The following is a 104,021-nucleotide window of genomic DNA, read 5'->3' on the forward strand; positions in this document are numbered from 1 at the left end:
TATTTCATAAAGTCTCGACAAATCCTTTGGGTTTTATGTTGCCTCTATGACAGAGATAAAAGAATTTTGCATTAGTTTAAAAAAATCTTCAGGTACTTTTGATGAAGTTACGTATCATCAATATAGCTTTATTGTAGAAGCCAAATAATATATGCTCAACAGTTATGTAAAGTACTACTTTTTCAATCTTGCTAAAAGAAATTCAATTTTAAGCAAATCCAAACCAATCACAATTCACTGAACACAAAAATCACCAAAAAATCATGCAATTCTCTTAATACATAAAAATAAGCATGCTCAGATATCTACTTTCAAATGAACATAGCTTTTATTTAATTGATTCTCCCTTTTAATTAACAGGTGACTATTATTTATCCCCTTTTATAAGCATTTGATACTAAACCCTATCTTTACTGGCAGGGTCACTTTTACCAGACATCAAAGCAATGGTAACTTTACTTTTGATAAAAGTCAAAATTATAAAGATGGATTGGCATACAGTAATAGTGCAATTGCATATGGATCATACATGTTGTTCAACGATAATAAACCAAAGGAAAAGATGTTGGCAGCTGTAGCAGTGCTCTAAATTAACCTGAAAATTGGGGAGCCCTGTGGATGGTGAATGCAATCCTATCATAGTGAGCACGCACATATATTGTGTTCAAAGCACAGCTTACAAAAGATTCAGGTGACAATGTGGCTCTAAGGGAAAAGACAATGTGGGACTTACTTCATAAAAGCTCCTTTACACAGAAGTACAATTTAGAAATATGTAAGAGTTCCATTTTTTAAAGTTCTCCCTGTTCAGTGTTTACCAGAAGAGAGTTTATGCATGAATTGTCAAGCCTCTTGCATATTTTTTGGCACTTAAAAGTAATGCTGGCATTTTCATAACTGCTAAATCATTAGAAAGATGATATTTCAAGTCTGCAAGGAAGTTAGCTTGGCACTGTTCTCACTTGCATACTTACCTAGAGTAATATTTTTCCTGCCAAATAATATAAAATCTCAGAGGAATCACTACTCCCTTGGGTAGTAAATCACTTTAAATAAGAACTAACACAGTGAATCCTTATCTGTTCCCTAAACCAAATGTTCTTATATTCAAATATGTTTAAGATTTTTTTCTAGGTTTGGGAAAGGTGCTAACCAGGCTGGTTGTCAGGTTAACCTTTCCAACCTTAACACTACAGTTACTGCAAATTCTGCTGAAATGGTGACTGGGCCTATAGCTGCAGGCAGTCTTTCACCCAGCTACAATGCAGCAATAGAGGGATGTATTCTCAAGACACTGTTCACTTTTTGCCCTGGTTTAGCTGTTGAATACCAAAGAAATGTTATAACTGTGACAGAACAAATTATCACCTTGAATAATTGTAACTAAAGACACTGGTTTCCCCAATATAAAGTAAATAACTTGATGTGCTATCTGCAGAGGTGAGAAAAAAATTTAAGTATCCATTCCTCTTCAGAGAAAATGTTAAGTAGAGGACTTAAAGTACCTCCAAAGGAAATATTTCTTTTTTATAAACCATCATAAACTAAGAGTGGAAAAGAAAGTCACATACAACTTGCCAGAACGTAGTTATTGAACACTCTAGTTTCTAATCTCGGCAATAATGTAGGTCAAGGGAACTGGAAAATCTAATTACTCTGTAAATTTTTAAACCTGTTTCTTTCTTCTCAAGGAAAAGAAAACTGTTCCCTCACATTTAAGCAGACTTCACTTTAAAGTGTAACTACAGCTAGGTGGAAAGCTATTTTTGCCTGAATGTAGAGGTTTTTGAACCTCCTTTAAAGTAACTTTGCATCCTGCATTGTACACTAAGCTCTGGTTCACACTTGTACTCAAGGTATTATGAGTTACATCACAATTACTATAGCTAAAATTCAAAATCCAGAGACACTCTTCAAAAAAAAAAACCAAAGCAAAACAAAAAAAAGTCTCTGAATAAAATAGATCTTTGGTACCACACTGTAGCAGTTCCTTTCAGTAATATATCCCATGCAATCATAATCTGATACCCAGTATTCATACACTGCATTAACAAAATACAAAGCAATGCATCATTACAGAACTATTATGAACACAAGTATCTGATAGCATTGTAAATATTATTCACTTATTAGTTGACTGTTTCACACAGTTAATGCTGACTTCAGTGTATACACAGACCATATAACTTAAACTTACAAGACAGCATAATTTTGAAAAATACAAACACCTTGAAGATTCAAGCCTCCCGACGACTCTAAAAACCAAGGACCGTTTAAGAATCACACCTCCAAACAAAAAACCAAAATAATTTCAGGCATTTACAATGAATCTCAACTTCTCTCTCCCAAAAAAGGAAAAAAAAAAAGAGAGGAAAAAAAGGCTGCACCTCTCAAAACAAAATCCCTCAAAGGTCCTAACACTGCACTTCTTAGGATTCATCTATCATTATTTTTTTAATGTTTTTCCATATTCACAAAGTTCCATTTCTTCTATTCTGTTAAATAAAAGCCCAAGTACATATAGGCAGAAGTTGGGGCTTTCACAAAAACAAAGAAGGCCCCAATGAATTGACAAGCCATTGGAATTGTTATCGTGTTTGAGGATATGTGGACTAGAAACTGTAACTAAAGCCAGCCTACGAACTGGCCCATCTCACAAATCTCCATCTTCCAGCTCTTACCTCTGAGCTACGTGACGAAAGTTTCACAACAGACAAATTTGTGTGTTGTGTTCGGATTTGGCAGTCAAATGTTTTGTTTGTTTTTGGGAGGCGGGAGGGGTGAGTTGTACAGAAGTGGAAAACCTGGCCTAAGGTAATCTGATCTTTGGACACTGCTCTCATTAAGTATAAATCCTACTTTTGAACTTACTCCAATTGCATAAGAGGTGAAGCCTCCCAAACAAACAAAACAAAACATAACAACAGTAAAAAGATAATTCAGAAAGATCTATACTGAAGACTTAAAATGGGTTTATCTTAAAAGGTAAAGCCTGAAGCAGTAAGCTTAAGGAACAACCCAAAGTAAAATGAGTTCTATCATGGCCTATTATAAAAAGCAAGATTTTTTTTGCTATATGCATCTGATGAATGACATTTACCGTTTATAAAGATGTGTCTTTTAAACCACATGGGAATACAGCAAACCATACCACATCCCCTCTTCTGTATCATGGATGAATTTAAGAACCAAGTATCAAAACCATTCCTGAGCATTCTCAAAGCTTCCAGATATCAACACTATAAACTTTGAACTAAAAATTTCAGACACTAATTAGATATTAGTTCTTCCCTCACAACAATATCAATATCAATAAAAATAAATAAATAAATAGATTTATCCTCACTGAATAGATCCATTAAATTGCTAAAATCATATGTAGCTTGAGGACTGACTCATGACAAGTAGTAATAAATGAGACTTGGATCTTCACTGAATGAGGAGAAAAAAAAAGATATCTGCCAGTCCATCTGCAAAGTGGAAAAAGTGGCAGGGGCCTTCTTAAAAAGATATGTTTATACAAGTGATTTATGTGTAAAAGCAAATTAAAAATTGACTTTCTTAATCTTTGGGTGTTTGACTTTACAGCTTAATATAACTTCACCCAAAATAACGTAACTCAATAAAATTGTGCTTTCCTTTCTTCAACTTCTCCAGTTCTTAAGCATGACATTGGACTGAGTTATCACATTTAGTTCATGTACTGAAGAACAGAAGGTCCAAATTTCACTAAGAACCAGAGCAACTAACGATGATAAACCTATGCACTTCAATGAACCTATGCACTTCAATGCATGCCACAAACAGCATATAAAAGGTCTGACTTATTACAGATCAAAAAAGTGTCAAAAAATAACCCTGGGATGAAAAAAACATGTAGGATAGAAGTTTAAAACACATTGGTCCACTCTAAAAGCACAAAAGAGCCTGCTAAACACCAGTAAGATTCAGATGAAGGAAGAAGTTTATGAAACAGTTTGGATGGGTGATTTCTACAGTCACACATCACCATAATAAGGACATACTGCCTTCCATCTGCCAACAAAACTGAGCAATCTTTCACGCACAAGCACTAAATTTGTTGATGGCTACTTGCAGTTGACAGAAATTTGGGTGCACTGAAAAGAGTAGCATTTCCTTGTTTTGCTTTTGGATTCGGTTTCGTGGGATTATTTTTTTTAATGACAATGAAAACACCAGGGCTTTCAGCGTGCCAGATGATAATAAAGGTATGAGGATAGCAGATCTTTTCCTGGCTTGCTGGCAGCACTGGGAAAGCCTTTTGTCTATCCTTAGCTCCCAAACAGTATTATACAAACAAAATAAAAAAGGTGTGAGCTGCCCGCTTTCCCAGCCTGCATACACCCTATCTTCTAAAAACACGGTATTCCAAAAAAGAATTTAACTTACACTGCCAAAGCTACACTCTTATTACGGCACTTGAGCCACGTGCATCCCCCCCGTACCGAGCAGATCCCCCCCGTACCGAGCAGGGAAAGCACACCTAGGCCAGGCTCGGTGCCACGGCAGCTGCCGGCACAGAACGCATCCGCCCCGCGCCCCGAGAGCCGCGCCGGGCACGGGCTCGGGCCCCACGCAGCGCCCGCCCCGCGGGGCCCCGCCGCTGCCGAACCGCACCCGCCGTGACCGGGCCTCGCCTCCCGCCCCTCCCGCCGCCGGCCCCGCCCGGCGCCTGCGCGGAGCGGCGCGGCGGGCGCAGGAATGCGCGTTACGGTTAAATAGTGGGGGCGCAGGGGCGGCCGCCGCGGGCGGGCGGGGGCAGCTCGGGGTTCCGGGGGAGCCTCCATGGCGTGGCGCGGCTCCTGGGGCGGCGGTGGCAGCGCCAGCAGCAGCAGCAGCAGCGGTGGTGGCGGCGGCGGCGGCGCGGCGCTGTTGTGACAGCAGCTTGGCAGCTGGGACTGGCCTGCCTCCTGCCCCGCTCCCGAGCGGGGGGCCCGCGCCGGTGTCCCGGGGGCGCGGCGGCGGCGCTCACAGAGAGGAGCCGTGGCGGCGGCAGCGGCGGCCGGGGGCAGCCGGCGTGTCACCGCCTCTATGATGAAATTCAAGCCGAACCAGACGCGGACATACGACCGGGAGGGCTACAAGAAGCGGGCGGCGTGCCTGTGCTTCCGCAGCGAGCGGGAGGACGAGGTGAGCCCGCCGAGCCGCCGCGCACGTGGGGCGGGGGGCGCCGCGCCCGGTCCGGGCCAGGTTCCTGTTCCGCCGCCACCGGCGGGACCCCTTTGTCTGGCCGGGAGGCGCGGGCGCCTGCCGGGGGACACCCCCTGCGCACACAGTCATGCCGGGGCTCCCTATGCCCCGAGACGGGGAAGGGGGTGACACGCCGGGGCCGTGCGCGTCCCTGCCGGCCGGAGCCGGCGGCGGGCGGTCACCGGGCGGTCCGGTCCGTGCCGTGCCGGGGGCGGGGCGGGCGCGCCTCTCGCCCACCATCTTGGGGCGGCGGGGCGCGCGCCCACGTGCGCGGCCCCGACTTTGTGCGCGGCCCCGGCGCCCCTCGGCGGGGAGGGAGAGCAGGGCGGGAGGGGCAGCTAGCTCGCTCGCTCGCTCGCTCGCTCGCTCCCGGGACACGACACGACACGACACGGCACGGCACGACACTGGCTGGAACTCCAGGGTTATCCTTTGTGTGCCCGCAACGCGCGGAAAACCGGTTAATGTATAATGGCGCGTGGAGGGCAGGGCTGATGTGTCACCCTGAAGGCGAACTCTGTGCCCCCCATGGGGTAGGATAATAAAAAAGTTGTGCTTGGAAAACTCCATTTTCCCACCAAGAGAGTAAAACAGGGCTTGGAAATATTTTGTCAGGATGCTCGGGAGCCGGAGGGGTGGTGTTGCGAGTTTGGTTGTAGGAGGTAGCACTCACGCAGGGTTTTATGTTGCAGCAGAATCGGGAGGTGGCAACAAAGTTGCCCCGTGTTCCGAGCCAAGGTCAATAGCACTGCCCGTTATCTGGGTACTCGGCTGATGGTTTCATTGCAAAAGTCGTTAATAGGTGGGTCTCAGGCTGAAAGCAGACCATTTTTTGATTTCTGTTTTCATTTTTGTTGTTTAGTAGCTATGAAATAACTACAAAGGTTAGGGTTTGGGCTTTTTTCTCCCCTTTATCTATGTGCTGGAAGATGTTGGTGTCCTCCCCAAGCTGCCAATACGGCAGATGTCTTGCTTAAATATCTACTAAGCAATATAATGCAGCAGGGAGAGGCCTGATCTCAAAATACAGACACTTGGGTTTAGGAAAAAAATCTGTATGACGTTCTAGTATATGCCATTCCCTGTGTGGTATAAATACAGCCTTGGGACCATGCTGATCAGCTTTTCCTAATATAAGGGAGAAGGGCTCTCAGCAGGAATCTTGCAAGGTTTTGCTATTGGTCTAGCTTTGCTTTGGTTTCTGATACTCCAGCATGCTTCCCCATTTATGTGACTTTAGTATTTATTTTTGGATGCTACTCCAGCTCAGACTTATTTGGAGTTCAAACACTTCAGCCACTGTAACAGCTTTCTTGCACCAACTGAAGTTGGAAATTCATTGTTGAGGTCACCTTTGTCAGTAATTTCCATTCATTCTTCATTTCCTGATGCAACTTCATGTTATTCTCTTTCAGTCTTGCATCCATATGAGATCACTGGCTGCTTCAAAATACTGTTGTGTGTAATAACATCCTGAGGCTAAGGATGATGGTAGCAGCTTTGCTGGGCTGTAAGAGTGGGTGCTGACACTTACTGGATTAGAGTCCATTGTGGTATTGCAGATAGAGTACCTGTATGGCTGGCGTGAGGCTGGGCTTTGGCATCATGCAAGTAGACACACTCAAGGGTGAACTAAATGGGATAACACCACATCAGATTTAGGACATAGATTAAGTGTGTAGAAACAGTTCAAATTGCTTTCTGACAGGTTATTTCCAAGCAAGCAGTGACAACAGCTTGAACTTGCTTAGTAGCTGTTTCCTAAGTGCCAGCTTCACTTGTATCGGTACAGAACCTATTCCTTAGAAGTTTGATGCCTGAATGCTGTTTGTGATTAACTTGAATCACCAGCCACGTTCCCCAAATTGGCTGGATAAGGCTTGCTTCTGTGTTCTTGAACACTGTTGTCCTGGTAAGTTTCTATGTAGATCTACTTCAAACTCCATGTAAGTGTCTTCAGTGTTTCCTTTCTAAGTGTCTAGAGACTGTACCACTGACCTGCATCTCCAGGGTCTTAAAGTGCAGGGTGACTTCCAGCATGAAGGAACACAAATGTGGTACCTGGGTGACTGTGACAAGAGGGGAACAGGAGACTGCTGCAGAAGCTGTTGGGTGCTGGGGAGGAGAAGAACCACAGGGCAGAATAGATTTTGTAGTTATTTTGATTTAGAGGATTACTACCCCATAAGCAAATAGTTGCTTGACATTAGAAGAGAGAAAATAGAACAGACAACTGAAAGCAATTTTTAGCAATATATTTCTTTTTAAGAGTCTTAAAAGCAACAAATCCAAATCCCAAGTTTTTGTTGTTGTTGTTTTTTTAAACTAGAGATACTGTCTGCAAGACTCAGTAGCTCTTGTTCTACTTTTCAGCTGATTAGTTTCCCTCTGGAGGAATGAGTATCTACAGCAATCTCCTGATACAAATCCTCTCTTTCTACTTCCATTCTGACTGTCAGAAAGGCCAGTCTGTATCCAGTTGTGCCTGTGCTTTAGCTTCTTTTTCTCCTTTCTCACAATTAGCTTTCTGACATATCTGTAGACAGCAGTCATTCCTTTCTTAGCATTTTTTATGAACTTGAAGTCTTAAAACCCCTTCTCTTAAAACCAGTTTTCTCTTTTGATAATTATGGTAGGTCTTGCATCTCCTTCAGTTTGACAGGCATATTTTTTAACGTGGGCAACACTTGTGGTCGCTTTAGATGGGATCTCACTGTATTGTGTAAAAGGTTACTAATACTTCTCTAGCTATAGCAGGAAAAAAAATTTAATAGGACCCATCTTTGTCATGACAGTAAAGCTGTCATGTAGTCATCTTGTGCTCACTGGTGATATCGAAGTAACTTGTTCCCACTTTTTGAACTCTCAACTTGCACCAGAAATTCACAGTATTTTGTTCTTAACTGAATGTGATCCTTTTGCAACTTCAGCTTGATATCCCCTGTTGATATCATGACTTACAGGTACTGCCTCTCAATTTAGAGACCCACATTTTATGCTCATTGACAAAAATTGGGCAAGTTACTAAAACATTAATGTCTCTATTGTTCATCTATCAAAATCTGCTTGTTATGGCTTCTTGGTCCATTTTCTAACCATATTGCACTTCTTATGCTACCTTTGTGTCTTTGCTGATGCCAGTGTTACAGCTGAGTTTTCTGGACAGTGAAGTAACATGTCAATTGAAAAACTGTGGTAGCAAAGGATGGGTTTGACCAAACCCATCTTTTACATTCCATTGTACATCTTTTTATTCTGTTATTATTATACATCTATGCATCTATTTATATTTGTTTTCTGTTTTCTTATTTATTTCTTAATTTGAAACATAGGTGGGCTGTAGAATACTGCTGAGGCAAAATTCAGTCCGGTGGTTCCTGCATACAGTTTTAAATACAGCCATTGAACTCCTACTCTCTGGCTACAGCACCCTGTCCAGTTAGACTTACCAACTTTGCTTCCAAACTTAAAATTGTTAAGTCAGTTCTCTTGAGTGTTACAGGCTGGAAACTGGTCTTGCCCGCAGTCCTGCAACCTGTCAAAAGCCTCTGCTTTGTCTTGAGAGCTGGTATTGTAGCTGAAAGAACGTACCTGCAATGACTGATGGTTGTGCAGATAGACCACTGTGAAAGTCCTCCCTTCCTGTTTCTTCATCTTCAAGTGCCTCCACACGTGACACTTTAATGCTGTATAGTCCAGTTTGGTGTAGATTTTGTAGCCTTCATGGTGTGATATTGTATGATTTAAAAAGAAAAATACCCTAAAGGAAACCCAAATAGTCAAGTAATGTGGCCAATAGCTTTGGGATTTTTTGAGTGTTATAGGAGATCTTAGGCTACTGTCATTAAAGTGTTGCCTGATTTGGTCTCAGTGCTGTTGGGCTGAAGAGAGAGCAAGATGCCTGGATATGAGCTTAAGTGCTGGCTCCTTTTGTTGTTCTTAATGGAAATAAAACAGTAATTGCAGGCATTATCTGCCCTTTGAATGAAGAAAAAAAAAAACAGAAATGAAGCAGGAGAAATCTCATGAAAAAATGAAACAAGGCTACATGGGCATGAAGTGTGTGGTGGCTGCAGGCTTTTTGCTTTGAACAAACAAGAAGCTGTTAGATGTGTGCAAAAAGCTGATGGTATTCAGCAGGCTGGGATGGGCTGGTGGATCAGTATATGAGGAAATGCAAGTTTCTCTTGAGCAACTAAGAGTGGATGGCAGCTTTAGAATAAGCCTGCAGGAGAGCCCCTCTTGGTACTGTGAGGACCAACTGCTTCCACAGGTTGGAATTGCTTATGCATTCCGTGTTCTGCAAACAGCGGTTTTACATAAAATGCTGCTGTCTTGGGGTCTGGGCAGAGGGTAGACATGGAAATTCTTTCCTCTCAAAGCAGAGAACAAGACAAGCCTTTAAAGCAACCAGAACAAATAGTAATAAACATAATTTTTCTAGTAATTTGGATAACTGAAATAATTTTTAAAGCTAATTTATTTTTTTCCCCCTATCAGCTACATCTTACTTATACAAATAAATGAGCAGTTATTTTTATCTTGAATATAAACCTTGAGTGCGTTCTAATAATTCTGGCATCTGTAACACTGCTTTATGTAATCAAGTATGGTATCAAAAGCCCTACTTTAGTGTTCAGCCAGCAGTTGCTAGTGGCATATCTAAAATAATTTGATATGCAAAGAAAAGTCTTCAAGCTTTTCAATTTTTAATTTTGCCTTTGTTGTTCAGCCTTGTACATGAGATGAAAACAGATGGCAATGGTTTTCTTTTACTATTGAGACAGTGAGGAAAAATTTATTGTTATACACTTATGGGAAATATAGATTTTAATTTTTTTTCCCCTGTAGCAGGGTATACACGTGCATGACAACTATTGCCTCTTAACCTTGAGTTAAAAATTATAGGCTCTTAGTATTGTAGCTCCTTTATTAAAGGATAAAGGAAAAAGTAAATTGTTATTTTTATGTGCATTAGTCTAAATAGTCTGAAAACCAGAAAGACCTGTTGTAATGCCATCTGATCCATAAACCAGGGCCCAGAAGTATGACTTGGCTACTCTGGCAAAATGAGGTGTTCTAGGAATTATTGTAAATAAACTTGCACGGTGATGAAAGATATTTCATACCTTGCTTGGAATTTTTCATTTGGTTTCTTTATCCTTCTATGTAAGCTCTCATGTGTAAACAAACAAATAATGTGTGCTTTAAAATAACATGGGGTATGACTATTTACGGCCAATATTTAAGGCCGGCGTGGTCTCCGTAGTGATACGGATTACCTGTGATTGTCTAATAGAATATGGGCATATTTTAAAATACCAGAGAATACCTATATCAGTATGCATTTCAAATGCACTGTGGTTTTTACTTGTTCTGTCTTACGTCCCTGCCCTGCTAACATATAGGAGGAGTAATTGACATAGGATAATTGCTGCCTTATATTTTCCTCAGCATTTTCTTGATATTTGGACATCATCAGCCATGTGGGATGAGCAATTTGGTCTAGTGGAAGGTGTGCCTGCCTGTGGCATGGGGCTTGGAACTACTGTATGATCTGGGATGATCTTTAAAGGTCCCTTCCAACCCAAACCACCCTTTGAATCTATGATCTGTGTGCTGTAGGGGTATACCAAGGGGTATAGCTTGGAAAATCAAGACCTACAAACAGCTTCCAAAATGGCTCTTTATGATGTGTCTACAGAGACAGTGTCTGCTTATGGTGTGTCCCTGCAGGCTCGTGTGGGGTTCTGCAGTGGCTAAAGCTTGTGTTAATGTTAAGAAAAGTTGAATGTTACGTTGCTATGGTAGGATTTATGTCAGGTGATCAACTTAGAATACAAGACACTTGTTTTTCCGTGGAAGTAATAAACACAGCTTTCTGCAGGCATTGCATATGCACCTTGCTTTCATGTCAGAATATTTTTAGACAAACTGCAATTCCTTTGAGCAGTGGAAGCCTGCAGGTTTGGCACAGCTGCGGGAATTCATCTGTCCACCATGGCAGAAAGCTTTGGTCTTCATTCATGCATCTTCAGATACTGAAATCAGTCAACCATGACCTATTTTTATTGTGAAACATCAATTATTTTTTCCCATACCTATGGTATTACTTATCTATGCCATACGGATGTGTTTAATGGGGTGGATAGTTGCTCAAAGTGGGCTGAGGAGAGAAGGAAACATGGCTGTACTTGTCTAACATCAGGCTAAGATGTCCTGCAACACACTTTTTGTCCTGTTTAGTAGATGCTATCACTTTGAACTAGTAATATTTGTGTTTAGATACTTGAGGAAAATATGCTTATAGCTTGCTCGCACCATCCTGACTTTACTTAGAGGATTTAAACTGGTGGCTAAGTTTTTGTTTGAATTGCTGCAGTTGGCTCGGTGGTTCTCAAAACTTCCACATTACCAGTTTCTGTGAAATAGCAGAGTGGCCAGCTTCTTCAGAAATATATTAAAATCATAGCTAGAGATAGGAATGCCTATATAGACGCACATATATGCATACATATGTCTAGGTAGGGTTTGTAGACTTGTTTCCTTAAACATCTTTTGTAGATATGTGAGTTCACAGACCATAGGTTGATGTGTATTTTTTTCCAGTCTTGTTTGTAGAACACTTGAAAAGCTTATTTTAATTCAGTGGCTTTCTGACTTAGTGCTTAAGCACTTCAGTGAAACCGGTCCTATAAAAGTAAATACTTTAAAACAAATTTTTGTCTTCAGAGATGTATGGTTTTTTCTAAGTATCTCAAAGACAGAAAAGGCTAAAAGATAACTTGTACTTGTCAAGAAGTAACCTTGTCATGTCTTTACATGTAGCTGAACCATTCTCAAAGACTTGGAGCTCTTGTTTCTTACAAGTGCTTGGAAGCTGATCCCTTAGTCAAACAGATTATGTTGCTGAGTAACCAGTAAAGCCCAGTTCTCCTGCTCAAGATTAGACCATGGTTTCAAGTTAAAAGAAACAGACAGCAATATGAGTTTTAGCTCTACCTCTGCTGCATTATGTGTTTTCTCCCTTGGTCTGTATTAGCAAGTAAAGTGGATTAGCAAGTAAACTGGCCCAGTGTGAGAAGTAAAACTTCTTTTATAGGCACTTGTGGGAATTTTCTTGTTTGTTTGCAGTGGTTTTTTTTTTCAGCCAGGAATCTCCTTTTGCCATATGTCTGGGTGCAAGATCTGCATCCTTCATCACACCATGAGACCTGTTACATCTGATTCTCCAAAGCATACTAAGGCTTAGGGGGAGATGTAATGTTACAGGTGACTTGAGTGTTTGTTGATGAGAGGAAATGTGTTCTGACTGGCATGCCATAGTAGTATAGTGCTGTCTATTCCTGATATGAACACTTTAGCCAAAGAACAAAACAAAGTACTTTAAATAGCCAGAGGAAGGCACTCAAATTCTGAATCACTATAACATGTTATCCAAATATGTGAATTTAATGTGAATTAAAAATTTTAAAATAATATAATTTGAATTGTAAGTTAAAATCAAAACTTCTTCTGAAAAAGGCTGATGTTCCTCTCCTTATTGCTATATAGCCTTAAAGTCAGATCTCAAAGGAAAATTAATTTCCAGATCTAATTTTGAATATTATAAAATTATATCTGTAATTTGATCTCAGTCATCTTCAGAGTGGAGGTAAAGTTGCACTGATTGATGTCCAAGCATTGTGCTGCTACTTTACTTCGAAAAGTGATCTTTAGGTAAATTTGGGAGGATATTTCGGACTTTAATATATTGTGTAACCAGAACCCAGTTTTCTGGGATGCGTTCACGATATTGTGCTCAAGTTAACAAGTGTTACAGAATTAACATATTGCTAGTTAGCCATTTCTCTGCTGTTTTGCCAGTTCCTGTTCGTGTAGGCTAAATTGTCTTTTTAACCTCTGTCATAGCTGGGAACTGGTTTTCAGTCTGTCGTCTTTGAAGTACTTTGCTAGAGGCTCTTGAACTGGCTTAGGCTGATCTGAAATGGGGTAGTTGCAGTTGTGCCTTTCTGCCCCAGTTTGTGCAGCGCTGACCCTTGAATGGCTGTGTCCTGATCGGTGTTGTGTGCGCAGGCTGGAAACTAAGCTTTAATGGACAAACAGTTTTCAGCCAGATCAGCTTCCTGAGTTCATTGTGCCATTGTAAGGGAGAAAGTAAAGATGTTGCAGTCTTGGTTTTTAAAATGCTGTGAAATCTGATCCTAAAGGGTTTTTACTACTTTACAATAACTTTGCGCACGTTATATCTCCAGGTTTAAAAAGGCAATGGCATTCTAGGACAAGGATCCCACGTTAGCCTATAGTGAAACTGAGAAACTGTTTCAGAACTACTGAGGCAGTGATTCTTAAAATAGCAAAAAGTGTTAGATAAAGGAAATCTTTTAACTACAGTAGCACAGTAGCAGGTTGACATATGCTCTTTAATTCAAGATGTATGCTTTTGCCTAAGAATTTATACAGTGAGTTCTGGAAATGTGATCCAGTGTTTGTAAGAGGTGCTTTTCCTTGCTTCTCAATAGTGTTCCTGTGTTGCAGCATTCAGAGTAGCTTCCCAGTGCTGTTTAGGAAGCTCCTAAGCTGAAAACAATTGGAGGTTGAAAGTGTTAGGGAATAATAAAATATTTACTGTTTGTATTCTTCCCTGAGCATCTGTTTATGGCCATTTTAAAACAAATCATAGGGGTTGACTGACCCTTTTGGCTGCATTTGGATTAAACCATCTTTCTGACTCTTTCAGATGCTTGTAACTTTAGCAGACCAACCACGTAGGCTGAGTTTCCACACTGAGTGTGTTAAGTTAGATTATATTAACCTCCATCAGAATGGCTCCTATTTTTTCTCTCAGAGTAGGCTTGGATGTTTTTTCCTCTTAATGCTCCTGATGCCTGTGATGTACAGGCATCAGAAGCATCTTCAGGATTTTGACACTGTTTTGTACCTGAGAGGTACCTTTTAATGCCTTTACAATCTTTCCTATATTCTGACCAGTTAAAGGCTTCTGAAATGATTTGTGTGTACTCAGCTTTGTAGAGCTTGGGAGCTAAATCCTTCGTCTTCCCTGCACCTGCTTTCTCCTTTCCTTCTCTGTGCAGTGTTGAGTAGTACACCTCAGCAATGTGGTGTTCTTTGCAACGGAGTCACACATGCTCGGTGGTCTTTTGGGAGCGAGAGGTTGATTCATTTCTCTTCAACATTATTCCTTTTAACTGCCAGTTGTAATATAAAAAAAGGCAGACTTGCCTGTCTCCATCAGGTAATTCAAACAGCAAGCTGGATGTAGCTAGTGAGAGTGATGTAAGGGGAAAAAATGGATTGTGCAGTGGGGAAGAGAGGGATAGATGTAATTAGGCTGGGAGTGGAGCACTTACATCTAATGACAATTATTGTGGAATTGGAATGATACATTTTCAACTGTAAGCTTGTTTTTCCTTTTACTTCAGGTTGTGGATGACTTTGTTTTGAAATCAAAAGAATCCAGTGGGGGGGAGTTTGTTCTGTCTAGCAAATTTCAACTTTAACTGTGTTTTTTCATGTAAGTTGGTTTTTAATACAATTATTTTTGTAAGCTATCTTGTCCTACAGTTAAAGAAGATAGAAAGCAATGATATTTTATATAAACTTCAACCGTATTCTACTTCTCTACTGCTTAATAGGAAAAAAATATAATGAGGAATAGCTTGTGTTGTAATTTGTACTACTATGAGCTGTTGCCATTTTGGTCTTCTGGAATATATGACTGCTGTTTCACAAGTGTTTTTGACTTGAGAACACTAAACAGGCCAAAACTTTTGCATCTTTAGAAATTTTCAGTTGTTTGTCTGCAGGCTTAGCATTTATAGTGACCAAGTTCCATGCTGCCACCTGCACTGTAATTACCTTTGGGTTTTTGGTTAACCATATCATGGTTATGTGTATCAATAGGTGCTTATTACAAGTAGGTGAACTAGCAGTTACTCCTCCTCACTGCACTCAAAGGTCATTGCTATTTCTGAACTTGAAAGCAAGGTGGAACTTGGCAATAACACTTAGTGGAAGAATTTTTCTTTTGTTTCCTCTTTGCTGAATTTTGCAGCTTTACTTCCTCACTTGGCAGCATTATGGAAATTATATCTTTACCTTAGTCTTTGGAGTTAAATAAACTTAGCAATATAACCAGACAAGCAGATTTGATGTCAATGCTCTGTAAACTTTTTGAACAAGAGTTATCAAGAGTAAGCCTTTTTCAGAGACATGGGAGAGGCACTGATCCCTAGCAAGTAATACAACTCAAGACACCTTAATCCTTGTTCTGCATTTGGTGATACAGATTTATCTGCATGGGATACAGATTTATCTGCATAGGAAGAACTTTCACTTTTTTCTTTTGACCCTAATGAGGTTATGATGTAAAATTTGGTGTGCATAAGCCAGACAAAATGCAGGTGTGTGAGATTCTGCAGTCTTCTTTTTCAGTAGACTACTGTAATTTGTGTGACCATGAACCTCCTCATAAAAGACTGGATATCCAGGCAACCTAGATCTCTATCTAAGTTTGATTATCTTCTATTAAGGGAAGATGAACTGCAGGATTTTTGCTGCTGATTTTGTAATTCAGGATGTCTCTTCTGGAGACTTACAGATGGAAAGACCTGAAAACTACATTCACTACATGGAATGAAAAACAACACACCGAAACCAAAAACTTGGAAGTGATTGCAAGACTGCTTGATACCGTGTCTGAAAGAATCTGTGTGGAGTGCTTTTCAGCCTTACTATGCAATCTTGCAACTGCCAGCTGTCAGCTCTCAGCAGTTGCAGAATCTGATTACCACCAAGTATGGTTTTGATAGCATACCCCAGGATAGATGCTTCATGTCCTGGTGGCTTCATGTGATAATGTTAATGGATGAAAAAAATTGTGCATCTGAAGGTCTCAGGGATATATCTTAGTGTGACCCCTTGGATTCTGTAAAAGCAGTAGGAGAATAAAGTGTAGAAGCAAATACGCGTGAGCAAATGATTCAGTTCCAGGGTTAGTGGAGATTTGGATAGTTGCTAAAATGAATTCCCAGGTTGTAATGCTTGGGAGTTCATTGTATGTGTAGCTGTAGAGCCTGTCTACAAGAGTTAATGTATTTTAATGTTGATTACTTGCTAGATCTATTTGTTTCTGCTTTTTAAAAGGGTAATTTAAAGCTAATAGATGTACAAACCCAGCTTAATAGTCTGTTGATCATATTAGCAGTAGTCAACTACTATATATAAACGCATAAAAGATTCCTGGCTTTATGCTACACTGCCAGAATGAGAAACCTGATTTATCCCATAGTAGCAATTAAGAATTTTATGTTTAGCCTTAACTAAAAAATGAATGCTGATTTAAAACTGTTCTACCAAGCTGGGAATGATTTAATGTGATATAATGTCCTTTTGTTAATTATTGTTGCTACCTGTCACATGACTGGAGTGAATGCTAGCTTCATCAGCAGAAAATAATGTGTAATGCTTATATCTGGACTCCCATAAGTGAATTCATAACTTGGATTTTACAACTGTTCTTTAAGTACTGCTGACATGGTGGTTCTTTGTAGTGATATAGGTGTTTCACCTAGATGTTCAAAAATTTTTTCTAAAATTTTCTAAAATTTCTAAATTTTTCTAAATTACAGTTAGTAGAGCTGCGTACGCTTTGGAAATCTCTTGTTAATGTGAAAGAATCCTAGGAAATCAAAACCTTTGGCTGTGAAGATCAAGCTGAGGTGCATTTGTGTCTAACCTTGTTGCTTTTGCTGACTACTCCTAGGTTTTTAGATAGTTGAGTAAAATATCTGAGTTGACTGAAAAAAAAATGAACATTTAGATCAGATGCTAAGAATGCTTCTGTACTAACTCTGCTGTGTTCCTTATTTAGCGTAGGAAAAAAATGGAGAGGAAATTAGTACAGTGGAGAATCCTTCAGTGTAGGACTAATCTTGACTGCACATAAGGTAAACATTACAAGATGGTACCTATCAGATAAGGCTCTTCCAGGTGCACCTCAGTATGCACATGCATTGTTGCATTCACAAAGTATGCAGTCATCTTAATTACACTCCCCAGTTCCTGTAGGTGAACCTACAACCTATTTCCATGAGTGCCAAAGGGACATAGTGTAAGTGGTAATCGTTTCACTGTTGCTGTCATCAGGGAGTCATTTTCCTACTTAATCCAGCAGGGGATAAGTTTAAAGTCCATAAAGGTAGTTGGTGAAGCCTGGGACTGTCACTTCAGTTTTCTGGCACCAGTTAAAACTTTAACCTTTCGACTGAGGTTCTTGTTGCTAGTCTTTTAATTGCTGTTACAAGATTTGAGCGCTGACCCTGCCCTTATACTCTCCACAGTTGTCCTTTGACTTCAGGGTAGAGTTTGTATAAGTATTCCCTAGAATATGAAGCGTTTTACTACACAGATGACTGTGTCTTACTAATTGCGATGTGTCTCAAATACCAGTTAAACTGTTTATTTCCATGTGGTCCTGAATCAAGGTCTTATTTTCATCAACTTCTATTGCAAAATTACTCCAAATACAAGGCATTCCAGTTTGCTGGACAGGTAGATAAAATCTTTTCAGCTCTGAATATTATGAAGGACAGGTCCTATAGACAGGGGGGTTAAATTAGTGCATATCAAGGATAGGACCAAGTTAGAGTCAAATTAAGTGAAATTAAAGTGTCTTGGGAAAAAATTTTTATTAAATTTAAAAATCAAATTCAGTGTGTTGTGGTTTTTCCTCTTACATAAATGTTTAAAAGAAGCCAAATTGGAGAAAGGCCAATGAAGTGCTCTCCTTGTGTTTTAGTTATGCAATATTGTAAGCATGTCATACTAACGTAACACTTCAGTAACATAAAAGGAAGCTTGTTTCAGACTAAAAATTAGAATTATTTTCAGAAGTCTTTTTTTTTTTTATCCAGAAGATGACATTCCAGAAGAATTAGTTACACTTCTATGTGAAGTTTAACTTCATTAATATCTTAATTTTCATGCTTTTTCATCTATATGATCTGAAGACTTGCTCAGTATTGGAGAGTTGTTACTAGATTTTTGCTGTATGCCTTCATTCCTGTGCGTATTGTCTTCTGTATTTTTCACATTGTGTCTAAGCATCCAATGAAAGTGTTTGTACAAAGAGATTGCAACAACATTGTCTTGACTAAGTTGTTTTAAAAAGACTGGATGTTAATTATTTCACCTTTTTTACAACTACTGGTTGCCTATTATGTTTCATTTCTAAAGTCTGCAATCCACCTGGCTAGGTGCATAAATGCATTGCTGAAAAAGCAGATAGTAGCAATATTCCTGACTTGCGAGCTGTATTTAACAGTCACTTGCAATTATTTATAGGTGCTGTTGGTAAGCAGTAGCCGATACCCAGATCAGTGGATTGTACCAGGTGGAGGAATGGAACCGGAAGAAGAGCCAGGGGGAGCAGCCGTGAGAGAGGTGTATGAAGAGGTAACAAAAACAAAACAAAGCAAAAAATCCAGCTGCTTTTTCCCACTACTATCTTCAGATGGGAACAAAGAAGGAAGAGGCAACTGCCTCTTTTATCCAGTATTTGACTGAGACCTATGTGGTTGTCAAATTCAAAGAGCTGTAGTTCTATGTTAGAACGGAGGTATAGTGTGGTGAGGTGAACTAATTAACTTAGCTTGCTTCCCAGCACTCTTTCATTGCATAGCTAAATTTCTGTCTACCTTTATGAAAACACTTAATGGAAGTGGAACTGTGACTTTATGCCAAATGACATATTCTAGTAGTGTAACATTTCTGTGTTTGTGAAGAAAATGTTTGAGTCGCATCTCTTCTAGAATGGACTGAAGATGAACTAACCATCAATGTGCATCTGCATAAAAAAGAGAAATAAAGAGAGCCTTGAGGACATTCCAAGCTAAGCAGATTAGAAGCTGATCTATCTGAGCAGTTGAGAATTCATACATTTAAGATTGTTTATCTATAAAGAAAGCACCATAGTTTGCCTTTCTGTCTCTGCTCCTATGGCTAGGCAAAACAGAGCTTTAAGTTGTGATGAATTCAGGCAGTTTCCCACTCCAGTACAATGCTTAAATTTCAAATTCAAAATTCTGGGGTTTCATTTGCTATTTATTTTTCCTAGGAAAACTGTCAAAAATGTTAAATGTTACTTTAAGCCAAGTAAAACTGAAAGAAAAATCAGAATGTCATACTTGTAAATAGGAGGTATAAGATTTTGCCAAAAGGGGATGCATCCTGGCAAGTGAGTGAACCACAGGATTTCTACTAGTCTTAAACAGTTTTCTCATTCCAGTTTGACTACTGCTATTCACAAAATACATTAATGTTCTTGCTAATTAGTATGTGGAATGACTTTTTTTTTTATTAGCTGTGCTATCTATTGGTTTAGTTTGGTTAGCCTTAAGACTGGTTCTGTTGTGTTGTTGTGGCTTAGGAACTTGATGTAGATGTGACTTATACCAAATGCTGCCTGCTATTCAGTGTCAAAATGAGATCTCTGAACTGTGAGTCAATGATTCTCCTCCCATCTTATATAGGGAACAGACTAGTTCGCTATTCAGTGCTCTTAGCAGCCTTCGTGCAGCAAGGTTAAAGCATAAATAAGCCTCACTCAATCAAAGTTGTTCTGGACAGTGTTCAGTTCTGCTGGAGGAGCCAATTTAGACCTACACAAGACATACTCAGCTACAAGGCAGTCCATTTGAAAGGAGCAAAGAGTTAGGGTTCTAGGAATGAGTCAGCAAATATTTAGGCTTCTAAGCAGTAGTAGCACCTCTGAAGAAACTCCAGGCACTTCCCACTGCCACAGGTTCAATGGGTGGGATTAAAAAGCACAGTCCTGTTCTTGTGAACACTAGTAGTTTTAATTGCTGATCTGACCTAAGGCATAGCCCAAGATGAGCGATAGTAAAGTGCCAACTCCATGTCAAACTAGAGCTGACGGAACTATAGTCATATGTTTGAGTTTTCCTCTGATGGTGAAGAATGGATGATCTTGAAGGGACTATGCTTTTTATGATAATCTGGAGTACAACACAAAGTGCCTGCCATGTTCAGCCTTGAGCTGTGCTTGCAAGCACAGAAAGACTTTTCAAAGGCTAGAGGCTTTAATAAGCAAAAATCATTTGGTGACATTTGTTCTACACCTTCAGAGTTTCTGGGGTTTAATAGCTTGTGTAACTGATCAGCCTTAAAAGCTCATGCCTTAAATTAAAATATTCTTGAACTACATATTCTTGAATCTTAAGTGCTTCCACAAGACTGGAAAGTGCCATATTTAAAGAAAAAACAGGTCTATTTAGGGTTTTGAGCCATGGAAATTCATACTGACCTTTCTAGAGGTAGATGTCCTTTCTATTTTTATACTGAGGTCAATGTCACCTGGCAAGCTGGTTACAGTACAGTGAACTGTTAAGAGTTTTGTGAATGAATAAACTGCAAAGAACACACATTGGCAGTGGTTTGAAATGTTTCTTCAGTATTGGGTCATGCACAAACTAAGCATTGGTTTCTATTAATTTATTTAAATGGATAAAATCATAGTGTTATAATGGCATTTCTGAATGGTAGGAGTGCTGATAGCCCACTGGCTTTAAATATCCCTCGCTTTGACACCAACAGTAGTGTATTTAAAGTCTTTGTTTTAAAACCCAAGCAAAGATCAAATCTACATGGACAGCAGTTGTTTCATAGTCTCCCTGTGTACATGACTCCAGATTTTTTTTTCATCCTTAAGTTCTGTTCATGTTAGTGATATGGGGTTTTACCTCTACTGAATATTTAGTATGTTTCATTTAAGTTTGTCTGACATTTCATAGGTTACAAGAACTTGACAGACTATCTTAATTATTTAGATACAGTAAACATTTACAAACCTGAAAGCAAAGTACCAAAATCAAGTTACAGTATAAAGCAATCTAAGGGTATTAAAGGTATTAAACCTTTTCTAAATGAGGAGTTACTCTGTTAATGAATTTGGAGCTTAGTCTTTAATTGCATAGCATGAAAGATGAAAGTAAGTTGATTGCACGTGCACTGTTAAAAGAAAAATGACACAAATGAGTGACAAGCTGATGATGTCCAGCCTTGTCAATGGAGGAGCACCCTCTCACTCCCTTTTCTTGCTCCATCTCACAAAAAACACTCTTGCTTTGTTTGTATTTAGTGGTATATTGAAATGCCCACTAGAAAATATGCAATTTCCAGACCTGTGTGAATATAACTTCTGAGAAGAAGAGGCTGATCCTGAAGGTTAATCTGGTGCAACAGTGAAAATGGCAGTAATATTATCTAAGACCTCTCCCAGGAAATAGAGGAATCGGCTCCAGTGAGCATCTGATATTTTAAAAATGATTGGATGCTACAGAGTAGGACTAGGTAGACACTTCAGGAATAAATTAATAAAGCACCCTTTCAGCTGAAAGATTATGGCAGATACAGTGAAATGCTTTGTTTTATAAGAATATGCAAAAAAGGGGCAAGAATCATCTTGCACTGTGCTTTCAGGAGTGTAGCCATTAAAGTACTATCCGACACATCCCAGAGTTAAAAATAACTCAAATTTTTCAGATTTTAAGCAACTTTTTGCCCCGGTAGACTGTTAGCTTAAAAATTAAACTGCAGCATGACTCTTGCTCCATCTACAGGATAAAGGCAAGTCTGACGCACATCTGAGACTGCAGTACCTTTAGAGCTGCCAGCAGGAATGACCTCCAGGCCAGAAAGATTATGGGATGAGGTGGATAGTTTTCCCTCTTGTGGTTGGATTTAGACTAATGCTAAAATATATGCATGAAATTCAGATTTGGGGTCTTATTTCCATAGTACTCAGACTTCCTTAGGTAATTGTTCTGGAGAAGTGTAGCACTTAATTTAACAGCTTGCCTGTCAGAAGTAGTGCTTAGGGGTTTTCAGATTTTTCTCCCAAAGTTCAGACTTCCTCACACGCTTATAGCAGCCTATAGGTTTCTGTTTACTTGAAGAGCCATATTTTAACAGCCATGGGTACATAAAGACCAAAGGAAGAAGTATGTTTTTATGGGAGGCAAAATGCTTCAAAGTCTAGAACTTAACCAGTGCATCGGATCAGAAGCTTACTAGTGGGAAATGGGGAACTTCATTTGACATTCTGGGGATAAAGCTGAAGCGTTTCTTGGTCCTCTGGCACTTAAATTTGACAGTGATCTTTTAAGTGCTTTTGCTAACAAAAAAATTTCCTTCAAGTTCTTATTGTAATGTAGTTCCTTCAGAACGTGTCAAAACTAAGGTACTTTTAAAACTATGAAGATTATTGAGTTGAATATATTACTTTCAGAGAAAAATCATGAGATTTCTAATTACTACCCTTTTTACACTTGTGGGTGTAGAGGTTTTCAAAAGACATTGCTGTTAGCAGGAATGATGCTACATTTTGGAAGCATGTATCCTTGTCTAGAGAGTAACTAGACATCAGTGACAGTAATCACGTTTATATAGTAACATCTGGTTGCACCAGAGCTTCATTACAAGCTTTGCAGAGTTTTTACAGTTAATGTAATGGAGTTCTTCTAATCACTTCATTCTGAATTACTCAGCTAAGAGTATTTGTTTAAACAACTGATTTCCTTGGAGGGAGAAAAAAGAAACTGTTAAATAAATTCCACTTAGAGTAACATTGATAAATTCACATTGTGACTATGGGGTGCTAATAAGTTGAAAAAACTTGTATATGAAAGCTGTTCAGTATTGATAAACTTAGCTGGTTGTGGTGGTTTTGCCACATGTTAAATACTAGTTGTCAGACTCTCACTTAGCAACTCAGAGAAGCCCTACTCCGTCTGTGGATGATGAGATTTTGTCCTTCCACAGTCCTGTTGCCATAGACCTGCCTTCAAAAATCTTTATAATGTAAAGAAGGCCTTGGCCAGGACTTCTAAAAGGGTTAAAGAATATTAAAAGTTTGAGGGGAGGTTGGGATCACGGACTGGGGAGGCAGTTATTTGGGTTTGAGGTGAGGAGTCATCTTTTTTTTTCTCCCTCTGATGGAGCATAGTCTCCTTTAGTGCAGTTTCCTCGTACTTGGAAAAGCTTATTTTAACATTTGAGAAACTTCAGTCTGTACCAGCTTTGCTGTCATGCTTTTATGCCATATATTTCAGCATATTAAACAATCTTGTTCTCTGCTGCAACTTCAGGAGATAAATGAAGTTACAAAACTTGTGCAGCTCAAGCTGCACACTTGGACAGTTAAAGTATTAAAAAAAAAAAAACCAAAACACTAATCCCACAGATTCACGTGTGCTTTTGATGGAACAGGATAATGGGAAATTGCTTTTTCTAGTTGTTCACTTTGCCACAATGTAGAAATCTGAAGGATATAATAATTCTAGATAGTGCTGAATGAGAAAAGCAAAAATTGAGAACGGAAGCATAAGTTTGTAGTCTTTTAGGTTCTGCTTCTCTTTTTTAAAAGATACTCTAATGTTGAGGAAATTAGGACCGATCAGTGAAACTTTAATGTTTCCTCATCACGTTCCTTTAGGCTTATAAGTGATTTTTCATTACCTAGTGTAAAGCACAAGCAGTCTTTAGTACCTGTTGTTGCATAGCTTACTCTTTCAGACCAAAATAAGGGCCTGCCACTTTTCTAATTAATGTGCTGCCTAATCACTTATCCAGCAGGTCTAGTTATGTATTTCAGCTTCATGAGCTCTACAGGTCATCACAGCAGACAAACATAGTTTTGCATGAACTTCTTGTCTAGCTCTTGCTCTAGATTAGCAAAATGTTTGAGTTGCACAGGCTGAGATCAGACTTCCTTTATCAAAACAGCTTAATAAATATCACCAGCCATCTGCTTTCTTTAAAAAGACAATCACAGAAAACATTCACTTGTAATACTTTGATTAGACTTATTGCTAAAGCCTGTCCAGTGATTTGTCAGAGGTACTCATTAAAATGTAATTAAGACCCATATGGTTCCTTTATATAAAGATGTAAGACATCAATAACTGTCTCTGGCTAAAGCTGGAAGCAAAGACTAAAGATTAGAAAATGTCATCTTAGTGCTAGGAAGCCCTATTTCAAATATCAGTTATACAACAAGCCAAAAAAAAAAATCTAAATATGGCTTTGTCTGCCAGTAGGCAACATATGCCTTTGTGTCTCAGGCGTATGGACTGAGTTTTGTTTAGAATTAATGGATGATCATAAGCTATGTGTGTTGGAAAAGGCATTATGTATTACTTTTAGAAAAGCAAACCTTAGAATCTTAGTAGAAAGTAATGACCACCTGAACTGGATTGATAAAAATCACTAAGCACAGGCTGATACACACAGGGATTGTTTTAAAATGCTGGAATAAAACTCTGAATTTAAAGCCTTTTGTAATATTACCAGCTAGAAAAAGAGTTCAAAAATGTAGAGAATCAGGGATATAAATTTGGATTTCAAATTACATGCCAAAAGCTACACTTTTATATGAAAACCAGCACACATGAAATCATTATGCTGCAAGATCCACGCAACTACCTACAGTTTAATTTGTTATTGTATTGTGAAAACTTGTACATAAGTTTTTATGTAAAATAGCAATGGAGTTTCAAGTATTGCTTCTCTAGATCAGTTATTATACTACTTGAAATTATCTCTTGTCCTATCTACTTTCCTGGATTATTTCAGTATTGGATATCATTTATCTATTTAATAAAATACAGTACACAAAGAATGTGGTAAGTAATACAGTATTTTAGTCTGGATGGAAAACTTGAAAGATTTATGCATTCTTTGATCCACTCATTAGGACAAGCTTCTGTACTCTACTACTCGTAAGTACTCTAAATCTAGAAACTTCAGAAGCAGTGCAGCACTATCTAGTTAAAACACTTAGTTTTTTTAATTAATATCGCATGCTAATGCTTTTTCCTGTTTGTTTTGTAGGCTGGAGTAAAGGGAAAGCTAGGCAGACTACTTGGGATATTTGAGGTGAGCTATTAATTTTAAGTTTTAAAAAACAATGGGTTTTTGTTTGTGTCTTTTTGTGAAAATTGATAAACTGCAACATCAGACTTAAGTTCATAAGTATTACCTTCCTATAATTTTGCAATGCAACTGGACATGCTACATTAGACAGTTGACTGACTTTAGTTGTTACGCGATGTATGAAGATTTGAATAGGAAGATTTCCAAGTACTTATACCAATTTCACAGAATCAGAATCACAGAATATTCTGAGTTGGAAGGGACCTAAAAGGATCATCTTGTCCCGTTCATAAGTGAATGGCCCATACAGGGATCAGCCTCACGACCATGGTGTTAGTAGCACCATGCTCTAACCAACTGAGCTCATCTCAGGGTCATTTTGGACCTTTACTGGAAAGATTAAATTAGTACTTGGACAACACCTAGATGTAAAAAAAAAAAAAAAAAACACAAAACCCCAAAATACCAACAAACAAACAAAAAAAACCAACCTAACAAAAAACCCACAACAAACAAACAAACAAAAACGGAAAAAAAACCCACCACCAAAACAACAACAACATTGACAGATTTAGGATTTTTAAAATATCACACCTGCCTTCTTTGGGGCGCTCTTTTGACTTTTCCTCCCTGGTTAGATTTTGCTGAAACTATTTAACCCTAACTTTCACACAGCTAAATTGATGGGTCTGTATATGAAGTATCTTGTTATGGCTTTGATTCACTAAAAAGGCTAAGGCTTTGGATAACAGATAAATCTAACCTTTAGCAAACTATGTAGTTCAAAACTTCTATTTCGTAGTGTAAACATCAGAATCAGAGCTATTGACAGCAAGAAGATGCATGCTAGATAGAACTCTCTTTTAGTGTTAGTGTTGCCCACTTCTGCTCAGGTTCTAGACAGAAGTAGACTGGTGTTAGTAATCGTCAACTCCTAAAACATCCAGTGTTATTATGTTGTGCTGTATGTTAAGTGGAACTCCCTTAGTCTCAGTTAGGTACAAATCTTCACCCAGCTTTCAAAAGTAGTGTATTCCTGACAGGGATTTCCTGTCTGAAATATTACTTAGTCAACTACTTACTAGTTGATACAGTGATATAGGTGTTCCCATTGTGAGAAGCATGGAAGCCATGACAAGACTGGAGAAGCTCCTGTTTGTAGTTAGTAGCACTCGCCTTTTTTCTGATGTGTTTTGGGTTTGAGTACAGCTGGATGGTCCTATGTATTAACTTGTCTGTGTTTTAACTCTCCTGGTCAGTCTACAGAAGTATTTTCCATTTCCCAGCTCAGACTAAAAAAAAACCCAGGATACCTATCATGTTCTTTGCCTTAAAACAAGGGCTGCAAAGGATGGTGATTCATTGGTAATTGAGCTGTATGTTCTTCTGAAGGCATCAACCACCAGCTAGACCAGAAGAGAAAAATCTGTGTTATGTCACTTTTTTAGGTTACTTCTAATTTAAATCAAGGCCCTACTTGTTTCACAACATGGCCCCACAAACAGTTTTTAGTACCACTGAGGGGGCCACACCTTGTGACCTAGGGACGGAACTAAGCAAAGATGGAAATCAATGCTGCTGCTGAATCCTTCTGTTGTAGAACTACAGCCAGAAAGGGTACATGGTATAGATGTATCTATTCCATGTAATAGTGATACTAACAAAGAACTCTCTTAAAATTTTTATTTCCTAGTGAAGCACAACAGTCTAAAACTATATTGAGCTTGTAGTGAAACAGAGTTAAGTAGGAACAAATAGAGGAACAAGGATACAACCATCTGTAAGGGGAGCTAGGAAATAACATCTCTTGATTCTTAATATAGTTGTAATTGTAGATGTTCCTAGGTTTTTTAGGAGCTTGGCCCTTTTCCAAGTAGAAGGATGGTTTGATTAGTCAGGTGGCACCTCAGACACTGCCACTAGCCTGCTTTGGAGCTAGCAGGGAGTAATGTCCATGCCAGCCTTGTATGGACTTGGCTGCAGCACAGCAGCCTTGCCCTGAGCAGACCACCTCTGTCAGTCTGTGTTTGACCTGCCTTGTGCAAAACACGTGCCTTCTAAAGAGGTGCTAGTGCTGCAGTTGTGGCACACGTGTCAAGTGAGCAAGACCTGGTAATGATTTTTGCATTTGTCATGAGTGCAAGCACAGCCTATTTAATTTGCCTCACTTACTGAGTGAAACTTTATAGCCAACATTGTGTAGATGACCTGGATGACCAAGAACATACTTTGGTCAGAACTTCACAATCTTCAAAATTGTTTGCGTTGTCTTTGGCTTGGTTGGGGTTTCTTAGCCTAGTAGAACAGAATAGCTGTTTCAAATAAAACTTTTGTTTTCCCATCACTTTGGGTCTCATCAGTACAGAAGTTTGTTTAGTTAAAATAAAGGCCGGGTTTGCTGGCAAGTATCCTTTACAGGTAAGTAATTTTTAATCTTATAGTTGTGGTAAGTCTGTAAGTTTTGCTGAGAATTAAAACTTCTACTTCTAATATTCAAGCAGAACCAGGATCGGAAGCATAGGACATATGTTTATGTTCTTACTGTGACGGAAATACTGGAAGACTGGGAGGATTCAGTTAATATAGGTAAATTAATTCTCTGTCCTCATGCTACACTTACAAATGTATTAAGCAGACTTCTTTCCTCTTTCCAAAGCAACTTGTGTAATTTGGGGGGAATACCAATTCTGTTCTAGAAACTGAAGTAATTGGGTGCTGTTTTTCCGCTCTTTAGTACACATATAACTAGGGTTGCTTCCAATACATTGTGTTACTCTTACATTATATTAGAGTATTCTAAGTATTATGATGGAATAAACATCATTATTACTTCGAGACACAGCTTATAATTTTTTTAAAGGCCAAATACTGTACTGCTAAATTGTTTTTTCCTTAAAAAGTAGAATGTTTTGCTGTCTGATATGCTTGATCTTAAACAAGCAGTTTATATATGTTCAAGCATAGTACCTGTAATGCTGTAAAACCAAATGAAAAATAGAATTAATCCCACTTTTAATAATACTATCCTTGACCTTGTCTGTAAGTATTTTCAGAGACCTTGAATTTTGAAGGACTGACTTGTAAAAATAAAAAAAGATGGTCCTAGAACGATCATAGTAGGATTAAGTCTTGAAACTTTATAATATAAACGTATTTCTGGTATAAGGTGTATTATTTTCTAAAACTTATGCTAACCTCAGTAACTCCATACATGGATATATGTGGAGGTTTTTGAGTATGTAACTCTGCTTTTGATATCAGACCAACTCATTCTTCTGTAACTTCATGCATGCGCGTTCAGTCTAAAGACTGGTTTTCCGCTAGGCATGACAACGTAGGAAGGCAGTATGAAGTAATTTAAATTATATCATCCTTTTCTCTAATGACTAGATGTGGCTTTTGGAGCATATGAACAGTCATGAGTTTCTGTCCAGCATCTTCTTCAAGAGTGTTATCTCAGAGGCTTTATTATGAATTGCATTTTAGTAAGCTTGCAAGAGTGAATCTCTTGCATTCATCAGTTCTTTCGAGGTCTTTTCACTCTCTTTTACCTGATAACCTCAGCTTCTAAAGAACTGAGAAAAAGTGAATGACTAGATAGCAACCAATGGTGCTGTTTAAACTTTGTAACTCTGTTCTTCCTCATTCAGGAAGGAAAAGAGAATGGTTTAAAGTAGAAGATGCAATCAAGGTCCTTCAGTGTCACAAGCCTGTTCATGCAGAGTATTTGGAAAAACTGAAACTGAGCTGTTCACCCACCAATGGAAACTCTGGGGTTCCCCCTCTTTCAGATAACAACTCCCTATATGTCACTTCTGCACAGACTTCTGGGTTGCCCTCTACTGTGAGATAAACATTTGGATTACCTTTTTATTCATGCCATCACGTCGGGAGACATCTGTGATCACATGTAGGCATCTGTATAACTGTCCGTTCTAAGTGAAATATGTGAATGTGTCATAATGTCAAATTTATTTGAACATGTTTTTCTTTTTTAACAATGTAAAATAGTATTTCAGCAAACCAAAGCCATATAGGGATTTTTTTAAGATGCCTTAATAGGCCATTTAAAAAAATACTTGAGTATATAAATTTCCATATCTGCTAAAATAAAATATGCATCTCAGTGGTGTTCAGCTTATTTAAGACTTGTGAGTTTTAGTCAGTAGTTAAAGCTTGAGCAAATAGTCTTTTACTAAACTCTTATTTGGTATCCACAGATGAAGTGCTAGGATCTTAAGCTGGCAGTAATTGAATAAATGGATGTGCTGAAGGCAGAGATGCATAAGGGTGACTACAATAAAGCCCTAAACCACATTCAGCCAGTCAAGAGCAAAGGATACCGACACTAAGCACTGCTTGCCTCAGTTATCCAAAAGGTTGCCTTGTCCTATGCAATCTTCATGTAATGTATAACTAGAGCAAGAAAAATAACTTTGTCTTGCAGCTACCAAAACTTGGTCAACTGATGAACTGTGAGAAGACTTGTGTGAAAAGCATTGTAGATCCCCCTTCCACCCACTTTTTTCCTTTTAATATTGATACATGTTTTGTTTGTGGTATAATTACTCTGCAGGTTCCAAAAACTTCTAATCTTCAATTAGAAGCATCTCATGTAGTGTTCCTGCAGTCTGTTACAATTTTAAAATGTTTGGAAGAAAGTAAGACTTAGCCAGGGGGCACCATTACCTTACAAAGGTGTCTATTAGCAACCATGTGTTGAGGTGTCTTGCCCTGCAAGGAGCTCGTAATGCTACCTCCCAGGCTTGAGACAGGATACTACACTAGTAGGGAAATAATACTCCTTTGTCTTATTTAGAGGGTGGGTGTGCTGAAAACCCCAATTTTAAGTTAATTATTAAATCCTTCACCTCTAGTGTTTTAACATCAATTTCTTTAGATTCTTCCAACTAAAAGCTGGCCTCTTGATTAAAAAGTTAGTTGGAATAAATGAGGTACAGCTGACAACTACCCTGTTCTTAATTATTTTTTCCTCTTCTTCAGCCATAAAGATGAAAATGAAATCCACTGTTGGTCTTAATGTTTTTACCATAGGATTTCTCTCTCTCCATATGTGTGTGTGTGCATGATTTCTTCTACAAGAACACAGTCTAATTCACATAAACTTCCTACTTCTGAATTTTTTCTAGGATCTAAACCCAACTGTACCTCCTTTATATCCAGCCAAAACAGAGGTTGAGGTAGACCACTACCTCACATGTGAAGTTAATTCTGAGTAAAGCTCATTCTCTTATATAACATTTGAACCTTTGTAAATAGTCCACCTAGTAAATAGTGAGTGTAAAATGGAAAATAAATGTAATTTAAACCTTTTGTTACTCAATACACAAATGGTTAACTTCTACTTTTTTAACACAAATTGTGGAAAATGCTGCTATGAATTTTTTTGTGCTGTTACACTTTTTTAGGAAAAAAAGGTTGTTGCCACAAGTTACTCTTAGAAAACCAATCTTGTGCCATATGTAAATGCAGTGAAACTAGGGAGACAGATGATCTGATCTCTTAATGCTGCTCTCTTTGAAGAGGCATAAATACTACTGACAAGAGGCATGAGCCACAAAGCTGAAGACTTCTGAAATGGTGGGTAGGATGCTCCTTTCCATCTCTCTTAGCTCCTGGTCCAGGTCACTTCCAGAACTGGAAAGAACACGCAACTGTTCCGGTGCACCTAAAGGTGGAAGTATTGCCAACAGCTTATCCATCCTTTCAGATGTGAGGAGGGGGCCAGGGAAGGAGTGTTGCTATTTCATTAGTGCACACACGGGTATGCCTGCTTTACACTGAACCTGATGCAGAATGGGACACCATTTGCTCAGCTCACTACTTTAAACTATGAAATGCACTGTTTTGCCAGGTGAAACAGGAGAAGGTGGAGTTGAGCATGATGAATGTCTGATCTTCGTTAAAATCATACCCATGGTGTAGAAGGGTACCTCTGGCTCTGAAGCTGCCTTTAAAAGAGTAAATCATTTAGCTCCCTTTTTTGATCACTTTAATGCTCACTTTTTTGTTCAGTAGTTATTTTATCACTTTAAATTGAGCAAACTTGTACAGGTTTTCTTATAACAAGATTATATTGAGTCTGTGAAAGCAAAAACAAGATCGAGTTTTGAGTTCTTATTCATAAAAAAATGCGTTGTCTCCATTTCAGATTCTTGGAATGAAACCAATCCAAGCTTGTATGAGATTTAGTGGTAATGCATGACCTTATTTTGTAACTCCTGAATTATGTATTTGATAATAATGTAAAATGTACAGTGTTGCTGTTGCTAACAAACTCAAGAGTTGATTGCCTATAAATATTTTGATTTTTTTTTTTTTTTGGTCACACACATTTGAGCTGTTCAGTAGTGCCATTTTTTTTTTTTTACACAGCATTTGTTGTATAAATCTATTCAGTCTCTATGCAACCTTCAGAATGAAGCTCTACTGCTTAGTTTGACTTCTTCTCCCTTTCAAAGATAAGTGTTTTGTGAATTGAAATGTAAACTGAAAACACTTCAGTTATGCTACAGGGAACAACTGTGGTAAAGGGACAGCGGTATGGCTTCAGTACTAATGAAATCTGACAACAGAAAGGGTCTGTGTAAAAATGAAAATAGGAAGGCTACAGTTTTTTCTACTATCAATTTAAATGTAGAAGCATTTTGTTATTACATGAATCTCTATTTTGATGGGCCAAACCTATTTCATACAGATTTGGGATTTTTCTCATGCCATAAATTCTGTACAATGTATCCAGATCTGGTTCTCCTGAGGAGAAAGGGAAGAGACAGGTTGTCATCTGCAATTGTCAGTGTACTTTGTACTGCTGCTTTTTGTGACTGTTAGGTTTTGAGATTCTCACGAGTTAAGATTGTGGTGGTATCAAAGAAAAAGGAGCCTTAAAGTTCAAAACCACTTGGAGCCAGAATTAAGTGAAATGGATGTGCTTTAAACACCACAAGAAATACCGAGCTATTGCAGAGAGGCTGTTCAAATGAAAACTCTTATTTTGGTGCTTACTGCACCCTTGACTTAGCCTAGCATTGTTCTGTTAAGTGTGCTGTGAAAAAAACCTGAGGGACAGACACTTGGGTTACGAAGTGAAAACTGAAGGGAAGGGGGGGAAATTAAGTTGTAAACATTTTGACCTGCTTGCATGGATTTTCTTTCAAGATCGATGTAAGAATTTTGACTTTTTATATTCGAGAAATACCAGAATAAAATCTAAATTAGTCCTGTGGATGATGTAGTCATTCCGTTGCAAATACTGCAACAGAAGTGTTTGTGCAAAAGTCTTCAATCCCACCTAAACTTAATTTTCATCTGATGTTTCCTACTTCTTGCCTTGTCCTTGGACTCAAGCTTTACTTAGTCTGGTGGAAGAGCCATCTGATGGGCTTACCCAGCACTGCTGCCCCAGCTCACTGTACAGCTCTCTGACATAGCTGCTGCCCATAACAAAGAGATTTCTAACTCCAAATCTTTGTGCCACCTTCATGCATATCAGTCACAGCATAGATGTGTATTAAATATCTGTACAATAACAGTGAGAGCAGCTGCATCAGACTGAACCAAGAGTCCATCTAGCCAAGTGCCTCCCATCAATGTGGGGACAAATGAGTAACAGGACAGTATTTGCCTCAAGTATCCCCCCTGTCTACCACCATTTGTGGCTCAGGTGTAATTTTTTTTGTTGTTCCAAGGAATAGATGTCTAATACCCACCCCAGCTTGGAAATTGTTGCCAGAGTTCAGCCTGCTGCTGCAGACTTACCTCTTCTTACCTTGTTTTAAACTCACCTTCTTACTTGCACCACTCTTCTGGCCTCAATGCTGCTATGGCATTAGGCAAGGCAATGCCTCCTTAGCTCAAGTGATGAAACCAGCACCACATTCACATTAGGACAGTGTTCCACACAAGGAATGTTATCACCTTTTAACTTGCAAACTCAGCAATCACAGGCATATCCCTGCCTGTGACGATCTCATTGCTATGGGCTATGCACCACCCCAGACAATGCTCTCAGACAATTTTCTTCATTCAAGTAAGCAGGAAATTATGTTCAAAGAGCTGTTTTGGAAGCTGGGGACCACTGAATGAGCCTGCTCTGTGATCAGTTGCTGCTTGCCTAATGGCACATGCTGCACTTTCAGCAGCTTTCAGTGGTAGCACTCATTCCCAACAGCTTTCCCTCATTTGTTGCCACCAATTCTGATGGAGGGACAGAATGAAGCACATACAGCAATACGTGACACTAGCCAGACCATTACCTTCTGCACTTACCCTGCTCTTGGCCTACCTGTGACCCATTAGATCCAGACAGACTCTATAACAAGACTTGTGTCCTAAGGGAGTTTTTGCTATCATTCAACTGCTTAATTCTCCCGAATGCTTCTTTCTTTCCTCCTTTCTGAGTAGGACACTAACATAACCTGTCTTTGAATAAGGCAGGCAAACATGCAAAGCAACTGAAGGAAGGAAAAACACCATTAGAATCACCTTACTGTGTCTTATCTGCCCTTGGTAACTGTGCATGGGGCATGGGACCACAGACACCCTTCCATAAATGTACCAGTACCCAGCCTCAGCCTTCAGTGTTACCTATATAAAATGAGTAGCTGATGGGTAAACTACAGCAGCAGTACTTCTGAAGGCACACCAGGTATTTGGGCTGAGACAAGCACATGTGCTACAGCAAGCAACAACTGAACACCACACATGAAATCTTTCATATTTACAACTGAGCTTGCAAGCCTTGGTAGGCAGCTTGGGTAGGAAGGTGCAGATAAGGCCTGAACCAAAAATACTCCTCCACTGCAGCTCTGAAGACAAGACCCCAGCTTCCACCAGAGTATCTGGAACAACCTTGCAACAAGTAGTGGAGTCAGAGATGAGTTTCTTATGTGAATTAATTATATATACCTTCTCAGAAAAAATGAAGTAATAAAAATGCTTCTGTTACATGCCACATTTGCTTCAATCGCTTTATCTGGGAAAGTTCATGCAGTGTGACAGACAGAAACCACAGGTACTGCACCTTCCAGTACTCAAGAATCCTCCTTGAGGCAGAGAGCACTCAGTGTCTCAGTGACCGGCTGAACAACTCCCTAGCAACTAACAGAGCTAACTGATGCATCATACAGCTCCCTTTCCTAACACAGATCAGCCAGTGGGCAGTGTTCAGCTGACTGCTTCCATTAGAGCAGTCTTTCCCCATAGTTTTCTGTCCTGCAGACAAACACTCTACTTGCTCTCACCTAACCCCATCTAAGTGTCGAGGGGAGTTTATGAAAGCACCACAGGTAAGGCAGTCATGCTGTTTGATGCCACTTTTCTAATGTACTTCAATGCAACATAACATTTAGATACTTGCTTTAAAATCTTCCTGCACACTTCCACAGGAAAGGTTGCAATAAACTCTACAAAAAAAGTAGGCATGTAATTATTAACCCATGCCATGATGTAACACAGTTTAGCAAAGCTAAATCTATCAATTTGATTGCACTAGAAATTGCCCAAACTGCACATAAGTAGGAAAGTCTTGAACCAGACAGATTTAAACAGATGCAGGCCAAAAAAAAGGGGGGAGGGGAACCACACACACAAAAAAAACCCCAAAACCCACCATCCTTTGAGCTGTGTACCAGAGCAGTCTCTTCTGATGGCTTTTAGGACAGAGGTGCTGCTCTTCTCTCCCCTTACTATGGCAGGGAGAAGCCACAGCAGTTGAAAAGTGAGTTATGAGAGAAGTTATCATGGTTATCTTCCTTATTTTACCAGATGTTAAGAACTAGTAGGAAACTCCATTGCACACTGATGGCAGCCCACTACAGTTAAATGAAGCTCGGTGTTTAAGTAATGAATAATCACTCTTCCTTTTATTTCAGTGTCATATTACATTACAGTCAAGACATGTTATTAACAAAACCTACCAGACATTTACTTTAACCCTCAAAAAAAAAACAAAAAAACAACCAAACCAACCCAAGAAGGAATGTATATAAATAGAGATGTCACAATTTTTTATGTCACTAGTCCATTAAGATGTTTCACAATAGTCTCGATGTGTTAGAAATACACTTTCTTGAAAGCTATAGAAGCAATGTTTCACTTGGTTTAGACTAGTCAGCCAAAATACAAAAAACCTGTTCCATCAGGTCCAAATGATCATACACTTCACATCCATGAGAGAACATGGCTACACGTTAAGAAACCACCACTGAATGTTTATGCAAAACCAAAAGCCTTCCAATCCCTCCTCTTGATCTACAGGAAACTACCGCAAAAGTATTTTGCATGTGTGACTGTAGAGCCCATGCAACAACCAAGGCTCAACAGCTACACAGTTACTACCCAAACACCAACATGTAAAATGCAATTCATCACTCTTGCTCAGGATTTTAGGACATTTGACACATAGCACCAGTAATGGTAGAGGAAACCCATTTCCAGTAGACACATACTAAAAACTGAGATAAAACTACTGCTCCCTAAAAGATAGCTGCATTTGCTAATCAGCTGCAATGGCAGATGTAACAGAAATAACTGAGTTTCACATAACAGCTGGGAATACAAACCTGCTTAACTGAGGAAAAGGTTATACCTAACTGGCTTTGAAGAATTTAGCCTAAAAGTTTCACATGTTCCTTGGCATAAGCTGGAATGAAATTCCCAGCTTGACTTTATACAGGGCTCTTAAATCAGGTTTAAAAGTAAAATAAGTATTATTTAATATACATCATCTGGGTCTGGATTCATCCCACCTATGAAGTTTCATTGTTTTAAGTGCCAGCTCAGGTCCAGTTTCTCTACTGAAGGAAGGGAAAGCCACTTTCAAACAGGATGCTTAGGTGGGTCTGACTGTCCTCTGGGGGTGTCACTCACCCTTGGGCGAGAGACAGCTGAGGAAAGCTGCATATGTGGTGTAACGTAAAGCTTTAAGAGGTAGGAGAAGTGAATCCAGCGTCTACAGCTCACTTATTCTCAGCTGCCTGCAGTGAAAGTTGTCTGCGCTAACAGAAGCTATGGGACATCCGCCAGCTAAAGCCAAACACGCTCGTTTGTAAGGAGAAGGCAGGGTTAATGGTGCTTACCCAAGATGAAGGACATGTCATGAGCCCTGAACACAACTTTGGCTTACATTCAACACAGTTTTTTTATAAGTCAGTTTTGTGAAAAAGCTGAATTCTGAACTAAGCTTCAACCATGTTACAGAGGACGTTGAGGGACAATACCGGTCACTAACCACTGAAAGCACTGTCTGTTGGAAAACGTAGTTTTTAATAGATATTCTTCATCTTACATAAGAGCACAATAAATACACCACATTCTATAGAAATTTCAGATGACACGAGTAAGAAGAGGTGAAAGAGGGAGAATACCAACAGACTACATAACCATACCCCTGAACTGCATGACAAAACACTCCCTACTGCAACCACTACAAGCCATCATTTATACACTTCAGTTGGCCTCACCAGAAGCTTTTAAGGTTTTATTTTTTCCTTTTTTTGTTTGTTTGTTTGTTTTTGTGAGGGAGAGGGCTTAGGGAAACGAAGAGAATAGAAACACAAGAAATGAAGGGAAGCGATTAGATGGGTTCCCCGAAAAGATCCTGGGTTCCCAGACAAGATGCATACACAAAATACAAGGATGAGAAGGAATTTGTTCATCACTTTCCTTCCCTCCAATAAAGAAGCTTTGTTGCTATTTAAGATGAGCAGTTGCTCAAGTAAGTAGCTTAATAAGGCTTGTAGAGAAAACCAGTGTTATGAGGTGCTGGCTGTAAGTGGTTAAGCAGACATCAGTCAATACACAAGCTGGCTATAACAGTGGTTCTACACAATGGTTTTTCATGTTAAGAGAGGGCAGGAATTAAAGAAGTTAGAAAACCGTGCTGCATAACATCTGATGACAATCAGCAATGAGACGTTATGTAGATACTCATAATTAGTGCTGTCGTTTTCTCTCAACCTCCTACTTCATTCTGGTTATTTCCATGAAAATACATATAGACGCATTACTAAAATTATGGTTACAATTGTTACATCAGACTTGTTTCTAAAAGTCACTCCAAATGCAATTGCATGTTAAATTGACCAGGTAAGGTCACCCACATAACACAAACTATTAAAAAAAGTCCAGCAAACGGAAGCAAAAAAAAAAAACCCTTGTGAACTCCACCTCTTTACTGTTTAATCTGTCAGACTGGTGAAGACAAATTGTCAACTCTGGATTCAGTTTTTTTAAATACGATTGTCACATTAGAGAAATGAAAACACAGCAAAATAAACTGTACAAAGGCAAAGTAGAATAACAAAAAATATTTTACTAAAACATAAGATTTACAGGAGATTTTCCAGACAAGCCATACAAAATGGTCACAAGCTTTTTCTTGGAGGGATTTTTCTACACTTGACAGCAGAATCACAATATTATTAGTGAAGGTGGTGGATGTTTAATGTTCCCATTTTTTGTTCAAACAATGAAGCTTGTCCATCTACAGCGTCTAAGTTAGACTGGGCTAGAGGGTATATTCTAAAGTATAACTGGTTAGCTGCTTTTACCAATGCAATTAGCATCACCATAAAAAGGGAGGAGGAGCCCACAAAATTAAAACAAAAAGCCCCGCAGCTAACCCTGCCTACCTTCATTCACAGTGCTTATACTTAAACCATGACGGGAAAAATGATTAAAAGCAGAGATGTGCTGCTGCTTTCAAACAATTTCACAACAATCCAGATGATACTTCTAGCCTCTGCTCATGCGGTACAATAGTGAATTAGGACAAGACACAGATTTGCTAATGTGCATTTAATCACCAAAGGACTGAAGATGTCTGGGCTTTTATTCTGTAATGTTTCTAAGACTGTGTCCATTAAATGCAAACAAAAAAAGGAAGAGGTCTTGGCAGAACAGGAGAAGTGATGCACACTTGATGTTCAAAGCGCATTTAAATATTATTCATGGCATATAGCCTAGTCCATGCTCTGGCTGTAAAGAAAAAGAAACACATTTAAGAAAAGATGTATTTTTCAGGCTTGATTAAAGTAATTTTAAATACATATTTTTAAAGATCTCTTTTTATATCACTGCTGCAAGCACACAAAATATATCAGTTCTGAAATTTTAAAGTGCAATTTTGAATTCCAGCAGCTGTCAACTTTTGTATATTAAAGAAGCAGCGCAACAGCAGTGGATCCAAAAGTGAAGAGGCATAACATAGTAATTCGATCCACTATAGCCTGCAACAGAAGCAGGTATCAAAGAGATGTACTTTTTGGAACCTGATAATCTGTTCCTTAAGCTCTAGAGGAAAAGCAGTGATGTGCTTTTTCATTTCACCACAAATGCAAATTAGACAGGCTAACAAATTCAAACCAAGAAAACTCAAGCCTCACAGGTTTGAAAATAGAACATTTAAGGCACATGTAGGGTACCTGGACTGTGACAGTACACAATAATTGTTTCTGCAAGCTGCAAAGCTGCAGACATAAAACAAGAGGTCAGGATTTACATCCCCCAGCCAGTGAGTAAAGAGCTATTCCTGAAACAAGAAAAAAAAAAAGTATAAGATAATCACCTGTTTCTATGGCTTGGGCTTCATTGGTCTTCCATTGCTCAGCTACATCGTTTGCTAGTGGATCATCTGGATTGGGAGCGCTTAACAAAGCCTGGATTGATAGCAGAACTGTACGAATCTGCAAAGCTGGGGACCATTTATCTGAAGAGACATTTATAGCACTATGAAACACCATATTCACCATAGTCTACAGAAACAGCAGGTTATCCGGATAAAGATATTCTTTAAACATATGAAAACTCTTTTTAGAGTCAATTTAAAAATTTCTGTACTTAATAAGATAAAAAGAAAGTAGCACACAGTAGCACTTACCTTTCAAAATATCTAAACATATTCTTCCCAGCTTGTCTACATTAGGATGGTAAATTTTGGTCATGAAACGTACTTTAGGAGCTGCCATTGGATATTCTTCTGGAAGGAATAGTTCAAGTTTAAATGTCCCACCCTCGAAGGGGGAATCCTGTGGACCTGCAATGACCACATGAAAATAGCGTGCGTTGCTTTCATCTGGCTCTGCTTTTATCCCAGGGACTGGCTCCGCCAGCAAGCGCTGGGTTTCCTAGAAGAAGAGGAGACAATGTAACAAATACAACCCATGTCAAATAAACATGACCTGTACAAACCATTTTAAAAATAATAAGCATACATTCTGCCTACATTCAGAGAAACAATGACAGACAAATACCTTAAAGCCAAATAATACCTGCAGAAAGAAGACGAGGCTGCGGTAAACTGGTACTCATCTCCTTTTGGATCCCTCACCTGCTGCGTGTGCTTCTGTAGCACTCAGTAACAGATAACAATTCAGTTGTCCTCAAATTTCTTAACTTTCAGTTAAACTACTGCCAAAGTGCTATATTTTTCAATATACTTAAAAGCACGTTAAAGAATATCACAATGAAAACGCCAAAGCATTTCCCATTCTACCTTAAATAGAAACTCCTCTAAGTGAAAAGCCAAAGGTATTAATCACTCACATAAAATGTTCATGGTTTACTCTAACACGAGTGAACTGGTTTATTAAGCTGAACATTTGTACTGGAATCAGATCCAACATCAAAGACTTTAAAGTGCTACTCTGCTGCAACACTACAGGTGTGTTTTAAGAATGTTTTATATATTTACACATATACATGCATAAATAACACAGCTTTGGTGTGAGCACTTTCAGCCTAAATAGAATCATGTTTAAAGTCACTGTAACAGACAGTAGGAGACAGTTAAGTTGTTCTATAAGCAGCAAACTTAGGGAAGGCTGGTTTCCTACAATGACTTATATTCTTTGTTACCCAATTCTTCTGCCTATAGCACCAATCCTACCACGGGCACAAGCTGTGACCACAGGTAAGAGCTGCCCACGTTCTGATCGTTCATCCTGCTAATGCACCGAGCAGACAGACCAAGTCCTATACATCTTTCCCTCTCCTGTGCCAGCCTTCACAAGCCTTATGGGCACCATTATACTCCTTATAAAAAAGAACTCGAGGCCAAAATAGGCAAAAGGACATTAGGCAGGGACAAGAAATCCTGCTGAAGCCTTATTTGCTCGCGTAATTTCTTATTTTTCTTCTAGCTTGCTTTTACTATGTACAGTTCAATTTTTCACCACCTTTCTGTGTTGGGTTTCACAAAGAAAAATTATCTGTTTCTACTGACAAAAAATGGCAACTTGTAGGTGTAACAATTTGATTTATTACTTCAGTTTTATAGAATATTTATTCCATATGTCTACAATAATAATAATCATAAAATCAAAAAATGGTCTGGGTTGGAAGGGTCCTCAAATATCATCTAGTTCCAAACCCCTGTGATGGGCAGGGACAGCTTTCACTAGACCAGATTGCACAGGGCTCCATCCAACCTGGCCTTAAGCACTTCCAGGGATGGGGCACCCACAGCTTCTCTGAGCAACCCGTTCCAGTGCCTCACCACCCTCATAGCACAGAATTTCTTCCTAACATCTAATCTAAACCCTCTTTCAGTTTGAAGGCATTCTTCCTTGTCCTGTCAGTACATGCTGTTGTAAATACTCTCTCTCCAATACAATAAGTCTCTCTTTAATACAAGTACAAAACAGACAGATTACCTCTCCTTGGCTTCGTAAATTCTTTGAACATAACTGGGCTGTTACAATACCATTTTGTAGAAATAAATGTACACAGCATTTAAGGGATATGCCTGTCTCGATGCAGTTAAACAACACCTCACATTACAAAAACTAATCAATATCTAAAGTGAAGTCACAGTAATTAATGCCAAAATCGAATTACTAATCTCTGAATTGTCAGGGTCCTACAAATCATAATATTGACGTTATTACTATGTACATATGCAAACCTAAAAATAAATATATCTGGTCTACTTCCTTGTTTTGCCTACTTATCTTCATAGACATTAGCTGCCAATGCCACTCATACACCTTGCTGGAAGGCCATCCAAGCTTCTTTGAGCTGTCTACGTTCACTTCTATGAGTATATTTTAAATAATACTCAAAAATTTATAACTTACTCATTCGTATGCTGCTGGCTATTTACTTGTACACTAATGATGTAGAAAAGCAGTTATAACAATTTCTGATAGTTTATATTCAGTGGTATGAAAAGTCAGTAAGAAACTATAGATTATCCCTGTAAATGCATAAAACATTCTCAGTTTCTTTCGGCAAGTTGTCAGTATGAGTGCTGCCACAGGTAAATGGGACAATTTGGATTTCCATCTATGAAGGACCATACACTTATCGACAGTTCTGCATGAGGAAAGTGTCTTATATCAAATGCAAATTAATGCAGCGAGTTCAAATCAAAATTTAAAAATAAGGAACTTAAGGAAAAGACCAATTTTTAAACTTCTTCACAGCTGCTACCATTTGGACTTCGCCAGATATGCTTGTAGGCAAATTGTGACTTTGGTTCTGACGGGCACGCTAGAGGCTTTTTTTTTTTTTTTAATATTAAAGATAACACATTTTAATGGTTGGGCTGATCTCAGCAGTCCCTTGCTCCCCCCCAGTCCCTCTGGTCCCCAGACTGCCTCCCTAGTTATGCCAGTATGCTGACTGTAACAATACTAGGCAGCCAATCCTGGCTTAAAATAACCCAGAATCAGCAGTTCTCTGGCAGTAGCCTCAGCACTTCTACCTGCCAGCATAACTGAGGAAGCAATGCCTAGCTGCAAGCTGCACATTGTGCCACTAAAAACCATTTGTCAGGAAACAAAGAGAGAGCCCATATATGGGAAAAACGGTTCTTTTAATCAAGACACCCATAATACTGAAGCGGCTATTCCACTGCTAGTGTCATCCCTTTCAGGGAGATCCTTTATGCCCCCACATTACATGGGTGTGGTCATCATGCTATAAAATCCCACAGAAAAGGGGAGTGCAAAGAAAAGCACAGCCACACTAGTACTGAGGCTACTCTGAACCCACAGCACCTTGGGGAACATTAATATTACATGAAAAATCCTTTAAGCAAGCACATCTTTTTTCCTGCGCTGTGCATGGAGCTCCATCACTACTGGCATAATTGAAGCTGTTTCCAAACAGAAATGAGGAGGAATATTTGCAAGAAATCTGTGAGGGAATTGGTTGACACTCATCTTCCACACCTGCCAGGCTCTGACACAGTAGAGAGCAAGCACCAGGCTAAACTTCTCCGATACAGACAAAATGCTTTGAGCAAAAGCTGAGAAGCATCTTTGCTTCAAAAAAGGTATCTTTTTAAAACACTATAACAAAGACAAGTCTGTTAAGACTACGAAAAACCCAGGAGAAATGCCATTTATTAAAAGAAAGTGTAATGTTTGTACTTAAATACATCAACACCGCCTCCTAAATTCTTAGAGTAACTAAGGTTTTTGTCCTGCAGTCATGAAGACATTTATAATAATATCTTAAACGTATTTTGGGGGAAACCACGGAAAAGGAACAGAAAGGGAGAAATTAATCAAAAAGTTACATTTTAAGGTTTAAGCATATAAAATGCTTAGAGGACTAGGTCCAGTTCTAAGGTGATTACAGAGACTTGATTTTGCACATTTTACAGTAAGATGAACAGTTACAGACATGCAGATACTAAAATAAATTTGATTTGCCACAAAAATTGGAGAAATAAGTAATATTTGAGAGAAAAAATTGTGAGTATACAGGGCAACACTATGCACCAGGTCAGGAAACGGAACTGCCTCGAGATTTTAATTTTTTAAGTGTACATTACCAATTTAAAAATAAAACTCAGAAAAACCACACACACCAAAACAAAAAAGAAACACCTATCACCCTGTAAATCACCCACAAGAGAATCATGAGATGCGAAGCAAACAAGGAAATGTTTAACTACATATTAATCTTATTTTGTAACTTCATACTACTTTTCCCAGAGGATGGCTACTGAATGAAGAAAATCTCTCAAACACATTCAAATAAATAAATCTCTTCTAATTAAAATTTTAGATTCTCACCATTTTAAACTAATCAGGACAATCAAGCATATGTAATACTTGACTTTTCCATATCTTTTTAGGCAAAGTCTTTCTAATACTTTTTTAGCTGAGGAAGTGAGTTTTATGCAGTGTTACTTCTTCCTTTCTCCCCAAAACTGCCTTTGAACCATTTGTCCAATTTCACATGTTCTGTACATTTTGTAAGCTGTCAGTGACTAAGACTAACCAAGCTCAGTGCTACTAAAGAGGAAGACATGAACTCCAATACTACTACTGCTGCTTGGCCAGTTTATTCCAATGAAGTATATATACTAACCTCGCCCAGCAAAAAACCCTGCTAATAAGGATAGAAAGAGCTGGAACACTCATATATAAACATGCTAGAAAGGATAAAGGATAAATCTGAGAAAATTGGGCTTTGCACTTCTGCTGCTCACAATAAATGTTTTTACAACAGAACAGTTAATTTTGTCTTCTTGAGAACAGAAATTCCCATCAAGTAAGTGTTCCGGAACAGTAACTTGTAGTGGTTTTTATTACCTCTCCTCCAACATATTTAAGTAAGTTTCACAGAAGAGATTTCAGGACATATTTTGAGCTCTAAGGCTTTTAATGAAGTGTCCCATGCTGCCGTAGGCAGTTATTTCTATTTGTCATACTCTGCAATGTTTTTAGATTGAGATCTCTTCTCGATCCCACATTTACTCCACTTTTTCCAATTCCAAATAATGTCATAATTTCCATTGACTAAAATAAATTAACAAATCCAAAAGGAAGATATATGCCAGTCAGTACTTCGAAAAAATAAATCAAAAAATCTTTCATTCACAACTGATTATGCCTCCCCTCCCAATTTTATCTTTTTTATTTTTAATTAAGTGGTTAGAAAATACAGAAGTGTTGAAAGTGCTTTGACAAGCAGACGCTAAGCTTTCCTGATTATCACAGGTGGCCTGAAGCAGAGTGACAGATGATACGGATGGGACAGATGGTGTAGCTGACATTCTGCACAGCTATTCTTCTATGAAGACATTAAATTGAAAACTAATTGTACCTGAGGGGGAAGAAGCTCTCAACCTGTTTTTACAGTAACCTGTGAGGACAAGAAGCCTCAGGAAGAGAGAGAGCACTGGGATCTTTAGAAGAGACCAACTGAGCAGGAGGGGGGGGTGAGGGTTTTTGAAATTGCCAAGAGTAAGAGAAGCCACACAAACAGGAAAGCTAGATCTGCAGGAGAGTGTGTTTCACACTGAGTTTTCACTTGGTCATCCTGCTTTCAGTGAAAGAGAAAAAGAAGTTACTGAAAAGCAGATATAACCATCAGGATTCTCCTTCTTCTTACACACAGAACAAGACAGAGCACTTCTTTAAGGAAGTGATCTGAACACCCTGGAAGATGCTTCCGTACAGACATACAAGAAAATCAACTGCTAGTGCACGTGGAGATATGAACAAGCTAGAAAGGAGGAATCCATTAGAAATATACTATTTTAATCACTCCCAGTCTTGCAGAAGTGTTTGCAAAAGCCTCAAGCTGCCAAGGCCTCAGTCAAAACAATTGAAAAAAGATTTCTGTACGCTACATTTTCGAAAAACAAAAAGCTACTTCAGAAGTCTTGTTTGCTATCAACAGACTAAGGCAGGACCAAACAAATAACTACAAATATAGTGGCAAAATACAAAAGTGGCAAATAACTACAATCAGAAGACTCTCCTATGCAAGTATTTGCAAAAACACTCAAACATTATTTCTTACACAACAGAGCTACTGCAGCTAAACTGTAATCTCTAAAGCTTCCCCGTCTGACAGAGACCACTCCAGTACTGAAGGAAGAAATTTCTGCATGGGGTTAGACAATTTTTAAAGCTTCTTCATTGCTGTTTAGAAAGGAGTACTATTCTTTGCTTGGAAAAGTAGCTGCAATTCTGTTCCCCATACTATGGCAATAGTTAATCACCACAAATTTTAAACTGCCTGCCAAGAGATGTGGCTAAAAAAAAAAAATAAGAACAAATCAATATATATCACCTCTAAAATACACGAACTTCAAAGCTACTGTATGAAAGCCACTAGAATTTAAGAAAAGCTTACTTGCAAAGTCAGCACAAAGTCACTCAAAGAAGAAATCCAACCTCCTTATCTCCAGCCAAATTTGCTTTGCTTAGTAATTCAGCTACCTGCATGTTCATTTTCCTGACACCCCAGTTTTCTTCTTACATATTCAATATTACTCCTATACAGTTACCTTCAGTAAGTGAAAAATACTGCATATTAATCCACATATTAAATACAGTGGTCTTTAATGAGTGTTACAATTGAAGGAATACACTTTTTGACAGAATGGTCTTCTGCTCTACACTGTCCTTTAATACCAGCTGTGAATTCACCTCATGAACTTCGTAAAGAACCATTAGAACCACGGGAGCTTAGAGAAATCCCAACACCTTACAAGGTCTGCATATTTTAAGCTGATAAATGAATGGCCACTGGGGAAAGAAAAAAAAAAAAAAGAAAAGCTGTGCTGCCTTTCCACTTCAGCCTATTATGCACTTTCACTTTTGCCTGTATAGCCGTCTCTTGACCTCATGGTCCAATATAACACGTAGCCAATCTGGAAGAAAAGAAAAGAAAGAAAAACAAAGCCATGCAAGAGAGAAGAGTCCCTGATGCAGTTCACCACATGTCCAGCAAACAGCTGTGCCAACAAAACGCAGGGTACAAACACATGCTGTCAGAATGATGGAAGAACAGACTGCTCCTTTTGGTGAAAGGGCTGCTTTAAAGAGTCGAGACTGCAGTGTTAATCACAGCAAGATACTAGCGTAACAGATTACTATTCTGCAACCAACCTAAAAAGGAAATGCAGAGGCTACCTCCTCATTCCAAAGGAAGAAGCTTAACTATCAACAGGGCTAATTTCAGTAACAGATGGTAAACTGCTAAATTAAAGTCTTGATCCATCTATAAAAGTCTTAAACACCAAAGACTCTGCATGTATTCTTACTTATAAACAGTTATCTAAGAACCTTTTATAGTGTTAAGACTACAGAAAAGCATCCTTATGGCTAGCAACTTTATGCTAGTACCTTAAAAAGAAAGATAACATCATTAAGCCTTTCAGAGGTTGACATACTTGTGATAAAATTATTCTGAAAATTCAAAACAGAAAACATTAATAATGGCCTCTTACATAAAGAGAAAACACTGCAGGTCTTAAAGCTGCTAAGTATTTAAAATGGCACAATGCCACATTTTTACACGAAGTCTCAATGGAATGAATCTTTCCTCATATTTTCAGCAGCACATTTACTAGCTCAACTCACTATGCAATAGTCAAGAAATTTTCCTTCAGCATCAGCTAATAAAATGGAGGTTACACTCCTACAACTTGGTCAGGCTGAGGCCAGATATAAGCCCTCTCTAATCTACTTCAGACAGTGAAAAAATGAAGGTTGCATCCACCCTTATTTGTAGATTGAACTAACCGTAGGTGGCTTTTTTCTGTCTGAACAGATCAGGGAAGATACATGATGGATGAGTATCTTTGTTTTAATAGGACCTACTCCACAACAGGAACTACAGCTCAAGTACCAGTGTTTATTGCTGTCCCCTTTCCAGAAATCACCATCCTGCAAATCTACTGAGAAAGTAAACCCTGTCAGCATTCTCAATGCAACTCAGAAAACACAAGCTGGGTTATCTTAACTAGATCTTTAACCTGAAAAATGCTGACTGGTTACATACAAACTACTGCCATCCAGCAGAGGACAATAACTTCCAACAGAAACCACGGAACAATTGGCATTGGCCATGGGTAAAAACATCTTCCATCAGTACAAATGAACGAAATCTACACATCTCTTGACACATTTTTTCTACGAGTGCTACAAGCAAAGGTCTCCAAACAGCTGGCTACAAAAACAAAACAAATTTTTGGTAACCTTGACAATTTAAAAAAGGAACAATAGGATGCAACACTGTATGAATAGTCCCAAAATGGCCTAAAATAAAAGTTACTGGTAAAATGAAAAAGGCATCCGGATTGAAAGAAATCTGAATCAGCTTACCTCACTTTTTTTGGCCATAAAACTTGTACTTGGTATGATCTAATTAAAGTGCATAACCATCTGAGCACATGTACAGGGTGTAGGTGTCAAGGTGTTCGCAATGAGGAGGCTTCCAGGGGTGACCTCTGAGGGGAGAGGCCAGGAGCTACACCATGCCAGACAGAGCCAGCTCCAACAAACCTGCCACAGGATGTGGCTGAATCCATTAGCCAAGCTGGTGGCACACCTGGGAAAAATTAGTGTGAACACGAAGGCCAGAGAAGGAAGGTAAGAAAGAGCTCCAAGCACCAGAGCAGCCTGTAGCCCGTGAAGGACCAGATTGGAACAGATACCCGCACTGCAGCCCACAGGTCACATGAAAAGCATCACAAGGAAGAAAGAACAGAGAGGAGCTGTTGTGGACTGACCACAAACCCCCATTCCCCTGCATTCACAAGGGATAGAGCAGTTGGGAAGTCAGAAGTGAAGGACTAAAGCTGAGTATTGGAAAAGGGGTGCAAAGCTGTTGTTTTAATTTTGTCCTTGTTTCTCATCATCCACTTCTATCTTCCTTGGAAGCAAATTAATTAATTTTCCCCAAGTTGAGTCTGTTTTGCCATGATGGTAATCAGTAAACTATCTCCCTGTCTTTGTTTTGACCCACGAGCTTTTCCATCTTATTTTCTCCCCCTGCCTGGTTGAGGGGGACAGAGAGTGTCACTGGGTGGGCATCTGGCCAAGGTCAACCCACCACAGCATAAACCACCTGGTAACTTTTAATCTGGGATGTGCTTGAACTGGTGTATCCAGAACCACTTTTAGAGAGGATGTCACAGACAGCTTCAGGCTCTGTAAATGATATTACAAATTAAGAGTTTTTGAGAAAGAGATGACAGACTTCAAATGAAAACCACTAGCTCCATTTTCTGCTACACTTGAAATGATAACACTTATCACTTGGAGGCTACCACACATAACAATTTATGTGGGAGAATATGCGATGGGGAAAAAGAGAGATGTTTCAGTTTAACTGATTGCTCATCAATCACGTCAATATTTGCTTCCAGGGGAAATCAGACATTTCCTGCCAAATCCTCCAGGAAGATTTCTAAAACAGATGAAAAGACACCACCAGCAACAAAAAGAGATTTTTTTTTTTTAAATTAAAAAAAATTACATCTGAGTTGCAGAAATTTTTAGTCACTGAGAGTGGAAGTCCTTTGTTTCATTCTTCATTGGCTTCAGCTGCTGAGTTTACAATTGAGTCACATTGCTTTTCTCCTCACCATTTCAGTTCTTCCTCCTTCTTGATCAACTTCACTCACACCTGTAACTATCTCCACCACTTCCCTTCACAAAATGCACGAGTTTGCCCAAATGGGAAGCTCTAACTCCTCAGCAGCAATGCTTATTTATACAGTCACCCTTCCATAAACACCCATCATCAGCCCAGGCGTTTACAAAGCCAAGTAACAGATGAGATCACAGAACTGATTTGGCTTAAGAAATAACCTTTACTGCAGAGTTCTGAGCCAAACAGGTTCCTCAGTCTAAGTTCACCTAATCAGCATAACAACTTTTGTGCCAGCACAGTCCAAGCTACATCTGTTCATACAGTAAGGCTTTTCAACATGAATCAGAATCATAGAACGGTCTGGGTTGGAAGGGAACTTAAAGATCATCTAGTCCAATTCCCCTCTCATGGGCAGGGACACCTTCCACTAGACCATATTGCTCAGGGCTCCATCCAACCTGGCCTTGAATACTTCCAGGGATGAGGCATCCACCACTTCACTGGGCAACCTGTTCCACTGCCTCACCACCATCACAATAAAGAATTTCTTCTTAACATCTAATCTAAACCTACTCTCTTTCAATTTGAAGCCATTCCCCCTTGTCCTATCCCTATATGTCCTTGTAAAAAGTCCTCCTCTGGTTCTTTTGTAGGCCTACTTTAGGTACTGGAAAGCTGCTGGAAGAACAAACCACAGACTAAGAGAATTTATAGTTAATCTAACTTCACTAGGTGGTAACCTCTCCATCTTGTGCCAGGTCTCTGCAAAAAACCAGTACAGCAACCAACTTCGGCATTTCAATTCAGACTACGCACAGCATACATTTGCTTCATATTTTTATTCTAAATGTAGGAAAACCTCACCAGTTACCAGTGCCATTATCTTCCAACTACACCCAATAGTCCAGATTAATTTTGGGGTATGAAATCGAAACTAAAAGCTTTAGCTGCATAGGGCTAAACTTAAAGCAGTATATTGGCACATGGACAATTATAAGTACTTGCCAATGACAATTCTTTCCTGTTCTGTCACAGTGCGATAAGGGGGAAGATCACATTGATCTCCTGCACCAAGAAGTGACAAATTGCACATAAGAAGGTAAAAAAGCATGCATGCTTTTGCTTCGATTTTTGAGGGGGAGGCAGTAGGAAAAAGTGAAACTTATCAGTCAAAACTGTCTTCTACATATAGTGATAAACCGCCTCAGAAAACTACAGAGACTTAATTCAAAACTTAGTATAACATTACATCACATTTTGGCACAAATTCTTCCAGGGTCTATCAATTCATTAGCTACAATTATGTAAAGATCTGGCTGTAACCAGCATTACTGAAAATAAATTGGTTACCTAAGCAGATGTCAAATTGTCAAAGAGATTTCAGAATGTTTACATTAAAATTTTATCACTGCAAAACAACTTCATTGAAGAAAATCTTCTAAAAATAACATCTACCTTTTAGGAAAAAAAAAAAGAAAGAATTAGCAGCAAAGCCCATCAGACTGTAAAGCAAAGGTCAGACATCATAAATAGAAGGCTGCACTTGTGATTCCCAATAGCTGGCCTCCACATGAATTCTATTCCTTGCCATATAATCCCCAAGTGTCAGCATTCCACATGCCCCCGCTTCCTGAACTCATTACTGGGCTAATGTCTCTTGTACATTAATGCTTCTACCACTCTGCAGGTTCCCAGACCCTAGCACCAGCCCCGACTGTATCTAGCATCCCCTCCCCGCAAAAAAGTAAGAAAACCTTAACTAGTACTCAATCTATGGACAACTGTCAGCAAATTGAAACTACAGGTGTGCTAAGCAAGCACCGTGAGCTCTGGATTGCTCACAATCTTCCCTCACAGACTTCTGGCTCTCCAGCTCCCATCCCCACGCAGTGTTAACCAGTGCAAAGCCACCTGCAGTGAGATGAAAACAAGTGTACTCCAGGTAACTGTGCCTTCGCACAAGAAAAAAAAAATAATAATCCAGAATCTACCCACTCTTGGAAGAAGACTTTGTGGCCAAACAGTAACATGAAGGGGAGCATTTTAAGGTCAGCATCACTCTCCCCTGAGAATGACCACATTCCTGAATTTTCCACAACAGATTACATGATTTTAGAACTGTGAATCTCAGATCCTATGCAAATTCCTAGAGGATTATCTAGGAATACTAGCACAGATCAAGCTTTTCATGGTGCATCTCCAGCTATAGTAAAGTGAGGCATAATTAAATTCACTAAGCTGATAGTGTAAACCATTCCTGCACTTATATTCATGGAGCACATGTGCATTGGAGGTTTGCATTAATACACAGTGTAGAGTCAATTATCAAAGTGTGGTTAAAACAAACAATAATTCATACAGAGCTTCTGTCCAAATGCCATCTGTCCTGGGTTGGCGTGGCAAGGTTCTGCTAGTGGCGGAGGTGGGGGGGCAATGAGGTGGCTTCTGTGAGAAGCTGCTAGAAGCCTCCTCTATGTCCAACAGGGACCTGCTGCTGGTCAAGGCTGTGCCCACCAGCAATGGTGGCAGCACCTCTGGGGTAACATAAAAACAACAACCTGGGAAGAAGCAGCCAAAGAGAAGAGTGAATATGTGAGAGCAACAACTCTGCAGACATCAAGGTCAGTGCAGAAGTCGAGGGAGGAGGTGCTCCAGGTGCTGGAGCAGAGATTCCCCTGCAGCCCATGAGGAAGACCATAGTGAGGCAGGCTGTCCCCCTGCAGCCCACGGAGGACCTCCTGCCAGAGCAGGTGGATGTGCCCAAAGGAGACTGCAACCCCATCGGACACCTGCAGTGGAGCACGCTCCTGGCAGGACCTGTGGAGAGAGGAATCCACGTTGGAGCAGGTTTGCTGGTAGGACTTGTGACCCAGTGGAGGACCCATACTGAAGTGTCCTGCACCCTGTGGAAAGGACCCACACTGGAGGAATTTATGAAGAACTGTAGCCCATGGGAAGGACTCATGTTGAAGAAGTTCATGGAGGGACCCCATCCTGGAGCAGGGAGTCCTGCCCCTGAGAAGGAAGGAGCAACAGAGACAACGTCATGAATTGAGCATAACCCCCATTTCCCATCCCCCTCACAGTGGAGGGGGAGAGGAAAATGAGGAATTAAGATGACCCCAGGAAGAAGAGTGGGGTGGGAAAGGTGTTTTAAGATTTAGGTTTTATTTCTCATTACCCTACTCAGATTTGATTGGTAATAAATGATATTAACTTCCCTGAGTCTGTTTTGCCCATGACTGTAATGGGTGAGTGATCCCTCCCTGTGCTTCTCTTGACCCAGTAGCCTTTGGTTGTATTTTCTCTCCCCTGCTCAGCTGAGCAGGGCTGTAACAGAACAGCTTTGGTGGGCACCTGGTGTCCAGCCAAGGTCAACCCACCACACCATCTATGGCAAAATTTGTCACTTGCTTCTCACTATTAATCCACCAGTCACATGTAACTACGAAAATGTGGTTTTGTTCTGTACTATTACACACAATAAATTTTGATGATACTCTGAAAGCCCTTTAAACATAACAGACGAATACAGTATAAAACAATTGTATGCAAAGCGATAAAAATCCATGAGCATCAGTACTTAAAAACCCTGGTGTACTATAAGTTTGTGCCTCAAAGTTGCTCAAGTATTATACAAGAGGGTCCAAGCAACATTACTGCCTCTATCTGGATTATTTACTTGGTTTTTCCTCAGTTTTTATTCTACAGTGTCTACTAAAAGCTTCTCTAAGGAAAAGGCGGTAAAAAGTTATCAGTGTCCTCTTTAGGATTTGTTATTAAGACTCCACATTTTCTTTTTAAAACTGGTACCTTGACCTGACTTGAAAGTTTTCTTATCCTTTGGACTTGAGTCTTCTTCTCAGCCTCCCTCCCACATCTGCACAAAGGATCTGTCCTGCCAAGCTTCAGGCTTCCAATACCTGCCTAAATACCCTTCCACTATCACAGCCAGCGTATGCCATACTAGTCACCTGGCAAGAACTCTCAATGAGAGTTGCAAAACAGCATATGTATTATCTTCTCACATTCCTACATTTGTTGCGGGGGGCAGAGGGAAAGTGGTTTTAAGAAGAACAGTACAAAACCACCTCCTAAAATTCCAAAAATTTTCACTCTTCTATCAAATTTGAAGTTGCCCACAAGATTCAAACACCACACAAGATGCAAAAAGACATTACAAAGACCAGGCCTCTCTGACAAATGTCAGGGAACAGCACTGTCCAAAAGTAATGTTTTCTGTGCCTAATCACCAACCAAAAAAATAGAAAATACCACAAAAAGGTATTAAGTTTACCTCAAGTCTCTTTTATTTAATTTTTTTATTGAGGAAACAAAAAAAAAGTGGTCGGAAATGTCAGTTATCAAAAAGCAGAGGTGATTTAAATTTTCATGTGGAGACAGAAGTATATGCCTCAGAAGCCCACAGCTTTCAAGACAAAGTAAGAAACTTCAAGTTGGCTGCCAGTAATACTTTTTAAGAACTTCTAGAAAGTTTCAGTTGTGGCCTAAATATCTGATTTATATTTTAAAAAAACCCAAACTTATAAAGCTGATTACATTGAGCTATAATATACAATGCTGTAGGTGCCTATTGCCACACACACTGAGAGAATCTCCATAGAACTTCCCAGAAATTTTACATTTTGAGGCAGCATTTTGTAACTAGCAGTCCAAGTGTTCCCAGAGTCTCAAAAAATACTGCAAGCAGGAGTTCACTGGCAGCCATATGGAAATAGCTTCTCACAGTAAATAGCAAGGAACAAATAGCTCAGACAACACCACACTATCATGCAGAGAAGGAAATCCAAGCCTCTGTAATTTAACACTGATAAATTTATTAACAAGAAAAAAATCTGAAGGAGTCTCAGATAGTCCTTCAGATGGTTACTTCATGATAGGAGCAGCTGCAGTGATTGTAACACAAAGGCTACCAACAACTGGCTATACAGTCAACACATAGACCTGGACATGAAATCATGAATTATAAGATCACTGCAGCGAACAAAACAGCAGGAAAAAAAAATTAAAAGATTATATGAGGCAGCATTGCCCATCCCATTCAGATATACTGACTGCACTTGACACAGCAACGAGGTGGATTGAATGTCAGCCAAGAAAAAAACTCAGACACAATTCAATTCCTTACTCAACTGGAGGTACGTGACTTTGCAACATGGGAAAGAATTGATGTAATAAGTGCTTGAAAGTAAAAAGCACTGAGCTTATTTATTGTCTGTTGCAAAGGCTCACCTTTAAATACTGGAAACAGTCACTCTGGGGAAAAAAGTTTACAGCATCAAAACCACATATCTATGTAAATGTGCCATACCGCTTTTATCTTATATTAATAGATTTTTTTTGGCAAGGTGATTCTCATAAGACCCCTGGTTTTGAACTACTGAAGAAAACAAAAATACCTCTTCTGTATTCACAAGATAGGTTTTCCAATTCTGATTATATCTCTGGAAATCCAAAACTACATCAACGTTTTCTACTCACCATTTGTGATGTGCTAACACTGTCATAACTCTAAAGCAAGTCATCTCTTGAGCTTACAAGTCATTCCCCCACACATTTTATTAAAGTCTGTGTTTCTAAGTAATCTGAGAACAGTAGATCAGGAATAATTCTGTATCTTCTGCAACAACTGTTTTGCAACATCCATAGTGTCACCTCTTCACTGAATTTGATGAAAGTATGAGAAATATAAATAAAAGTTCTTGCAGAGACAAGGAAAGCTACTGCTCTCCTACTGAGATAGATGACAGCCTGCGCATAGCAAAGACGCAGGCTGAGGAGTATAGGGCTGCTAGTCAACCTGAGAGCCAGGCCATCTGCCAGCAGTCGGTCAAGACAAGGAATGCCAACTGCATTTGGAGCAGCCAGCTAGACCCTACAGTCCAAATATGCTGTCCTATCCCCAATCAGCCATCCACAGTCTCCCTTGGATAACAACACAAAGGGTGCATGTGGAGCAAAGGGAGATGGTCTTTTCCTAACAGTAACCTAAGCCATTTATTTATCATAAAATTTATTACTGTGCATAACAAAAACATCTAATTTTCTTTATTGGAGCCATTTTACCTTTCTACAGCTCTTTCCTATTTTGCTCTCTTCCGTTTCCTTTCCCAATCTTTCCAATTCTCACTAGCAACTGAGTTCAATCCCTCCCTCCCCCTTTAAGGTAAAAGGAATAGGAAATTTAACACTAACGTCAAAACTGACACGATAGGAAAGGTCAAAACAATTCTCACTCAAGACTCCTGATGTCTCAAGCAGGTGTATTTCTGTGTCTGCACCTCTGCAGCTGTGATATTTCAAAATATGACTTTGCACATTTTTGAGGCTGTAGTAGCTAGTCAGATTCAAGTCCTGGACTATAAGCACCTCTGGCAACCCAATGCATACACAGTGAAGGAGCTGTAGAGCTGGTCATCTAACACAGCCGATCCAAGATTTAAGAGCTCTAGACTGGCTGCAGACAATTGATAATGCATGCATGGAAATACTCAAGCCACCATATAGACCACCCTGTAATAGATAATAATCCCAAAAAAATGTCTAAGGGGGATCCTCCAAAGAAAATCTGGAGTTTCTAGGTCTCTCTTTTGCCCTCCAACTTTCCTCTCCAGGAGGAAAAGAAACATTCCCACAACCATCACACATCTTTGAAGTGAGTTGTGTAAATTGTGCCAGTTTTTTTTCTAGAAAAGCATGAAACACACAAAAGTGCCAAGAATGAAATTCATGCACCAGCTTACAAACTGGTGCACTTCTGTATTCCGAGGAATTGTCAAGAGCGATCCAAAAAATTTAATACAGACACCAGCCTCATGACTGAGTTCTTACTGCAAGTCTGTGATAAATACCAGTTCCACCGAATTACGAATCAGTGCTCCTTCTCACACCTGAAATACATTCATCTTAGCATGCTGCACACTCGAGCAGCTGGATGAGCATCAAATTCAATCTGTAAGATTTGTCTTCTTTACTTTTACTGCTTACAATTCTGAGCAGTAATCATGGTTTAGTCTGTTTCACACCAGACGAACACTACTTCTTTTACCTCATCTTCTCTATCACCTACATGACAATTTGACTTCTTAAGAGACAATATGGGGGGGGGTTTCATCCACTATTTAACATATTCTACATTTATGTGTTTTACAATGATTGCCAACGTTGTGTGCTCAACCAAGAGAGCTTCGCGGTGCTATAAATGAACATCCGTTCATTTCAATAGATGATGAGGATGCTGTCGTTTCCTGCGAGGGCAAACGAACCTTACTGGAATCACTAAATAACTTTTGTAGAGAATGATCACCCATTTGAGGGCTTCAATTCACATCACTGCAAACTGAGCAGGAGACAGCAGCCCAGCACAATCAGCCACGCTAGCTACAGGACCGAGCTGCCTTTGGATAGCTTGCCATGCAGCTACCTGTATCCCCGCTGAGTGACTCCAAATCATTCCAGTCTTAAGCTGAAACTGAATTCGGAGGGTCAGCTGGAAGTGCCCCAAAGCTGAGAACCCTTACAAAGCTCGGTAAATCAAAGCCGAAACACGACACTGAACCCCCAGCGCGGCACGTTAACACCGCACGGGCCGACAGCTCCGAGCGCACGCCGTACTGACGGGGCTGACCCAGCGTGCAGCGGTGCGGATGTCCAGACTCACAGACAGCTTAAGCCCAGGTTTAACTACTCGCCGCGGCTTGTCCCTCACCGCACAGGAGGAAACCGAGCGCGGCGCCGCCGCCCTGCCCCGGCCCGAGCAACGCGGGAGCTGTGCCGGCGACCGGGGCTGGGCGGGGGCCGCCGCTGAGGAACCGCAGAGAGGCAGAGGAGGGTGGGCGGGTGCTCCCGGTGCCTTTCGAGCCCCGGGCCCCGCGGTCGGCAGCGCCGGGGCCGCGGGGCGGGCAATGCCCGCGATGGGCGCGGGCCCAGGAGCGCCCGCCCGTTCCTGCCGCCCGCGCGCGACACAGCGCTCGGGAGCCCCCGCGGCAGCGAGAGAAGCGGCGGGGGGAGCGGAGGCGGCGGGTCGCCCCTCGCCCGGCAGGGGCAGGGGGAGGCCGGGGAGGCGGCCCTGCCCCGGCGCGGCCCGACTCCCGGACACCGGAAGCGGCGCCCGGCCCGGCGCGGCGCTGCCCGCCGCGCGGGACCCCAGTCCGGCGCGCCCGGAGCCCGCGGCGGGGCGGGGCGGAGCGCGGCGGCGGCGCGGGCGGGCGGCGGTACCTTGATGATCCTGCGGGGCAGCCCGGCCATCTTGTCTCGTCGGTGCAGGCTCGGGGCGCGCCTCCGCTCGGCGCGCGCGCACGGCCGGAAGGATCCGCGCCGCGCTTCCGCTGGCGCCGCCCTGCGCGCGGGGCGCCGGGAAGTGTAGGACAGCGGGGTCCGCGTGTGGCAGCATCGCCCGGCACGGGGCGAGGGAAACCCGCATCAGCCGGTCCGCGCGCTGTCGGCGGGAAACCTCTGCCCTTCCTGCCCCTTTAGATTCTGTCACTGTCGCCAAACACGTTACAAAGATATCTTAGAACATCAGTACAAGAAAGACAACGAGCTAGTGGGCAGGGTCCAGCGGAGGCCACAGAGATGATGCGGGGTCTGGAACGTCTCTCTTATGAGGAGAGACTGCGTGATCTGGACCTGTTTAGCCTAGAGAAGAGAAGACTGAAAGGGGAACTCATCAATACATACAAATATCTCAAAAACGGGTGTCAAGAGGATGGTGCCAGACTCTTTTCAGTGGTGCCCAGAGACAGGACAAGGAGTGATGGCCATAAACTAAAACAAGAAGTTCACCTCAACATGAGGAAGAACTTCTTTACATTGAGGGTGGCAGTGCACTGGAACAGGCTGCCCAGGGAGGTCATGGAATTTCCCTCTCTGAAGACTTTCAAAACCCATCTGGACACATCCCTGTGTCACCTGCTCCAGGTGATCTTGCCTTGGTGGGGGTTGGACTGGATGATCTCTGGAGGTCCCTTCCAACCAACCCTAACAATTCTGTGATTCTGTGATACTTCTCTTAATAACACCTTGTTAGTGAACATCCTTCTTTTTCAGCAGAAATATAAATATTTTAGACATTGGACTGTAGTTTTCACACAGGCACAGGAGGACATTACTACAGCTGCATAGTAGGGCTGTGCATCATTATTGGCAGGAAATAAAAGCACAGAAAGATGAACTAATCTCCCACAGGTTACTCAGCAGGCTAGGAGTACAGGAGTAGGACCGTGTGTACATATGATTCCCTGTCAAGTGTTTTCTCCTGGTTTAAAACAGGACTTGTTTTTAAAGAGGACACAATTTCTGTATACTCCGGTGAAATGTAAAGTTCTCTGCCAGCAGCAAATCTGGACTTTGTAATTGCTGAAACAATCACAGATAGTACAAACATGTTCTGCATGCTACCATTTAAGCATTTATATTATTATACAGTGGTTATGAACCTGAATCAGAAGATTGATGTGCCTTCCCCCTTCACCCTACTGCTATCAAGGAAAGTCAGCAATTCCTTGTGAATTTTATGAAAGTAGGAAGACAAAAGGAAAAAAACCGTCGCTGGTAGTCCCACTAGGAGAAAGACTCCATGACATCAATACTTTATTAGACATGAAAGAATCTTCACTGGGCCATACCCTCAAGAGAAAAGTAATTAGAAAAAGTATTTTGTTACAGTGCTTGTTGAATTACTTCTTTTTCTTTGTTTCTGCCTTCGCCTCTTTTTTTTTCCTTTTACACTTCTCCCAAAATACTGTGCATTAAAAGACTGGCATAAGTGGAAGAAAACATGAGCCAAAGCTGTTTTTACGTTCAATGTGAGTAAAATGCCACTCAGTTTCTTGAAAGTCTGTGAGAAGCACCAACAGAGTGGAGCACAGTTTGCTCAAATACACGCTCATTCAGTGTCCCTTTTCTAGTGTTGTACACCAGGAACCTTGCTTCAGTCTGAAGACTTCCTGAAATTGAAGCAAGTCAATCTGGCTTATTATGTTTTCACATCTTTCGTTGCACAAGTGGCCTGTCACATCCTGGAAAAGTTGCAGTTTTCATTACACCTCTCCTGGCTCCTCTTAAGAAAAGGCTTTTGAAGGCCACTTACTCAGGAGATAGCAGTAAAAAAAAGCATTGATTTCTGTTGTCATATCTACAAAGATTTAGGTTGTTCCCTAAGTCATTCCAGCTCCTACAAGGACTGCTGCAGAGATCCTTGAGTATCCATATCAGTGCTGGAAAAGCCATCCAAACAGGCTCCTCCAGAATACCGGCTATAGACTTTGCTTCTTTGCGTTTCCTGTCTACCAAGGGATATCTTCCAAGAGAAGCTGTAGTAAAAATTGTCCTTTTGTAGCATTCTCAAATTCCCAAAGGAGTCAACTTAATCCTCTGAATCAGAGCTGGAACAAGGCATGTAAGTGCCAGGAGAGACTCTTCTCCTCAAGCTAGCCACACCCCATAGAATTCTTGAATCCTCCGGGTGCCTTACCAACCCAATGACCTTCCAGTGTCCACACCTGTCCTTCAGGATTTTCCACTCATCCATTACTGCCACCGTAACTGTGTTCTGGACCACAGCCTGCATCGCTCTGTGTGCATATCCTCCATTTGGCATGTGTCTTGGAAGATTTCCTTGGAGAAGCACCGCAGGTGATCCAGCTTAGCATGCTTTTGCTTTCTGCTTCCCTGTATAGATCAGTACTTCATCACTCCTGTTCTGGAGTGCAATGTTGTTGTTAAAATGTATTTATTCTTCTCTGCTGGATTATTTATTTTGAGCAGTATGGTACAGGGATTCTTTACCCACAGAGTTTTTCAAATGTACGATTAAAAATAAGACAGTGCCACCAAAACCACCTAAAAATTGTAAAGTTTCTTGGAGGGCATGGGAAGGACGACAGAGAGGAGAAAAGGAGAGAAGAAAAAGTAGATGCAAAAAACTAGATGTCCACAGTGCTACAAGTGTAGTTTGTCAAAACTTCCAGATTATTTCAGCAATCCCTTTTTTTTTTGTTCATGTAAAATAAAGATTTGATGGAAAAAATACTTCTTTCATCCCAACTATTGTAATTAATGAAGTCATGCATCCTCATTTAGACAGCTGCCCTTCCTGACTCAACCTGGTATTTTTCTTTTGCTAGGCTGAAAGGTTTAGATACTATATGTTGGTTTAAATTAAATTCAAATCTTTCCTTAGACTCATTGCCTGGAATTCTATCTGATGCTCTTTTAGCACTGGTGATTGCTAACTGTTTGCTCCCTTAATATCCTGAAATAAATCCTGCACATCAGCCAGAATGTGAGCAAATCTGGAAATGTCATATGCTGTATTTTCTCAGATATATGCTGTCAAACAGTTCCAAGATATAAGACAGGACTCTGGATGGTTGGTAAAGGCTTTGTTAGATACTATTTTGAAGACAGAGCTTTATGTCAAGGCACTGAGTGCACAAATAGACGGTAATTGCTGTGACAGCCTAAACAAGGGCATCCACCCTCACCCTCCTATGAGCCTGGGTAGAGTCCTTCCTGAGCTGCACCTCAGCTGTGCCTGCCTGACTGTCTGGGGCTCCTGAACCAGCTTCAGACCCAGCCTGTTCCTGTGTCCTGCCTGATGATCCCTGGACCATCGACAGGCCCCGCTGCAGGAAACAAACTGTTCTGCTCACTGGCCTCTGGTGCAGTGGGGCTGCTCCTCATTGAAGTCACTGCTCGGCTCACCTTGGGGTGCCCTTGGCTTCTGGCTCACCTGCCCTGAGCGAGCAGTGCTACTCTTGCTGCTCCCTGATGCTTTGCTTCGGAGTTCAGAATGCCTGAAGATGCAGGTTCTTTTTAGAAAAGTAGTATTGTCACACTACTGGTTGGTTTTATAAAGCAACATTTATATTTGCTTTTCAGTGGAAATTTAGGTACAATGTTCAGTCAGATTGGTGTCACCTGTAGTCCCCATTCAAATGACAGTTCATTCCTACAGCCTAGGCCTGCCTCCACAGTGGTTACTGAGTGTGTGTAGTTTCACGTCAAGGTTACATCACTTTGCATTTACATTACTGCTAAAGAGGGCTTCTGCCCTTCTTATCTGCCACACACCACTGCTCCCTCAGCTCTCACCATGATCTCACCCAAGGTGAGCTGATCAAAAGCACAAATAGTTCCTGGATGAGCAGTGAGCTGCTGTGAACCACAGGCAGTCACACAGCTATGCAGGTGAAGCACAAGCAAATGTACAAGAACTCATACCTGAGGGGGTAAGAAAGGGGCTGTGTATAATTCCCTGCATTAGGGATAGTGTGAAACCACATATTTGAGGTCAAGTTATACCAAACAGCTGAGTCAATCTGTTAAAAAGAGGTCTTCTTACTTCCCTTTCCCATCTCACTGGTTCCACCCTCCTTTCTCTCGCACAGCATTTCCCCCACTGTTCTTTTGAGCTGATGCAATGCACTAACTTGGCTGAAAACCAGCCCTTCAGTCTGGTCTTCTGCTGTATCAGTGAATTGGTTTGGCTTACAGGGGGTCTGGCAAGCACCATTGACAACAAAAAGTAACACAAGTGGGAGTGAAATTGCCCTTTGTAGTACACATGAGTTATTAACACATCTTTGGATGCCTCTTAGCCTTTTGGAGAAGCCGCAGACAACACTGAGCTCCTGCCGTCTTTCCCTGCCTTATATTCCTGATCCCCTTCTGCCATTCATATGGGTCTGTTGGAGTACAGGAGTTTGTTTGGTTTGGGGTTTCTTTGGCTATGTTACCTTTCTGACCAGCTCACTGGGGCATCAGTGCTGGCACAAGAGGAGCAGCAGGAAACAGAGTGAGAGGTGGTAGATGTAGGATTGCCCCCTTCCACAGCAGTGACCTGTTCTGTTGGCTGAGCTGATCCTGTCCCACCACACCTCTGTGAAGGCCAGGATGGAGAGAACAATACTCCTCCCACAAATCCATGATCATCACATTGTTCTGGGATTACAGTGGTTCTGAGAATAGTTAGGCAACCAGTTTATTCACCAACAAAGTGCTCTATAATGCCACTGTAGGCGGAAAGGTAAAGAAGTAATTGCAATTAGGCAATTAATACTCCCAGAACAATTCAATACAGCTTCTGACCATCTTCCTGTGACAGCTTTTGCTGTCATGGAGTTACTCACTTAGTGGGTGCACCCAGGCCGACTGAGCCTGTGACTGACTATCTCACTTCCTCCTCCTATCCCTCTTTGCAATCTTATAGAAGTCTTATTGCAATTACAACTCTATTTCAGACTCTGGATTCTTTATTTGTGCATAAAAGCATTTCTCTATTTTTGTCAAGTATTGCAGAAAATCTGTTCTACAGCAAAAACCAGATGTATGTATATGTGTATGAATGAATTCTCACGGTAACATCTAGATTTTATATTAAAAACGTTCACTAATCCCCAGAGTATTTTACAAGAGTTGCTATGATCCCTATGTACAAATGGGGAAACTGAGGCACAGAAGTGCAGTGTTTTTCACTTAGCACTAATTTAAAGTGTCACTGGACAATTTCTGAGTTATCCTAAATGGCAGGGCTAAGTGAAACTGTACTGGGCAAAAAAACTGCACCCCACTAGTTATATGTTTTACCAACTTAGAACATCAAAATGGGATGCTGTGATTAGGCACCTTCACTGTGGCAAATAACTTTAGATTTTTTTCATGAAGTGGCTGCTTGAATAGAGGCATAAAATTTAATTGAACTATGTGTGTGTGTGCAACTGCTCACACAAAACCAGTCCAGATGCCATCTCTGATTTATAAATTTTTTCTTCTAAAACAGAGGCAACCAACATAGTCCTGACCTCATTACTACATGGTGTTTGTTGCCTAACTATTGCAAAAGTCTGATCAGTTAGAGCATTTCCTGGAGAAACTTGTGACTGAGTAAGAGCAGGTTAATGGTTTATCTTCAGTGAGAGAGCAACCTAGAAACCAAACTTGCCAGATTTTCAAAGACATGAAGTCCCAGAGGTCTGGAACTCACCCTTAGCACCTCCACAGTATCTCCACAGGTAACAGAGAGAACAACCTCCTTTCTGCTGAGCCAGTGCAGACTGAGCAACTCCCCCTCCTCTGTCTACAGCCTGCTGAAGCAAGCCAGGCCGTTGGCAGTTATTAATAACCCATCTCCAGACATGCTGGAGAAGTGTGTAGTCATACTTCTGAGCTCTCCTTAAGCAATTCCTATCTCCCTACCAGAAAGTTGTGATCTGTCAGAACATGCTGCTAAGAATAGACTCGCAGAACATCATGTGTCAGGGAGGGGGTAGACCTCATCTACTATCTCCTAAAAAATCTTTTTATAGAAACCACCTAAAAATAGCCTGAAAGCCTAACAGCGTATGTGGTTCGTTTTTTTAAAAATAAAAATAAAGTTCTGCAGTATCTTCAATTGCAACCTTTTAGAAGTAGGATTTAAATTGCAAGATTTGCTGTTAAAAGCACATGTTTCTGGAATAAAATCCTTACAGAAATACCCATAGGTTACCTCTAATTTAAAACTAATTATGCAATAAGGATATCTGGGAAATCCAAAGGCTGTTTTATGAATCAAGATTTCAGAGGGCTGTCAAGTGTTCTCGATGAGTTCACATAAGGGACAGAAGATTGTTAGCAATCTCTGATGAACTTTGCAAGTGATATTCCATTGCAGCAATATGAAAGAGAAGACTAACGATGTGGTAATTCTCCTGGTGGCTGCCCTCCTGTCTGGAATCAGAAATTCCCCCCAGAGAACCACCTAGCATTTGTTATGTGGAAAAAAAATATAATGATTGAAAAGAAGCAGTACAGGCTGTAGCTTCAAATTGAAGAGCTTTTGTTGATCTTCACAATCTCATTGATTAAGCCATTAACGACTCAATACTACCAGCCTAAAAAATCCCACCATTAGAAGACTTGTTGGCCACTTTCATCAGTAACATTAGAAACTCTACTTTTTCAAACTTGAGAGCACACATATCTGCAACTCTGTGCCTATATGCAGTCCTCAGGAAGTACATATGGCTCTGAAGAGTAAAAAAATTGTCTTGATTAAAGCAAATAAATTGATTAGGAAACAGTAATGTAGGAGTACCACAGAAGTCTTCTTATATTGCAATCATGACTAACGTACTCAAGCATATTGAAATTTAGTTGTTTTTATTGGGAGACCATTTTTAAGGGGCTAGCGAGAGGTTTTTAATTTTTTTTTTTTAACAGTTGCTGCTCAATATAGAGGAGATTAAAAAAAAAGTGTCTCACACTGCAGAAAGAAACAGGTGTGATTTTCAGTCATCTCCAGTTGTGAAAGGAGTTCATTTCAAGGTTTCCACTCAACAGCAAAGAATTTTTGTCTCCTGGATGGGTGAACAATATTGGTTTGAAAAAGCCTCTAAGAATCGGCGGTGTCAACCACAGTCCTCATCATGACTGTGTTTAGGCAATCTTTTAAAGAAGCTATGACAACTAAGTCATGAGCACCTCCAAGGGAAGTCAGAGAAGCCTTAAGTTTATTTAGTATTTCCTAGGAAACTAGACCAAGGCTTAATGTGCTTGTGTCCCAGGTTCACACACAAACACACACACAGCACACATGACAGACTGGGTTCTGTGCTAAGGGACCACTGCAAGGTGCATTTGCATACAGGGGTGTCACACTGCAGCCAACCAGGAGAAAGGCAAGAATCCTGAACCAGTCAGTCTGTTGTTGTCACAAACTGCTCCTGGTGAGAGTGACTTTGAAATACCTCCGTTTATCCCCATTATGCCTATGGACAAGATGTTCCTGAAGCTCACTCCTTAAATGAAGTTTCATTCCTAACTTTTAATTTCCAGAGAGCATTTATTTCACACAGTTTATAACCATTTAATTTTTTTTCAACACTGTCCTTGAGTTTAAAATCCTCAACATGTTTTATTTGTCCACTGTCTTGCTTGTATTCAGCTTCAAAAGGCTGTCCTTTATCCAAGGGTGGCCCTCATCCTAGTACAAGGACTTCCTTGTGGGAATCATGAGCCAGTGCACAACAGAAGATACATAAAACTGTATTGCTTCTGTTCAGTGCTTGATCCAGATCAGACACCTTTGTAGCTGCACACTGCAAGAAACTTGATGGAATGACAAAGTGAGTTGATCTCCACAAATCTGGAGGAGTCTTACAATGGAGTTGTTATCTCCCACCTTGGTTGCATCTCTCCAAGTAGTATGTAAAACATTTTGGCCCACCTCTAGTCCCTTTTTCTAAGGATTGATTCTATGATCTACTATTGCAAGAAGCTCCAAAATGGATGTCTTCCATCTTCTACTGTAAGGAAAAAGACTCACAGAGAAACCTTTGCTAGTGCTAATGGGAATGATCAGCTATTGACTAGTGATTTCTGGCTATACTTCTGTTATACTTCTGGAAGTTATTAGCGTAACTACAACTCTGCAGCTACAGAATCAAGTTAGACGTGACTGAAATTGTGAGGCTTCCACCGATGATGACATGAAATTGCAGTACCACAGCCAGTGATCAGAAAAGATGCAATGGTTTGAAGATATCTGGAAAAGGTTGCAGCCTTTTAAAAGGCATTATCTAAGAGCTTCTAAAAGAGTAATGCTGTGAAAGGAATAGAGACAGAATCTACAGATGTGAATTAGAGAGGTTTTATGGACGTTCGAAAGCTTACAGTGCTGGAGCCATTTCAGATACTAAAACTGCAGATCAGATAATTGATTTTTGTATCTTCTTCTTGTCTTTTATCAATGTTGTGTAAATATAATTTTATCTTTGAAATGCTTTTTGACTCAGTCTTCAAAAGAAGCAAAGCAAGTAGCCCCAGAACAGCAATGTGCCTGGGGTATTCAGGTGAATTTTCAGCATGCCTTAAATATTGGAAACATTCTATTTCATCTACATAAACTCAGGCGTTCCCTGAGGAAAGGTATTACAGGTACTGCGAGGGTTTGGCAGGCTGAACAGAGGGAGCTGCTGTTGTGTAATTTAACACAGAAAGCAAGCAGGCTATGCTCGCAAGCTTGTGAAAATAACCAATAATGTTAGAGGTGTCCCTTCAAATTATGGGATCAGAGGGGGTTGTTTTGCAGGTAACATAAGACTATGGCACATTCCTGGGACTGGCAGTTGCACTGCTGCATCTTGCTGGGGCTTTGTGCCCTCTCCCCCAGCTGAACAGCTGCTGCTGATGCCAGGGTGCCCCAGTGCCTCTGCTACGGGTTTCTGAGCCCCTGAAGCCCACTCAGTACAGGGACCACCAGAGAGCACTGAGGGCGAGCGGCAGGTGTTTTGTGACAGGTCTACAGGGTAAATCCTAGGAGGAGAGGCTGAGTTAACTGGGGTGCCTGGAGAAAAGGAGCCTTGGGGGTGACCTTAGAGCTCTCTACAACCACCTGAAAGGAGGTTGTAGCCAGATGGGGGCAGACCCTTCTGCCAAGCAACTAGTGACAGCGTTGTCCGCAGTGTGTTATTAGTGGCTTGCTGCACACTGGCTAACGAATCTCATTTTTGTGGACAACAGGACGAGAGGAAATGGCCTCCAGCTGTGCCAGGGGAGGTTCAGGTTGAACATCGGGAGAAACTTCTTCTCTGAAAGGGTTGTCAACATTGGACTGGACTGCCCAGGGAGGTGGTGGAGTCTCCATCCCTGGAGGCGTTCAAGAAACGACACTTTGTGCCACGGTCTAGTTGTCTAAGTGCAGATCGGTCACAGGTTGGACTCGATGGTCTCGGAGGCCTTTTCTAACGTAATTCTGTTACTCTGTGTCCGCGTTGCTCCCCCTGGCCCGGCCCGGCCCGGTCTACCCTTCCCTCCACCATATTATGAAGCGGCTCGGGGCTTGCGGCCACGGCCGGGGCAGTGCTGAGGGCTGAAGGAGCAGGAGGTGGTGTCGGTATCGGTATCAGTACCACTGTAGGTGTCGGGCCCTCCTGGCCGGCCGGCCCGCACTACGTGTCCCGGCGTGCCGCGGGACGAGCCGCCGGAGCCGGAACGGGAAGGAGAGCGGGAGGGCGGGAGGGCGGTGCCGCTTCCGCCGGCGGGGCGGGCGCGGGCAGCGGGCGGTGCCGCGCAGGTGAGCGCCGGGCAGGGCCGGGCGAGAGGCCCTGGGCTTTGAGGGGCCGAACCGCCGGGGGTCACACTCGGGGTTTCATAACGGGGACTCTTTTGCTTGCTTTGACGGATTACTGATTTATTTATTTTTAAGTTAAATATTTTCTTTAATTATAAAAGTGTCAGGTTTCGTGTTTCCGCGCATTGCTGGCACACGTGTCCTGTGTCTTTAAACTGTCTCCAGTTGTGGTTTTTTAAGCATCGTAATAAATTTCTCTTTGAAGCAGGTTTTTTTTTCTCAGTAGACAATGAAAACATAAGATGTCTTTCTGCTTCTGTGAAGTCTGGGGTAATATTTACGGTATTCTAAACGGTGTTTCTTGGTTTCTAGGTGTATTGCTTTTGAGATGGATGAAACCATCTGACTTCATTTAGACAGTTTGTTAACTACAGCAGGTGTTATTTATAAGTACTTCTATTTTTATACTGGGTGATGGTATTTACATTGTGAACAAGAAGAACGTGTTTCAGGAATAATTCTATGGAGTGTGCAGAAGGAAGGATCAAATTTTAGGTGAGTGAGTACCATTAGAAAAACCTGTGAGAAGACCCAAGATTGGAAACTTTTTTAAAAAGTTAATGTTTTCAAAGACTACCTCTCAGTAAATAAAGTCTTGTACTGCTTTTGACTGTTAAAAAGGCAGGTACCAGTACCATAAATAATAAGGAACTCTAAATAATTGACAAATAATGAAGAATGTATTGCACAGATTTTATTTATCCTTAAGATTTTCAATAAATTTAATTGTTAGTCTTCTGTATCCTGAACAGTTATGAAACTGGTTTCTTTCAAAGAGTGTTCTGCAGAGAAAAAGGATACGTGTCTCTTTGAGTTCCATCGAGTCCCGGACTGGTTTCCTCTCTGCTGTCCACATGGCACTGTCTCTTAGAACTGCATGGTCCAGCCTCTTTTGGATGCGTTCAGTAGCACCCTGTAAGCCGGCCCCGCTGCACAGTAAGTAGCGATAAATTGTAGAAGTCCTATATTAAAATTTGTTCTTTGAGAGCCTCTCCTGTACTGTTTAAAGTAATGGAAGCATGGAAGTGACTTTTCTATTTGAATACAGTGAAGCCTGATAGTCTGTGCTCTCTGCTAATAATTAAAGGACATCTTGATCTGGGTTTTTTTTTTCCTTTTGAAGCTTTCATGGTTCACATAGGATACTCCTCTAACTTATTAGCTTGTAAATACCACCCCTCTTACCACTGATTATCATTGAAGATTTAAATTTATTTTTTCAGACTTATAAAAAGTGGTGAGAAAAGGCTACAGTAAAATCTCATTACTTAACATAAACACTATTAGAATAAGTAGAAACAGGCAGTACTATTTCTTAGATTTTTGTCTATGTTTTAGTTGTCAATAGAAAGACATAGGAGAGATAGTAAAGGTGGTAGAAAAGACAGTAATTGAGTAAATATAATGGACATGTTACATTTTAGAGGTTAGTGGGCAAGGAAGGGAAAGAAATCTTAGTAAGAAATGCAAACTATTTACAGTATACCAGAACTCAACTTCTCAATAACTAAGACAACTTAATAACTTGTGAAAGGCAAGATGCCTATAGCATGATTCCTATGTAAGGGACTGTTACTGTTTAACACTTTACGCTAAGTTTGCATTTGGACTCTGACCTTAAAAGTCTTTTCCAATCTAAATAATTCTGTGATTCTATAAAAAAAATGTAAATCAAACCATGAGGAAGGAACTTTGAGTGATTTGTGGTCCAAGCTCCTCCTTAAAGAAGGGTCAGCTCTGCAAACACATTGGGTTGCTCAGGGCTTGCTGAGTCTTTGAATTCTCCAAGGACAGAGGCTGCACAAACCTGCTGCACTCCAGTCCCACTGTTGGCTGTCCTCATTAGGAAAGCATTTCTCTGCATATCCAGTCAGAGCCCCTGATTTTGATAATAATGTTGCTATGAATGAAATTATGATCTTCCCTGAAAGTCATATGTTAATGTTCTTTGCATATATATATATATATATATATGTAAGAATACTCTCTAATAACTCTGTAGCTATTTTGTTCATACTGTGACTTTTCTTAGGAAAACAATACAATTGGGAAGGTAGGTATAGGTCATAGGTACCTGGATACTGTGGGTTTTTTGATTGCATTAGAAATCTGTATAGTAAAGTGAATTCCTATTTAGACAGCATTTGGGTGTCTAACTGTGTAGGATTATAATCCTGATTAGGACTTGAAACAGAATGAAAATTGAAAACATAAACATTCTTAAATGAGCACAGCTCTGCTTGATTTTACATCAGTGTTCCTTACTTGGGTTCTTGTTGCAGAGGGAGCTGTGTATCATGCTTGCCATAAATCTACATACTCGGTTCTCCCTGAAGACTACAACTGGTATGTAAACATGCTTTGATGTGTGGCCTTTTCATGTATTGTGTATTCCAGGGCTACTTTCTCTGTCATGAAGTTGTCGTATAATGCTGTCATTTTCTGCTAGTATTGGATATATGTAATAATTTTAGCTAAAGTACTGATTCCAATAGTAATAATGAAAGTGAAGTTAATATTTCAAAAAGTGTAATGAAAAATTACACAGGACCCATTCTGATGATATCAACATCAGCATGTTGATGACCCCAGTACCCCTGCAGTTTTGCTTGCAGAAGAGCAAAAGTAGCTTAGAGTAGTCATTTCCATTGGTGCTCATTGTTAAGACAAAGTCCCAGTATATTTGTGCTGCTGCGTGGGAAACTTGAGTAGAAATGGGAAAAGACGATACAAATATAGTGAGAAACACAGAATCCATGTCATCCATGGTTTTAGGAAGCTTAATGTGTCATGGGAAGGGGAAGGAAGGTGACAAAAGCCATATTCATGCAAAGAAATTCTCAGTAGGACATCTCGTTCATCATCTTTTACCAAATAGAAAAGTTGGAACCCCAAACAGAGCTTTGTTTCCAATTTTTTCATTGTAGGTGCCATATTTCTTATAAAGGCATGTTGTCCTAGAGGTCATTATCCCCATCTGTTTAGAGTTGTATATGCAACTATTAAAGACTTCTTGTCCAACCCATATTTCCAGCTTTTTTTAATACTTTCTTTAGCTCTTTTTCCCTCTCCATTCACAAAGAAAGATGAAGATGACTGGGGGAACAAAAAATTGGAAGTTCAGATCAAATACTTGTGACCCTTATTTTATATAGAAGATTATTAAGAATTCATAAATGCAGGGTCAAATCCAGTTTTCTTTAGGACTTGGGCTGCTCAGTTGTTCAGCATTTCTGAAAATTATAAGTTTGTTTTATTTTCATAGCAAAGTGGAACTTGCAGTGACATCAGATTTGAAGACAATTGTCTGCTACCACCCTTCGCTTGAGATTCCATATGAGCATACAAAAGTATGTGCAAATGTACACATTTATATTTCTTACTCTTGTAAAGGCATTTATTAGTTCATAGGTTTGAGTCTTTAGGGCATCTTTTTTAATTTGAAATACTGAGATACTTTTTAATATGTGATCAACATGTCTGTGAAGTAAGTGAATGATGAATACAGCTGCTGCCACAAGGAGGAACTTAGTTGAATTGAGGGAAAGTTGCAGAGTAAGAAAAGCTCAGATATCACAGCACATAGTAACTCAAATAGAACTAAACAGGGCACTCAGATACTTGGGCACTGCAGAGAAAACTAGTGTCTGTCTATGAACTACTCAAAGAGGATGATCAGAATGCAGATTATAGTGCACATATGCCACAATCTGGGCAAGAGAATATAAAGAAATGCTGCCTCTACTGTTTTCAACTCAAACTTTAAATTCCATTCAGCACTCTTGAGCCAAAAAAACCTTTAAATACTGATTTTTATCTATCAGTAGTACTTTCAGTGAGTTCTTTACACTGATGAAAGTAAGTCTAGTGTTGTGATTTAACATCTAGATAAACTTTTCTAGTGTACACTTCTTGTTTGAATTTCCAGTTCTCATGTGCTAGTAAAATACTGCATCTGGTAGCCATGTTGCTGAAGTACCCAATGTGACAATTCTCTACTGAAACTTAAAACCTTGTAGCACTCTTTGTGTGCAAGTTATATATTGGTATTTTTGAATCTGTCAGTTGCATGTTCCTCAGGAAAAACAGGTGTAAAAGACTGAAACAAGGAAAAATATTTATAATAGTGCTAGTAGTTAGGTTTCCAGTTGAAAACAAACAACTTTGTCTTAGCTGGTGCATAAAAAATTAGGAAGTGACATTCTTCTCAAAGGTAGACATCAGCTAAAAGCTTTTTAGCAACAATGATTGTCACTATAAATAAAATTCTAATTAGGAATAATATGGATACTTCTGTATTAGTAGAACTGAAGCTTATGATCCAGCTAGTGAATTGTAAGAATGAGATCAGCAATAATGATGACAAGAATGCTGGTGTTAGGGGTAGGGTAATCAGCTGGAGCACCTGGGGTAATTAGATATTTCTAGACATCTGCTCCACAGTGGTGTGGTTTCATTTGGGATGGGCAGCTTGTACAATTGCAGGCATTTTTCTGTATTCCTTTGGTTTCAGCTGTTAGACAGCATTACAGTTTACTCTTATGTAGCCTGGCTTTTTGACTTTCTCAAAAAAAAGAGAAAAAGGACATACTTATACATTACTGTTTTTATAGCCCATACCACGGCCAGATCCAGTGAATAATAAAGAAGAAAACCTTGATCAAGTTTTGAAATCCAGATTGAATGAAAAAGAGCTAGAGAACAAAAGAGGTCCTACAATTGAAGAGCTCAGCAAAATGTTTTACACAACTAAACATCGCTGGTATCCTGTGGGACAGTAAGTATTTTCTTTTCAATGTTTGTTCCTTTTAGCAGTAAAGGGAAATACAGGAATAATTTAATGACCAGATGGAATCTAGGATGAGTCATGTGAGACAAGATATGTGGACTATTACATAAAATTTTAAATGCAGTGTTGTGTAAATGGAAGACTGTATTTCATGAGGGTTTTTTTAACACTGCCTCTTTGTTTGGTAGCCTTTGCCTCTTTTGTCACAGTGTTGAAATTTCTCATACCATCTAGTTAGTTACTGGTTTGGGTCATTTATTAAAGTTACATAACAGAATCTAGTATGTAAAATACCCTCAGTGGACATAACCAAATAGAGCTTGGAAACATGCATTGTCTATTCCTTAACAACTTTTCCGAAAAAAGCCCTCAATGGGATGATTCTCAGACTTAAGAGCAGTAGAAGTTTTTCATTTGAAATGGTGAAAACTGCACCTTGGTGCGCCTTGTATTCAGAAATCGAGGAAGAAAGGTGCAGATATGCATGACTGAGCTTAAAGAAGAACTATGTACATTCAGATATACTAATGGAAACAAGCAGCATTCTGGTTTGTGCTACTCCCAGTCCATGTTACTACATATTTTGGTAGCTGCTAATTTTATAACTATGAAGACATAACACACACAAATTTTTGAGGGTTTATTGTCTGCAGAAAACTTTAATTAATGTGCTTTGGGAGTAGATATAAGGAATGGAATGGTAGGACTTTCATGACCAAAGGGTAGCTGTCATTTAATGAGGATCAAACAGGATCTATCTTGTCTTAGAGTGCTTAATTAAGAGGAAAATATGGATCATTTTTTGTTGTTAAGAATTTGTTTTTCAGTTTGTCTGTAAAATACTACACTATTTAACACACAGTCTGGCTCAACTCCTTTAAACATCAGGTGTCTGTTCTATAGCAATCATTTTAGCCAAAGGGAAAGCTGACCATGTAATAAAATTAACTTCACACAAAGGATTAAGACTAAACAGCAGCCTTTGTGCCTATTCAGCTGTAGAACTGATTGGATTATTGTGTGCTTGTAGCAGATGTAACAATAGAAATGAGTAACGTTATGTAATTCCACAAACAACAGAGATGACATCTACTGAGTGGTGATGGGTAGTGCTTGTGTATCTTGTGTTTTGCTTACACGTGTAACCTCAGATCACTTACTGGGGGCAAAAATATCAGGAAAATAAAGACTGTCCACAGTCTTTGCATTCATTGCACCCTTTTTTTCTTCTAGGTATCACAGAAGACGCAAGAATCCTAATCCTCCCAAAGACCGATAATTAAGATAATTTCTTGATCATCAGCACTTTGTTGTTAATCTTTATTAGAAATAAAAATTACAGAAAATGAGATGTTTGGCTATAACAAAACACTTAATTTGACTGTTATTTTCCACTTTAACTAGTTGACAGAAAAATGGCACTGATGAGACAGAGCGTCAGTGAAGGCAGTTGTGCATGTGCCTGGTCAACACACGGGCCGGTTTTAGAATGGAGAACAGGATGTAACAGGCCATGGAGTGCTCTGACTAAACTTGGTCCCAGCCTCATTGTTTATAAAGTGAATCCATACAAGTCTTGCGTCAAAATGGGAAGTCTAGAAATGGACACATTAGGGTTTGGTGGTTTGCTGGGGGTAATAATTTTTTTTCTTCTTTAGAAATCTAGTAAAGTAAATGCAGGTAAGCTTGAATACTGAGGTAATAATAAAAGAGTGTTTATGAAAAATACTGTATGAGGTATTTATGAAAACAAATAGTTTTGCTTCTTCTATTACACTTGTAAGATACCTGGTTCCATGTTTGATTCTACATCGGCCAAGAGATTGTATCTAAGGCTGTTGTTGTGTACTGAAAACTGGCCAACTTGGTTTTAATTTTTAGCATCCATAGAATCATAGAATTATCGTAGAATCAACTGGGTTGGAAAAGACCTGAGATCATCAAGTCCAACCCTTGATCCAACACTGCCATGGTTACTAGACCATGGCACTAAGTGCCACATCCAGTCTCATCTTAAAAACCTCCAGGGATGGTGAATCCACCACCTCCCTGGGCAGCCCATTCCAATGTCTGATTACTCCCTCTGTAAAAAATTTCTTCCTAATATCCAACCTAAACTTCCCCTGGCACAGCTTAAGCCCATGCCCTCTTTTCCTTCTGCTGGTTGCCTGGGAGAAGAGACCGACGCCCACCTGGCTACAACCTCCTTTCAGGGAGTTGTAGAGTATGACAAGACATAGTAACTCGTCCTTCAAAATCACCCAGCGTTCCCAAATACCTGAGAACTTCTGTGTGCATTTATGATTCATGGGCAGTTTTTTTGTTTGTTTTAATTCCCAGCTACTGCTCAGTGAGGATGCTACAGCTATTCCAATTTATATATGAAGTTCTTTGCGTCTGCAAGGTAATCACTGAAGACTCCCAGCTCTTTGTAGCTTACTTAATAGGAAGGGTTGACCCTTTATTATATAAAATGCTTTAAATTAAAGAAATTTGGTGTGATTCTACCTCGTTGCTTTAGCATTTTGTAGTGCTTAAATGTTCCTGCTCTTGTAATATTCTATGTCATCTAGCATTTTTTCCCTCAGGAAAAGGCAATTCTTTGTTCCAATTTACAGTTTTAGGCATCGGCCTTCTGATAAAAAGGGCTGGCTTGGAACGTTGTGCCTCTGCAGAGATCCCAGTGACTTCATAAAGCCTTCTTAGCAGATCCTTGTAAATAACCAGAAAATAGTTACTTCTCATACAGGATGCATTTTTATTGCATTTCCTTTCCAAAGCAAGCTGGATAACCTAAGAAGGTTTTTGTTTCCTCTGTTAGTTTAGTGCCATTTTGCCAGCATGTATTATCTACAGATTTTGCTAGAAGTTGAGTACTGTATGGAGCCTCTTATCTTGGTCATTGTTAGTTTCTAAAGTTATCACTAAATCACCTTTTTTTCTTTGAATGTCCTTAAATTGTGAAAAAAGTGATGTTGGATGTGTGTAAAAAGACTGCCTTTAAATACCTCTGGAAAATTTTATGTAAAGCTAGTCTAAGTGCATTTTTAAATCTGAATGCCGGGTAGCTGATAATGGTTTTTCGTTGCTCTGTTGTGCTTGTAAGATATGAGTCCATGCTTAAGCCAACATCAGCCAAGTGATTTTGGCTCCTTATTAATGATGTGTTACTCACATAACAAACATGCTGTTTTGGAGGAATGTCTGTGCTGCCTATGCAAAGGATGTCTGCTTAACTCTGCAAGTACGATCACGTGAACATAATTGTGGGGTTTTTTCTGCCTAGAATATAACTTTTAAAATAGTTTGTAGTAATTTCTAGTACAACAAATTTTAGTATTTTCATCAGTTCATGGTGCCTGGTACTGACACTGGCACATAACTGAGATGACATCTCTTGTAGTGTTTTATTGTGTTCCACAGCTTAACTGCATTGAGTCCCCTTTATTTTTAGAAAGCTGAGACCTAATTTGTGACTCCAGTGTAAGAAAAAATATTCTTGGACTAACTTAAACTTTCAGTTATTTCCTCCCCCCCTTTTCTCCAATACTTTTGCTTATTGCTGCCTAATACTGCTAAGACATTTTGTTTTACAGAGACCTTCTGTTATGGCATTTATCTGTTCATGCCTAACCCTGTTTATGATCAAACATCTACAATCAGTGTAGAAATGCTGGATTTCTCAATGTTTCCCAAACATTTTTGGATGCTTTTCAGGCATTTTGAGGGCTAAAAATCTATTATGTACTTGATTCCTATCTTTAAAGTACCTTCTCTTCTGATCAGTTACTAGAAACTGAGTCTAAAACACCTGTTCACTACATATGTCCTCTGACATTTTGTTATTAATTCATAACATTGATGTTTTATCCCTGCATTGCGCTGCCTCTTTCAATATTTCTCTGTTTGCTTCTACTAAATCTTTTTCTGGGGTCATCTGAAGCATGACATAATTAAAATACTACTCTCAAAGTAATTTGAAGCTCTCTTCTTGATTTTCTAGGTATCAAACAACTACATAAAGTTATGTTTCTCTTCACTTGAAAACTTGTAATTCAAAATTCATCCACCCACTTGATTCTTGTCCCACTTCTATGCAAAAGGAAATCCATTTGAAAGTTAGTTTGGGACTTCTGTTTTCTGTTGCTCTTGTTCCTTGGAACTGAAAACTTAAATTGCATAAAATTCACAATGTTAAGTCTACTCTGGCACTTTATATGCAATTTGGGGCACTTACCCTTTTAGACTGTGTATCTAGTAGCTGTTAAGTGTTCCAGACCATGTTAGTTCATTGCTGTGGATAGTACACAGCTGGATGCGTCTTACTGATTGATTTTTGGTTTTTAAATGTCTCACTACAAGTCTCCTCAGGCCTTGCTTGCCTGCATGCCTTTAGAAAACTCTGTTTCAGTCAATTATCAAAAATCTTGTCCGTAATTTAGGGTATCACAGAATTGTTAGGGTTGGAAGGGACCTTTGGAGACCATCCAGTCCAACCTCCCCCACCAGGCAGGGTCACCTAGAGTAGGTGACACAGAAATGCATCCAGATGGGTTTTGATGGTCCCTCCAGAGAGGGAGACTCCATGACCTTCCTGGGCAGCCTGTTCCAGTGCTCTAGAACAAAAATTCCAACCATTTAAATTGCAGTTCGATTTATCCTGATGCCTTCATGAAAACAATTCTTTTCACTGCCCCTAGTAGTTAGCCCTGAATTAAAAATGGAAGATGCTTTTAAGACGGGCCTTTTCTGTGTGCCACTGCTGATGTTTTGCAGATACTGGGTACCACCACCAGGAGGCAGCCTTGTCCAGGAACGAGACTGGATCTGTCAGAGATCCCCGAGGACTTGGCTGTGTGGTCAAATTTAACCAAGAGGCGGGAGTAAGCTGCAGTTCTTTACTTCAATTTGTAAGTACTTCAGAAAAAGGAGCTCCCAAGCAGGTCCGAAAGTGGTTGGATTTAAAGGGTCAAAGGTTCTTATGTGGGGCTTGCCTGTTTGCTTTTAACTTTTGTAAGGTGTCTCAGAGATGTATGTTCATGTTTAAACCAAAAAAGCTCCACCCTCCCAGTTTGGGAAAAAATGAGTCGACAGAGGAGCATGTGACAAGTGTCATGTCTTTATATTTCAGTTCCTCACGACTACAATGAAAGCAGCAGTTACACATCCACCCGTCCCTCCTTCCCCACCCTTCCAGCTATTCAGTAGGAAAGTTCTCTTCTTGTCCGTTGCTGTTGTATTGGGTCTGAACTTCATCTGTCATGTCCAAGTTCTGTTGTACCAGAGTAAATCATTGTGGCAGGTCCATTATGAGTCACAGTACTGACTGCTGTTTAAAGCCAGCACTGCATTTCTCAGTTACTCCAGTCTTTATGAATTTTAGCAGCTGCTCTGCTGTAATTTCTCAAGTGCTCATTCCATCCTCAAAACAAATACAAAGTTATAAAAGACAAAATAGATGTAGACTGCATTCCTCATCTGTAATAGAGGATGTATATTTTATTTTAATGCTACAATATAGTAAAAGTGACTTAAAGCAAACCCACTAGTAACCAGAATAAAGAAACAAATCGTGTACCCACAATACATAAAAGTTGGATTTATCTCCAGGATTGAGACAGCTACTAATTAGACATCAAAGCCTGAGTTAATCTTCGTAGGCTCCCCTTATAGTCAATTGACGTGGAAAAAATACCTACACAAGGCAGTCAATCTTATTTTAACATTTTATTGTATAGACTGTGTCACACAGTTGTTCTCTGGAGGTACATTTTCCTTCTCTGTGAAGGGAGGATGAAGATGAGATTCAGATGTCTGTATTGGGGTAAATGAAAGCAGTCTTACTTTTTTTTTTTTTTAATTTAGGAGAGTATCTATGTAAAAGGAAAATACTTCTCTTAAAATTTGGATAGAACTATTTTTGCTGTTTCTGCTAGCCTTCAAAAGTGTGTAGCCCGTATATAGGAAATCTTGCTTTTCTCTATAGAGTAATTCACATACATTTAATTTGTCACTTTGAATAAATTGTGTGTAGGTTTTTAATCTCACTTCATATTTAATCAACCCTCCAATGCTAAAAGATAATAATTAAGCTATTTTGTTTGTTTCACTCAGTGTGTAGTCACAGGAGAAATAAGATATGTATCTTAGTAGCGCCTCTTCTAAAATGAGCTCATGATTGTAACTGTTACTTTGAGGTACTTCTAGAAAAATTACACAATAAATTATGGTTTACTGAGCAATTTGCCCAGAATTATCTGAAAATTTAGATATAGTTGACAAAGATTGTTAGTTCCACTGTATGTAATGACAGTGGCTGGGACACTGCAGATCAGACAGTGGGAGCAATGTGGAAGCTGCGTGAACTAAACAGCATGTTTGGCCAGCAATTTTCCATTGCATGGCTTCTGGAGAAGTAAAAGTTTATGGCCTGGTGTGCCACTTCAGTAAATGATGTAGGTGAGAAGTGATAATCAATATATCACAAAGTTTTTCATCACCTAGAGGCACCTCAAGAGGTTGGAATGGCCAGTAGAACTGAGAAACTTTGCCAGCTGGTCTTTATGAAAAATAAGTAATACATACAGAAAACAGTTGTTCTAATATTCAGCTTTACTGCTTGTCAAGATGCTAAACAGTCTCAGGTCAGAGGTGATTTACCTTTTTATATAAGGCCAGTTTTGACAACTACTGAAGTTTACAATTCCTCAGCAAAAGAATGTCCCTAACCAGCAAAATATGAGATATTAAAAAAAGAGAAATTCTGGAAGAGCTGTTTTTTAGCATCTTTTCTGCTAGAACTAATAAAACTCTAATCAGGTAAGTACCACAAAAAAATTCAATGATCAGTGAAAAGTGATTGTTGAATTAGGCTACTGCATTAAGCTATTACCAGGTAGAATAAAGTTTAACCTAAGTAAAAGATTAAACTGTTAAAGCAGGATACTGTACAAACATGTATTTCCTACTCACTAATGGTAACAAAACAGAGCTTAACAGTTTCAAGCAAAGATCAGTGTTTCTTAAACACTGCTAGTCATTAGCACTAAGTTTTCTAAACACTGCTAAAGTTTCTTAAACACTGCAAGTTTCTCATTCAAATATGTTTTATTTGTTTAAACAAATAATAAGCCAAGTAGCATTTTTCTGAAGTTAACATCAGCAGGAGTTACACTGCATCAGAACTGTGCTGCAGTAGTGATCCTCACCATCTGCTTTAGTTAAGACACACTGATGATTTCAATTGAATAATTGAGGAAAAAATTTTCCTTGACCCCTAGTTAATTAACATTTGGTTGGTATAAGTAGCATAAGGCTTCATATCCTTTTAAAATTTATTTTCTAATTTTTAATCCTGACTGGTTTCAGTATGGGTTCACTTGTTATTTTCCAAGAATAGATGTTTATAGAACTCCCTTTCCCGCATGCTATTTTTCATACAGTTAAAATCCTGGCATTGGTGATGGGGAAACTGAGGTTGGCAGTGAGTTCCACAAAATTTAGAATTTTAAGAAATAGGATTTCCTATCCAGAGTAGAAGACCAGTGCAAGCAAAATTCATGGGCAGTTTACCATAAGCAGAGGTAAGAAAAATGGCAGAGAAACTCCCTTTCTAGAGCATATATTTGTACCAAATCTACTAAAATAAACATGCTGTATCTTGGCTGCATGGGTTACAATTCATGGACTTTATGTGGCCATATTTGTTGAAGAAAGATTTGAAGTGAGCCCAAAGAGGCCACTGGTAAGGCACACAATGGCCTGTGAAGAGAAGAGTGGTTAGTACCTACACAGTGCTTAGCCAGTCCTTGTCCAGTGCAAGGACAAAAGCTTGAATTGTTGGAACTTGGTCAGTGCTTTGTTTCAATATGACCAAGATTTTAAGTCATGACTTTGTGGAAATGACACAGGAAATACAGTGATGCCTTTATCCTAGTGTCAAAACGCCTGTCTGTGCTTTACCATGCCACGGTGGCTCCAGCAGCAGGCAGATGCTTGGGATCCTCTGAGCTCGTCCTTACTGCGGCAGGCTGGGGAGCAAGCTCAAGCCCCAGCTGCTGCTCCCCACAACTCTTCATTACCTCCCCATGTTCCACCAAGCACTCTTTCAAGCAGTGGCTGCCCACTGCTGCAGGGAGAGTCTGCACCAAGCACTGCTCCTGATATCACATCTTGTTTGACTTCACACTGCCTGCTCTTCTAAACTGCTCGAGCTGTACACCCTCAAACGTGACCACATGCCAAAACATATAACACACCCCCTCACTTTCATGCTAGGAAAGCACCCTTCTCACAGCCTGTAATACAGTTTCACATAATTTCAGATACTTCAAATTATCTAAAAAGATAACACAAAAAACCCCAGAATGGCAAGTTGGATCTATAGGGGCACCAGAAAGAGTCCAAGGAGGATTGCTTGATGTGAATGTGGGAGTCTGCTCAGGAGGGAACTAGCCCCAGCTAATGTGAATATAAGCCATATATGTGCCCCTTATATTCCCAATATAAGTCTTTCTTAACATCAGGGACTTTTTTTTTATTATTATTTAGAAATACAAGTATGCCCCCTGAAATCAGGTAGTGTGAACCCACAGCATTTTTGCAGATTACCTGAGCTTAGACTGCCTTTGTTCAGAGTACCAGGTGTGAATGAGTCTAGCACAGGCTTATACAGACACACAAAACCAGCAACTCACACGCATAATTACTGTTCTCTAAACAACCTGAGTCGTGAAGATTCTCCAGTCCAGTTCACAGATGCCCCTGTTGAGACTCCTGTAAAATTAAAAGGATTTTTCTTCTGAATAAAAAAATATACAGAGAAGAAAGCGCATTTCTGTAACTTCAAACAAAATCTGGATTTAAGAGCAAGCATCTTCTTACACAGTCCATGTTGGAGTAAATGAACCATACCAAAGGTCAGTAAATGTCAATGTTCTGTAATTTTCAGCCTTCAGAGGATCAAAGAAATCTAAAGAAGTGGTTCAAGTTGAGACATTTGGCAAAATAATGAGGTGGAAAGCTTTCAAAGTTTTCTGGAGAAAAAACCCTACAGTAATTGGACATAATTCTTAAAATCTTCATTTAGGCATTACTAAATAAAAATGCTGTTTCCTTTTCTGAGCTAATGAAATGTCAACAAAAGAAAATCGTGGTATAAAAACCAAAGAGCTGTTTTTCAGTTATTTTCAGGACATAAGAGGTTTGTTTATTCAAAAATCTGTGACACTAGCAAATAAGCTGTTCACTTTAAACAGTTTGACAGGTGTTGTTTTGTTTTTTGTTTGGTTTGGGTTTTTTTTTCATTTTCAGCTGTATTGTACAATAAATTAATTTTGCTAGAAATACACTACCAGTTCAGCACAGATTTTTTTTTAAACAATTAATCTCCTTACCTGGCATACTTTTGTTGCCTTAGAGCAGCCCAAGGAACTGATCTTGAAAATGCCCAAGGAGATTAAAAGATAAGCTTCAGTCGATTTTTGAAGGATAACTTATAACCCTAACTGATCAGTCATTTAGGGAATTTCATTGTTGTTGCTTCACCTCTTCAATCAGCCAGTCCAAAGGGATCTCATTAACATCTCACTAGTACCTCTAAGTGGGAATTTTGACTAGATTGTCACAGCTTCCAGAAATAATCTATTTTTAAGTGCTAAGCATATAAATGCAAATTGAGTGGAAACAGCTGTTATTTACATTCTGTGAACACGTGATTTCAGTCCCTGATGCACAGGGGAAGAAAAAAAGCCACTGAAAGACTGAAATGCCATTAAAGAAAATGGAAAAATAGGGATCTAATAAAAATACATGCAATGGACCATACTGTCAGGTGGCATAAACTGGTAAAGCTTTACAGGTTTGCCATCACAACATTATATAGCCCACCTGCCAGGAGGATGTGAAGAGCTCCATGTATTTCTTGGAGAAAGTGGGGGGAGGAGTTGAAAGAATGAATACACTGAAACAAAAGCATATGAACAAATTCATGTTTCAGCCTTTTATGCAGTGGCTAACAGAGAACCAGGCTGTTTTCAGAAGCAGTCTCACAGAACAAAGCCCCCATTCACAACACGATTTTGCTATGGACTTATGTTAGTTTGAGATTATGTTCTGGAAAAATTACAAAAGCTTCTGAAAAATGTAAGCAGCATATTCTAGACCAGTGTGCCAGAAAGTAGAGGGCTACGCTGGAGAGAAAAGGAACCATAGTGTGAAATTTCCCCCTTTCAATGAACCCACTCTTTATGAGGCTGGCAGAGGCCCTCCTGTGTGTCCTCTCTACATGGCCCCCTTCAGTTACCTGGAGCAGGTCCCTGCTGTCATGTGTTCCACTGGAAAGCTCACGCTCCCTCCTGCCACGCCTGCTTCTATCTGTAACATCACCAACAACCACTTAGAGTAGAAAGAAGTAACAGACTGTCCTCAGAAAAGTTTAGGCATGTTAAAAAACGTACACAAAACACGGCTGCTAATTTCATTTGGACCAAACCCACTCAGTCAAATCAGCAAGAAGAACGTGGGCCGGAGAATTAAAGGTGGGATTTCTTTGCTGGGATTTTTTTCCTTATAGGAGGAAAAGGAGTTGACATACTCAGCACAGTTAAAGCTCAAGCACCACAGAAACGTTGATTCTTAAGTGCCTGTTGAGTGATTCCCTCCAAGATTAGTTCTGTTTGACTTAGGATTGCTTTGTGCCTGCCAGCACACAAAACCTGTCATAACACAGGGAAAAGTGGAACAGAAATTTCATTCTCGTTCCATTTCAGATACACTCTTGCCTGCTGTTCTGTCCTACGCAAACAATACATCCAATGTCTAAATGCATCCTTTAATTCCTTCCCAGAATAAAGACTGATCTACAGCAGCAGGTTTTGCAGTTTCCTTCCATCTAGCATTATGTGGCATGAAATGCTGGGGAAAAAGTCTGCTGTGCCTCAGGCATCTTTCTGGATCAAATTTATTCGCAGAGGGATAATTTATCAGAGAAGTGAGCTCTGAAGAGACTACTAAACACAATGTTAAAATTTTGAAATTCAGGGCAATGGCACTGAAAGTCAGAAAACATGTCTAGCCCAAGCTCACACTTTATAAAAGGCTTTGAATATTTTGTAATAATTATGGATATTATTTCCCCTCCTCTGTTAATTTATAAAGACAGAGAGATAATAACAAATTTCAGCAAATCTGAGTTTGGTTACACCGGGCCATCTGTTAATTCTGGTATATGGCAGTAGAGGGCATCTAAGGACTTCAAGTCACATATGGTAAGGGATTAAAATCAGATGGCTGAAGGAGTTAGTTCGTTCACCCCACCCCGTGACATCTTGCCACCTCACAACCAAACAGCTCTCGAAGCTGCTCCTGAACGATGGTAATTTTGAGCCATGCTGAAACTGGAGTTGATCTTAACACACCAGACTGAAAGCTGAAGTTGTTTAGGAGGAGATGCAGGAGTTAATGTTTCTTCCCTGCTGGAAGCAGTGGTCTGTCAGAGCCACAGGAAGGATGGTTTCAGACACAGTACAGGGGGAGATAGTAACTGCCTCAAGCAGTCTATCCAATTTTATCTACTACTGTTTGAGCTTTAATTTCCACATACCTGGCAAAACTGCTTACAGGAGCAGCAAGCAATTCTGGGAATGACAGGCCGTACCAAGAGAAGGCAAGCTGTGGACCAATGCTCTTTACTTAACCAGAAAGAGTAGACCTATGTCTACTTCCTCTGTTGAGCCTAAAAAATGCCCATCTGTCTATCTGGCCTGTGCTTCAGTTTATGTCCTCCCAACATGCTAATCAGTTATAGAACAATGCCTCGAGCCATCCTAACAAAAATCAAGCACGAATCCTGACAAATATAGAGAAGGTAGTTAGTTGGCAGTTAGCACTGTTTTCTCATCATCTGTCCAGGTTTGTATGACATTCCACATCCAGCCTCTCTCTGTACTGAAGCAGGGAAAGCAGCCATGCCTATCTTGAGCTGAAAGAAGCCAACAGGTTAAGTTCATTACCTGACATTAGCACTTAATGCACTAATTTGAAAAATGTATTTGAGTCCAGCAGCATATTCACACACCGTGGGCAACATATTTTCAATTAACTATAAGAAGTTTAAAATTATATAAACATATTAGTAAATGTTGATTAGCCTGTTATTCAAACTTCTAATACAGCAACACAGCAGGCCTTATGCTGAAGTCTATTATAGCCTTAGCCTGAAATTTAAAAGTGGCTCATGCCCAGCAAAGGTTCTACAACTCATTTAATGATCCACAGCACTCCTGAAATGATATTCATGTGTCTGCTCTCCATGGCAGCACTTTCAATCATAAACACTTAATTGCGGGAATTCATCCACAAGGCCAAATAGTTCTGCGTGAATTAAACCATCTTTAATATAAGAATTAGAACAGTGATTTTAAAATAATCTTTTTCTGATGGGAGGCCATTTATTCACAGACATATAACCCAATTTCTTCTTCATCTTCATTTTCCTTTGTACTCAAATATCTCCCCTTTAGAGATAGCCACTTCATCACCTGTTTTGGTTTTCCCTATTAGTTTCAGAACTGACTCTTTGCCAACAAAGGAACCTTAATTGCTTAAGGATTGGCCGAGCACAGCAGAGCTGCCTTCATGCCGTCTGTCAGGAAAACTTTTTTCACAGACATTACTTGCTTTCTTTTACTTTGGGAAGTAGGACTTGCAACTGGCAAGAAAACAGCTCAAGCCTCCTCAATCTTAAAAGGTTTGTTTTTTCTGGCAGCATCTAGAACAAGAATGCAATATTTCACAGTCCTTTCAGCTGTGCTATCTCTAGGATTTTTCTAAAACAAAGAGTGTATGTTTCTTTAAAAATCCAGAACTTCAAAGAGCGTGTTTCTGAACATGCGTATGTATAGGTGTATGTGTATATATACATCTATATGCTCTTTCTCAGCCAAAAGAACAAGGTAAATAAATATTACAGTCACAGCATCTTATACTATAATCTGAATATTAAAATCCATAGCATATATTCTCCTAGTAGTTGTCTGAAATGAGTGTACCAAAATGGTCCTTTCCAGCAGTCTTTTTTCTACTTTTTTTCTACTTACAGCTTATCCTTCAGTAACTGTCAGCAATATTTAGCTAGTGTTAGTCAGAGTGAAATTGGATAATTCACAAAATAACAAAGTAATAGACCAGAATTCTGCTGTTTATAAAGAAGCCTAACACAGTATAAAGTGAAAAATGCTGTGTAAATTATCTTTTTTTTTGTACTTAGTACCCTGTGTCACCACATTCTACTTTTCCTTTACGAGTCCATCCAAATTACTTTCAGTTATTTTGGTTTTACTTAAAATTGTAAATAGCAGAGAAACTAAGAAAGCACTACATTTAATGATTTTCATTGAAGATCCTAAGTGTGCCTAGATAATCTCTTACTTACTGCAGTTGAGGCCTTTAGTTTTAAACAGTAGGCAGCACATGATGAGGTGAGAGCTGGACTTAAATGCCACCTTTTTCTGGTCAGTTCCATGCTTGTCGCTGGTTATTTACCTATCCACTGAACCAAAGGAAATGATCCTTTGTTATCTCAATGGTCTCTGAAAGAAAAGAATCTGGATGTTATTTCAAAGTACTACTCTCGTAGTGCCCTCTCTTGATGGTTTGCTTTTAAATTAAAAGTGCTGATTTTCTTTTAGAGCACCCCTGATTCATAGAAATTATTCACTGAATTTTTTGTTATTCTCCTTTACCAAATGCATATTCTCAAGAAAGACAAAGCACTCACATCTGAAGAGATAAAAATGACAGTAAATAAGGTGGCAGCTGGTAAGTAGTAAAATTATCTGGTATAAATCATAATTTATTTCATCAAAACATTCTATTCCTCAGAAAGCTGGAAAGAGCAGGGTGATCCCATTTAGGAAAACACTTGCTTTCTCTATGCTTTATTTATTATGTTTTAGGAACTCTTTGTGAAATAGGCAAACCTTCCTCCTGACTGCTAAGTGAGAAATTCTCTAAGTTCACATTGCAGACCTTGTTTGTGCTGTAGAGCTAAAGTTAACCCCATTCCAATTTGCTTGAACTAAAGGCTCAATATTCATATTTCTCTGCTCGAGAACCAGACTGTAATCCAGAGAGGGAGGAACAGTGGCAGTTGTACACCGTTATTTAGATCAGTTCAGGTAAACAGTTGTCAAAATATGGTCAATAAGAAGAGGTGTGTCATGCCATAGCTGGCCTTTAAACTAAAGGGGATTTTTTCCTGACCAAATGGTATGTCATAGATAATGGATATTCTGTGCTGCAACTTTGGGAAGTAAAGATGCAGACAGCAAGGAAAGGCCCCTTGTATTCCTCCAGGTAGCTAAATAAATCTAGCTTAATAAATCAGTAAGTCTTTTCAGCATATCAGAGCAAATTCAGCAAAATCAGCTGGGTCAAAAACACATTACCCCCTCCTCTGCTTATATCATATTATATAAATAAATCAGCATGCTAGCTCTCCAGTAAACTTGGCATACTTCTCAGGAACAAAGTGAAAATAATTTCTAGCAACAGGCACTTTACAGGACTGTAAAAATGTTTTTGCCTCCTTCCTTGATCATGAAAGGGATTTTTGCCTAAAGGAAAAATAAAAAATAAATTCACTCATCCCTCCCTGTCTTGGGCACATATGTTTGAAATCAAGTCAGGAACAATATATTCTTCTGGTGATTTTCAAGAATTCTTAATGTTCATGTTTTCACTACTAATGTAAAACTCGATTAAATATATCTACAACCTGGATGATATACATTGAGAATCAAAATGTTCAGGAACAGTAGAAAGGATCTGGGCAAAAAAAAAAATAGAGATTGCTTAACTTTATGCCTTTCATCCCCAGTAAGGTGATATGCCTTAAAATTGACTCAGAAGCATTCATAACTGTATATGTACAGGCAATGTTTGTCCTAGAATTGCTACCCCAAAACACACAGATTAAAAATAAATAAAGCATTGGGTTTGAATTGTACTTAAAAATTTTAAATCCCCATTTGTATATAGTTTTCATATTTGTGACTGTTTAGAAGAATTACTGTTTGTTATATGGCAAAGTAAAAAAAACATTTTGTTTACGTGAAGGGAAGCTAGGTTTTCAGAATCTGCTCTTTTTTTCTCCATTTCACATCTTTCTCCTACTCCATTAGAATTTTTACACAGTAAAACATTTAAGGCAGACCAAGCCTGTATTAAACGTTCCAATGCCAAAGAAGCTCAAAAGTAGCTTTAAGTAGTTTCATGCACTACATATGGCCCAGAGTCCCAAAAGTAATTTAATTTAGTCACTTTTTCTTACTCTTAAAGCTATTTTTTTTTCTTCTCTGTGACTGTATGGAAGACTCACATAGATAGAAGAGAAAAACAGCAACTAACATTGTTGAGAGAAACAGTGAAATTCAAACATACTTCAAGGAGCCCATAGCACTTATGGAAGTCTCAAGCCAGAGAATAAAGGTAACTGTGAACCAGAGTACTCTTATGAGGTGCCAATATTGTCATTTAAAGATTGATTTGCAGTTTTTAAGTTTGAATTTCATTACCCTTGTAAATTTATAAGATATTTAGTGCTGGTTTTAAAAGACAGTAAATTCTCTAGAAAAAAAAATTTAACAGAACTCTGTTTAGGAAAGATCCTGCTGATATACTGCCTATTTAATTTTTATGCTACCTTTTTCATAACAATATTCTAAGTTTTAAGCAACAAATATTTATTACATTCTTCTGTTCTTGTTTCTCATTCACCACATAAATCATGGTCTTCCTCTCTCTGCCTTTATAGCAGCCAGCTGTGGTTTTAGAAACAAATTATTATGACTTCAAGTGATGAATAAACAGCAGAAGCAAAGGAAGTCTTGAGATACTATCCACATACAAATTCCATTAATAACATAACATAGGGAAAGGGAACTACAGCAAAGCTGTAAAAAAGCAGCTTTGCACCTAGGCAAGATGCATTCCATTTCTCCAAGATGCATTAGTGAACTTTAAATAAATAGCCCTAATTTGAACACTATGATATCAAAATAACATATTTTTGAGCAAAAGCTCTGTGCCTGCATATATGGAATTATTCTAGTAATAAAACTAGATCTGTATTATTTTTTTATTGTTCTTGTGAAAATAGCAAAGCCAGTGCCATTCTGGAAAAATTAATATAAGTTTTATGCAAGATCTCACATCACCGGTAGCTGAACTGTCAACTAAATTTCAAGGAGTACAAATGTATTCTCTCCCCTCTTCACATCTATCCAACAAAAAGTTAGTGGGGATTCTGCAAGAGTCACTGGAGGCTGGATCTGAGGCTATCTGAATTGCACGGACAAAAACAGGAACAAGAATGACCTTCAGGACCTAAATTGTTTTAAACCATTTCTGAGAATGCTTAAGAAAGACCGTGTTTGTTCCTCAGACCTCATTTTAAATCTGTGCTGCTGCCAGTGATTAAAACCACCTTTTTCATAAACTGAATAAATTAAATTCAAAAGCACCGAGGCATGACAAAAAGGTGAAACTATACTGACCAATATTTCACTTAACAAAGTAGATTTTTTTTTCTCAGATGAATCTGCTTAATTACTAAAGATAGCACTTAATTTTTAAGATAACTATTAACTCTCTTATTCCCTGATGATTAAGAATTATAAGCAATAGCTGTTACAAAGACCTTCAGGAACTGGGTTTTTTTTTTATTGTTATTATTTTAAAGAAACGTCGAATTACAGGCGTTACTGGGGAGTACGACCCAAGGCAGCGTGTCCCTATGGGAGTTTTCTCCGTGCAGAGGAGGTGCCCCGCTCCCTCAGCCAGACAGTCCAGCCTAATACATATTCATTTACCACTTTGATAACAAAGACTCCCTCCCCCCTCCCGGCCTGATTTTTAAGGAGATTATTTTGTACTTTTTTTTCCCCGAGGGCTTCAAAAAGACACCCCTTAATCCTTCTCCCGTCAATTCGCGCTCCCAAACACCGCCGTGCAATTTGCAGGGAGCCCTGACCTGCAGATAAGGGCAGGGGTGAAACTATTACGGCTACTTTTCCTTTGTTTCCCCTCTTTTTTTTTCCCACATTTTTTTCCGCGTGTGTGTGTCTTTCTAAAGTTGGCTCGGGGCCGCCCGGGCAGCGACAGAAGGTGGCTGGTTACTGAGCAGCACCCGCGGCGCAATCAATCATCTTTACGCCGAAAAACAGCTTCGCGGTTATTAAAAATAATAATAATAATAATAATAATTAAACAAAAAAAAGAATCGGGGCGGGGGTGTGTGGGGGGAGAAGATCGGCGCGCGCATCGGCGAGCAATGGCTGTTTGTAGCAACGAGGTATTTAGCGCCGGAGGGTGAAGGGGGGTGGAGACCAGGGTGGGGTGTCCCAGGAGCTTCGGCCGCCGCAAGTCCCTGGCACGGAGCTCCTGGCATCAGCCCCTGACGCGCTCCCGGCCCTGAGGGCGGGCCCCGCCGCCGCGCTCAGGTGCCCACGGCTGCCGGCGCCGGGCAGGCCGGGCACTCCTCGCCCCGCCGCCCCGGCCGGGGGGGCCGCGCTCAGCTCCCGCCCGGTTACCTCAGGGGGTCCCGCCGTGCCCGGCCCCGCCGGCCCGGTCCCCCCGCGGCCCCGGGCACTGACCTGCGCGTCGCCCGCGGCCCCGCGGGCGGAGGAGGAGGCGGGGGGGTCGCGGGGCAGCATTCGGCGACCGCTGCCCCGGCGTGACAGGGGCGGCGGCTCGGTGCGTCGGCCCTGGCTGGCCGCGATCGCGGCGGAGGCGCCGGAGCGGGTTCTGTCACATGATGCGGTTCCTGGAAAGTTCCTGGAAAGCAGCCTTTGTATGTAACCATCCCGGGAGGGGGGAGCGGCGGGGGCAGGATGCCCTCGCCTCGCAATCAAAGGCGAGCAGACCGCCCGCGCCGGGAAGAGGGGGGGAGCGGAGGGTGTTGTTTCCCCAGAAGCACCATCCTTCTCCGGCAGCCTCTGTTCACCCCAGCACAGCCTCAACGCTTCTCCCCGGCGGCGAGTGCTCTGTCCCTGCGGCCCCGCAACGCCGCCGGGAGCCAGAACAACCTGACCACCCCATCTCCAGGCGGTGGCAGCGGCGGCCCCAGCCCCGTCCCGCCGAACCCGGGTGAGTCCGCTCGCCCCCCTCCGCTCGATGAGCTGCCGCGCTTCGAGAGCGGGCAGCCCGCCTCCCCGCTACCGGGACGGCGCTGCCGACTGGCGGGATGGGGCTCCCCCGCAGCCGACGGCAGGCTGCTCCGGCGCTCCTCGCCCCGGCCGGGGAATGCCCCTCTGCAGCCATCCCCCACCGCCTCGCAAGCCTTCCGTCCCCATCGAACTCCCGCGAGCGGCGGCGCTTCGCGGCCAGGCTCTCTCGGAGCTTCCCTTTCACAAGAGGTCGCGCCCGGACACCGCCGGCAGGGCTGCTCCCACCTGTGCTCGGCGGCCCCGCGCTCGCAGCCGCTCCGGTGACAGGCGCACCTGCGCCCCGTCCCCGAGCCGGCAGCGGGAGCTTCTAAGCGCAGCGGAAGAAGGGGATGGGCTTTGCCAGGGGGTTGCTGCTAGTGCATGTGTTAAGATAGAAACCCGGCAGAGCAGCCTATCAGTTGCCTCTATAGTTCAATTTGGAAAAGTTTCTGAGCTCCGCCATGGAACTTGTTACGGGAGGAACCACCTCGAAATAATGCCTCACCTGGCGGCTGCTGCGCACCCGGAGGCAGAGACTCTGCCCGGTTCGCAAGCACCAGCGACGGGTCCAGGTCTTTATGGGTCTCCCTCCACCCCAGCTAAGCCGGCTAGGCTCCCCCTCACTGGTGCTGCCCGGCTTTGTATTGCTCCTGACGTGACGGTGCTCTTAGTAGAGGAGAGGCTCTTTTTGTCCCTCCCGTTCGCTTCAGCCGAGCGGAAAGATTTTTTTTTTCCTAATATCACATTTAATAGAGCGGGAAAAGCACATTTCCTGCTCCTGCTAATTATATCGCACCCTCCACCAGACTGCCCCTTCCCGTTCCCAGCGGCCAGCGAGCCCCCGGAGCCGGCGTTGCCCGCGCACCCGCTCCGCAGTTTCTCGGACACGCAGCTGCCCGAGAGAAGCTCTCCCACCCCGGGAGCACGGCTCAGGCTGGGCTCCCGTTCCTGGATCCCGTAAGATCATACGAGTTGGCGTATGATCTTACTGAAAAGCACTACCGTACCGTTCCTACGCACCGCAGCGTGCAACCCGGGCAGGGCCGGGACTGGTACTGCCCCACTCCGTTGGTTACCCCTCCTCACTCATACCTTTACGTGCTCGGCTCTCCCCTACGACCTCCTCCCTCCCCAAACGCCCCCGCGTCGGTGCTGCCGGCCAGGTTCGCCTGCCCCGGCGGAGGCGGCGGCGCATCAGCAGGTTTGCCCTTGCAATAAAGCGAGACCACCTTCGCGGGCCGCCGCCTCCGCCGCGTGCCCGACGGAGGGGAGCCGAGGACAGGCTGTGTGGTGGGGGGAGGAGATGTCCCTCCCCCGCTCCGCCGCGAGGTGATCTCTCGCCTCGGGTTCCTCCTCTGGATGCTGGGAAGTTCCGAAGCGGGATCGCCAGAAACACACGGGCTGCGAGAGGGAGCGCCTCTCGCGGGGCTCGCCGCTAACCACGCTGTCTCTCCGCTCGCAGGCGGCGCCCGGGCTGGGGACCGGGACCATGTACCCGGCACGGCGCTGAACCCCGCGGCGGCGGCGGCGAAGCGGAGCCCTCCCCCGCCGGCAGCCCCTGACCTGCGTGCGAGCGGGGCCGCGCCCGCCGCCGCCGCCGCCCATGACCCTGCGCTCCGCCGAGTCCCTGGAGAGCGCGGAGAGCTCCCAGGAGCGCTGGGGGCACCGCGAGGCGGCGGCGCCCGTTGCCGAGGAGTCCCGTGAGGCGGCGCAGCTGGCCGCGGCTATGGAGGAGCTGCGGCGGGCAGGTAAGCCCGGGCGGCCGGGAAAGGGAAAGCGCCCGGGGCGGCGGCGCTCGCCGAGGCTCCCGGCTCCCCGCCGTCCGCCGCGCCGCGGTCTCGGGGGAGGCGGGGAGCCTCGCCGGGCCGAGAGGGGAAGCGGGCGGCGGGGCGACGCTTGCCCATCGCCGCCCGGTGCGGCGGGGTCGCGCTCCCGCGGCGGAGAGGGGCGGCGGCGGCTCCGACCTTCCGCGGGCTGCGGCGACGGCCGAAGCGAAAGCGCCGGCAGCGCCGCGCCCCGGCGGCAGCCCAGGATCGGCGGCCGAGAGAGGGCCGGGCTCTGCCGCCGGCCGGGGCGGCCGCGGCGCCGCATCCCCTCGGCCCCGGGTACCTGCGCTCCGCTCGCCGGCGTGGCGGCGGCTCACCCGGCCCCGCAAGACGCGGGGCTTGGCGGCGGGCGGCTGGAAGGGCTTTTTGTGTCCATCGCCGCCGCGCCAGGACCGCAGCCGCCCCGCCGGAGTTGTTTTCTTACCCCTCTCTGTTTCCGATCGCTACACAAAGCTCATTTTAACAGCAGCCTGCCCGGGGTTGCTGGGCTCTCTGCGGGCTGCTACCCTGTGCCGTGCGGACGCCGCGCCGGCCCCGGCGGGAGCGCAGTGGGGAGCCGCGGGACGCGTCTCTGCTGCCTCGGGGGCGGCCCGCCGGATCCGCGGCTCCCGTGTCTGCCTCGCAGGACGCTGCGGGAAAGTTTGTGCCTGTGTATGCATAGATATGAAAATAAAGAGTGACCTGAACGACTCTGTCAGAACGAGACGCATTGTAAAGCAAATGGATTTAAATAGCAAATAAAAATTTTATTGTGCCTGCAGGACTTTAGCTTTCAAACAACAGAGGAAATGGGTGACTACAAGTATATCAGCTAAAGAGCAGCTTTTTAAACAAACAGGAATAAACAAATCCCTTTTTTTTCTCACTTTTTAACAGGATGGTACTGGGGCAACATGACTGTTGCTGAAGCCAAAGAGAGATTACAGGATGCCCCCGAAGGAACCTTTTTGGTTAGGGATAGTTCACATTCAGAGTATCTACTGACTATTTCAGTAAAAACATCAGCGGGACCGACCAATCTACGTATAGAATATCAAGATGGCAAGTTTAGACTGGATTCTATCACTTGTGTCAGATCTAGACTTAAACAGTTCAACAGCGTTGTGCATTTGATTGAGTACTATGTTCTTATGTGCAAAGACAGAACTGAAACACCTTCAAATGGAACAGTTCATCTTTACTTGAACAAACCCCTCTATACGTCCGCTCCATCTTTGCAACACCGCTGCAGAATAGCTATAAACAAGAGTACAAATCAGATCTGGGAGCTGCCATTACCAACAAGACTAAAAGAGTACTTGAAAGAGTATCAATACCAGGTATAAATATATTTTCTAAATGCCTCTAACATAGAGTAACTTTTGAATGCAATTCTTAAAATCAGCCAAAGAACCGAGTAACTACTTGTACAACTCCACATGGAATTCACTATCAAAACAGTGGCAGTTCTGGGGAAAAGGTTTTTATTTCAGATGCCACAAAGGGAGACTTTATGTAGGATAATCCCAATTTGCATCCTTGAGGGTTCAACAAGGTGGCATGCTATTCTTGCAAGGAGAGAGAAGTCAGGAATCTGTCCAGATTGTGTTGCTTTGTCAATGGCATAAAATGCTGCACTAACTATCAAATGCTTACTGAAGCAGTGGGACTAGGAGAGACTGCAGAAGTGGTCAGAGATGTATGAGAGTTCACAAGTATCTCACTTGTCTGATTCCAAGATTAATTTGGTGCTGGTGTTCATATAATCCTAAAAGCTTAACTAGATCACACTGTGATAATCTTGCTGAAGTTATGCAACTAATCAAATCCAGTCAGAAAATGATCATGTATTCAGTTTTATTGAACTATTCTCTTGCTTTTCTGCAAGCAAAGGAGTACTGTAAGTAATCAGTTTAAAACATTGTTTTTCAAAGTTCTCTAAAAGCTGACCTTAAGAAGAAATGCCACATCTTTCACAGGAACCCAGTATGTTGCTGATTATACCAGATTGGTATCCCAGAATCCTTAACATGTTAACATCTTCACAGTGGTGATATATCCATGTTATTACTATTAAGCCTTTTTTGGTTGAGGCTTTAAGACTGTAGGCTGCAGACTTGCAGTTGCTCAGTTCCAATGTCAAAACATGGATATCAGCAGTTACAGCTGTCTTTCTACAGTGTAGAATGTTTTCTTCAGCTTGTTTCCCAAAATATGGGGAAATAGGATTTGGGTTTCGTTTGTTTGTTTTGTTTGTTTGTTTGTTTGTTTGTTTTGAGGTGGTTGGGTTTCTTCTTTCCTTTTTTTTTTTTACTTCTAATTCACCATTGTAGCTATCAGACTATTACTCAATAAAGTAAATCAAATTGCACAACAATCTCCCAATTTTTGTATGTATTGATTTGCTATTATTGAGGAAACAGGGCTCTTATGAACCTATATAATTTTCCCAGCTAATACTCAGATAAATGTACATGTATCAGTGAGGATGAATACTCCTGCTTTGCCTTTGTGGTATAGCTGGATTATGTTCAGATTAGTGGCTTAGAGGCTGCCTGCTGAATTCCTGTAGTTAAGTATTAGCATAGGACCTTGCTTTTTCTGTTACAGCAGTCTTCCAAATGGGAGGAGGGGACTAAGACCCTCAGTACCCATTCCTCAGAGTAAATGTGAAGTATTTAATAGAAGAAATACTCAGGATGAGAATAGCAGGAGAGCAGTAAAGAGAGACAAGGACATAGATTCATCCTCAGTCAACAAATTCATAGGTTTAGCTCTTTCCCCAGCTTATTTGTTAATTAAAGCAAGGACCTGTGCTTGAACAAGGAGGATTGTCAAGACTTGCTATAATCGAGCTCTGCCCAGGCTGAAGTAGAAATAACATAAAATAATCTTCTTGTTTTCTTTGTGATTTTACTGCTCTGTTGTACCGTTCTCATAAACTTTGGGGCACTGACCAGTTTATTTGTGGCATCTAAATTCCCAGTATTATCCTCTCAATTTTTCAGTAACATGCTGGCAGAAATGAGTAGAAGAGCCATTCAGGAAAACAAGATACCAAGAACCTGAGGCAGAGTGGGTGGTTCCTTGGTATGCCAGATACTTGATATGTTCTCTCTGTGGAAAAGGCAGCTTTTCTCCTCCTCCATGGATTAAATTTTCTGTCCCCGTTTTTAATGCAAGCTTTAGTGTAGAAATGGGGGGAGTTTTCTCCTGAAAAACAAAACAAAGGATTTTGTTATGTAACATTTTCCCCACGTCCTGCCAAAATGTAGTTGGAAATTTTTCACATTACATGGTGACCACCCTTTGGTTCCCATCCCAGAAGACTTGTATTCCAGGTATGTGTTATAATCACACAATTTTTCTCGTCAGCCTTGCTAGGATCTGCCACCCTAGGCTGAGGAGCTTTTCCTGTGAGCAGAGCCTGTGAAAGAACCATATGCCTGGGAACACTTTTCATTCTGAAGAATCTGTTTTCTCACAGTTCTTGTCTAGCTCTACCTTGCAGTGAGAGAGCTGCTATATGGAATAACTTCTGTCACAGTTAGAAACACTCTAATCTGCTGCTATGTTAACCTTCCACTACCGTGCATTTTCAGTCAAGGTGATATGCTTGGAGTCTCAATGATAAACACATAATAATTCCTCCCTGGCTAGCCCCTGGCCTGAGGATTTAAAATCATGAATACCAATGCTGGAGCAAGCAGACTGAGAGGATAAGTGCAATGAGACTGCTATATTGCAAATATAAGAAATAATTTATGGCAGCCTACTGTAAGCACACATAGGCCAAGTGTACCCCACGGCAGAGCCAAGCTCTGAGGAGCGACATGGGGCAAATGCAAGGAAGCTTGCTGGGTTTCTTGATAGCAGTTCTCCAAAGCACAAAGGCAAATGGTAGGCTGAGGATGAGGAGTGCTAGTAAAGTAAAAGGTGGTGATTCTTGTAAATAATCAAGATGAGTTACTGTCATGTGGAATCAAGTCACCAAACACTAAGCATACTGACTTCATGTCATTTGTATTAATTCCTGTGAGGAAAAGCAGGGTCTGTAGCTATGGTGTGCTCGAAGCAGTGAACAGTATTTTAAACAGACTGGAGGGGGAACTAGTCCTCTTTGCATGAAAGCGCGGTTCTTGTCCTCATTAGGATGCCAGTCCTAGGGTTGATGCATTGCACTAGTAAAACTAAACTGCACTATAGCTTGCTGAAAGCTTGGCTTCTTTCTAATGCAGCACAGAGGAAGGACTTGTTCTGGTACAAAAAAATCCAAGGATAGCACATGATTGGATTACAGTGGTGCAAAGATCTTGCATGTAGACTTTGTGAATTTTTAGTCATGATCATGTTGTTCAAATATTTTAAAAAAGTTTCAGTGCCTTTTTTCTTTTTTTTTCTTTCTTTCTTTCTGGATGTTGTGGCTTGTTTGCAGCACTAGCTTTTAAATTGCTGGCTCTTCAGATTCCAAAAATTACTTCTAACTGATATATATCATCTTGAATCCTAGTACAGAGTGTTCAGTGAAGCCAGTTTCACACATTCAATGCCCATGAGTCAACCAAAAATCATGATAAGGACTTTAATTCTAAGCCTTTTTTCTCACCCCCATGTGTTGGTTTAGTTTTTAGTTTTTGAGTCTTGAGGTTTCAGATTTTCCAGCTTGTACCTGGAATGTTAGTTGCTGAAAACATCTTTATTTTAATTAAAGGAAAACTGAGAATCCTACAATCCTAAAAGGTAATGCTTAAAATAACCCCAAACGACCAAACCAAACATAATTGCAAGATGAATGATGAAAATAGAATTGGTGACAGTATTTCATTTAGCACTAAACCTAGCAGAAGTGTGAACTATGGCAGCATTTTAGTTGTATGGGTACTTTCCTGCTGGTAGTGTTATCACCAGAGACAGAAAATGCTTCAAATACAAGACGAATGGGTAGAGTGGAAACGTATCCAAGCAGCTGCACCCAGTAATTTACATTAGAAGTAATTTTATTTTAATCTGATCTCGTCTGTATTGTCCTTATTATATTTTATGTAACCCCAGTCTAGGTAAACAATATATAATTATTAGCAAGAAGGAAAAATTGTTCACTAGAATATGGGGGCAGAGGGTTTTTTTAATATCTTAAAACAATGCAGAACTTACTCTTCACTAGAAATGATGGAGCCTTATAATCTGAGACTCTTACTAAGTCTCATCACCTTGAGGAAACAGAATCTACATACAATACAAAGGACAGGGTTCTGTAGTTGCATGAATTCCTGTACCTTAGCCAGCTCCCATGTCTTAGCAAAATGTTCCTGCAGGTAAATTATCTTGTTAAAGATTGTAAAAAACTTTATTTACTTACATGTTCTATTCAAGAGCTTCTTCTTGTATTCCTGATAACAATCCTATGGATTTTTCCTTCGTCTATAAGCTTAGGCTCTAGCGGAAAGTAAGTCGAGTGGTGTCAGGGCTTTGCTCTCCTTAAGCCAAAACACATGATGGAAATGGGAAGAGAGATCTTTAGACAGGGGTAACACATCTAAGGGTCATTTAAAATAAAGTAAAATAAAATTTCTGCTGACTTCACTGTCATTAAAATGAATCTAAGTGTCATATTTACTGCTAGAGGAAACAATGGCTTAAGGGATTCTAAAAATGGTATTGTTAATTCTCAATCATAAGAAACTTTATCAAAAGGAGGAATTTTATTTAGATAAAACTATAGAAATAAAAGAAACTTTTAGTATCTAAACCAAACAAATTTCAAATAGAATAACCAGAAATTAGTTGAAAGGTCTGAGCTTGTTAGTTCTTTATATACAAAGGAAGTGAATACGACAAGCTACTTTGGTATCTCAGCCTAGCTCCTGAAAACCACTTCTTTATTAGTGTTAAATTCAGCAGGTCTCAGTATTTTGCTAAGCCATTAGCATGACTGAAAATGCCTGGAAACAGCATTCCACTTCAGTCATCATGGTCTGAGCTCGCTTTACAACAAAGTGATTTGCCACAGTAGTGCTGAAATGGAGTGATTTCTACAGTGGGCTGAATATCTCTGAAGGGGACCGTGAGGCAGAGTTGGTGCTGCCCAAGGCCATGAAGGGTATCAGGTGCTGACCATTGCTGGTCCTTATGTGCTGTCTTAGACAGAGGGCACGCTACAAACTAGGTGAAATACAGCTGCCAGGAAAACAGATGAAGAACTACTCTGCTTGCTAAGGAGGGAATTTCATGTCTGAGAAGGGACTGAAGGGAAAGAACGTGGAAGAGTCAGCAGAGACTCTTCTGTGAGAGGTGGCACTTCTCACAAGGTATATCAAATAACTAACCATCAGGATGAGTATGATACTGAAATGTGTTATTAGTAGAGATTAAAGGTCCAGGGGGATAACAAGTATCAGCACAGTTTGAATCCACATATAAACAAAGTCCATCTAGATAACTGAATTTCAGGAAAAAAAAAAGCTTCTAGCAAAATCAGTCTGTCCTGGTGCCAGGGTTACCAAACCAGGGGAGGGATTAACTGTGTTTATTAATCAGGTTATCTACAGGGCTTTGAAGCAGCCAGTGCCTCTGATAAATTCTATAGAAATGTAAAAACATATCACCATAATTATGGTGTTTAATCTGCCTGATAAATTGTGAATTTTTTTCTACTTAGATCCTGTTTTAAAAAGGGATTGCACCTGTGTTACATTTTGTTTTCTTCCAGAGCTGAAGCCAGTAACTCTCCAGGAACTGAAATACCAAAATAATACCACTCCTTTCTATGGTATTAAGGAGGAATATAATACCAGAGCAAAAGCTATTTATATTAGCATAGGAGGTGGTTGGGCACTGAAACAGGCTCCCCAGGGAAGTGGTAACAGCACCAAGCCTGACAGAGTTCAAGAAGCATTTGGATGATTATCTCAGGCACATGGTGTGACTCTTGGGGATGATCCTGTGCAGGGTTAAGATTTGGACTCAATGAGCCTTATGGGTCCCTTCCAACTCAGCATATTCTGCGATTCTGTGAAGGCATTTTAGTAGGAAAAACTTCAAGCAGATACTATCCAGGAAAAGTTTAGTGCTGAGTGCTGCAAAGAGCAAAATACATTTAAAAAACCCCCCACAAACTCAATGGTTCTGTTTTGATTTTTCTTTCACTAGCAGGCAGGGTTTATGTAAGTAAATCTTTTTGATTCTCGTCAAATTGTTCCATAATTGAAGTTTCATATTTGAGGTTTGCAATTTGGTGCACTGTTGGTTAACAAATAATAAATGCAGAGGTATGTTAAATGTGGGGAAAGATTCAAAGCTCCACGCAAATTCTTCTTTTGAGATTTTTTGGATCAGGCTTGATAACAGGAGTTATATAGAAAATAGTTGTAAATCTGGTAGCTGAAAGCTGTAAAATACCTTTTCAGAACGCTTTGTTACAGTTTAACTGTATCTCTTCAGGTTGCAGCCCTAAAATAGGATCTGTTCAGCTGAGTCCTGTACCCACACTATGTTTGTCTCAGGGGGGGTCTCCAGATTTGAGAGATTGCTCCAGACACCTATATTACATGTCATACATTTGCTTTTTTCTTACCCAGTGTGCTGTTTGATGCATATGCAGAGCAGAATAAGTTGTGGATCGACTGTTACTGTTCAAGGGATTTAATTTGGTCCATTTTCTTTAGGAACAGAAACAAGACTGAGCTGCAATTTTCCATCTGTAAAGTGGGCAGTGGACTCAACATTTTGTAATTTATCAGCATAGGGTGAAAAGTGGCTTATATTTCAATTAACATTAGTAGGAACTTAAGCTGCAATGATGGCAGTATCTTTGGCTGCATTGGTAGAAAGAGAGAAGTAAGTTAAGAAAGTGAGATCCTTGTCTAACTATATTGCAGTGGAAGTGGCATCACAGCTCCTTCGTGAGCTGAAGTGCTTCAGGCGTGTGTTGTCTTCAAGAGAAACTGGCTGTGAGAAGATAACTGTTTTCTGGAAATTCATCTGTTTAACTCCCCTGATGGAGGATGCAGTGCCTACTGCAGGCTGCTTCACTAGCCTGAATGCAGGCAGGTTTCATTTTGAAAGGGAACAAAATAGAGTAAGTGAAATTTAAATTGAAGGGTTTATCCAGTTCAAATCCTAAAAAATGGAAGATTACAAAAAGCAATAATTACTCTCCCCCTAAATAAAACCAACCTTCCAGTCTTTTATGTAAAATGCTAGAGAACCATTTCATATGCTGTAATTTGCGAACAAAATAAGTTGTTTTTGTGAAAAGGTTTCAGACTTGAATCTTAAATTCATTTTAGTTATTTGTCAATGTTTGATTTTCAGGCTAATTAGTGAATTTTCTTTGTTCTCACATTATTAAAATGGTGCTTTACATTTAAAAATAACTTCATAAGTCTGGAATAAATAATAAATAATAAGAGACTTGTAATATTTCATCTTTATTTCATTTTTAAATTAAAAATAAGCAGAGAACTACATTAATTCATGTATTTAAAGAAAATGGACTAAAAATTCTGAGACATACTGAGTCATGTTTGGCAAATATTAATTACAAGTTTTTTATTACAATTCATTGGAGTTTTTTTTCTGCAATGTATGCAAACGTTTTGCATTTGATGCCTGTTTCTTTTTTATAACTACTTGTCACTCAACTTTTTGCTACAGATTATTTATATCAAAGTAAACAGCATTAAGAATTCACTGCAGTACTGCTAATAAACACTTATTTTTATTATTGAAACAAATGTAAATGTATAGACGCTACAGGGTCACTTTAAACCTGGTTTAAGATATTTTAAAACTTTCTGTGCTATATTTTACCTACATGCTGGACATGCCTTTTAATAAAATAATACTTTTAAGGAAGTTCATGATGTGTCACCTATTTTGTTTTCATTCTTCTCTTTGAACTGCATTTAATTTAAAGCCTTTATTGTTTAAATGAATGGAAATCATGGAGTATCAGAATAATTAAGCAGCAGCCCAGCTGGTCCCCTTCAGTGATGCACTTCAGTCCTGCCCATCATCTTTTCTTAGGAATGATAAGGAATTATTTTTGGAGTAGCAAATGCCACCTGAAGAGTGACACCCCCTCCCAGCCCACCACCTAATGCCCTCAAACCCTGCCAGCACCCAGCACAGCATGCCTAAATTTTGGTCTACAGTTTGGGCAAACTTTCCATACCAAAACCTTCCCTTCCTTGGCACCAGCTTGTTGTTTGGTGACTGGCACAGGAGACCTGGATGTTGGCATTACAGACACCCACGCTTGCAAAGGGGAGTGCAATTGGGACCAGGGTGAGGAGGAAGAGAGAGGAAGGGAAGGGATGGGATTATTGTCTGGAACAGCAGTAGGCAGCAATGGCTTGCAAGACCCTCATCTTACCTGAAGACCACCAAGTTTGGCCCACCCTGACACATATTTTAACACTGTTTTTGAGATACATCACATAAGAAATCTTTTCTGTGCTCTTCTTTCTAAAAATGACAGGCAAGCACACAATAAGTTTCTTTTTTTCCATCTTAATTTCTGAGGTTTTGTGAGAGATTTAACCAATTAGATGTGTTTTTAATAAACAAATTTAGAGGCTCATATTTTTTCCTTTGTCCTTAAAGCTGGAATGCTGTCCTACAGACAATTGAAAACAGCATAATCCTAATAAATTAAATCTGCTTGCACTAGTTTTAAAAACATATTTAGGCTCTTGTTATCAGCAGAAACCAACTAGTCCATAGAGAACAAAGAAAATACATACATGCTTGAATACAGCTCGACTAATTAGCATAAACCATTTTAAAAAATCTCATTATACTAGTACAAAGTTTCTAAAAAGATTTGGCACTTAAAAGTGAGCTTTAAAAAAGTGTGTAATAATTGTAAAAATCTGCCATTATGACCTGGAATATCCCACATGTAAAGAGAAGAGATACTGGATAGCTTGGTTCCCACAGATTTGGACTTGTGACCCTGAATTCAGCAGTCCTTAAAAGCCGATGACTGCTGGTGACCCCTCAGTCTGCAGGACCACACAGAACAAGGTTTTAAGTCTAAAAGTCTGATGATAGCGATGTGCAGGATTGACCATGAGATTTGTGCAGTTAGTGGGATACTGAATTGACACCAAACTGGCTCAAATAGATATAAAAATATGTATAAATAAATAAATATAAAATATGTATTTTATACATATACACATACATATATATACGCATATATATATATATATATAAATTTTTTTGTCCTTAAAACTGGAATAGAACTAAATCATCTTTCTGAAGTTTTGTTGAACTCGGACCGGAACTGAACTGGGAGAACTTTATGAGGGCTGAACCCAAATGGAACTGAAATAAAGAGCTTAAGGGCTTCTCTCCTTAGACTTAAAGTATTACCTGTGTGCATTCTTATCCTGTAACTGTAGTATATAATCAACAGCTGGGTTGCATTGCTAAAGATGAACCCAAAACACCAGTAGCACATTCACAGTTTCTGCTAAGTAAATTTGCAGCACTGGTTATTAATTAGTGGAAGAAAAAGGAAACACCACATTTCCCCTTTAATCAGACTTGGACTTCTGCTGCTGTCCTCTTCCTTCCTAGGCTTATCTGTTTCCTTCTTTGTATCTCTGTTCAGACTGCAAGCAAAGGGATGACTAAATGTTGATGAATAACTGCTATAATTTACTTGAGTGGAATCTGGAGCTGCTCTGTGTATATCCATATGTTTTGCTAACTTTCTAAGTCTTTCTTGGACAGTATAAAATAAATAATCTTAATTGCCTCATCTAGCAAAAAGATATAGTAAATGCAACTGATGTAACTGCTTGTCCTAATTTTCTATTTTAAAATGCAGGCACATTATCTGCTATTACATGCAGCTGTCAGGATTGCAATGATGTGATTCTGTGAAGTCTCCAAGTTTGGTCACTCCAATTCCACATAAAATACGGTTCCTTAGATCATGACTGAAAAAAAAAAAAAAAAAAGCAAAGCTGACAGAAGTACAAGAACCCAAGAATGGAAACTTTCAGTAGGTGTGTACTGCTGTGCTGAGAAACAATCATAGAGATGGTTTATGGTGTTCTCTGCTCCCTGGTGCTGCTCTGTGCTGTTTACAAATATATTTTCTCACAACTACTAGTACAGACTATCCATGACAAGAAAATTTAAAACCACCTCAGTTGTACTTTGGCTACAATAGCAGCATACTTCTGGTCTCAGAGTTCCTGAAGATGACTTGTGTGGTTTCCAGTATTGTCAAGGTCATGGTAAATATGTTAATGCACCTCTCTGAAATAACCCATAGGAGTATTTAAATTCTTTATGTCTGTGTTCCTAGAAGACTAACAGGTGTGCCTGAGACAAAAAAACACTTACCTTGGTTTACTAGATGTATTGGAATAAGAATTATTCACAAGCGATTTAACCCCCGTTTCAAATTTATTGCCTGGAAATAATAGTAAATACAAGTGTTATGTCAATCAAACCAAAACACTGCTTTAAAACGGCCAAGGAAGTAGTATCTCTGCAGAAGCTGGCCACACAATAAATGTATATATTTTTAAAAACATTTCTTAAAACCAGCATACAAACTTTGATTTTAAGACTGACTTACATTGTGTTCACATAAATTCTCAACTTTGGTGTCAGACACAAGAAAATCAAAGGAAAAAGATTTAAGCTTTCTCAGAGTGACTGCATATCTTTATGTAAAGACTTGTAGATAAATACCATGTTAAGGATATGCAGTATGCAAGCTCTACTTTTGGTCATATTTTTCTATGGCAAGTATTTCCTGGGTACAGTATCTAGGAAAAGCACATAAAGATTTTCATAACTAACTTCCAAATACCCTTAAATCTGTACAATTACTCTAAACTGAGTGTACAAATAAGATTTACACGGTGTCAACAGCAGCTGCAGCCACCACCTTTCCTGCTTTTCCAGAGGGTAGGCATTAGCATGCTGTGCAGACCACAGCTTGCTCGCTGTAGTTGCCTATAGCTTCAAGGTAGCACGTTCCAGCACTGCAGGATCTTTTTTTTTTTTTTCTTTCATCGCTATTGCGGTCCCAACATGAAAGAAAAAGGGCTGACACCACTCAATCACGTGTAACACCTGACACCTACGTAAAGATGGAAAAAAGTTCTTCCATGGTATGTGACAGAAAGTGATACCGCCTCATTTTTATAGCTCTGTGAATCATAGTCATCTCTCTTCTACCATATTTTGGTTCCAGATATTCATATAAAATTATGTGAATTCAATAATGCTGTATTCAGTAATCAATAAAACGACCAGATTAATAAAATGACCAGAATGTGCATAGCACTGTGGTAGACACAGGCTGGCACTCACTTTAGTAAACGGTTTTCATCTATCAAAGTTTCTTCATTTTTAGGCTGCTCAGATGAAAGTAATGAAGCCAAATATGTATAGTATTCCATATAATACTTCTCGGTGTTTGATATGACGATACAGCACCGGGATGAAGTTCGACTTAGCGCAACGCTTGCAAATAGGAACCGATATTCCTAGAGAGT

General features: G+C 40.5%; 4 protein-coding genes and 2 long non-coding RNA genes across 17 annotated transcripts; 3 read left to right on the forward strand and 3 right to left on the reverse strand.

Annotated features, from left to right (window-relative positions):
• The first annotated feature begins 4,857 nt into the window (after window positions 1–4,857).
• NUDT4 (nudix hydrolase 4) lies at window positions 4,858–32,433 on the forward strand. Of its 2 annotated transcripts, none has more exons than XM_017804430.1 (5): window positions 4,858–5,151; window positions 18,577–18,687; window positions 25,144–25,188; window positions 27,687–27,771; window positions 28,836–32,433. In XM_017804430.1, exons 1-5 carry the CDS (start codon window positions 5,053–5,055, stop codon window positions 29,036–29,038), a joined length of 543 nt encoding a protein of 180 aa, XP_017659919.1. In that variant the 5' UTR covers window positions 4,858–5,052; the 3' UTR covers window positions 29,039–32,433. The 2 variants fall into 2 exon arrangements, with proteins under 2 accessions (XP_017659919.1, XP_017659918.1); XM_017804429.1 differs by having other exon boundaries at window positions 4,981–5,151; window positions 27,684–27,771.
• Window positions 32,434–35,054: 2,621 nt separating this feature from the next.
• Window positions 35,055–56,910, reverse strand: UBE2N (ubiquitin conjugating enzyme E2 N). The gene is made up of 4 exons (XM_017804418.1): window positions 56,794–56,910; window positions 39,086–39,332; window positions 38,774–38,914; window positions 35,055–38,184 (listed from the first exon to the last, which is right to left on the reverse strand). Exons 1-4 carry the CDS (start codon window positions 56,821–56,823, stop codon window positions 38,144–38,146), a joined length of 459 nt encoding a protein of 152 aa, XP_017659907.1. The 5' UTR covers window positions 56,824–56,910; the 3' UTR covers window positions 35,055–38,143.
• A 9,668-nt stretch (window positions 56,911–66,578) lies between these two features.
• MRPL42 (mitochondrial ribosomal protein L42) lies at window positions 66,579–73,206 on the forward strand. Of its 6 annotated transcripts, none has more exons than XM_017804561.1 (7): window positions 66,579–66,634; window positions 67,004–67,190; window positions 67,444–67,627; window positions 68,974–69,037; window positions 69,957–70,041; window positions 71,305–71,468; window positions 72,714–73,206. In XM_017804561.1, the coding sequence occupies exons 3-7, from the start codon at window positions 67,546–67,548 to the stop codon at window positions 72,757–72,759; spliced, it is 441 nt and encodes a 146-aa protein (XP_017660050.1). In that variant the 5' UTR covers window positions 66,579–66,634; window positions 67,004–67,190; window positions 67,444–67,545; the 3' UTR covers window positions 72,760–73,206. The 6 variants fall into 6 exon arrangements, with proteins under 6 accessions (XP_017660050.1, XP_017660053.1, XP_017660049.1 ...); XM_017804564.1 differs by having other exon boundaries at window positions 67,468–67,627; XM_017804560.1 differs by having other exon boundaries at window positions 67,004–67,186.
• A 3,373-nt stretch (window positions 73,207–76,579) lies between these two features.
• LOC108492285 lies at window positions 76,580–80,933 on the reverse strand. Of its 3 annotated transcripts, none has more exons than XR_001873063.1 (3): window positions 80,876–80,933; window positions 80,091–80,255; window positions 76,580–76,958 (listed from the first exon to the last, which is right to left on the reverse strand). It is a non-coding gene; the product is annotated as an uncharacterized LOC108492285 (long non-coding RNA). The 3 variants fall into 3 exon arrangements; XR_001873062.1 differs by lacking the exon at window positions 76,580–76,958 and adding an exon at window positions 77,193–77,294; XR_001873061.1 differs by lacking the exon at window positions 76,580–76,958 and having other exon boundaries at window positions 77,193–80,255.
• An 849-nt stretch (window positions 80,934–81,782) lies between these two features.
• Window positions 81,783–92,006, reverse strand: LOC108492286. Of its 4 annotated transcripts, none has more exons than XR_001873066.1 (3): window positions 91,937–92,006; window positions 84,913–85,069; window positions 81,783–81,854 (listed from the first exon to the last, which is right to left on the reverse strand). It is a non-coding gene; the product is annotated as an uncharacterized LOC108492286 (long non-coding RNA). The 4 variants fall into 4 exon arrangements; XR_001873065.1 differs by lacking the exon at window positions 91,937–92,006 and adding an exon at window positions 91,250–91,384; XR_001873067.1 differs by lacking the exon at window positions 91,937–92,006 and adding an exon at window positions 90,694–90,768.
• On the forward strand, window positions 91,290–98,383 carry SOCS2 (suppressor of cytokine signaling 2). Its single transcript, XM_017804450.1, has 2 exons — window positions 91,290–91,434; window positions 92,389–98,383. The coding sequence occupies exons 1-2, from the start codon at window positions 91,290–91,292 to the stop codon at window positions 92,835–92,837; spliced, it is 594 nt and encodes a 197-aa protein (XP_017659939.1). The 3' UTR covers window positions 92,838–98,383.
• The last annotated feature ends 5,638 nt before the right edge of the window (window positions 98,384–104,021 follow it).

Source organism: Lepidothrix coronata, unplaced genomic scaffold (genome assembly GCF_001604755.1).
Source record: "Lepidothrix coronata isolate B3197 unplaced genomic scaffold, Lepidothrix_coronata-1.0 Scaffold9, whole genome shotgun sequence".
Lineage (NCBI taxonomy): Eukaryota > Metazoa > Chordata > Aves > Passeriformes > Pipridae > Lepidothrix > Lepidothrix coronata.

Excerpts from the sequence above, each read along its gene's own strand:
- NUDT4 (XM_017804429.1), top strand. The coding sequence starts at position 5,053 with ATGATGAAATTCAAGCCGAACCAGACGCGGACATACGACCGGGAGGGC. Across the intron at positions 5,152-18,576 it reads GCAGCGAGCGGGAGGACGAG|GTGCTGTTGGTAAGCAGTAG; the intron begins GTGAGCCCGCCG and ends AATTATTTATAG. Across the intron at positions 27,772-28,835 it reads GGAGGATTCAGTTAATATAG|GAAGGAAAAGAGAATGGTTT; the intron begins GTAAATTAATTC and ends TTCCTCATTCAG.
- UBE2N (XM_017804418.1), bottom strand. The coding sequence starts at position 56,823 with ATGGCCGGGCTGCCCCGCAGGATCATCAAG. Across the intron at positions 39,333-56,793 it reads TGCCCCGCAGGATCATCAAG|GAAACCCAGCGCTTGCTGGC; the intron begins GTACCGCCGCCC and ends CTCTTCTTCTAG. Across the intron at positions 38,185-38,773 it reads AGCCCAAGCCATAGAAACAG|CCAGAGCATGGACTAGGCTA; the intron begins GTGATTATCTTA and ends TTTTCTTTACAG.
- MRPL42 (XM_017804561.1), top strand. The coding sequence starts at position 67,546 with ATGGCACTGTCTCTTAGAACTGCATGGTCCAGCCTCTTTTGGATGCGT. Across the intron at positions 69,038-69,956 it reads CTCCCTGAAGACTACAACTG|CAAAGTGGAACTTGCAGTGA; the intron begins GTATGTAAACAT and ends TTATTTTCATAG. Across the intron at positions 70,042-71,304 it reads TTCCATATGAGCATACAAAA|CCCATACCACGGCCAGATCC; the intron begins GTATGTGCAAAT and ends CTGTTTTTATAG.
- SOCS2 (XM_017804450.1), top strand. The coding sequence starts at position 91,290 with ATGACCCTGCGCTCCGCCGAGTCCCTGGAGAGCGCGGAGAGCTCCCAG. Across the intron at positions 91,435-92,388 it reads GGAGGAGCTGCGGCGGGCAG|GATGGTACTGGGGCAACATG; the intron begins GTAAGCCCGGGC and ends ACTTTTTAACAG.